The sequence below is a fragment of the Amblyomma mixtum genome, chromosome 4 (genome assembly GCF_055824585.1).
Source record: "Amblyomma mixtum isolate Tamu chromosome 4, ASM5582458v1, whole genome shotgun sequence".
Taxonomy (NCBI): domain Eukaryota; kingdom Metazoa; phylum Arthropoda; class Arachnida; order Ixodida; family Ixodidae; genus Amblyomma; species Amblyomma mixtum.
Window position 1 is genome coordinate 159231242 of NC_143015.1, and position 144179 is coordinate 159375420.

At 47.4% G+C, this 144179-nt stretch overlaps 1 protein-coding gene across 1 annotated transcript; it reads right to left on the minus strand.

The window, feature by feature from the left end:
- Positions 1-11536: 11536 nt before the first annotated feature.
- LOC149348986 (uncharacterized) lies at positions 11537-111731 on the minus strand. The gene is made up of 9 exons (XM_089585961.1): positions 111337-111731; positions 78515-78844; positions 24823-24902; positions 20383-20702; positions 18608-18953; positions 16230-16514; positions 14962-15237; positions 13916-14122; positions 11537-11751 (listed from the first exon to the last, which is right to left on the minus strand). Exons 1-9 carry the CDS (start codon positions 111377-111379, stop codon positions 11641-11643), a joined length of 1998 nt encoding a protein of 665 aa, XP_089442087.1. The 5' UTR covers positions 111380-111731; the 3' UTR covers positions 11537-11640.
- Between the last annotated feature and the right edge of the window lie 32448 nt (positions 111732-144179).

The window sequence follows — 144179 nt, forward strand, 5'->3', positions numbered from 1 at the left end:
ACCCCACACTACCTTGTCGCCCTCATCCAGCGCCACATGGCGACAATTACAGACAGGCTGCTTTATTTCCCCCCACCGCCTCTCATGCTTTCACCCCAACTTTCCTCCTGATTGTACCGCCTGTGGCGTGCCCAAATCCACACTTTTCCACTACCTTTGGGAATGTCCTTCCCCAAAGGCAGTACCCCCCATTCCCAATCCCACTCATTCTTCCTGGGAGGCTGCTTTACGGACCGCTCAGCCCGCCGGCCAGAAATGGCTGGTGGATCGGGCTTTACGTGAAGCACAAGCCCGTGGACTCCTGGACCAATAGGGGACCACCCTGGAAGATTTTTTTTGTACGTGTGTAATAAAGTTGTTTCCATCCATCTATGCAGCCTCCGCGGTTGATATTTTGATATTCAGGCAAACAACTTATTAAATAACCCTGGTAATACTGAGGAATTCACTGATGTACAAACTGGGGAGGAACTTAATTGCCGAACGCTTTCACTTACTCGGTGTGTGTGCGTGTGTGTGTGTGTGTGTGTGTGCGTGCGTGCGTGTGTGTGTATGTGTGCGTGCGCGTTCGTAGATCAATAGAAGAAATAATCCCCAGCATCAGGGTGCTCCATGAAGCCGCGTTCTCAGATATAGCAACTTACGCTTGGTGAGACCTGTAAGTGCATTGCGGTGAAGTAACAACACTCTTGCCGACAACTTTCCGCAGTGTTTCGCGTTGATTGCTGACGTAATGCCTTTATTAGTGAAGCATATGTGTCTACAGTTGTGTGGCAATAATCCTAGTTAGAAAACATCCCTGTATCCTGAAGAGCGGTTGATGCAATCTGTCCAGTAGACATCTTAACACGAAATTCCTTTGGAGTTTCTAACCTTTGTGTTTCCGTTACATGTACAGTCTTTGTCAAAAATATGCCGCCCAAGGGGTTTGTTTCCAAACTGCATAGTGGGGCTTTTCAGCACATTCGACAGTGCTCTAAGCTTGGGAGGGTTGAGGACGCAAGTTCCTCCCGCCTTTTTGAGATTGTGTCCCTGTGTATGCAAGAGGAGCCGCGCTTCGGAGCTCAGGAGGAGACCCCTTGGGCTGTATACTTTTGACAAAGACTGTACATTTGGCTGGACTCCGAATCGTGGTGGTGGACGCAAGTTTCAGCATCCATAATAATTCGAAAATAGAACTCTCTCGAATTTCTCTGAGCATGCTAAATAAATTTTGTCTATATTGCTGGCGGCATGCTTTTTACTGAGCCGCTAACATTCGTGGCACCTGCCGGGAACTGAACTTTGGCACCATTAAAACATCATGAATGATAATAGAGGCCGTGTCTACTGAAAAGCCTAATCCATGCGTCGTAATAGTGACGATCATCCAAAATCATGGTCATTTACGGCACATTTCGGCAGAAGAAGCTTCGACAGGAATACCTTAAGTGAGGTTTGATTTGCTGCCGCATTTAAGCTGCTTTGACCGAAACTTTACTCGAGGGTAGGAAGGTGCGTCATAACTGAGCTCCATAGTTTTCCGTCATTTCGCTAAAAATAGCGGATTTCAGCATTTTCGCGCAATGTGCGTTAGCAACAACATTCTTTTTACTTATTTTTTAATGATGACATTGCGTGTATTGTTTTGATGGGGTTAATGGCACCAGCTAAGGCCATCATTCGCCATCCACAAGGTGTAGAAAAGTTTTCAGCATATTTTTATAGAAAAGTAAAATGTGGTCGGTGGTGTAGAGGGCCGAAAATATTATCTATACTACATAGTGATGCCAATGGAAAGACGTTTTAAAAATAGCCAGCAATAAAAGCTTTAAAAAAGTTGGGAAACCTCTGCGACCATCTTTGGCTGGGCAAGGATGTCGAGGCTCCCAACCAATCGAAAGAAACAAAAACCTCAGCCTTCTTCTCAGGAATGAGAGAGTGGCTGAGGCATGGGTATAAGGGCCTGCTTGTTCTAATAAATTATATATATATATTATTAAATCTACAATTTTTTTTAATATACATGTCCTCTTTAAAACTTAAAAACCTGTGAAATGTCGACAAGTGAATCTTCACCTGAGAGCAAAGGTGGATGAAATGGTAGGTTTTCATTATAAAAAACTGCAAAATGTTTTTTCCTCAGAGTTTCGAGCTTTTTGCATGAAAATAAAAAAATGTTTGACAGTTAGCTCTTCGCATAATTCACATTTGGGCTTGTCTTGTTTTGTCAGTAGGAATTTATGTGTGAGGTGTGTGCGTCCTATACGAAGACGGCAGACAATCACTTCTTTGAAACGTTCCTGGTGGATACAGGACTTTCAGTCACCTAAAACAGGTTTTACAAAGTGCAGTTTTTTATTTTGTTCATTGTTCCAGGCGGACTGCCATTTTTTTTCTTTGTTTAGGATGTACTAAATTCATACAATCTTCAAAGAGAACATTTACTTCTTAATCTGCTTGCCACGAGCTTGAGCAGCGCAGAAGTCTGCTGTCTCGTTGCGTTTAATTCCGATACGACTCGGTACCCAGCAGAGTTTTATGTTGTTTTTTTTTGTGAGTTGAAGCTTTTTGTATATTGTGCATAATGTCGCCAAGTATAGGAGTGATTGCATTTATAGAGTTTAGAGCTGTAAGTAAACTTAGGGAGTCTGCGTAAATAGTAGTGTTTGTGAGGTTCTCGTTTACTATTTTTTAATGTCTACAGAGATGGCGTAACATTCAGCAGTTAAGATGGATGCACACTGTGAGAGCCTTACTGTTTTGCTTACTATTGCGTTTGTGGAGATCACTGAGAATGATAGAATGGCGTGAATGTGATTCTTTAATCGTCTGGATTCTCTTCCCCGGTAACGTATGATATCGAACGAAGTTCCGCTGACGCACTGGCACGCTTACCTCCAAATGCGCTCAAGCAAATTTGCGTGTTAAGTGCGGCTGCCATGGCAACACGCTCACATGCTTGTACGTGAAGAGTCACGATACTTGGGCCTGTGGAAAGCAATATTACCGTATTTGCAAAAATATGGCCCATTTTTTACTTCGGTCATGCCCCAGACAACGCTAAGACGTCCAAGGTATGACCTCAGGATGTCCGCGTCAGGATGTTCGGACGTCCTCGGGCTGTCTCTAACTAGTCCTCAAGCAATTCGACTGGGATCCATTTGTCCATCCGTTGTTCGTACTCAGGATGTCTTGAGCAAAATCTTTGAGGACGTTTTCAGTACTATTTGAGGATCTGGGTCAAGGCCCTTTTTTTTATGGGAGCGCCGTATTCAAAGCTAATGTAAGCGAAGGTAACCAGACTAGGCAAAAAGAAGGGATTTCCTAAGGGCCGCAGGGAGTAGCTCTGTAAAGTTTAATTTTGCTGCCTGAGTGGAAAAGATGAATGGCCCAAAAATCAAACAATTCAACACTATCGGAAGTATGCGATGCATAAAAACAGGTGTAAAAGCAAAAAGTACCTTAATATATATCCTCAATACAGATAATTTTTGGGGTCACAACAGTTTCCTTCATTAGATCACTATTGTACACACATGTCGTTTAATAAACCTGCTGTTTTTAATAAATGAGAGCCGAGTGCAAGAGCAAAAGCTGGCTTATCTCAGTTCGGCTCCACAGTACTATACTGCGATAGGACGATTGTAGGACCTTTGAGGAATTCTCGTCCTCAAGCCGTCCAGCAGAGTGCAAACTAAGGACATTCACATGAGGTTAGGTTTAGGTTTACTGGGGTTTAACGTCACAAGGCGACTCAGGCTATGAGAGATGCCGTAGTGAAGGGCTCCGCAAATTTCAACCATCTGGGGTTCTTTAACGTGCTCTGAGATCGCACAGTACACGGGACTTTAGCATTTCTCCTCCATGGAAATTCGAATTTATCTGCCTTTAGCCCCGGGCTCCAACATTTTTGATAATCCGAAATAAAATTCAATTCAATTCAGATGCGCTAGCCACCGCAATAAGGTGCAGCCGACTCTAGGGATGTTACTGGGTCCAACAAAGGTTTTACATAATCCCTTCGAGTGAACCCTTACAAAAATGGTCTAAAGACAGTCTATAGACTTGTTATAGATTCTATTGCATTCCTATCGATATTACTTTTTGTCTACTGATAGTCTATAGACTGTCTATAGACAGAAGTCTACTAAAAAGTGTATGGCCATAAATCTATAGATTGTCTATAGACTGTCCATAGCATTTGTATTGCCTATAGACTGTTCTCTATGATTTGTCTATGTCTATAGACTTTATAGACAGAAGTCCATGGGCAGTCATAGACTGTCTAAAAATTTTTTGTAAGGGAAGGCTGCTCTTTTCAGAGGCCTCACCACAGCTCGTGCTCCCGGTTTTAACGCGAAAGTCCTATATAACCCAAAAGCAACGTAACTCGGCGTCGGCGTCCAGGAAAAGTGATCCAGAAAACTCCCTATTGACGTCATCAGCCTTTACAAGTTGCGAGGAACTTAAGGACCTTCAGATTGCGAGGCGAGCAAACAACCACTGGGCACAAAGCCGCGTTACTTTTTGGCGAATAAAGGTGAATCTAGTCTATGGTACTGTATGCTAATGAGTAGGCGTGTCGTTGGAAATGAAGAGAAAAAAATATAAGTGAAAAACATTGATGCTCTCGTCTTCAAAGCGCGTAAGCAATCTTCAGGGCCCTCCGTAATATTTAAATTCGTTTCATACTGGGGTCTCTTTAGTTTACGTAGGCCATGAAACACATCAGCGAAGAGCATCGGCACATCACAGATCTCACTGTCACTGTCAGTGGTGACCCTTTGAATAAGACCCAGTCTTAAAGATCCGCGTAGCGTGACCAATACTTCCATGTTACTCAAAATGACACGAGCTATGCAGATGTGGCCATGCGACGGCAGTTCTTTTGCAATCTGCTCAAGAGCACGTCGTTTGCAATACCAGGAATTTGGTTCAAGCGCTTCTAGTTCCTTTGGCGGCCACTATGTGGCGCATGGCTTTTAATATTTACATATAGCTCGCTGGCAGCATCCCTGACGTAAGAAAGATAATGTCCTAGTGGCTGCACAATAGAACGTGGCATGCCGTTAGGCTTAGCGGCCCTCTCCCCATTCCTGGCAATGAGGCTACTGAGCCGTAGTACCCGGGTTCGAACCCGACTGCGGCGGCAGCGTTTCGATGGAGGCGAAGCGCAGAAGGCGCCCGTGTGCTGTGCGATGTCAGTGTACACGTTAAAGATCCCCAGGTGGTCGAAATTATTCCGGAGCCCTCCACTACGGCACCTCTTTCTCTCTCTCTTCTTTCACTCCCACCTTCCTCCCTTCCCTTACGGTGTGGTTCAGGTGTCCGCCGAGATATGTGAGACAGATACTTTGCCATTTCCTTCAAAAAAAAAAGGTTTAGGTTTATGGGGTTTAACGTCCCAAAGCGACTAAGGCTATGAGAGACGCCGTAGTAGAGGGCTCCGGAAATTTCGACCACCTGGGGTTCTTTAACGTGCACTGACATCGCACAGTACACGGGCCTCTAGAATTTCTCCTCCAAAGAAATTCCAGCCGCCGCGGCCGGGATCGAACCCGCGTCTTTTGGGTCAGCAGCCGAGCACCATAGCCGCTGAGCCACCGCGGCGGCCCTTCAAAAAAAAAAAAAACAACAATTATTATTATTTTTATATTAGGCAAAAATTGCGTTCAGGACCACGCAGCACTTGTCAGTCTGCTGGAGTCGCACGCTGAAACATAAAAAATCTATAATAATAATTGCTGGGGCCACATATAAAGGTCACATTAGAAACATTTCCTGCGGCACAAAGTTGTTTGCATTAATGTAGTTATAGTATACCGCTCATGCTACCTTATCTTAGATTCTCTCCTCCCAACATGCCGAGTTCATTACAAGTTTCATGGCGAATTCAAGCACACGCAAAATTTGATCTTACTCGGTGCACTTACGGCTACTAGGCACCCAGACTAAATATGGTTAAGAGGTGTTTCGTTTTTTGATACCGTAAATCTGGTATAAGTACACTAATAATAACAAACGACATTATTTTCTTACCTCGTACGGCTCTCAAGCCCTTTTCCGTTCAAAACCCGAGTGCCCCGCCGCGGTGGCTCAGTGGTTACGGCGCTCGGCTGCTGACCCGAAAGACGCGGGTTCGATCCCGGCCGCGGCGGCTGAATTTTGATGAAGGCGAAATTCTGGAGGCCCGTGTGCTGTGCGATGTCAGTGCACGCTAAAGAACTCCAGGTGGTCGAAATTTCTGGAGCCCTTCACTACGGCGTCCCTCATAGCCTCAATTGCTTTGGGACGTTAAACCCCAATAAACCAAACCAAACCAAAAACCGAGTGACCTGAGACATACGGTTATGGGTACGTTTACAAGATGTCTGTGCACTTCTTTATCGCATGTAATTTGCCAAGGTTTTTGCTTCACTCACGCGTCTCCTGCTTTTTAATAATTTTAGTTTTCACACGAAATGCGCAAGTTCGACAGAAATTTCTGTATTCCAATGTTTGTTGTTCGCACGCTGCCTTACATGCATGCTACATTTTTTTAAAAGCATTTTCTTTTGTACTGTTGTTGTTAGTGGCTGCTGCACTATCTGCTGCGCATGCAATAGCGCGATGAGACAGCGGCCACGTGTGTGTGTGTAGGGGGTGGGGGGGGGGGGGGGGGGGGAGCCTTCATGGCCGGCTTCAAAAAATGTGACGTAACAGCCTTTCCTGGATTATTTCCTTCCTCCATGGTTCTGGGTGCAGTATTAGCGATCCCTGTAAATAAAAGAGCCACAAGCGACGTTCTTTACAGTTTTTAGTCATATACGCCTCGTTTTCGGCGATCCTTCTCGTGGTCTCATTTTTTCGGATCGCTTGACCACATAGGAGAATTGAGCACTGGTATGCTCGCCTTGTGTCCAGTGATGATGTACTGTTTCTGTAATAATGTGATCCGGGGTTGGCGATGGGAGGAGGCGTACAGCTTTCTATTTTGATTTCTTCGGATCAAGGCAAGGCGGTAGACAGGCCGATAATTCGGCTCCGATTTTTCGGAAAGCCTGCTGCAACTGATCGTATCTTGTCAGGATTGCACACTTAACTCTACAATAGCGAGGAATAACAGGCGAAGGCTCGCATCTTAGAAGAATATATATATATTTTTTTTATTGAGCGCGCATTTGAACATATACAAGAGTGTCGTCTTCCGTTTAGAACATATACACAGGTAAAGGGAGTAAAGGTGAAATGCAAAGAAGAAACCTTTCATACAAACACAACCAAGGCACCACTGTACTGTACACTTCTCAGGCGACGCACATGGTCGGGTAAAAAAAAATACTTTTGTACAAAATGTGGAAGACTCTCCAGGCACAGAACACTGAGCTTGATCAGTTCACATCGCGACGTAGAACAATCGAAAAGGTAATGCGTGAAGAAATAGTAAAAACGCTTCGAAACGACTCGTATCAAACTGTATCAAGGTCGGATATAACCCTCACATAGCCCAGTTGACAGTTTCTGTCGTGGGTAAACATTTTCAAGGTAAGTGAAGCGCGGATTCGATTACAGGTCATGTTAATGGAATTCTGGTCGACTATACACTCTAAACAGAAATGAATAAAAATGGACTTAAGTTGTGCTCTAGCGCACACCCTTTTATAAAAGGACATTTTACTCCCTCTTTACTCCCATATAGAGTGTACAGCGCCTCTCCTACAAACTTCTGCCTCTCTGATGACGTTTGCTTTTCGGTGGAAACCACAGAAAATAAAGAACATCGTGAAAAAAAAAGTGAAGAAAAGAAAACAGCACGCCACGACCACTCAAAAACCGCACTTAAACAGCCTCTCATAACGACAGCGAACAGTGAAAAACAAGGTTTTAAAATAGTTTAACTTGAGGGTTTAGGAGAAGATGAAGGCTTGAAATTAAGAGAAAGGTCGAAAGCGACGATGCCTTCATATGATACACATGTACATGACCATAAATGCCGGTATTTTCAGAGCGAACTCTCTCCTAAGCAGGGACTCCGGGAAACTAGAAGCAGGATTTTCTTTTGCCAACAGGAGTCCCTCACGCGCCCGCCAACAAGTGCGCTAATGACATTTTTTTTTTCTCGCTGGGAGGAATTATGTCTGTCAGTTGTAAGCCAGCATGAATGCGAGTATATCAAGGAATTTCCAATTCAATTCGAAACTCTGGCTGAACGCATTCGCGAAATGGAGGCGCCTGAAACGCCATCTATCTGACGGCCAAACTTCCATGCTTTATGACCCTAGTTAGAGCAAGAATTCGCATTCCTAACCACACACCTAAGCAGTCACTTGTGGTACGCTGGTATTGACGCACGCGCAGCTAATAAGCTGAATTAGATTTTGGTTTGTAAATTTAAACTTAGCATAATAGTCAGCCGATGCCTGAACGATGCCATTAAGAGTTCCATGTTGCTTTTTTTTTTTGCAGAAATTCCGCTAGCGTCACGAACGCTACAGCAGGCGTCAGTTAATCTAAGTTTCCAAAGAAGCTCATGCGGAGGATTGGTCGATACTTCTTCGTCTTTGTCGTACCATTGGCTACGCGATTGGACAACAGTCGGATGATGACCAATCGCGAGCTAAAGTTACAACTGCGTGAATTCGCTTCTTCACTCACTGGCTCTTCAGCTGTAGCTTTCATAACGCTGCTCGGTTTAAGTGCGATGAAATATACAGCTATACGGACCGTCTTGGCCACAGACGACTCAAGTGAGCGTCATCACAGACATGGCACAACAAACTCTCAACTTGAGCCGTTGTTTTCAAGTCGTTGCTTTCCTGTTAACGCGTCTCACTTATTGACAGGTCTAGCCACGCGTCACAGCTTGCCCATTGTTTGATTGATAATTCTTGGCCGCATCAAATCAGTCCACACTGCCCGAGCTCTCTGCGACTCGTGGTCTCTTCCATGCCCGGCACGGTTTTCGGTGAAAGAAAACCAACAACGCAGCGGTGATGCAACATGATTCACACGAAGGACGCGATTAGAGTCGTTCTCTAGGTTGTTTTTGTTCACCGAAAACCGTGATACAGGGCAGAGCCGAGTGTTGACGGAATATTGAGCCTAGCGCTACCGTACTACTGTAAAACAGCTAACCCTAACCCTAACTAGAACGCAACTGCTATAACCTAGGGACTTAACGTGTAAAGACCGACGCTGCACACAGTTTTACGCTGGAAGAATAAAAAAAAATAAGCACAATGAATTCGCGCCTTGTTGCTGCACTACCGCTGCGTTGTTTCATGCCGAACTAAGCATCACGTCGGTCTTTACTTAAGGGAAAAACTAAGTAGCACTCGAACACAAAAAGGGCACAAAATGGAATGTTACGAGATGCCATAAAAACTCGAATGCTAGGTTAATTTCGCATTGAGCGGTTGTAACAGAGTGGGCAGCTTTTGTTTGTGTGTATGTAAGAAAAATGATCCTAAATTGACCCTTCTTTGTCGACTCCGCGTCTCAGAGATATTTACTTGTTGAGGATGATTTCTGGAGGGCTAAGGTGGTCGTGAAGTATTCTTTTAGCCAAGCCAGCCAATGTAACCAATAACGCTGACGGAATGAGTGACAATGGGTAAAGTTTAGAAAACATAGCTCATAAAAAAATGAAAGCATCGATTTTCAGTGTACTATTTGTGACAATAATTGATGTGAACCGAAAAACTAACCAGTATAAGTCAAATCAGGACGTTGTAACTTCCACACGCGCTGTCCTGCTAACACAAATGGTGACGAGTGGTAAAAAGTGCGTTAAAAGTGTTTTTAAGAAATGTTATATCCATATTTATTATACATGCGATCTGGTTGAACCATGTATAGCACCTCATCTTAGTTGCACACTCGACTACTGGAACAAGTTGACATTTCCTTTTTCAATAACACCACACTGCTGGGCAAGTTGAGGTTCACCTCCGGCAGGGTCTAATTCGCCCTTGCCTTTTAAACGATACTAACCAACCCTATGAAGAGACGATGAGCGAATGCATGAATGATGAGTGTGTGTTTAGTATGGTGACTTTCCTGTTGCGAGCGACCGCGAGCATAAGGAAGTTGTTAGGTTCATGCTCGTCGGGCGCTGATACCCATAAGTGGTGTCAGTATAGTGTGAAAAGAAAAAAAATCTCTAGGGTGATGAGCGGCGTCTGATGTCGGCCGGCCGCCATGAATCTTCTGGTTAACAGCGAACGCGACGCGCTCCTGTGTCGTGAATCTCGGCTATATGTTCAAGAGAGGAGTTGTGGCATCCCAACCTGCACTTTGGAAGAACCTGGTGGTCGCGCAGCTTATCACCCTGCTCGTATGTTGTTGCTGATCGACGACCGCTGTGGACTTATATGTGTCTAAACGACAGATTCTCCGGACGACCGCCCCATAGCACTCCGACGCGGTAAGGAACAAGACACCTTGACCCCTTAGTCCATCGTTTGATCAATAAACGAAATTACAGGTTCTACGTAATATCAAGATTCATCAGGCTTCTGTTTTCAAAGTCCTAGGCTGGCTTTTGTCTTTGAACTGGCTTCTTTCCTTCACATGAACTTCGCTTACAATGTGCAATCCAATGTGCAATCCGCAAAAGGAAAGAGAGCCTTAAATCGGCCAGCACAAAAACTCGCACACCTGACTTGGTTTAGCCATCTACAGACTATCTAGACTCCACGAAAGCTGCTCGTCTTTCTAGAGTAGGCATGCGATCTACTAGACGTTTTTGCATGCCAACTCACGTTTCAAATTTGATTCGTAGGTTGTCGTGTAACTAGAAACTTTTTCTGACCGAAGACATCAAGAATGGTACAGTGGTAACAGCGTTTCATAACTGTAAATAAAGAACGTTGTTTCAGACGGTACTGTTCTCTATGTCCTTGTATATTACCAGTCCTCGGAAAAGTTCCATGTCACTGAAAGCCTATATTTGGTTGCTTTGGCTGCTAATATGAAAGTTGTGGCAATATTTAAATTGCGATAGTTTTACTATTGTCATGTTCTAGCATAACTGCAGTTAGTACCCTGCAGAACTTAAGGGTTTCCCTGCTGGCATTCATGGACTTCTGCTCAAGCTGTTGGATCTCAAACTTGGCGCGCAGTCGCAAGGTTTTAACTTGTTGGAACAGGACTGTCAATGGTGATGCAGAGTTTGGAGTCACAGACAAAGATTCAATAGCGAATCTACGCGGTACCAATGCCATCTGTTTCAAGCGAACACAGCGTCTTTCCAGGTGTTACTATAGAGGGTGTCTAGGATAATGGTCCAACACCTTCGCCCTTGTAAAATTTAGTTTTCCTGGGACTTTGTTTGCCTATGGTGTAGACTCCGTGCCTGTCACACACTGACTCTGCGCTGTGTAACACTCCAGTATATAGGACGTGCACGTTGAAGCGCAAAGCTTATGCGTGTGGCCTTTAGCTAGGCACTGAAGGGGTCAGTCATCTGTGTCTTGAAGACCATACATCTATAAGGCGCAGACGTCGAGACCCACGAGGGGCACAGTCTAAGAGTGCCGCAGGAACCGGTAACGCTGTTGTCTTGTTCCCATGGTATCGACGTCGCCTATGCGTCGGAAATCGTCAGGGGTGCTTGCGAAGTCGGTGTTTGGGACGTCCGGAGAAGCCGTCGCTGCAGGGATCGGTGATGTCGGTGACTCAGTGGTGGTAGGCGACCGCGTGGTGATGCTGTTGTCCGTGCTGGTTGTGACCCAGGCCTACGCCCTTCTCAAGCACGACGCCGAACACGACCCGTCCGTTGAGGTTCACCTGCGCAGAAGGCGAGGAGAACGTCAAGCAACGGATAGCAGGTAGAACACCATCGTCTTGCGTTTCGCAAAGTGGCACAGTCAATCGAAACGGCTGATTGGAAGAGTTGGCAACCATCTATCAGTCCCAAAGGGACCAAGACGATAAAGTGCCGCTTTCGGCGCATCCCCATAGAATGCCGAGAAATGCTCTGTCAATTAACACGCAGACATGAGAGCATAGGATTTGCGTCCTTTCTATATCTTTTTAGGGCGTTAGCTCGAATACTCGCATTACTCAAGGTCGCGTTAGTATGAAACACACAAGGTCATTCAGGTCGCACCTGTCGGTGGTACCACACAGATCGTGGACCACCTAATTGGCGTAGAATGTTCGGAGTGGTATCAAACGATTCTGCGCGTTACAGAGCATAAGATTACTAGTCGAATGAAAGCGTAGCCATCATAGGGATTCGCAACGACGACCTTTGGTTTCCCAAACCGTGACTTCTTGAAACTTCAAACCTCCGTGACGACCAAACTGACTGACGTAGGACGTTCGAAGTGGTGTCAGACGGTTTGTCTTCTTGAGCTGTATGCGTTGGCATCAAAAGAGTAGATATTCGGATATAACGAAAAATTTGTACCGGATATAGCGAAGGTGGCTAATGACGCAATATTCGTTCGATATCGCTAACGCTCGATACACATACGCTGCCTCGGCGTTTTGCTAATTTTTTGTTCCTGTATCGGTCCCTTCGGTGTTGCTTAACTATGCATTTGAAATGTTGTCCGAACCGAAAGTTGGTCCGTGCCATAGTTGGCGGACAAGGCGGCAATCCGCGAATGTCCGGTTATGGCCCTACGATGGCCACGTACATTGTTAACTTTCAATTGGGCAATTGTACTGCCGTGGATCAACAGCAACGGTGTTCTACTGTCTAGCACGAGATCGTCGCTTACATCTCATGCCACGGAGGCCTAATTTTGGTGGAGGCTAGCTGGAAACTGTCGCCCTAGTGCGCTGAGATTCTGGTGCACATAAAAAAAAATTTCACGTTGTCAGAATCAAAGCGTAGGCATCTTCTCATGGGTGGGATGCAGTTTTGGCATATTAAAAGAATATAGACATTCAAAATGGATGCCATACATTTAATACGTTCATGGTGAAAAACAGCGCAAATTAGACGGAACACACAAGACAGAGTTTGCTCTTTTTTTTCACCATGATAATTCCACCAACTAGCCCAGACTTCTGCTCTGCTAAATTTAACACGTTCCCAAATCTGCCATCTCGTTTCTCTGCGTGTGTTTGGTCAATACTGCAGTATTAATTGTACACGTCAGACTTTCGTTATTTTTGCTTCCTTACCTTCAGATGCAAATACCGTACTTTCAAATCAAATTTGTAATTAACTGAGCGTCAGTTTCAAACAAACTGTCTGGAAATACGCCAAAAACTCTTATGCTACCAGACTATCTAGCCTTGATCCACAGCTAGCATTATTGCGGGAGAGATAATATACAACGGCAACAAGCTGCGAGAGACACGGGCTCCGGCTTGCCGTTGTGGTGCAGTCGTTGTTTCCGCTGCGCCTAAATTCTGACGTCCGTGACAAGCTTTGCCTGTTACAGTAACGCGTAACTATTCCACAAGGCTGCAACTCACGTACCTGAAGAAATGTGACAGTAATATCTGCCGTTTGTTTCCAGTATTCCTATGGGATGTTGTTAGGCTTAAAAACATGCAACTTAAACACTTCTACTGAGGATGCGTTTCTGAAGTCGTCATACCGTTTGTTTACAGTATAACATGTAGCTTAATACCGAGGATGTTTCTGAAGTCGTCATATCAAGGCAACATATATACAGAGTCACATAATAGCGCGATTCACGACCCGCTACCGTGTACAGCTTCCGTCAGGCGCCACTGTGTGCGTGCAGAACGCCCTGAGGGCGCCAGACGGCGTCAGATGGCGCCACGGTCCCGCCAGCTGCGTGCGCACCTGCCGCAACGGGGCGAATCAGCGCGCAAGCAGTGGAGGCCCGCGGAAGCGGACCGCGCTGTGCTATAACTCTTAAGTAGCTCTTAAAAGAATCTTGTTCTGTGGTTCTGCTGTGGGCGGCAAAAGCACCGGCCTTGTGCACTATCCTTTTGCGCAGTGGTGACGTAATACAGCTCTCACCTTGGGCTTTGGCAGGAAGGGCAGGAAGAGGTTTTTGATGACGCCCATGGGGCTGACGCCGTAGTCGTGGTGTCCGCCGCCGCCGCCGTGGTCGCCGCCTCCAATGGTGAAGGTGATGCCCTTGCCGTGGCCGCCGCCACCGCCGTGGCTGCTGCCGTGGCTGCTCCCGTACGAGTCGCCAGCGTGGATCTCGAACCCGCTCCGGTCCTGAGCAGTGAATAAGGAGTTAAGCCGAGGCGGCAACACGCACGACAATTAAGCATTGCCGGCGAAGCAGCTCTGTAGTCAGCTCGCTGCATGGTGTCCGTGGTGTGCCAGCCAATCGACAAGCATGAGCAAAAAAAAAATGGATTTTCGATGTATTGATATAATGTTTTTTGAGCATAATGGAAGTAATTTTACGACTTATCTAACAATATTTCGCTGTTATATCTCTAGAAAAATTGTTTTCTGGTGTAAGGGCAGCAACCAGCCCTAATTCTTGGTGTTGACGTCATGAGTTCTAAAAAAAATTTACCGGGGCGCTCAAGGAACTTACGTGAGAAAAATCCCAAGGCACTGCAATTCTATTCCGATTGTATCCCAGTTCTATCAAATTTTATTGTAATTCTATTCAAATTCTATTCAAATTCTCATTCTTATTCAACCCTGAATAAGCCGAGCACCAGGCCAGGGGAAGCTTGTACCCACTGTGTCACCGGTGGGCACCCGGCGGCACTGGGGATCGAACCTTGCACCTACCGCATGCGAGGCAGATGCTCAGCCACTAGGCCGCCGCTGCGGCCTATTGCGTTCTATATTCCTTAGTATTTGATGCAGCTGTATGTACTACTACTGCTAATGACTCGTTAACATTTCGTATTTTCCCGCCTTTGATGACGTCACACCGTTCTGACCAATAGCTGGTTTTGTGGTTTTGTAACGCCACTTTTTCGGCGACATCTGGTTTTCGTGTCAATGAGGGAGATATAAAGCTTTCGCATTAATGCCTAGGTACGCTCGCCCTGAGCGTGCTCTCAATCTATGCTTTCAGTCCCTATGCTCACCTTGTTGGGGAATGCCGACTCCGAGGACGGGTGCAGCAGACCCCGCTGCGAGTCGACGGCGTCGTTGTAGCGCGACGGAGACCCGTACCGCGAGTGGTGGTGAGACACCTGCGGTGGCGGGGGAGGGGGCGGCGGTGGAGGCGGGTTGAACGGCGACGAAGACTGGCCGACGGGCGCGTACATGTCGTGGTTCTGCGAGGCACTGTAGCCGCCCACCGACATGAAGCCCGGCGCCGGTGGCTCAGGCTCCGGCGGTGGCGGAGGAGCCGGGTTGGCCTGCGTCCATGGGTGGAGTTAAGACCATCGGACTTTAGAGAGGATCCCTCGCGAGATAATGGTTCCAAAGTTTCTTTACACATGCAATGGGCAAATCCTATCACTTGCCGTCACGAATACGTGCTTATACACTGAGCCTCAAGCACATCGAAAGCTTGTAGAAGTGTCACCAAAGATTTTTGTTTGGGAACACATGACTGCATCGCGCACGGCAAAAACTTTGCTTTGCATCGTCATTGTCCTCCTTCTCTCCCCTTTCTCTCATATTCAAGTGGTGCATCAGGCCAGGTACAAGCCCTCCCGAGGAGGACCTCTTCGTCCTTTTCTCTTTTACTGAGAATCTGTTTCAATCTGTCTGAACATACTGAGACATATACTAGTCTAGTATAAAGTCATGCTTGAGCGACCACTATCGTAGAGGCTGCAACTTTCTGACCCTTGCCAGTATCAGTTAGGCCAGGAAACGTGACCTTGAAATAGCCACCCTGTACCCATCCAAAATCTGTATTAGCTGGGGCCATCCACACTAATTCTTTATCTTTGAAATGCTGCCTGCCTCGACAAATTATACGCATACGTAGAAGACTTGGTGGTGTCTTGCTCCGAACTACCATTAAAACACGATATCCCTCACAGCTGGCATATTTGGACCAACATACCTTCGAGCCCTTTGGCAGAGTTATTGGCGCATTTCAATTGTGTCCTGGTACACAAGGCACTAGAGGCTTAAGTTTCTTTCTTTTCTTTCATTTTCTTTAATTTAAAGAGGTGATGCCCGCGGTGATACCCTAAGCGATGACCATTACGTTATACCCGTGGCTCAGACATGGATTAATTGAAATTGTGTCTCTCTCTCTTGTCACTCTACATACATTGTAGCTGTCATGCTCGCAACAGCGTAGCTCTTCACCTATGCCGAGCAGTGTGCCCTAAAGCAATGTAGTCCGAAGACGTAGCTTACTACTCCGACCGACGGTTCGTGCGTGACGTACCTGGTACCCAGGGGGCGGCGGAGGCGGCTGGAACGGGTTGGGGTTGCTGCCGTTCCTGCGGCTGAGCACCTGTGGCGCCGGCAGCAGGTACTGCTGCCTCGGGGGCAGCGCCGCCTCGTGGTGGTGGTGTGGGTGGTGGTGCGACGATAGCGAGTGGTAGTCGTCGCGCGGCCGGATGGGCAGCCGCAGGGGCACCGGGGGCGGAGGAGGAGGCGGTGCATGCTGCATCGGAGCGGCGATCACCTCCTGGCTCACCGGAACGCCAACGGGATGGTAGCGGGTGGCCTGGGGACGAGGATTTTATCAATTGACCTTCATTGTTCATGTTTGTGGTTTCATCCTTGTGATTTCTTCGTCAGGGACTCAAAGGGACTCATAAGAAAAAGAGGTACAGCATGTGGCTGTGTAATCCCTCCTTAGTGACGTCCGAATAGGGCTTTTCAAGTTCCCATGACCTGCTTCCATCTCCAAACAATACCGATGAATTGCCCTCACAGCATCTATAGCTAACTTTCGTCGTCATTCTGTTGAGTCCTTTTTAGGGCATGTACGACCTCTTTCCAGGTGACCTTGTCTTACACCAATCCTTTTCTTACGCCAATTGCGGTTATAAACCTTGTTCCAGCAAACTTGCCAACGAGTCCATTCCAACTGAGCCTTTCCAGCTTTCAAATAAACGCTTCCCTTACCCTGATATGCATCCTGTCGCTCTCAGAAAACCTCGATAGATCGAAGAGGCTTTGGTTGATAAGCAGTGCTAATTCGTGCCGTATAGAGACGATAGCAGCTTCCGGCATTAACTCGCGAAGTTTCGGGGGCTGGGAACAACTTCAGCAGTGTAACAGTGAGACATAGTGGCACAGGTAAGCTGCGAAGGTTAAAAATGACACGTCCTACTCCGCAGATTTAGACGTATATGTAAAACTTTCAATGAAGCATATGCGTATAGGATATTAATACTATAAATTTACTGTATATACGATAAAGGCAGTGAAGTCTTTTCTAAGTAGCTGCAATACGAAGACACAGCAACACCTGGATTCTGACAATTCTCTCGTCAGTTATGGCGCCAAGGGGAAGCGAGGGGTGGCGGGCGCTGAACCAGAAATTTGCCAAGTCGATTATTTCAGTCCCTGAATACACGATATGGAGAGCAATAAGGGTCTTAAACATCTTAATTCGCGCATTCAGTTGCGGCTCTATCAATCTTTATGAGGAACAAAGCCATGAAAGTATCATGCCGGTATCAACTATTTACACACCAGTTCGCTGTGTTGGTAATTCTGTAATACTAATCGATCATGTTTTAAGCAATTTTTTTTCCCACTTGAAGCATTCGTCTTAAATGTTAATGTCACCGATCGCTACCCAACAGTATAGTTTCTCTTCATAAAACTAAATTAATCAGTAGTGTACGCTTTGGAAAAACAATTTTGGATAGTTCACATTTCTCACTATCCAAACACTCTTCCGCTCTAAAAGTTTATCATATTTAGTTTAGGGACCATAGCTAGTCAATAATCCATACACTATCCCTATCATCGGTAGAACAAATATTTGTAACCCTAATATTGCTCCAGTTTCGCACTAAAATACCTTGTTATTGTCGAAAATTCGAAATAACTAAAAAAAACATATGGTTGGTTCTATCAGATAGAACTACAGAATGATTTATCGATGTTCGTTAAGACCACGGCTACCTTGTCCGGCTGCAAAAAACTTTTCATAGTGCTTATTCTACAACAAGTGCAATTAACCGATGTTTATGATACCTTTAACACATGTGTTTTTGACCTTTTTGTGCACTGTCGCTGGTTATATCGTCATATCGTGTTCACTTATACTTTTTCCATTTAACATGGTAATTCTGTACAATGTACTGTTCAGCAGTTGTGATATGTAATTGATCTTACCGGTTTATACGTTGCAAGCGAATAATTCTACGCAATTCTTTTTGTGACATCTGGATAGTTGCGCTTTATACAATTACTGACAAGACGTCTCGCTACAGTGTATAACTCGGGGAACTATTTCTTTATACTACACCCTTGTCCCATGCATTTTTCTTTGATGAATGAACTGTTTGATTGATTTATTCACTGACTGATTGATCGACATATTGATTGTCTGATTGATTGATTGACTTATTGATCGACAGATTGATAGTCTGACTGAAGGATTGATTGAATGAAAGGTTAAGAATTGATTGATTGATTGATTGATTGATTGATTGATTGATTGATTGATTGATTGATTGATTGATTGATTGATTGATTGATTGATTGATTGAAGGGTTAAAACCCAATATTCTGCGGTGCCAAATAGCAGCTTCTGATGCGCATACTTTTTCTACTCTTATATTGCAGAGGTGAGCCCACCTTGGACAGGTGCTCGAGGTGGTGCTGTTGGTGCTTGTCCGCGGTGGGCATGGGCGCGAACACGACGAACTGCGGCGAGCGGCCGAAGCCGTTCTTGGAGGCGTTCAGGATGTGGTTCAGCATCTCGGCGAACTCGGGCGAGTGCGGGTTCAGCGTCGACGTGGGCGGCTCGCTCGACGGCGCCTGGCTCGACGGCGACGTGCGCGGCCGCCGCGTCGTGGTCGTCGTCGTGGTCGTCGTTGTGGTCGTCGTGCTCGTCGTCGTGGGCTTCCTCGTGGTCGTGCTCCGCTTGGAAGTGCTCGGCGGAGTGCTCTGGGTGCTCGGAGCCGCGCTCGAGGACGGCAAGCTGCGGACACGTAACGAGGCACAGTGTCATCCTATTTCAGTTCATTCAACAGTGCATTGCTTTTACCACTTACATGGCAGAAAATGAATTAACGAGATATGCAAAGTTCAGAGGGGCACCTAATCCCGTTATATGTTTGCAATGCGATAGAACTGGCAGCTGTTGATATCGTCATGGGAAGTGACGCTCCACTTTCGGTTTGGTTTGGTTTATGGGGTTTAACGTCCCAAAGCGACTAAGGCTATGAGAGACGCCGTGTTTGGTGGCGTCACTTCCCCTCTGGTGACGTCACTGCTCTCCATCCAATAGGCAAATTTTATGACCGACTATGCATTTTGTCCCCACGTGACTTCTAATGCCATCGCACTAATACAGGAGACAACAACGCATTTTAGTCCCGTGCTTCTGTTTACCAAGATGGCGGCTGAAAGAATGCCTTGGTGTCGACCCTAGTGTGGGTAAGCAGTTCAAGTTCGGCTAAAGTTGATCTCTTGGAAACAATCCGAATACTGGAGCGAGAAAAGAACACAACGCCAGCGCGCTTTTTGTGTCCCAAGTTGGCACTCGGCTGTAATGCTTCGTGGGTCACAGTCGTTGAAAATAAGTTCGAAATATAGAGGAGGGGCTAGCGCCAAATTTTTCCAGCCGTGTGCTTGTCGGCCGATTGGTATGCGCATACAGAAGTGACGAAATGTTTCTGGGACACCAAAGTTGCCGCTACGCCGCGCAGTTTAGCTAGGATTGCACATGTAGCGCTTCATTTACATGGAGGATGACAATAAGTGCCGCGGTTATGGGAGTCCTTAGCAGACAAGCTTTAAGTAGCAAGGGTCCCGCTATACGGAGGCATAGAAAGAAGCCGTCTTTGAGGCCACGGAATGCATAGCGGGATATGCCTTCCGTGGCCTATGAGACTGCTTGATCCTTTCTTAAAAAATCTTAATGAACCCCTGAACTTTCCAACTTGTTTGCTTAAACGGGTGAACAGCAAGACCCATACCCTTGGATCTGTTCACAAAGACTGGGTCTACTGAATTTGCTGAGAGTATATATTACAACGAACCCTCATGCACTCATTCTGATTACCATGTAGCAATGAAATAGTGCTGTGAAACGAAACTATACTCAGATACAACACAAGAAAGGAGCGGCATATGCCCCGCAAAGAAGGAACTCCAGCCAATGGTGTCGAGCGATTTTGATCACACAGCGGTTAATCCGATTACGCTGTGGTTATTCTCTATTCTGCTACCAGCCCCTGGGATTTCGCGCTAGCAGGTCCAAGGGGACCGGTCGACGCCATTGACTGGAGTGTCTTCTTTGAGATGCATCTGCCGCTTCTTTCTTGAGTTGTATCTGACTATAGGATTGTGCCCCTAATCCGCGTCTAGAACGGGTGCATGCCCTTGGTACGTGTACCGTACCCTACCTGTGCGTGGTGGTGGTGACCCTGTCGCGTCCCTTGGCGTCCTTGTCTCCGAGCACGAAGTGGACCACGTACACCGGCTTGTCCCCCTCGGTGCCCACCGTGGTGGCCTCGACGATGGCGCCCGGCTTGGGCTGCGCCGGCAGCACGGGCAGCGAGTTGGCCACGTAGTCCGCCGCCGAGGACTCCACGCTGCTGCTGCTGCCGCCATTGTCCGGCTGCTCGGGTGGGTCCGAGGGCGGGGGCACCGCTTGGGCCGGCGGCTGCTTCGGGTACGACAACGACGGGGTCTCGTCGAGGCGGTCGTCGTACGACGACCGGTCCTGTGGGCATACGGTAACACACACATGTCAATGCGCGATTAGTATAAGAGCAGTTTAGTGAGACATCATGCTGGGCTTGCTAGTTTTGATCTGGTTTATGGTTTGTGGAGGTTTAGCGTCCCAAAGCTACTCCGGCTATGAGAGACGCCGTAGTGAAGGGCTCCGGATATTTCGACAACCTGGGGTTCTTTAACGTGCACTGACAATGGTTTGGTTTATGGGGGTTTAATATCCCAAAGCAACTCAGGCATGAGGGACGCCGTAGTGAAAGGATCCGGAAATGTCGACAACCTGGGGTTCTTCAACGCGCACTGACAATGGTTTGGTTTATGGGGGTTTAACATCCCAAAGCGACTCAGGCTATGAGGGACGCTGTAGTGAAGGGATCCGGAAGTGTCGACCACCTGGGGTTCTTCAACGCGCACTGACAATGGTTTGGTTTATGGGGGTTTAACATCCCAAAGCAACTCAGCCATGAGGGACGCCGTAGTGAAGGGATCCGGAAATTTCGTCAGACTGGAGTTCTTTAACGTGCATTGACAATGGTTTGGTTTACGGAGGTTTAACGTCCCAAAGCGACTCAGGCTATGAGAGACGCTGTAGTGAAGGGATCCGGAAATGTCGACAACCTGGGGTTCTTCAACGCGCACTGACAATGGTTTGGTTTATGGGGGTCTAACGTCCCAAAACAATTCAGGCATGAGCGACGCCGTATGAAGGGATCCGGAAATTTCGTCAGGCTGGGGTTCTTTAACGTGCACTGACATCGCACAGCACATGGACCTACATGGACGGGCGCCTTTTGCGTTCCGCCTCCATCGAAACGCCGCCGCCGCGGTCGGGCTTGAACTCGGGCAGTCCGCTTCAGTAGACGAGCGTGCCTTAACAACTGAGCCACCGCGGAGCGTAGTATTCTCTGAAACACGCGGTATTTCTACACTAGGAGGTGAAAAGTATCGTTCCTGCCGTTGTTCACTGGGATATAGTTCCTGTGTTTTTATATAGAAAGCAAAACTGCGCTCGCTTCCTTGCAGCGAGCCGATTCTCGATGCTATGCTCGTTTTGCTCCCGTTCCACCGAAAAAGGCTCGCCGGGTAGTGTTCGGCGGGGAAGTGCAGCGAAGCGTGTGCGTCACTTCCGGGTAATCCGACGCCACGTCCGGCCGCTTTTAGTGCTTTATGAAGCGTCGCCGCGCGGCATGCCATCTGCATTTTTTGGTGCTGCAACTGAGAGCTCTGCTGGTGAGTGCCGTGTTTGCTTTCGGCGGTGAAATCCGGTCGAGCGGAGCACGGAGAGTGGTTGGCACTCTCCAGAGGCGTGCAGGCTGGATTCACTCGGAAGCGACTTGTTTGAAGCGGAGTGGAAACAGCGGAAGTGGAACGACTACACCGGAACTGGTTCGGCACGATGAATGCGACTACGCCGTGCTCTGCATGTATGACTCGGAGAATTCGCTGTGCTCCACTAGTGATTAATTCGGACCTGTGGACGTCGCGTAGGCATCGACCGTTTGCGCTTGTACCACACTGCCGCGAGTGTTTGTAGTGTTTATTTGTTCATTCTTCAAAGATGCCGGCACGCCGCTTTATCGCTTTGTTTGTGATGCAAGGCGCGCCTAGATTTATCTCGATTGATCGTATCCAGGCGCAGCCGATTCTACGTTGTTCCAGAATGTTCTAGTAACTTCTAAAGCGTTATCTCGAAAGTTCGCTATCCGCTTTAAAAAGAGCATGGCCGAGAGCGGCCGGCATTCTGTTCGACGACCGCCGAGCACGCTTGTTGCTACGCCGCCGCCGAGTGATTCAGTTCTTTGCGGGCGCAAGTCAGCCCAAATAAAGAGCTTCGTTTAGGAGCCATTCTCGCTGTCTTCCTGTTCGCCGTACTGCAGTCACCACTACGTGACAATATTGGTCGTGCTCGACCCTGTGGGGACCTGCCCCCATAACCCACGTTCAACATTCTTAGACAAAAATTTTCGATATTGAAAAAGTGTAAAGCACCGGTATATAAGTACTGAAGATAATGGTCCATTCTTCCGATATGTAGCAAAATCTTCATTTTATAGTATTTCCATCGCTCGTATCGAGCAGCTAAGGCTGCCATAGAAAAGCAATAAGGGACGCTTTTGACGATAGCAAAAGCGTTGATAGCAAAAAAATTCAAGCCTGCCGACGGGAGATCTGCGGGTATATGGATTGTTATAGTGAAATCTCGCAATATATGAAAAAATTGTGCTCATAAACTCGTTTCCGTTCAAAAACGTTTTTTGTCCAGAATTGGTGGGTATGTTTTTGTCTTTTGCTTTCAGAGGGCTCAACGAGACAAGTACAATGGCGAAGAAAAAATGCATACGACGAGACTGCCTTCGTCTCGTGCCTTGCGTTTCTGTGAGTATTCCAAAAGTAATTATTGTCACGGTGTTGGTGAGAACAGAAAAGATATCCTTTATTTGGAACCAAGGGAGCAACAACTCGCCCAGCGTTGTCAGTTTTGTTGGATTGTCGATCAGCAAATGAAAGGGGAGTTACAAAATGAAGTGAGAAATAAAAACACAAAAGGCTTTTAATTATATTCTTGCGCTCACGTCTAACGGTTGATAATGGCTGAGGTGCTGTAATTAATACAATTTGTACGATATGAGCGAGTGAAACAGAATGTAGAAACTTGTTGCTTAGGAGTTGAACGAAGAGGTGGGTGTTGATAGGGGGAGTCAGTCCTTCCCACAATTCCCCTCTTTTTTTCCTTCTTTCATCCGTCAATGCATTGAGGGTGACGCACAAGAAACCCGTTTTAGAGGGAAGTATGCATACCCAACAATTCTGCACAAAAGCATTTCTGAGCGGGAAACTGCTTATGATTTTTTTTTTCATTGCGAAAGCAATACTATTCGCACTTTCAAGCCTTCGCGTGACCCGGCCGCTGTTCCGTTTGACCTTTAGCGGAGTGAATATGGGCGACCAACTCGCTCCTTCAGATAGCCCGGCTGCAGTTACGCCGCGCCGCACACCCGTGGCGCTACTGCCGCTGTGACGTCATACCAGCTGTAGGTTATGGGCGACCAACTCGCTCCTTCAGATAGCCCGGCTGCAGTTACGCCGCGCCGCGCACCTGTGGCGCTGTGACGTCATACCAGCTGTAGATTATGGGCGACCAATTCGCTCCTTCAGATAGCCCGGCTGCAGTTACGCCGCGCCGCGCACCTGTGGCGCTGTGACGTCATACCAGCTGTAGATTATGGGCGACCAACTCGCTCCTTCAGATAGCCCGGCTGCAGTTACGCCGCGCCGCGCACCTGTGGCGCTGTGACGTCATACCAGCTGTAGATTATGGGCGACCAACTCGCTCCTTCAGATAGCCCGGCTGCAGTTACGCCGCGCCGCGCACCTGTGGCGCTGTGACGTCATACCAGCTGTAGATTATGGGCGACCAACTCGCTCCTTCAGATAGCCCGGCTGCAGTTACGCCGCGCCGCGCACCTGTGGCGCTGTGACGTCATACCAGCTGTAGATTATGGGCGACCAACTCGCTCCTTCAGATAGCCCGGCTGCAGTTACGCCGCGCCGCGCACCTGTGGCGCTGTGACGTCATACCAGCTGTAGATTATGGGCGACCAACTCGCTCCTTCAGATAGCCCGGCTGCAGTTACGCCGCGCCGCGCACCTGTGGCGCTGTGACGTCATACCAGCTGTAGATTATGGGCGACCAACTCGCTCCTTCAGATAGCCCGGCTGCAGTTACGGTGTGTTTGCCGCGCTGCGCACCTGTGGCGCTACTGCCGCTGTGACGTCATACCAGCTGTAGATTACGTTTTTCATATAACGTAAGATATCCCTATAACAAAAATATATCCACAGTTCACCCGACGTCATTCTTGAATTTTTTTGTCCTATTAGCCTTTTTGTTAACGTCAAAATCATTTCCCAGTGCTTTTTTTTTATGGCAGTCTTAACGGTTCAATGCGATCGATGGAAACTCTCTAAAAAAAAGATTTTGCTACGCATCAGAAGAATGCACCATTCCCTTCAATATTTTCGTAACAGTGTCTCACAATTCTCCAGTTTTCGAAATTTTTGTCCTAGAATGTTGGACATGAAATGCCTGTGTGGTGGTGTATACTCACGTGAATTCGGATGGGGGACTCTGTCTTGTCCAGGGCGGAGGCCATGACTGTATCGGCGCTCACTGCCCATGCCACCACGCCTGCGAAGGATGTGCAAAAAAAAAGAGCAGAACATTCGTGAGCTTCTGTTCTCGGCTTGCCGAAAACAGAAGTTGATCATAGCACACATTTCGGGCGCAAACGTTTGTTCAAACGTCTGCATGACGGGCATAGCACCCTTGACCGACGCAAAGCACCCATATTTCCTTCGCGTCAAAAAGGAAGACGCGATTCTGACAATCGGTGCAAGACTTCGGAAGTCTCAGTGTTCATTAATTGCTACTTTTCTGTTCTGTTACGTTCCTGACTCCCACGTTGCTTTGAATTTAGTAGTATTATTGTCTTCATGCTCACTGTGATTAGTATCAATTTATTAAATCTAGATTTCATGTCTCGTTCATTTGCCATGGCTGCGGTTTTGTCGTACTGCCTTCACAGATTTTTTTCTTGAACGCGGATCTGTTTTGTTCGCTTATTAATCTTTTAAGGCCGTTGTTTTTGTTTACTGAGTATTGTACTTGTATTTTGATTTCTGTTTGCCTGCCCTGCGAAAGTCCCTTCCTGGGACTTCCCTTCGAAGTATTTTATTTATTAATCTTGATTTGTGCGTTACTTGCGTCGCCTGAAGGACAGTGCGTAAGAGACAGGAATCGCACAGAGGTTATAGTCAGTCATGCATCAAGAAATAGGTTACAAACAGCAGAAAGAGGCAAATGGAACAAGACATAACAACAAAAACAGGAACGTAGGAACAAGAAAGCACCTAGGATGAAAAGGCGATCGAAAATCAGAAAACATACTTCAATAACAATCAGAGCTGTACACTGCAACAACACAGTAGCTATTAATTATGATCGAACTTGCTATCGATCTTGGTTTCATCCACGTCTAATTTTTTTTCTAGCCTTCAAGAAAAGCGACGGTGCTGCCCAACACCGGGCGAACCTTTCAGCATCGCCGATGACGTCACAGCAGGACTATTTGCTGCACATAGCAAATATGGTTTGGTTTGGTTTATGGGGTTTAACTTCCCAAAGCGACTAAGGCTATGAGAGACGCCATAGTGGAGGGCTCCGGAAATTTCGACCACCTGGGGTTCTTTAACGTGCACTGACATCGCACAGTGCACGGGCCTCTAGAATTTCTCCTCCAAAGAAATTCTAGCCACCGCGGCCGGGATCGAACCCGCGTCTTTTGGGTCAGCAGCCGAGCACCATAACCGCTGAGCCACCGCGGCGGCTACATAGCAAATATGCGTGGTGGAACTAAGTCAAAAGTAATAGTCGCATCACATTTTACGACGGCCGTACGAGCTGTTGCAAAGATCTTCCCGCTCGGCCATTACTTCACCGCTGTAAAGGAGGGCGGGGCGGGGGGGGGGGGGGGGCGTCCAACATGCCCAGCCTGTGACGATATATTTGACGTCACTTGGTGGTCACACCAAAGAACACGGACGCAGATATGCTTTCCCGTCACGTCTAGCGAAGCGCAACGGATCTTTCTTCGGCGTGCGAAACAGGCCAGTCGGCGCTGCCCTCGACAGCGGTCATACGCAACTTCGTGGCAGTCCGCGCATGTGTAAAAAGACCCAGCGATTCCACGCTGGTTTCACACTGTAAAATATTCCCATACAGAGACTATGGCTAAGAAAAGGAATCGGGGTCTTTTCTAGTACTCGTTGCATAATGAACCCCCCATTCAGGCGAAAAAAAAAAACTTCAACGAAACAAAGACAAAACGATGTCGAGTCACAATGCGTGCGAAGAATGAATCGGAAACAAAGAGAACCGAAAGACAAGGCGTTAAAAATTACGCGGATTATGAACGGCGCGCAGGATTAACAAAAGGAAGAAGACACAGTCGTCAGAGGGCGCCACCACCAATGCTAATCGCTCGTCTCGCTTTGTTCTGGTATGGCAAGGAGCAGCCCACACGCGAAGAGGCACTCCGCTTGTGAACGACACAGAAACGAAAACAAAAATAGAAAGCGACGTCCCCGAGTTCTCAGGGGGAGGAACTCGCGTCCCATGCAAGAATACACCGTTTCCTGACCTACCACTGTCCGTGAGAAGCGCCCGCGTCAGACTCGAGTGAGAGAGCGAGTGAGTGAGTGAATGAAAAAGGGAGATGGGCTATTGTTTTCCGAAGGCTGACTCTTCAGCCGTGAAAACGGCAGTTGAAAGACGGCGGCAGTCATCTGAAGCGGAGGTACGCTTGTACACATAGGAGCTTCGCTCTCTTACTCCGTCTCACTTATACCTCGACGCGTCGGCTTGTGTATATGTTGTTTTTGTTTTGTTTTTAGATTTCTTCATTAGCCTTATAAAAATGGTCTATAGACAGTCTATAAACTTCTTAGAGACTCCACTGCCTTCATATAGAATTCTTTTTGTCTATTCATAGTCTATAGACTGTCTATAGATAATAGTCTACTAAAAGTGTATGGCCATAAATCTAGAGATTGTCTATACACTGTCTTAGCATTTGTATCACCCATAGACTATTCTCAAGGATTTGTCAATAGAGAGTCTACAGGCTTTACGGACAGAAGTCTATGGAGAGTCTATAGACTGTCTAAAAGATATACGACCATACGTTTCGCATGCATATGTGAGAACGTCGATGATGATTCTTTAGAATGCTACGGAACGCGGCGAGACGCACTCAGAGCGACGCTTTCAAGCGCAACGTGCGTATCACAGGCGCTGCTACGCCCTGTACATTTATAACGCGGAACCGTCGCCGCGCGCGATGCGGCGGCGGGAGTTGACGTCCCCCCCCCCCCTCCCCCCCCCCCGCAGCCCGCACGCAGACTCGCAGTACTCGCCTTCTAGAGTCTCGAGAAAGGACACCGCCGACGGGGCGAGATGAAAGGAGGGACGCGTTTGTTCATGTTTGTTTCTCTGCGGTCGCCACTGTTTACTTCTTTTTCAATGGGCTCCGTTTTGTTTTTAGGGATCGCCGCGCGCCTTGTTGCCGGTCGAACGCTGAACGCCTGGACGAGCAAACGCGGAGTGCTTCAGAAGGCTGCGCGCGATCCGGGCGTGTTCGAAGATCTATGAATAGACCCGGGACTCTCGACGAGCTCGGCGCAGTCTAAATCCACCTCCCCCCCCCCCTCCCCCACCTCGCTTGCAGGCGCAGAGGCTTGCATGTGGACACGCTTGGCTAGCTGTTCGCGGAGGCACCTGTCAGTTGCGAGGGGGTGCTGGCTTTCGGCTGATTGCAGTGGCTACGGCCGCACGGATCGGGGAATACTGGAGAGCGGTTCGGAGATGCGCGAATCGACGGTGATCGAGCGAGGACGCGAAAAATAAACTCCGGGGTGCCCCAGCCCGCAGAGCTGTTCCTGGTTTTGGGGGGAAAGGATGGTGGTCGCGTGATAGACACGGACGCGCGACGCGGAGCTGTTTGTTGGACAGGTGTGTCCGAAAATTTTCCCGCCTTTCCCGCTTAATCACGGGACGCGCGCTTCAGCTACGCTCCGTGAAGAGATGCGCGCGCCTACGCGGATTAAAGGGACACAGTATGAATACGACTGCATTCAGTGTTTGTTCTTTGTAAAGCTCAATTCTCTTGCTCTTTCTGGACATGATGTTTCTCAGACTACATAGCCCTCATTTATTGCTTAGAAAATTATATTTAAAAATTTCCCCGCCACTGGATTTAAACTCGTGACATCTACACTGAACAGGACTCCGTGATCCCAGTGTGAAGTGAATGGGGTTCTAGCCTAGCCTCAAGGATCCGTAGTGAAAGACCTTTGTCGACGCATGCGAGTAAATACTCGCGAAATCAGCCGGTGATGCCGTCACCCGCACTTAATTTTTGGGGGCGTGGTTTTTAACATTAAAATTATTTTTATTTTTTTCATGGAGAGTAGAGTCTTTGTCGTAAAATGCGGTGATCTATCGATGCATGGCGAAATGACTGTGCTCACTGTCCCTAAATAGATTTGACATGCGTCTGTGTTCTGTGCATGTGATTATTTCCTACCCTGTAACAACCCAATAGGGCTAGTAGCATTGAAAATAACTGGTTATAAATGAACTCAAGAAAACTCGACGCTGCTTCGGGTCCGTAAAATTGCGATTACGCTTAGTGATAAGAGTTTAGAAAGAGGGCTTCACCGCACAATGACATAGCTTAGGAGAAGCATGCTTGCAGTAGGCTGCAAATAAACTTTTAATGCGAGACCACTACTTCACGAGGTGAAACTGGCTCACAGAGTTTGTGTGAAGCTTGACCTTTAGGGTGACCTTGGCCAAGCCATAAAGCAACAAATACTGCCGCGACCGGGATTCGAACCCAGGGTGACGCAATCAGATCAGCTTCGCTGGCCACTGCACGAGGGCACTATGCAATCATTACATCCGATCACGCTTCGTGTTAAACTGCAACACAATATCGAGCTGTGCTTTGCACATCGTAGTTATCATCAACTAATACTACTATGGAACTAATGTACACACTCTGGCACTGTGCACTGCACGTCGTTGTCTTCATCAACTAATACTATAATGAAACTAATATACACACCATACTACTGTGCATTCATCATCGTCGTCTCAACTAACTAATACTACTGGAGTGAAGAAGGTGGTTATGAGCCGACGCCAACGACGACGAAACTATTGAGGCGGCCGGCTGACGCTCGTGCTGGAGAACTGCATCTTGTGAACCTGCCTCTACCCCCGCTGCTTATTCGACTACTTGTGCGAGAGTCCTCGTCGCCGGCCCTTCCCACGTCCTAATAAACCACCCTTCACTACTATCGAATACCGTCGCCAGACGTGCCGGCGATCTAGAAAAGCAAAACTATAAGCCAACCAGGCTAAACACGTGCACGTCTACTCGGTTTGACTAAGTTAAACCCCTGCCACATTTATTTTGTCTTCACTGATGTCATCAAATGTGCCAGCAGACATGTGTTCTCAGGGTCTTCGCTGCGGGAAGCGCTGTGTAAGAAACGTGTGAGCTTTTCGCGCTAGGAAGTGTCCGGCGCAACCGTCTGACATCACAGCGCACCACAGTAGGGGGAAACTTATCCATAGCGGAAGTGCACGGTCCCGCTGGCCGATTACCGTGTGGGAAAGGGATATCGTGCGCCCCCGGCAGTCTTCCGAGAAGGACGGCTTCCTCACGTTGCATGAGTAGCCGAAAAGCGCAATATATCTAACCCTAATAGCTATAAAACCTAACAACCTTAACTTTTTTTTTTTTTTCAGGGTAGTAAAATAGTAGCTTCTCGTTTCTGCCCTAGGTTTTAATTCTTCCACTTTGTACGAGAAAAATGCCGAACAAAGAAGTTGAAAATAAATTGAAAGCTTCAAAGTAAATGAATGTTTTCATTTTATTTATATACCTACTGCAGACCATGGTTATGTTCAGGCAGGAAGGGCAGGCAATAAAACCACAGCAATAAAAAATACACTATTTGCGAAAAATAACAAAGGGGAGAAATATATCAGTAAGATAATACATTAGCAACATACTATAATAACATGGAACTGGTTAACGTACAAAGGTTAGTTTTCCGGGGGTTGATGAAATCCGATTAATGAGTGCCAGTCGTTTATGGTGCGTGGAAAGAAGGAAAATTTAAACAAATTGGTCCGTGCAAAATACGGAGACAGTAAATATTTGTGGTAGTGTCGTGTACTTCTTGTTGGCATTGGGGAAATATAGGATGAAGAGTTAAGTCTGAGTTTACTGTTACTCAGTAAAGGAGGAAAATCTAATTAAAAAATGCCTTCTCAACTGCAGTTCTTCAATACCGTGGGAAAGCAACAGTTGTGATGGGGAGTCAGTGGGTAAAAATTTAGAACATATAAACCCGGAAAATGGAATATTAATCTCATTTAACAAGCAGCCTAGAGAAAGGTGCAGGCATCAATAATATGGAAGTGAATTAATAGTATTGATGAAGCAAATCTATTCTTAATTCCACGTAGAACTTTATTCTCCGTGGAATTACCACAACGATAACTTCCCCAGAAGTAAATTAGATTGAAAAACAAAACAAAATGCTTCTCACAAACACTTTGGGAGAAATGTTCGGTTCCGGGAAAGATCAGGAGTTCCTATCCGTATTGCTTAGGCTTGGGCGCTTAATATTCACGGCTTGTAATGCGACCGAAGAAACAATACTTCTTTTATTTCTTTCCATTGGCCGCATTCCGAAGCTGTACTTGTTTTTTCTGATATTCCTGTCCGACCTTTCGCCATTTTAGATAAGCACCGTACTCAGGAACCCTCGTTTGCAGACGACCTGCTTTTCCTGATAAGCTTCCCAAGAGATAAAGGTATGCCTGGAGGCCCTTTAAGACCACCAGTGGTTGTAGCCTTTTGCGTCGTTGAGGAAGTCTACGTCGACCTCTCCTGTAGTACATTTATCTGACCCTTCTTTCAGCCCTGAGGGTTTAAGGAACGAGTTACTCGGCGTTTTTGTGGTCGTGGTGACAGCGGTGCTTAGAAGCTGGGAATAGGAACGCCTGTGCCACATAGTAAAGAACAAGTTGCGCCTCCCTACGAATTTCGATGGAGGTGTAATTCTAGAGGCCCGCGTACTGTTTGATGTCAGTGCACGTTAAAGAACCCCAGGTGGTCGAAATTTCCGGAGCCCTTCCCAACGGCGTCCCTCATAGCATGCGTCGCTTTGGGACGTTAAACCCCTATAAACTAACCAACCATCTTACGACTACACCAAAAAGTCGGTGTCCTCTGAAAGTTTAAAAAGTGCAACTGAGAAATTGTGTGGGTCTAAGTTATTAGTACATCGACAAACACAACCCGAATGACGTCAAACTCCATCTTCCAGGCTTGCTCAATGTGGCAGAGCCCAGATCTGGCGCAGAAATTATGCGGAAGACGCAGAGCACTTCAAGCACTTTTAAAAGCACTTAGTTCAATATTTACATGTCTGAAGCTATCGGAAACAACTGCGTTAGGGGTGGTGTGCCAAGACTTGTAGCACTATAGTTACCGGCAGCTGGTGGCCTGGGACGTCTGTCTCTTATGCATTACGCAATGGATATGCGAAGCTTGAGAAAACTTGTCTCCGGGATCGGTGAATTAAAGTATGCTCGTATTATTCACCAACACGTACGACACCGACACCGTAGTGTCACGGCAGCAGCCGGCAAAACCCTATATCTGTGTATCAATGCTTAAGGACGTTCAGGAAAAGAAAATACACTAAATGCAAGGTTTTTCTTGGTGGTGGTGGTGATAGTGTTTATGTACAGGTGTGCTTAGCCTTGGGGTGACCTTTCGGCAAGTTTCCCGTCTGAGTCACTTATTCGAGCTGTCGATTATCAACTCTAAGAAAGTGTGTTTTCCTATCTCCTTAGACCAGCTCCCCCTTACTTAATGTTTTCGAATACGGTGTATACATCTTTTCTCAAGGCCTACTATTGCCCACTAATGCCCTAATGGCATGCCTGAGTCACTTATTCGAGCTGTCGATGTGCAAATATAGGAAAGTGTGTTTTCCTATCTCCTTAGACCAGCCCGATCTTACTTTATGTTTTCGAATATGGTGTATACATCTTTACTCAAGACCTACTATTGCCCACTAATTCTCTAACGGCATGCCTGTGAAAATAACGATTCCTGCTGCATTAATGACGTCAGAACGCTCTGCCTCGTGCGGCGCTTTGAAGAGCCAGGACTATAGTTTCTCGAACGCACGCACGCGCATGCCTTTTAGCGCCCCCCCCCCCCCCCACCCTTTCCCCTTACTCGCCTAGGTGCATACATATATATATACACGTTCAGCAGCCTCAGTCGTGATTCGGGTATGAGAGCGACGCAGCCGGCGTACGACCACGGATAGCGGCGGACTTATCCGCCACTATGCTTATTTCTGGAACAAGGAAATCGGGTGAGGATAAACGGGAGGGGAGGGGGTTTCAAGTTACTTCGCCTCGGGTTTTCTCGTAGGCCCGCGTTTTTTGTTTTGTTTATTTCTTTCTTCGCTTATAACTTTAACGCTTGCCTGTACATTCGCTCCCGCTCCCTTTCACGTACACGGACGCCAGCAGCTGCTGCAGCTCGCTACAGGGTTGCGATAGTTCGCCTCTACGCATTCCCCCTCCGTTCTTTTTCTTTCTTCCTCGTTTCTATATACCTTCGCTGCTTCGCGACGTTTCGGCTACGCCGAAAACTGCTCTCCGCCGCGCCGGAGGAAGAAACGCTGCTGGACAGGGACACGCACGCGAACTGCGTAAAAAACGGAGCCGAACAAAGTAACGCAACAAAATAACATAAGCGGAGAATTTCAGGCGTTTAAACAAAACAAAAAACAAAGAAGGAGTGAGTTGACTCGTAAAGCGTGAGTTTTAAACGCGGCCCGCATAGAAACAAGAGACGGATACGGCGCTCGCAATCGTCTCTTGGGGAAACAAAACGGAAGTAGATTAAACGTCGCGTCGGAAGAAGTTTCCTCAGTGAGCAGGGCCGCTCCAGCGCTACCGATGGGGGAAACTGATTAGCGACCCGCCCTTTTCTATCGGTTTATTTTAGTGTGTCTCTCCGTTTGTGCCAATTTGCCTTTGTCTCTCCCCCCCCCCCCCCCCCCTTCCCTCTCCTTCACGCATGCGCACTTTGCTATGTGGCTTGAGGAAAAAACGCAATAACAGGCTCTTCAGCTAGTGGGAAGTAAGTGGCTGAGAAGGAGGAAACGGTTTGGCGATCGGAGGATTAGATAAGCGACGGCAGGTTGAGTTCAGCGGGCTTGGTCCCCTTTTTTTGTTTCAGAACATAACAAGGAGAAAACGGTGGCTCTAATTGGGGGTTCTGCGCGTGGCTTACGCGGCTTTGAGCGACTCCTCGGATTGGCTAATGCGTGCGCTCTCTTCTAACCTAGACTTTCATGAGTGGCGCGCCGAAATTGCCCGCGGGAGTAACTGCGGGGACAGTAGCGAGAATTGACTGTCGGAGCTCTTCGCCTGGTGTTTTAATGCTTCTGTATTTAGTTTAGTCTTTTCTTCTATGCGTTTCCCGTTTCCTGCTTCTGTTCTTGGCTTCATTCGTGTGGATGACATCTGACCCATTTGTCCCATTTCCTGCATGAACCTGAAGAATGATTTCACTGTCAGAAAACAAACAATAAAAAGTGCATGAACGGGTAAAAAAATGATTAAATGCACGTCATTCTCGCCGTCTTGTGCCGCTCTGTGAAAGATCCTTATTAATTCAACGGGAATGTGTCTTTAGAAAGAGTCGCGGAGAAGATATGGATTTATTAATGCGGGAGCATTGTATGGCTCTGTCGAGTGAGCAAAAAGTGTCCGCAATTTTGTCCGCACTATTACGTCGTTCTCTAAAGAAAAATGTGGGAAAATGTGACCGTGACAGATAGTGTGTGATAAAATGTTGCCGTCGGAAAAATGTGGTTGATGAGATTTAATTAGTTCATTAATTAAATGCCAAAAACACGAACAAGTGCACTTAGACGTCAAAATACCCATCGACGTCGATATAGTACATGGACGTCAGAACAGCGACGGACGTCGATATAGTATGTGGACGTTTTGCTTTCGCATTGCTCCATTGTGGGTCACCGTGGTGCTGCCACTGTGCTTCGTGCCAAGTACCATACTCCGTTTCAAACATCGGGTGTAACGCAGTAAAAAGTACGAAAGTAGTCCGGTTGAAAAAATAAAGGGAGGTGTGTTACTCCGCGTTTGATTTGTGGCCGTGAGGTCTAAGACACGAGAAGGGCATAGCGTGTAGCCAGCAATAAGTGCGCATTCAATCGAGCCAATGACAAATGTATCACGTAATAGACATACAGGAAAATAATTTATTAATTATAGCTGGCCACAAGAGGCGCACTACTTTTTGATCGCGGATGTAGGCAGCGCAAACAAGAGCTCTAGCTTTGACAGCGCTGCACCTGATAAATGAATCTGAGTACACAGGCGGCGATTGGTTCGTATAGGTTGGAAATATCGTTACCATCCGACAACAATGTGACTATTGGTGCTCTTGAAGACGACATTGATAGTAGTTACGTGTGCGCGTTCTTTTATTCTTCTGTCGGCGGTTCGCTGCTCTCCGTAGAACTTACTTGGAGATCCCCTCGCTCGACTCGGGCTTCCTCTAACTATTCCGATTCTCCTCTCCTTCGGTACAAGCGCCAAGGGATATCCCCTGAAACCAGTGTACGATTATATTCACGACTATATAATTACATCAGGTAATTACATTCCGCTAAAATGAGAATTCACTGCTTTTTCTCGACAAATTCGTCTAAGTCCCAAAATTATCCAAATACTTCACCCCTTATACATGAGTGCGTTTGTATTCGCTATGCATCCTGGCCAGTCCCCCGCCATGGGTATATGCCACTGAGCCACCACGCCAGCTTAAGGACCTTTACCGTAAAGGTCGTCAATCTAAAGGCTTCACCCTAAAGGCCTTTGACCAAGAGCCCCTAAAGTCCATTGAGACATTAGTTCTGGTTATCAAGTAGTAGTATTGTTGGTAATTTGCTAATTAGCAATATTAGTTCTAGTTAATAACCGGTACTAACTAGTAAACAAGTATAGTTAACAAGTAGTCTATGATGAGAAACAAATGCTTTCGCGTTCACAGCCATAAGTAGTCTTAAGTGCCATCCGTAATTTTTTGTTGCGCGAAGGGTGCGGCGACGAGAAGTGTCAGAGCGTACACGAGGTCCCATGGGAAAGGAAGATTGCCAGAGTACATGTATATAGAACAGCCTGACAGTGGGAGTGGTCTGAGGGTGGGGTGTCGAAGAAGACACAGTCGTCACGTGCAGCTGGCGCGAAGGTTGGAATGTGGAGCACCCGAAGCAGGAAAGACGCCCGCAATACATCCTTGTGTCTCTCTCACTTTCTTCTCTCTCTCTCTCTCTCTCTCTCTTTCCTTTTTCCGACATGGCACCTCCCAGTCACGCGCCCGTATGAGCGGTTCTTCGTGTCACCATCATTTCACCGTACTTTTTCAGTCGGACACGGCTTTCAGTCACAACGGCAGCCAACTGTACTCCGAGCGCCTCCGAAATGGAAGATGGGACGCGAGTGCGAAAATAATCTCGGAGGCCAGCTGCCTGCGGTATTAATTCGGCGCCATTTTACCCGACCACGCTCAATAAGCGAACGGTATAGTGGACAGCTGCGAGAAAGAAGACAGCCATAGGCATGAAAGAAAGAAAAAAGAAGACAGCAGGAAATGTGCGTACATACGGGAAGCGCGAAAGAAAAAATAAATAGAAAGGAAGGAACGAATGCGGCAGTCAAAACGGCCAGCTACTATAGCGGACGATGTCGACTCATATATATGCTGCCTGCGAGGGAAGGCAATATTCTCACGCGGTGTCCGGTCACGACTTGGGAGCGCTGTCCACGACGGAACGGCGGGCGCAGGAGTGTACGCCACCGCCCGATGTGGTGGCTGGCTTCCTACATTAGGGGGGGGAGCCGCGGCTATTTCCAATCGCCGGCGCATAAGACTGACTTCAGTCGCGGATTTCCTCCTTGAGGTAGGACTCTCGGCAGTGGTTCGAGCGAAGAGACTGAGAGTGAGTGAGTGAGTGATCGTGAAATCGATTGTGGTGAGCTAGCAGGTGGATGTGAGTGAGTGATTGTGAGATCGATTGTGGTGAGCTAACAGGTGGATGTGAGTGAGTGATTGTGAGATCGATTGTGAGTGAGCTGGCAGGTGGATGTGAGTGAGTGATTGTAGATGAGAGAGCAGGTGGCTGTGAGTGTGAGTATGAGTTCGATTGTGAGTGAGCGAGCAGGTGGACGTCAGTTTTTTGAGTGAGCGAGCAGGTGGCTGTGAGCGAGTAAGTGATTATGAGTGAGCGAGCGAGCAGGTGGATGTGAGGAAGTGATTGTGAGTGGAAGCAGGTGGCTGTGAGTGATTGTAAGTGAGCGAGCAGATGGATGTCAGCGATTGTCATTGAGCGATGTTAGAGATAGGGCCACAACCCCACCGCTGGAACCAGTGTTGGAGACGGAGGGATCCTGGAGATGACTAACTCGTTTAGCCCCGCAGGTCCCGGCTCCGAATGACGATGTCGGACTGCGTTATCGAGGAAACTGTACAGAAGGGTTTATTCTACATATTTACAGATGAGAATCGAATCGAATGCCCCGATCACACAACAACATCCCGTTAAATACGGTTCGCGTTCCCCAGATCCCTGACTGGGGAACTTAGTTCGAATAACGTTGTCCAATCGGATGGGCCATTGATGACGCTGGCGGTACCACCCACGGCACGGGGCGGTGCTGAAGCTCTCTCGCTCTCTCACAGCTCGGGGGATGAGAAGGGGAACACCAACAAACACTGAGGTGTCGCCTTGTCCACTGGGGCTAGTCTTCTGTGCGTTGCCGCCGCGGGAATGGAGAATCCCGCAGTCTCCCCGCAGGTGAATGACCTCCTCGATCTCCCCCGCCGGATGGCCGAAGCACAGCGTCTTCGAGTACACAGCGTCTTTCAATTAGCAGCCTCGCTCGGCGTGACCTTGTGTAGCATCACCTCGTCCGGTGACCCGAAGACCGACTCGGCCAACGTATACCGCTGCTTCGGCCGTGCTTCCTGTGCATTTCTGCTTCCACCGTTGCTGCTGCTGTCGCAAGCTCTCGCCGCATCTTTGCCTAACGACGACACTCGTCTGACAGTAATTTCTCCCAGGCCCGTGGGACCCAGCGTCCTTCGATCGGTTCGGAGGTTCGGTGATTTGGAGTGCAACAACCCCGTCCGTCGTCGTCTATGCTTCTGCCGCTGGCGCCAGGCCTCGTCATATCCCTTGCTTCGCGAAGAGTCACATCCGTCTCCCAGGTCCGCGTTCCCCACTCTTAACAGCGAGCAGGTGGCGTGAGCGAGTAAACGATTGTGAGTGAGAGAGCAGGTGGCTGTGAGGAAGTGAGTGATTGCGAGTGAGCGAGCAGATGTATGTGAGTGTGTACGTGATTGTGAGTGAGCGAGCAGGTGGCTGTGGGGTAGTCACTGCGAGTGAGCGAGCGGGTGGAAGTGTGTGAGTGCGCAAGTGAGTCAATGTGTGAGTGAATTAGTAAGCTGAGTGGAGTAAGTGAATGAGGCGCGAGTGAGTCCTTATGCTAATTCAGTGGAGAGCAACACAGCTTCTCAGCGATCCCTTCTCATCCTCCTTTCCGGTCGGGAGGGGAGGGGGGCGGAGGAGCGTTCTTGTGGTCGTCACACGGGTGGTGCTACGCGCCCATCGCTTCACTACCTAAAAGTAGCCAGCTTGCCGACAATGTACTACAGAGTGCGAACGAAATATTTCCCTGACAATAAATTCCCACACCTCGGCTGCTTATTTCTATTTATTTTCTTTCCTTCTTGTATCACCGGTTTATTTTTTTTTCCTCCTGCTATCCGACCTCTCCACCTAACGCCTTCTTATGACCTTCTTTGTGTTTTCTACCATGTGATTTCCAACACATGTGTTCCCGGAACATTTTGCTGGGGCAACCGTTTCAGCCCTGAATTTTTTTTTACCGCATCGGGAATTTTTCTAAAGTGTGATTTTGCTTCACTGCCACCCAAGGAACACACTAAGGCAAAAAAATTCTCTAGGACTCCCTTGGTTTTAAAGATGGCGCCGTGTCCTATATATAGGACACCAGGGCTCAGTGGTTGCAAGAACAAAAAAAAAGCAAAGTTTGGCGTTACTCTTTATTTTCAAGCTTTCACAAAAATTCAAATATTGAAAACAAACATGCTGCTTGCCTTGAGGTGTAATTAATACTGGACATTGATTAATGCGTGTGAAAAGTTTTGAAACAGTTCTTTGTGCTTGATATGCACAGTTGGACGTTGCACTTTTCACACTTGGTTTTTGGCTTTACTTTGCTTCCTTGCAACTTTCATCGCTGTTTAATCTGATTTTGTAGGGTTATTGTTTGCCGCTTGACATGCCGAAAGCAATCCACATGGGTTGCTTCTCAGTCGTGTAGTGAAGCACAAGTATTCAAAGCATCCATCAAGTACTAAATCATTCGAAGAAAAGGAAAACCCAGGTCTCATTTTTCAACGCCCCAAAGGCGGAACGTTGGTTTTTCGGCTGCCGGGCAGGCGTTTATCCGAGGCCGTTGAGTTGAGACGACGTTTTGGGTGACGGCTTAACGGTTCCGCTGTGTGTGGCAGGCAGGCAGGCAGCGGTCCAAAGTTGTGGAGTTTTGATGAGAATCTTTTTTTTCTTAAAAGCACAGTCCGAAGTGGACAGACGGATTTTAAACAGAATAAACCTTCTCAAAGAAAGCCTCGGAATGCCTGCCTCAGCTGCGGGAGACCTGCACGCCTTTCTGAAGCCACGAATCTCGAAGCACGTCCCTAGGGTCCTTCACGAGACCCGCCCCCTGTCACTTGATGTCAGCATCAATACCTACCATCATCAAGGAGGGAATAAATCTCGAATTCCCCTGTCATTACCTACTGAACAGTAAATGCGGAGTTCAGTGCAATAAAGTATCGTTTCTTTTATTGCTCCCCCTATATCACTGTACATTGATACAAGTGAACGCTTATCCCTTGTATTCTTCCCTGTGTTATTATTATTATCGTTGTTGTTGTTGTTGTTATTATTATTGTCATCGTTTTTGTTGATCACACACAAGAGAATTGGAGGTCAGACATTGTCGGAGGAAACGGGGGAGAGAGCTACCGAGTGACCAACGTGAAAGTGTGCCGTCGAGCATAAAAGATGGCTGTCACAGACTGAGCCAGTCACAGCGGCAATTACGGTCCACTCTGACAGGGACGGTGACAACCGTCATCGCCTGTTTACAAAGGACTACACAAAGGACGCCCCCGTTTAAATAAGCGTCCCTCTTCCCAGCTTCCGTTCTCCACGTGTCCGACAGCCTGCGAGAGAGACGTTCTCGCGGCTGCTCATAGATGGCGCTAGGCGCGGCGCCGCCGCCCAGATATGGCGTAGTCTGGTGGGTGTCCGGCACGAAGCGAGTGTTTTCGCCGGCAGCTGACCGTTGTGTCGGGCTGCTGCAGCCAGCTATGTGGGTCAGTGGACCCCGCACGCTGCTGCTGCTGCTCCTGCTGCGGCCAAAGAAGCGCAAAAAAAAAAAAGCGAGAAGATTCTGGCCGGCGAATAAACGGCCTACCCCGAGGGCAGCAGTTGGCCGCGCACTCGAAATATGCGCCAGCCGTGCGCACCGCCACGCACACACACACGCACACACAGGCTCTCTCTCCATTGACGCCGCGCCGGTGAAGCCGACGGTATGGTAGAACTGGCTTGGCCCTTCCCGGAATGACCGGCCGAGTCGGGCTGGACACTCCGTTGGAAAAGGCGCATTTTGTATCCGCGTAGTCAACTATGCTAAGCGTAAACTTTAAAAAGTTGTTTGGTTCGAGGTTTAGGGGTTTAACGTACCAAATTTACTCAGGCTATGAGGGACGCCGTAGTGGAGGGCTCCGGAAATTTCGACCACATGGGGTTCTTTAACGTGCACTGACATCGCACAGTACATGGGCCTCTAGAATTTCGCCTCCATCGAAATTCGACCGCCGAGGCCGCGATCGAACCCGCATCTTTCGGGTCAGCATTGAAAAAGTTGTATGATGCAATAATCTCATACAGGCTTCGTCATGCAAATGTCGTAACATACAGTTTGTATGATATTGTTTGATATCTGCATTAAAAACAGGATTTTTCAAAAAAGAATGACATTTGTATAACATTTGTATGATAATTGTATGACATTTATATGACAAACTGTAAGAGGTTATTGCATCGTACAAAAATTTTCAGCAGAGTGGACGTTTATCCCAGTGGTAGTGCGAATTTGAGAGTCAACTTGGTTGGTATGAAAAGCCGTTTTCAGCTCGAGTGTTTATTGGCTCCGTTGTAGGGGTGTATTTTGCTCATTTTCCGTGTTCGGAACCCGTAATTGGAATTCCGGCCAGTCAGCATAGCGATATGCCACTCCATTCTGACCAATCAGCGCCGTTGTAAAAGTAGAAAGCGCGCTTGCAACCAACGCTTTATTCGAAATTATAGGGCTTTTCCAGAGTGATGTATATTTACACATAAAATCGATTCGAGGCACTGAAGTGTTCTTTCTTGATCGATTCATCCGAAGTGCTTTTATTGCTTCATTTTTGCCTCCACCCCCCTTCCCGATTGCACGTAAAATGATAATGGTGCAGCAAACGCTCCATAGTCGGATTCAGCTTAAGTCTGCAGTGAAGCACCGCCCACATTTAGGGCCGCCGCCAAGGATTCCGCCAAGACAAAAAAGTAGACAGTTGCTATAACTTTTCTTGTTACCTAAACAAGAAGCTGATGAGAAGAAAAAAAATTGTAAGCTCTAGAATTTTGATACCTGCTATGTTTGATATAGTCAAACATTAAAAAAGTTGATTTCGTTTACTGTTACGATTGGCCAGCGGAGTAACACAAAACGCCGCGGACCGCGGCCCAGTGTTAGCAACTGCTGTTTTTTTTTTTTTTTAAGTTGTATCCTATTATAGTTAACAACTTGCGACCTACTGCATGTCGCGATTTCCACGACATGATGATGCCCCTACCCGCCCAGAAGTCTGACGCTCTCAAGTTCCTAGACTGCTAGAAGATTACAGCAGTAAATTTCTTCGATTGTGCGCATGTATTCGGGGAACTGATGGAAAGGAGAGCGTCTCTTAAGCCAGGTAGGCTTGAGCCTTTTCGACGCAGGAATTCCTATGCAGCAAAACAGAAAATATTAGCGACAAAACATCTGGAAGAGATTTATCAGCAAATAGCATACTGGCACATGTATGGATGGCCCCTGGTTCTGTAGTTCGTGAGACCAAAAAACAGAAACTGAAAGCTTGGTGTCCTATACTATATTAAGAATGCTAACCAACTGAGGTCGGTTAGTTAAGCGCGGCCCCATGACGAGGGTCAATGCGAGATAACCAGTCAGGCCACGGCTTTCTATATTTGGCGGGCAAGCCCTGAGCCAAGACCACGCAAAAAAAGAAAAGAAAGAAAAATTCCGGAATGCCAGCTCTGCACTCAGGCTTCTTTGCATTACTTCCGCTTTGGCAGAACCCGAGTCGGCGGAGGGACCGAGTTAGAGGCGATAAGAAAGAATAAGAACATTCTAATTGTGCGTATGCCAGACGTTCTAACTCCTGTGCCGGTTCCCAACAACAGTGGCGTATGCTTCCTAAGGCAGAGAAAAAATATATAACGCTAGAGCTCTAACAAAAATGAAAAAGTCAGAAAATAACGTGGATTGATACGACAAAACAAACAAAAAAGTATGCAGGCCATCTCAGAAGAATTCCATTCAACAACATCCGGCCCTGGTTAGCTAGGCCGAACTGTATACTACTGTGTAACTGCTGCGAACGCCTTCGGCGTTCTCCGGAAAACTCCAGTATGTTAATTGGTTTTCCTAGTCGGGCTCAGTAATCGCATTCCATTAATAGAGCGCCCGAATCTCACGTGCACCACCGAGCAATGCATGGCAACGGCAAGCTCAGAACAGGCGCGCAATTGTTCCAACTTCCGCGAGTATTACGTGACGTCAGAAGCCGTTTTTTTTTTCTTTCCTTCAAGCGAATTGGAACGCGCCAGTCATCGCGTCTTGTTGAAAATGCATACACCATAATAGTCTGCGGCCGGGAAGTAGAGAAACCCTAACTCGTAGGCGAGTTCTACACGCTTCCAGTTGCACCGCTCCGAAAATGCGAGCGCTTTGCGAATGCAGCGCGACGGGCGGTAATATGCGGCGTTACGCGCTAGTGACCCTCAATTGCGGAGCCGTTGTCATCACTGGGTGTCTCCACCGCCTTCTTTTGAGACCTGTCAAAAGGGACCCAGCTTACGCTTGTTTTCAGCTTTTGCTCTTGCTGTTTTTGTTTTTTCCGACTCCTTCGTATTGTCGGGCTTGCTTCTTCTTCTTCTTGTTCTCGCCTGGCGCCTTACTCGTTAACTGTCACGCCTGGTTGGAGCCCAATTGTGCCGTTACAATGGCACGGGCGCTCCATTAGTGACGCCCGAGCAGACGCCTTTAGCAGACGACGCTCAGGTGAGCAGACGTTAGAGTAAAGCGTGGCGGGGGCTGGATTGACGAAGCCTTAAAAAAGAAAAGCAAAAGTCAACCAAATATGACTGAAGAAAAGGCGTAGAAAGCAGCACAAAGGGTCTCCGGAGTAGAGAACATTGCCTGGCTCCCCTTTCAAGCAGTAAGTATAGCAGCACTTTCGATGGTTCGAATATGCACTTGCGTGGAACTTCTTCGCCGTTGTCTGTCGCGCCAGTTGAGTTTGTGTATAGGCGCTAGCGACATCCGAGTCGTAACGAAGTTCTACTTCCGTCTGCGGTGGAAATGAAAGCAGAAGGGATGCGCTATATTTACTGCTTTGCGAGACAAAAGTCAAGAAAACCGGAGTAACTGTAGCAGGTTTACGCATCACAATAATTTTAATGGGGCCGCCGTGTAGCAGTGTGTATGTAATGCGTATGTGGATAACCGCTGTCTCTTAGTGACAGTGGATAGATTATAGTACTAGAAGGAAAGCTTGAATAGAGGGGGCAGGAAGTTGGATGGAAAGATGAGCTTAGGAAATATGACGGCTGGAACACAACATTGGAAGAACATTCAGAGCTAGGTCATTGTCCTTTAGTGAACACAGCTCGGCTGATAATTACAGTGACGATGATGATGACAATCTGTGGGCATTAGACTTGCAGAATAGGGTAAATTTCGGGTCATAGCTGTCATAGAGTTTCTCAAAATTACTTGGAGGGAAAAGTCGAGCTTCAATAGTACATTCACCGTGGAAAGGCTCAGGAACGCGTGGAAAATGTGGTTTCGTACTTGGCTTGGCTATCGTTGAGCAGAACACCTGAATTCTGCCGGAACTGCATGACTCTTCTCGAGGTAAATCTCGAAGAAAATTTTGTGAAAGTCTCCATGCAAGCCTAATGTTCTTCACGAAGTTTTTGAAGCGATAGCGTTAAAGGCCCCGTTGTCCTGAAAATATGATGTCGGCGTTGTCGGTTGTGACCTTCATGCTCGCAAACTCAGTGAAGAACTCAGAGCACCTCCTACGGAAGGTTTCTGAGGGAGGCTAACTGACTAGGGCTCCACAAGAGAGCCTGGCGTCGACTTTCGCCGGCGCCCTGCCACTTTCCGAGCAGCATTTAACAATTTAGATATCTACGACGAGCGATGCAGATCATTCTAATCAGTACGACGGATTTTTTATGCACTAGTTTAGAAGTCTCAACGGAACAAAAAGCCGGCGGCGGTCGTGCGGCTTCGACCAGAAAACTCCTGATTGGTTGGCGGGCAGCGACGTCACCAGACCAGAGGATGCTCACTGGCTGGCAGGAGGTGACGTCAACAGACCCGTTTAGTCTGTGTGGAAGGCCAGCGGAAGCGAAACCTGGGCTTCACAAGCCCCACCAGTCACTTCCGGCAAAGATGTCCACAGCTTCGAATGCCATCGCATGGCCAGTACACAATAAAATTAGCTGTCTCTGGGTTTTATTTAGAACAGAGCACCAGTAAAAAGCGTAGGAACTTGAATTATAAAAATAGCGTTAACTCCACTCATGGACGGAACACTTCGTCGCCGGCCGGAGATCGTGCGGAGGCCGTTACTGGGATGAAATGTGGCCAGCCCTACGACTGCCCGCATTCGCCGGCTATTAAGCGAAAAAAGAAAGAGAGCCACGTGCTTGCCTGCCACGACGGGTCCAGTTTCTTCTTCGGGCTGCCTGATCTAGATTCCCTCGCGCGCGGGTCATTCTAGACGTGCGAGAATTCGCAACACTGTACCTCAGGAAAAAAACGCACCGGTAGTAGAAACTAGGGCAGCGTTAGATACATAAGCGAGGAACGAATTCATGATGCTGGTTCGCTGTGTAAGAGCCTGTTATTGGTTGAAACGGTAGCACTCGTGAGGGAGTAACCTCTGCGATACCGTAGCCGGGACGGCGACAATCCAACACCCTGCATGATACGATAGTCGATGCTACTCTGCACTCACAATACTCAGTACGGCTTGATAGCCAAGGTGATCACCAATCATGACCAATTCGTTCGTCTAATTAGCGCACTTTTAAGTTCAAAATAAAGAAGTAATTACTCATTGGCGTCAACGCAAGCACAACCATGCGCGTACGAAGGGAAGCTCGAACCTAGTTACAACGAAGTGCTTTATAACGAATATTGGAGATAACGAAGGAATGAAAATTCCTCTTCGAAGCTCGGTCAACACGGACTTGCTCATTAGCGCCAACGCAAGCACAGCCATGCGCGTACAAAGGAAAGCTATACAGCCAAACTTCGTTATGACGAAGCAGTTTATAACGAAATATTGGATATAACGAAGGAATGAAAATTCCTCTTGGAAGCTCCGTCAACGTGGACTACAACGAAGCTACGGCTACAACGAAGTAATCGCCGGGCACCTTAAACTTCGCTATAACGATATTTAACTGTATAACTCCTCATCGAAACCTTGTAGTTGAACAAAAATTCATCTCGGTCCGGGCATCCATTCCATCTGGAGGAGACTCCTGAAGGCATAGGATGAACTCTTCTAGTTTAATCGTAATCTCTAGCACGATAGAATAGCCAAGGTGAAGATCAGTCGTATCATTCTGCACAGTACGATACCTATGCTGACCGAGAGTTCCAATATCCTGCTCAGTACCATAGTCGAGATGATGGTGATCAATCTCAAGCCACTACTGCGAGTCACTGGCTTTGCAAATGGCATCCGGGATTTGAACACGCTATTCCTATTTTCCGTAACGGTAATAGGTTTCACGCAGACAAGTTATGGGCGTAATTCAGAGATTCACGTTAAACTCGTGATAGGCTCGCATCGACCGTAAGCATCGCTATTACGATTTCTCAGGAACGAGTTGCGACAGGTTTCTACGTCCCAGAAAGAGCAGTTTCTGGTTTAAACAAGACACTGTTGGTAGACAGGAAACGAACGCCCTGAAAACAAAAACGAACAGCTCATTACACCCCACCTTTTCTTCGCTTGCTAGGTTGTGAATCGTCTATTGTTTACAGAATACAAATCCACGCACAACTGAAGTACCCGCGTTTCCGGTTTCCTGTGCATCGCTTACAGTTATTTATTTTTTGAAATATATGGCCATGTTAAGTATCAAGCAACCTCCTTCACTAAGTCACGTACGCCCTCTCATTATCTCTTGTGCGTACATATAGTCTGTCACGGATTACCTTCAAGCTCTGCTGAACACACACTCGTCTCCTGGAAGCTCGTATACACTGTTTAACTTTAAAAAAGAAGCAGCAGGGAGCGCTGCAGCGCTGAGAAAATATCACTACGTGCGGTCTCCGCTATGCGTTCTGTTTCCGCTGATTAGCCTCAGAATAGGAGGGAAGGTCTTCTTTCCCTCTCCCTTTCTTCTTCTTTCTTTCTCGGCAAAAAATTTTTCCTTTCACAGCGAGATCTGTGAATGTAACGCTTACCATGTATAGCGGTATCAGCATCGGCGTAACACACCAGGTGCAACGCGTCACACTGATTGGTCAGAACGTAGTGACGTCATGCATGTCGTCATGACAACACGCCACGCTGATTCGCGAGAATACTAATCACCGATTGGTTCCCACACAATGACTTCCAAGTTCCCGCCAGAACAGAGACCCATCAATCTTTTATAACAGACATGTACGTGCCGGCTAACCATTATACAGGAGATATTTTGCACAGTGTTCTTTATGGTAGCTTAGAATATGCAGAAGTCTATGGTGTGGATCAACCGATGCAGAGTTTCTCAGCGAATATATGTCTCTCCCAAACCCCGGGTCCATATCATCCATTGCGCTCCGATTTTCCTTGCTGGTATACCGATGTAGCTGTTACTGTGTTAAGAGATCGGAAGTGGGCGTAGTGGGTGAAGAAACAAACGCGGGTTAATGCCATCCTAGTTAAATCAAGAGGAAGAAATGGCTCGGGCAGGGCATGTAATGCGAAGGCAATATAACCGCTGGTCCTTGAGGGTAACGGAGTGGATTCCAAGAGAAGGCAAGCGTAGCAGGGGGCGGCAGAAAGTTAGGTGGGCTGATGAAATTAAAATGTTTGCGGGGATACGGTGGCTGCAGCTGGCAAAGGATAGGGTTAATTGGAAATACATGGGAGAGGCCTCTGCCCTGCAGTGGGCGTAGTCATGCTGATGGTGATGATGTTACCGTCGATGACGACGTCATTTCCTCGGGATTTTTTTAAGGAGTGCTTGGATTCATACCCTTTGCAGACATCAAGCATGCCACCATGCGAGAAAAGACCATATGTGACCTCATCCTAACTAGCTCTGCGGCTTATATTCTCGCAGAGAGATCTCAACTGCGGAGTTGTGTGCGGTCCTCCTTTAGCTTTCCATGCCGACCGCTAGAGCTTCGATTCGAAGCGCATTACGGGCAGCCTTCCTAGGAAGCTTAGAGCGCTATTTAGGTCCCCGGAAAGATGAGGGCATTGCTCGGGCGCGAGCTGAGCACTCTTTCAAGAGGAGTGGACCGACAGCCGAGAGTATATACAGGAACTAAACGATAGTCCGACGTGCAGCGCACCCAGTGGTGGCAGCTTGTAATTAATCTTTTCTATTTGTCAGTCCGCCTCCGACTCTGTGTTTGCGCCGTCAACGCTGCAGAGAAACCTTCAAGATGTTGTGGTCCGCCCACGACAAACGGAATAGGCAACGATTATACGCTCGTTGGATGGAATGAGGTTGGTAGGCGGTGACGGGTCGGTGGAGTCGTTGTGAAAGGTACAAGAAGACTTGAGAAGCAACTGTCGTGCACTGAACTGGACCTCAAAGAGCTGGTACTTCAAGAAATCGCACGTGTGTAGATTACAAATGAACATTTAAGCTGCCTTGAATGGTAACCGCCGGATGTGCTATGCTTACCAGGGCACAAACCAAAATAAAATGACGGAAATGGAGAAACACATTCAGATAAAGCTAGCGCGGGCAGCACTAAAATTTACGCCGAAATCCGCGCTGTCGTTTCTAGGCTTAGTGGGCGCCCACGGAAGTCACAGTCGCTGAGAGGCGATTCGAAGACGAGCACGTGGAAGTAGATTCAGTGTGCGTTGCCTCCGAAAACCGGCATAGCTTCAAAGATTTTTAGCCGCCGGAGTGGCTCAGTGGTCACAGTGCTAGTCTGCTGACCTGAAAGACGCGGATTCGATCCAGGTCGCGGAGGTCGTATTTCGATGGAGGCGAAATTCGAGAGGCCCGTGCACTGTGCGATGTCAGTGCACGTTAAAGAACCTCAGGTGGTCGAAAGTATCCGGAGCTCTCCACTACGGCGGCCCTCATAGCATGAGTTTCTTTGGGATGTGAAACCCCATCAACTAAACTAATCAACCGCTCCTCTCAAGTCTGTATACGGAGGCCCTTGTGAACTTTGAAGAGTAAACTTTTTTTGCGGTTCGGATCACCCCCATAAAGTGCACGTGCGTCATCACTTCCGTACTATAATTATTTTTTTTTTGCGTTGAACTCTTCATCTCACAAACGTCGAACGAATGTAACTGCCTACCTATCAAGATTGCATTCTTAACTGACTTCCGTTATTCGCTCCTGAGATTTTTACATTGGCTCATAACTTTTGATCTCTGTTTCCGACATTGTATTTATATTTCGTTTTATCTAAACTCATCGTTCTACTGAACCATACAACGTTATCTCCTGTAATAGATATGCACCTGGGGGAATATTAATAAGTGCTGGGTTTTGCCGGCAGCTTTTTCTGATATTTTTTAGCTCCACTCACCTCCATTTTCCTTGCTTTGTTCTAGCGCACATATTTTTGTTGAATTTTCGTGCCTCGATCCCTACCCCCTCCCTTGGATTTTTCTTGTCGTTAGTACTCGACGGCCTGTTCAGTAGACGGCGTAGATAACACTGACAAGGTTGGAGGTTCGCCTGCTGTCTTATCTAAAGGTAAAACGCCGTCTTTACGGTTGGCTCCTGGATTCAGAGCACACCATGTATCGTTCCCACGGTACGTGGCGAAGCGACGTCTGCGTTACAGTGTAGTGAATGCGCGTAGGCGATGACGGAGGTGATAGCCATGGCGACCGGTTCCTCCAGCGACTCCCGTTACTGTTCCTGACGCCTGGTTAACAAGATATCCATCTGACACGCTTTGCAAACAATTGCGTACAATGAGAGCTGGCAGCTGTTTCCGAGTGCAGGCTGCACCTATCAGTGATTTCTTAGTTCATATCGTTCATTTCGCAGGTAAGATTTTTTTTATGCCATAGAGCGGGAGCAGTAAATAATGATTCACAAAACAGTGAGCTATATAGCAGACCGTCCGCCATTTTTGTGCAGCTTATTTCGCCACAAACTGGTAATATCTTTATTTTACGCCATTTCAAGCGCAATGCATACCTTAGAAATTGAAATTATTTCCGCGATCCTTTGGGTGTCTACTTAATAAGTCGCGGCATTTCGATGTTGCTGTTTTCGTGAATTATGACACTTTGCACAAGATTTTGCATATCCCTGCAAAAAATCAACCGCTCGTATTTTGAGCTGCAAAACTCCCTGACTGTCTTTCTTAGGCCTGAATATGCTATTTAGGCAAAAAATACACTATTACGATGTAAACAAAGACTGGTGTGTCAAAGGGATATGAAGGAATGGAAAGAACTCAGCTGTTTTAGCTTCCGGGATTTCCTAGTGGCACCCGTACTGTAGACGAGATAGAACAGACGAATGTTATGACTCCGTCGGTGTATCATGTGAAAGTATATTGGCGGATGATATATCGAACGGGATATCCATCATTGACGATATGGTCATTTAAGAAAGGGAAATTTGACAAAGCGCCCACTAAGTAAATAGACACACGCCACGAATATTCTTAACAACTGAAATTTCAATTTCACCCGTGTTTCAAATAAGCAGATGATGACACTAATGTGGAGCAATCATTCAATGAAGCAGTGATGAAGTTTTTGTTCATTCAGAAGCACAAGTCCGCAGCTCTTTCACACGGTCTTCACCGTCGTCACTCACGAAGCGAGATGCAATCCTCCTGCGCAAACCACCCTGAACTCCATTCCGATCTTTCACTTTCTCTTCTGCTTTCCTGTCGCTCTTGAGTCCCCTCTTTCTACCCCCTGGCTCCTCCCCAGTCCTCTCCTAGCATACCTGGCTGGCTTCGTCTTGTCAAGAGGATCAGGTCGACCGGGTGCGGGAAGCAAACCACATTGTAAATACTTATTTTTATGCTCTGAAAAAAATAGTTGTACTACAACTACGGTTAACCACGTTTCTCTTTTTTTTTTGTATTGGTTTTAAGCTGACTTGCTGAAAACAATTTCTCGCCATGTATTACGGCTTAAAAGCGAAACATTTTCCCCTTCTCTAGGGAGGAGTGTCCCGCCGTGGTAGCTCAGTGGTTACGGCTCTCGGCTACTGACCCGAAAGACGCGGGTTCGATCCCGGCCGCGGTGGCTGAATTTCGATGGAGGCAAAATTCTAGAGGCCCGTGTGCTGTGCGATGTCAGTGCACGTTAAAGAACCCCAGGTGGTCGAAATTTCCGGAGCCCTTCACTACGGCGTCCCTCATAGCCTGAGTGGCTATGAGGAACGCCAAACCTTCACTAGCATGGCGCCGCTGTGGTGTTATTCTCCATGGTATCATTCCAGCTATTCGAGAAGTCACCGCACTCTTTTCATTCGCCGGAGAGTTTTCGTAACGCGTGTATTGGGACGATTTTCTCTGGAGACAGGCACAGAGAGAACACATTCCAGCTAATCGTAATCTCAGATTGATTTTCATGTCAGACACGCTGCTCCAGAAAAGCTGGAAGGGACTGAACCCTTATAAAAGTGGTCTACAAACTTGCTCTAGACTTCTTATAGAGACTCTATTGCTATCCTATAGATATATATTCTTTTGTCTATTAATAGTCTATAGACTGCCCACTACATATACCTTTGTCGTGCAACAAGAGGCTATGTCGCACGACACAACTCACTACAGCCCTTGTCCCACGACACAGAGTTGCGTCGCGCGACAGAAATACGACAGACAATTCTGTCGTGCGTTTTGATCGTTATATATCTGCACACAAAAGTCCACTAAAATTGTATGGCCATAAATCTATAGATTCTCTATAGACTGTCTATACAGTTTGTATTGCCTTTCCTTCAGCGATTCCTTTATCACACCAACCAGAACCGTGGAGCAGTTAGAGATGCCGCATCCACTGCACGTACACCTTTCTCGCAAGAAGGCGCTTCGAGTGCGAGTCTGTATAAAACATCGTTCTCACATCGGTTGGCCGGTGGCTGGCCAGTCAGCATCAGCGCTTCGCTCCGGTGCATTATACACGGTACGCGCCGCGGACTTCGTCTCGCGCCACGTCTTCTCGAGCGTAGACGAAAAGTATCCAAGAGCTGTTCTCGCTACGCGGACTCTATATAGCACGCCGCACGAATGCGTACGTGGATGCGGGCGAAGCTCGAATCGTACACGTCGCGTATATTTATATCACTATATATAGGCAGCGTATGGATGCACTACTCTACTCCCTCCGGTGCGATTTCTCCCCCCCCCCCCCCCCTACCCCTAATGGTGGCGAACTGCGGGAAGCCCGCGTCACCCGCATACACCATTACGCGCAGGAGAGCGAGCAACGGCAGGTAGGTAGGTAGGTGGTGTCAAAGTAGAGAGGATGTGTGCTGCAGGTCGATCGCATTGCTTGCTGCTGGCGCTTGCTCACGCGAACATCTTTACCTGCAGGTGGGCTCACCGGCGCGCTCTGCAGGCAATACTGTCGCTCCTTTTTGTATTGGGGCCACTGTGGTCCTTTCGCTATGTTTTAGCCGTAGTATTTCCCGCCAAGACTGTTTTTGTACGCCCTGTTCTTATTAACGAGCAGGGACGCGATATTAACTAAGCGAACTACTTCATCCCCCCCCCCCCCCCCCTCTATTGAAGACGTGTTTCGGTCCTGTACAGTTTGACACGATTTGAAGACAATCCCGTCAGGCGTAGCCTTCTTCGATTAAAGTGCTCTGACGAAGTTTATTTCAGCTAATCGATTGACCATGTCCAACATTGTCGGGTAACAATATTGGGAATTGAAAAACTGCAAGACACCGATACGGAAAGATTGAATGTAATGGTCCATTCTTCTGGTGCGCAGCAAAATATTCTTTTAAAAGTGTTTCCATCGATCGCATCGAACAGTTAAGACTGCCATATAGAATACCAATGGGGAACGCTTTTCGCGATATCAAGGACTTTAATAGCAAAAAAAAAGTATCCGTAAACGGCTGAACAGAGTTTAAGAAGACCAAGCCCAACGTCCACACGTGCTTCTGGACTCCTTAGTTCACTTTTCTGAAAGAAAAGTGAGCGCTTTTTATCAGGGATATTCCTGCTGCTTAGTTAATACCGCTTCCATTCTTTTCAGTGCTAATCATAAACTACGTCGTAACGAAGAAAATGACACGACGGCTTCCGTCCTATCCAGTGTTGGCTACGCGCCGAATATGTGCCAAGGTGCACAAATCGATAGACAATTCATTCTCGGAGCTCTGAATGTGTACGTCAGCCTAGAGGGCGCCGTCATCACTGGATTCACATCGTGAAACAGACCCGGCACATGCGCTTGTTCTGTGTTCTCCTCTGGTTGTCCTTTCATTATTTCGGTTGCCTTCAGTGATCAATGTGTGCCACTCTATGCTACCCGGAGTGGCGCGCGCAAAACAGGTTGACGAGCCTGATATGAACGAAGGCCACTTTCTAAAGTACAAATGCCCTAATAGGTCGCCTTTTCAGACAGACAGGTTCCAATTGCCTGCGGAGATTTCAGTCAATTCCTAGCCTTCGGTGGTCTCCTAAATAGCGACGGACGCCGCCGGCGAACTGGCGACGTTCGTCAGGAACTATTTAATAGGCTCGTCCTTTGAAGAACTTTCATCTAGCCAGGCCCCGGACAGGCTCATGTCAGGAGCCTCGGTCCACTCGGTAGCCCATTCTTCTTAAGCTGTTCATCAGAAGCTAGTCTACCAGAAACTCATCAGCGCTCTGTCGAAGCTGAGAATGAGTGAAATCGCAAGTTTATTTCTTGGCACCGCAATGCATGCAGTTCTCACTCTAGGAAGTCTTAATCGTTCCCGTTTTGTTCGGCCCAATCTTACATTCATGTATTCTCCGATCCCTTCGAGTCTCTGACGAGACGCGACGCGTGTCACCTTAAGAGACACGCCCTGACCTCAAAGGCCGGGGCTCTCGACGTTCGAATGCGTTCGCCATTCCTGCTATACAGGCCTCTCCGTACAACTCAGACCCTTACACGGACACAGAAGCCCGCGAAAGGCAGTCGGTGTTCTAGATTGCTCGCGTTTTTCTGACAGCTAGCGAGTGGTTGGCTGCTCTATCGATCATCCTCTTTGCGACCTTCTGCGCCCCACCGCCAGAGTGCGCCAAGTCGGCGAACCGGACGGTGGTGGCATAGCCGAGAGGTCCGCCGCGAGTTCATCCCTCTATTCTTGAAACGAAGGATGAACCGTGAGCAGAGCGCGTCCATTTCTCAATTAAGGGCGCGTCACCGTGGACGGTTTTATCTGCCGTTGGACGTAGCCACATTATTTTTGATTCATGCTCCGGGCTGGGAGGTAAAGGTCACTGTGGATCTGTCGACACCCCGTCTGTTTGAGGAGCGGGGCCTGAAGAGCTCCTTCACGCATTTCATTGGCGATGCGCTTGACGAGAAGGAAAGTGATCATGCGGGAAGCAAGGGATTGGAGTGAGTGATCGCGTTGGGGAGTGGTACAGAGCGATCTTTGGCGGGGCACATGGTTGCACATCGTTACCTGCGGCTATATATGGCCCGACGTTTTCAATTCCCTTGTGTTGCCCGCTCATTTGATTTGCCGACTTTCGTCTACCACGATACAATATGGAGAGAGCTCTACAACACCTTGACTCGAAAATTCGCTACGGATTGAACGGTTCTGGGTTAGGACGCCGGTGAAGAAACCGGCAGACAAACATTACGCCTACAAAGCGGGAAGGCGTCAGTAACCTGAAAAAAGTTATTTGTTGCCCTGTCTGCCTCGTATGTGGTGTAATTTATGAGTCTGCGTTTCGTTTGGGCAAGGTGACCGTGGCGTCCGTCTCTGTCATTTTGTGTGTTTTGTACTTCTCTGTTTCGCGCTGCTATGAAGTCAACATGAACAGTCTTAACCTTCGTAGACTTCGTCTGAAGCCTGAGCAAGAAGAAAGAAAGAAATAAAGAAAGAAAGAAAGAAAGGAAAGAAGGAGAAAGGAAGAAAGAGAGAAAGAAAAAGTGAGAAGAAAGAAAGAAAAGAAAGAGAGAAGGGAAGAAAGGGAGAAAGAATAAAAGAAATAACGAAAGGAAGAAAAAAGAAACAAAGAGAGAAGGAAAGAAAGGAAGAAAGAGGAAAAGAAAGAAAGAAAGAAACAAAGAAAGAAACAAAGAAAGAAAGAAAGAAAGAAAGAAAGAATGAAAGAAAGAAAGGAAGAAAGAAAGAAAGAAAGAAAGAAGGAAAGAGAGAAAGAAAGAAAGAAAGAAAGAAAGAAAGAAAGAAAGAAAGAAAGAAAGAAAGAAAGAAAGAAAGAAAGAAAGAATGAATGAATGAATGAATGAATGAATGAATGAATGAATGAATGAATGAATGAAAGAAAGAAAGAAACATGGGATGTGATGGAAGGCGGCTAACAATCTAAAAAAAAAAGCAGACGTAGGAACTCAATGGGCATGCCTAACATGCTTCAGATGCCCGAAAGACATCGAAAACAATCGCCGTCCACTGCTGGCCACTTTTCATTCTTGAAGAGTGCGCTCACACGCATCCTGAGCTCTCCATACCCCGCAACGCTATAAAAATCTTCAAGAAGCCGCAGACACGAACATCTGTCCTTTCACGCTGCGCTGACAGAACCCCTCATCACTTGAATCTCTCTCTTTTTTTTTTTCCTGGTTCGCCTTTCTGGTCCGCGCCACTAATCGCGGCCTACACCACGCAGCAACGCCATCGAAGACAAGGACCACCCCTCCGTCTCCACCCTACTTCGGCAAACACCTCGGGGCATGCCAGCGAGCCACCCTGCCTGCGCGCCATCGAAAAGGAATCGAAACAACGATAACAAAAGGGAAGCGAGCATCATCTCGGGCATCGCATCTCCCAGCTGCGTGCCGACTAATGCACCTCGTCGCTACGGTGCGGTGGTCCGCGCCGCGAGCAAGCGCTCCCGGGGAGAAAGATGCCGAAGTTGTGTGTTTTACGGCGCGCCAGACGCACTTGACCCAAATAACGTGGCGACGGCGGCGGCGGCCCCTACTACATAATAGCCCCGCGCACGGGCGTTCTTGCACGCCTGTTGTACGTGCAGGGGCAGGTTCTGGGGCACCCACTCTCAAGACTGGGGCCTAGGCCCTGGGGAGTGCAGGGGCATGGTGATGAGGGCCGCAGTGTACCAGGGCAGGCTTGCGCAGGGGTGCACATGGGCGAATGGTTTCCTCTGAGGGGCTGGAATTTTTTTTTGCGTTTACTTAGTTATCTAGTTCCCTGAAAAGCACCTCACCGGACCATCGCGTTCTTCTTTGCTTGTTCGCAGTATTTCTTCGGTCTTTCTTCACTGGGCAGGGATAACAAATGCTGGGGGCTTCACGAAGAGACAGGGAGGTTGTGTTTGCGCTTCGTCTGGGTTGGTCTGGGTTTGAGCAGAGAAAGCATGCGGTGATTGAGGATTGGGCGGGGAATGCGGGGAAGCAAATTGTAAGTTTAATATAGAGGTGTGTGTGCGCGTTGTGTGAGGGTGAGCGGCACTCCGCGCACCGGCGGTATTTATGCTCGGCTAAGCACCCTCCCTTGCTGGAGGCGAATGGTCCCAAGGAATGTCCACAGTTCAGGTATTGGAAGAATGAAGTTAGTCGGGGCAAGGCTACGCGCGAATGCTCGTTGGAACCTAGTTGACTTTCGACAGGACCTACAATGCATTCCGTCGAAAGATTGGCTTTGTTTTATAATAGAAACGAGGTTATAAGGTTAGCACAGTAGTTGAAGATGACCCTCATAGTCAAACACGCTTTTTACAAGTGATTTATTTTCTTGGGCCTACCATGCGCCGTATTTTTGCGAAGGAAACTTCTATGTGGATGCCGTCGTGCTTGCTAAGATACCTCGCATGCGTGCTCTTCTCCTAAAACCTCCATGCAACGAAGCGAAAATATAAGACGTGTCTGCTACTATAGAACTGTTTGAACGCTTTCAAAAGGCTCTAAGTAGGCCGCTACTGACGTTCCATTGGAATTTGTCAATTATTTCTCTAAACGCGACAAACGAATCATCCAAGGCTCCTCTTACGTACGTGTCCCTACTTTGCAGACTGCTCCTCACCTGTCCTTGATATCCTCAAGTTTCGCAAATGTAGCTGTCTCTCTCGTTCACCCGAGGTTTATTTTATTTATTTATTAGTACCTCAAAGGCCCACTAGGGGCATTACATGAGGGGTGGGCATACATATCATTGAAGAAAAAAATCAGTGATGAATGATTTGAAGTATTCCAGGCCAGGATGGATGAAAGCTTCAGCGGGGAGGTCGTTCCAGTCTCTTGCGGTCTGGGCGAAGAATGATTTTAGGTGCGCAGAAGTAGATGCTCGAGGTGTATGAACAGCTTTCGGATGACTGATGCGAAGTGAAAGGCGGTATGCAGGGGTGATAACAGATTGGCTGAAATGCGAATTACGCAGTGACTACGGATGCATGCCTTCTTGCCCGCAGCGGCAACTACTATCGTGAAATCTCCACGTGTGTCGTACTCAGACACCCGTTCAACATCATCAGCCTGACCACGCCCACTGCAGGGCAAAGGCCTCTCCCATGTCTCTCCAATTAACCCTGTCCTTCGCCAGCTGCGGCCACCGCATCTCCGCAAACTTCTTAATCTCATCCGCCCACCTAGCTTTCTGCCGCCCCCTGCAACGGTTGCCTTTTCTTGGAATCATCTCCGTTACCCTTTCATGCCCTGCCCAAGCCCATTTCTTCATCTTGGTTTCGATTAGGATGCCATTAACCCGCGTTTGTTCCCTCACCCACTCCGCCCGCTTCCGATCTCTTAACGTTACACCTATCATTTTTTTCTTTCCCTAGCTCGCTGCGATGTCCTTAACTTAAGCTGAACCCTCCTTGTTAGCCTCCACGTTTCTGCCCCGTAGGTGAGTACCGGTAAGATACAGCGGTCGTATACTTTTCTCTTGAGGGATATTGCTAAACTGCCATTCATAAATGTTATTTCTTATTTTTTTTATTCAGAATAAATTTTAATTATTACTTATTGAGCTGTCCTTATGTGAGGCTTATCGAAGGTCGGGCTCCTATTTCAGCGAATAACCCCGAGAGAAGCAACCTAGGTGGGCCATCCATGTCACGTGACCTTGTGGCATGATCACGATCTGCCCACAGCATTGCGAGAATGACAACCGTGGCGGGTGGCAGTTAAATTAATGATTGGTCACTCGGGAAGAGGAACCCGGGCCGCACAAGGCCCACCGCTGGGAGCACCTGCCATCGCAGGGCAGTGGCGCATCGCTTAACCGCTGCACCACTGCGCCAGGAGGAGTATGAAGGGTTATTTGAAATATAACGACGAGTTATATTTCATGTTCCTACTATTTGAGATATAGTGCTTGTACTGCCTCCCACAAATATGTGTTTGTGCCCCCCCCCCCCCCCCCCCCCGGCCCCTGCTAGTTATGCCCTACCACGAGGGCCCTTAGGGGTATTGTAAGTAAATAAAATTAAATGAATTATCTTTTTCCTTTGGCACCAAGGAAAGCTTTCACCACACTACTACTTCGTAGCGGACGAACCTTGTGTGGTGACCATGAATGTGGGCGGAGTTTCGCACCAGACTTAAACTGCGTCCGACAGCAGCGTTGATCGCCGGTTGACTTGCGCGCCGACCAGGCTTCCCAAACCCCCGATCGGGGCCACACGGCGTCTCTAATCAGCGGACCTGGTCTCCTGGAGGCCACTATCGGCAGGTACGACTCCGACAGTGCGTGGCGACTTCGCGTGCGGGCGCTCGTAAAGCTTCCCTTGCGGCCGCGTGTACGTGCGCCCGTTCGGCTCCCCTGACCCAGTGGAACGCTCCCCAAGGACGAGGCCGCTGTGCGCGATAACGGTGTCGGCTATAGGTGTAGAACCCCCGCTCTCTTCTTCTTCCCCGTGGATCTTATTCGCACTACAGTTGAAGGAAGCAGCGACTCTAATGCGGGCGTAATTCACGGAGTGGGACCTTTCTGGCGAAGGGCGTCGAGGTGGCTCAGAGAAGTTCACCTACACGAGTTCACGGGTATGCTATCGCCACTTCTGACACGTTTTCGTGGAGACAATTCCCCTTATAAAAATGGTCTATATACAGTCTATAGACTTCTCATAGACTCTATTGACTTCCTATAGATATTGCTTTTTGTCTATTCATAGTCTATGGACAAAAGTCTACTAAAAGTGTATGGCCATAAATCTATAGATTGTCTATAGCATTTGTATTGCCTATACACTGTTCTCTAGGATTTCTCTATAGACTTTATAGGCAGAAGTCTATGGAGAGTTCAAAAGTGCCGGTGCGCTGAAGTTTCAGAGCACGTTGAAACACCCAAGTGGTCAAAATTAACCAGGTGCCGTTCGAAACATAGTGTGTGCCTCGTTGGCCGGAGTGTTCGCTCTTGCACATAAAAAAAACTGCATATTAGTTATTCTCTATAAGGAAAGAATATTAGCCTTTATACACTTTCCCTTTGTAAAAAAGGTGAGCCTGTAGTGCCGCTTGGCGAATTGTGTTTGTTTACCTTTCGTGCTAAATTTGTATATGCGGGGGGGGGGGGGGGGGGGGGGGGGCGTTAAGCTTTGCTCTTCCCTTTTTGACATGCTATAGTAAATAAATAAAAAAACTTTGAGATCACTGCGGCGACCCGCAGTGGATCAATGCGAAAGCCGAACATCCACATACTATACCGACGTCCGTGGCTGTTCTGATGGCCACGTAGTATATCGATGTCCATGGCTATTTTGACGTCTAAGTGTATTTTTTCGTGTTTAGTTAATGAGCTAATTAGACCTCATTAATCAATTTTTTCCCACGGTAAGATTTCATCACACACTATCTGTCACAATCCCACTTTCACACATTATCTTAAGTGCAGGGCAACGATAATCAGTACACTTCCGGTGTTTCTTACAGGAAAGAGAACGACGTAATTGCGCGGACACGTTTTTCGGGCACGTTTTGCGGGCTCGTTTTGCTGACGCCACATAGCAATACAATGTTTTCACATTAATAATGGATATATAACAAAGGAATGACAATTCTCCTTGGAAGCTCAGTCAACACAGGCTATAACGAAGCTACGGTTATAACGAAATACATCCCAAGCAGCACAGGTAATCGGCCCAGTATTGCAAATGAATGGTTTTACTTTGGTTCTTTGTGGTACCGGCCTTTTGCCAACACGTTTCCAATATTAGGCCAATTACATGTGCTGTTGTGGCAGTCGCCGGGCCCCTTCAGCTTCGTTATAACGAGGTTCAACTTGTTCTATTCTGCTCCACCAGATGGCGTCAGTGCATGTGCCTCCATTGGTGATCCTGCCCCGTGCCGATATTTGATCATGCCACTCCACTGCCACTCGGTCTCGCTCAGCCGACGGGGGATTTCGCCCCGTTGAATATTCTCGCCTCTCGCTGCCGACGCGACGGTTTCTAGATCGGTGCCGGTTAAACGGCCCACTGCTCTGCAAGGAGGAAGCCGCGACAGCCTCGAACAGTGACACACTTCGGCCTCCGCGACGGCCGGCGCCAGGGGTCAGGGTTCATTCCCAGCTGGGGTGACCTTGGCAGTGCTCCAACACGCTCTGTGACGGCGTTTCCGCCGCCCATTCTTTCTACACGCGTCTGTCTTTGACGAGGGCATGTTGACATTGTTCGCCGAAACTGCCGTGAGACTGTTTACGACAACGACGACAGCTTTGAAAAGAGAGCGTGAAAAGGAGCGGGACACGAGAGTGATGGACGAAGACAGGTGTGTGCACAGATATGCATCGGGCCTCCTGGCACAGTGTTAGGAGACGCAATTCTTTGATTCTTTTTTCAATGACACACACACGCAACAATTAGCGGTATAATTATTGTAAGCCTAATCCCACGTACACCTGAACATCGCCTCCACCAACGCATGTGTCTGCTTGTTGTTGTGTTGTTGCGTCTGCTTGTGTCCGTGTACGCCTGCGTTTCTTATGCTCTTCTTTCCAGTATTAGTGCTAAAACGTTGCTTAACCGGGTCGAACCCAACGAAGAATCTTGTGTGAAGCTTCAAAGTAACTCGGGTAAGCTCGGGAAAGTTCGGAGGAGCGCCGCGCGAGCTGCAGCCAATGGGAGGAAGCTCGGGGAAGTTCGGAGGAGCATCGCGCCAGCTGCAGCCAATGGGAGGAGGGCGTCGCGTCAGCTGCCGCCTAATGGAGAGAGGGTGTGAAGATGAAGAGCGAGAACGTGCACATGAATATGCCAGAAATAAGAGGCGAAGAATGAGACCCTACCACATTTTTAATGACACAGGGCCCTAACAATTAGCAACACAATTATTATAAACCTAATCCCGCCTAACTCGGAACGTTATCTCCACCAGGAACACACGCCTACAATGTCGCGTCTGCCTGTGCTCGTGTACGCCAGCATTTGCTGTGCCCTGCTCTTTTTTTTTACGGTGCTTGTAGCCAGATCACCCACATGTTTAGCCCTGAAAAAAGAAATCTCTCCTTTAGAAACGGAGGAGGATTACCGCCCGATCATCATACTGCTTGGTTCTTCAGGCACCAGAACTGATGACGAGCGGAGCGGGCGCAGTAACGATGCATGCTGGTGATGGGGTTGTTCATTTGAATCTAGTTTGCTCGGAACTGTTGCCTATTTGTATATAGAAGAACAAAACTGGAAAATATATGCGGCTAATGAACCTGGTTCTAAAGCCGCCCTGCCATCCCCGAGAAAGAAGCTAAGCCTAAATACTTGCGCACAGGGAAATTACTTCAGGTCGAAAAGTTACCACCCTCATTAATTTTAAGCGCAGGTTAACTTACTCTATAGTTTTTGCATGGCTGTTCCGTCGTCCATTCATCAACGAAAACTAGGGAGACCCAGTGTTCTGATTCGATGACAAAACTTTCACAGCCACTAGCTCTTGAATGTTTGAATATATCTTGAATTGAATATATAATCCCAACTTATTTACTACGTAGCTCAACTGAATGGCGTAACGCCAGTGAGCCCTGTTTGCTGCAGTAAAATGTTCAGTGCACTCTTTTACTGCGCAATAAAGAGCGATAGAATACTCACTTAGTGCAAAGTGTGCGCAAGGCAGGAGAATCAAGAATGAATACAGTAATGAATGAAGCACGAAGGACGAGCGCTTACACAGGCCTTATGAAGAAAAAAAAACAAAGATCGAAGCGAATACAGGACGCAAGAACCCCAACAGTTGATGTCCTGAAAAAAGACAGGACTGTCATCCTACCCTCGCACAGAAACGCCAGTCCTTTCGTGATTCCTTCGTGCAGTCTGATGACACGCATTCTTCTTCGCAAGCCTCGTACCATTTAGCCCACGAACCTACATGTATACGTCTTCTCTTCCCCAGCCGGCATGCCACCAGCTCTTCCATTCCGCGTGCAACGCCGTGCATACATTCAGGTGAACCGACAAAGAATACGTCCGCCCTCGCACTTTTTCGTCTTTTTTTTTTCTTCTTCTCGGGCGCGCTTAACGCTTCCCAGGCGATGCGTAACACGGGTTTGTACTTCGCGAAACATCGTGAAAGGCATTATAATAAACAGGGACTACGCCCAGCGCAGCCCGCCCGCGCCTTTGTGTTTTCAAACGCGCCGGCGAGTTTCTTAAGCCTCGCCAAGGGTGGCGACGGTGGAGAAGAAGATGATGATGATGATAGCAGCGGCTCGCATCACGATTATTGAATCGCGTGCCCACGAGAACTGCGTCAGGCCGGTCTGAGAGCTTGTGGGCGGTGAATAAATTAGAGCTTTCTGAACTGTGACGTCTGCCGTCTAAGCGAGCGCGCGCCATCTAGTGTCAAGTGCTGACGCGTCCGGTCTCCTGCTTTCTTGTCCTTCTGCCTAGAAGCCTACGCGGAGTCAATGGGCACGAAAATGTATGTGTCGCCTTTTTGAACGCATTGCACAGCGTATTGTGAAGTATAACGTCTCTTTAGTAACGTCACCGTCAGCTCGCGCGTGAGCTTGGCTTTGTGAATGGTTTTTGACGCTTTTGACTGGACGCTGTAGGTGCGCATGAGTCCATGAGTCCTCATGAGTCCTGAGGACATGCATAAGTCCTCAGGGGGACCTCGAATCGCTGTGGAGGATGACTGACATGGCTCCTTTGCAAATTATTCATTCCTCTTTTTCTGCAACTATATAATCGTCTCAAAACATTCTTTCGAAGTGAGCACGTTTGTAAAGCGACTGGAAAGAGACCAAGATGTTGTCTCCCGTAGACTGGCTCTATCTCACAATTGCTTTCTTCTGAAACGCGCACACATTCAACAGACGTCTCAGTTTCGGTGGCTTTCTTGTTCCCACGTCAGCTACGTGAATTTTGGGTGTCGGCGCTCGTCAGTGTTCTGTCAGCTAGTTTCTTCTCTAAAGACATCGTCTTATCATCCGTGCATTCCTGCCACGGAGTGTCTCTTCGGTCCACTGTCCCCATTCACTTTTTTTCGCAGGGACGGTTCGCACCATACCGACGGGTGACTGACGTCCTTTGTGAGGCTGTCTACTATTCTATTGTGCATCCCTCTTTGAAAGCCGCCATCTCAAACCGCTACGCCTGTTACAGTATTGTGTAGTAAAGCCAAAGAAGATGAGGGGCTATTTGAAAAGGGCTGGAATCCAACGTGAAAGTAGTGAGGTTATGATCATTATTTTTTTTCAAGAACTTAATGGAGAGATTTCACTTGCGGCTGCTTCTATTTTACCGTCTGCTTGCCATTTTTTCAAGCTTGCACTTTCGCATGGTTCAGTCAGTCCAGGGGTCGTTGGCCCCACACATTTCACACTTCACTCTTTTTAAACTTTATAAACTCTTTTGACATAGGTATGCGCATAACATTCTTGGCTTGTCTCTGCTGAGTTATTGTTTTGAAGAACGCCTTCAATTCACACCCCACATTCCATTCTGTCGATCCAGTCATGCAGACTTGCGGGCCGAGATAGTTAGGAAGGTGTAACTGATATTTGTTCTTTACTGTACTATTACTGTCATGTGCACTTCGTCGGTGTGAAGCCTGAATGTCTTCAATTCCTTCAGGTCACGGCATTTCCCCGCTCCTATAGTTTTTTTTTTACGTCAATCCGTCAAAGCGAAATTCGTGAACGCGTACCGTTTTAGACGTCGCCTATGACAGAACGCATCACGATCAGAGTCTGTAATTGCGTTGTTTGTCAAGATGACACATCTGTTCTCTCGTTCGCCTTTCATCTTCTCTTAGTGACGATTTGAGAATCGTTTCCTGCATTTTTTTTTTCCGTTTAGGGTTATTCCTCTGTCATTTTGCGCACGACAGTAGTGCACGAGAACAGTACAGCAGAAGCGGGAGTTGAAAAAGCCCACTTTTGCTGCACTATTGTCGTAGGAGGACGGAATTTGGCATGTAGAATATGACATATAATGGCCCAACTGACACAAGTAGTAATCATTTTGCTTTCACCCATAAACGATGCCAATAACGACAGACTTTCCAGGAATGCGTTATTGTGTTGCACCTGGTGATTCCGTAAGCTGTCACTATTTTCAGCAGCGGTAGTTCGCTGTTCGAGAGCGCTGTTCGAGAATGACACGGAATGACTCCCCGCCTGTCCATTCCTTCCCATTTTCGATTTCGCGAGCTGTCCAAACGAACTACGCTTTCGCGAGGAGTTCGCGCAGAGGTCGTGTCGTCACCTTCCCGTGAGCCACCGCGCTTTTAGGTCGAGGACGTTGATACAACCTCGTCGCGTGTTCACGAATCCCCTTTGAACGGCGTCCGCGGCCATCTCGAGCAGACGACATCGCTTTCGGCGAGAGAGCAGAAGCCCGAAAATCGCTCCCAATTGAGTTGATCGACCCGCAACCTTGATTCGTTGATTGATAACGGCAGCTGTGGCGAGCGAGCCTTTCTCGCCCTCCTCTCTCGATTCCTCCGCAATCTTTATGTCTTTCTTTTTCTAGTCCTTCTCTCTCTCTCTTTCTCTTCATCTCTGCTTCTTTTTATTTATCCCGTCCGTCCGCGTTTTCTGCCCGTTCGGTAGCAGACGATCTGGAGAGCGGTCACCGCCGAGCGCGCGAGCGATAGATAGCAGACGACGCTTACGCCGAAGACGCCGCTGCTCCTCACCTACATCCTAAAACCGGCCGACGACTCTGCGTTCCAGTTTCGCATTTTGAGCTTCGCTTTATTTAGCGGAGGAGGAGGAGGAAAAGGGAGAGGGGGAAAGCACGGCGTCGCTCCTCGGCGTTTTCGTTGCCGTCTGTCGAGATAGCTTTTGCGTGCGAAGCGTAGGAGTCGCGTAGTAGTTAGCTGCTGCCGCCGCGCACTCTTTCTTGGAGCGCACGCGCAGTTCGCCCGCAGTCTCGTTTGCCACCGTCTGCGAGAAGGTCAAGCGAGGAGGAATGCAGCCGAAAAAGAGACGAGATTGCGTTACATTGGCTCGAGTGGTAACTTTTGTTGGATTGTTAAGAAAGAGGGTACCGAGGAAATAAAAAATAAATAATAGAAAAAAATAGAACCACGATTTAAGCGCTATAGCTCTTCACAATTAAACTCAGTAAAAAGACTCTCTTCTGCACCTTTATTCTGTTTTTTTGTTGTTATTCTCATTACCTTCTGCCACTCTTTTCGTGTAGATGCGTGCATGTCTGGTATGTGCTATCAGGGACAAGCGTGTCCAGGTTGCGCTACAAGCGATCTCGACGCATAGGCACCATGTTTTACGGCAGTCACTGTTTCGTTACCCACTATATTTTAGCGCTCGACTCCAACTTGGACCTTATTGTGTGAGGCCTCCAGCCACCGGCGTAAGCCGTCTTACATACCAAACAATTCTGGACAAAAGCGTTATTGAATGGGAAAACCCTTTATGACAGCAATTTTTTTCATATAATGAAAGATTTCACTATAACAATCAATATATCCGTAGGTGACCCGACGGCAGTGTTGAATTTTTTTTTTCTATTATCGTTTTTGCTATCTTCAAAAGCATTCGCAAATGGTTTCTTGACTGTTCGATGCGATCGATGGAAACGATTTAAAAGAAAGATTTTGTTACATATCAGAAGAATGGACCATTTTCTTCAATATTTCCGTGAAAGTCTCTTACAATTTTCCAGTTTTCATAATTTTTGTCTGAAAATGTTGGACAAGGCGTCTCTGTGGAATTTTTTTGCTCGGCAATTCGCCCCTTGACTCACTTACATCATGCATTTAAATTTGCGCCGAGCAAATATTTTGCGCCTCGACATTCACATACGTGTTTTTTTTAGCGCAGTGGGAGGGCTAACGACGAAGATAAAGCGGAAACGTGCAAAGCTTTCACTAATGTTCAGAAGCTATATCTCCTGAGGCGCGCTACACTTTTTAGGAAAACTAAAAGAAAAAAAGCGCGCGTAATTTATTATGTGTCTCCAGATACGCCTGTAGTGCCTGAATTCCGCTCATGTACGACATTCTCAGAAAAAAATTCGAATATTGAAAAATTGTATTATATACGGTTACGGAAATACTGAAGGAAATGGTCCATTCTTCGAATGTGCTAGGCAACCTTTCTTTTAACGCGTTTCCGTCGGTCGCATCGAGCAGTTAAGACTGCCATAGACCACCAATGGGGAACGCTTTTGACGATAGCAGAATCGTTAATACCAAAAAAGAAATGCAAGACTGCCGTTCGGCGGTCTGCGGATATATTTAATGTTATACTGAAATTTTGCATTATATGAAAAAAAAAACTGCATTCATAAATTTTTTCTCGCTCAAAAATGCTTTTGTCCAGAATTGTTGGGTATGAATGCATGGGTCTTCGACATATTGTGCGATTAATATTTCAACTTCATTCGTTTCGCGCCGAAAAACCCAAGTCACCTGTTCTTTGACGCCAGAATACCTGACCAAATGCCGGACAGTTTTTGCTGCTAATGCACGATTTGATCTTTACTGCCTTAAAGTTTATTCCTATTTGTAAAAATGATTGTACTACTTATAGGGTACGTCTCAACTTTCTCGGATATCAGATAAAGCTTGCTTCATTCAGATCATCATAACTTCTAGTATAGCTAAGTCTAATGCAGGACAAAGGTCTCTCCCATATCTCTCCACTAACCCTGTCTTATAGCTGTAGCCCTCTTATCCCGGAAGACTTTCAATCTCATCAGGTCACGTGACACTGTAACGCCCTTTGTTACGTTTGCCCCGTCTTGGAATCATCTCTGTTGCCCTAAGAGATCATCAGCTATATTTTATCATCGCATTACACAACATGCCCATCCACATTTCTTCTTCACAGATAACCAACAGTCCTGGACAAAAGCGTTTTTCAAAAAAAAAAAAAAAAAGACTCTTTCTCAACGCAATTTTCTTCATATAATTTAGGGTTTCACTATAAAAATCAATATATTTGCAGATCTCCATTCGGCAAGCCTACATTTTTTTTTTTGCTATTAACGCTTTTGCAATCATCAAAAACGTTCTCCATTGGTTTTCTATAGCAGTCTTAACTGATCGATGCGAGTGATGGAGAAACATTAAAAGACAGATTTTTCTACGCGCCAAAAGAATGTACCATTACCTTCAGTATTTCCATAACAGTACCTTAAAATATTCTAATATTCGAAAACTTTTATCCAAGAATGCTGCGTATGTGATTCAGCTAGGATATCACTGAGATACAATGCGACAACTATCTAGGGTTCTAAATTCGAGCAATGGCGGTCAAAGAGAGGCACAACGCTTCTAAATAACCCGAAACAAACAATACTCGAATAATGTAACTAAACTAAGGGATTAATATAAGTAAAGAAGGGATAGAAGAGGATAAAAAAAATAGGTTTGGGAAGGAATGCGTTGTTGCCATAGCACGCAGTCTCTTGAGCAGTCAGCATAGTTTGAAAGACCCAGAAGTACACTCGCCGTCAAAAGTAAATGGAAGGCGACTTTGTCAAAAAAAATTTAATTTCTTTAAATTTGAAGCAAAATGGTCCATGTTTGTGGTGCACAGTGCAATCGGGACAATCACAATTAGTCTGCACATATGTATTCAAGGATGCACGAATTGGGGGGGGGGGGCAATGATTAAATTTTTTTCGTTAATATTGCCTTCCATTTACTTTTGACGGCACCTGTACATTGTTCGCGAGTCACACGGTTTTATTCCAGCAGTTCCGATAAATATTCCATTCTATGCAGCCAAGTTGGAAGCCATCTGTTTTCCTTACAGTTCTCCTTCCTACCAGTTCTTTTGCCCTATTTAGAGTCTGTCGTGTGGAGCTACTGCTTGTTTCCTGCTTGTTTCCTGCATCTGTTTTATCTTTTTTTTTTTATTGTGTCTCCAGGGAGAATTTCCACAAGAAGGGGAAATACCAGTTTGCGCGCATAAGTCGAATGGGGCTCGCTCAGTGTGCTGCCGATCACGGGGGCCCGCAAAACCAGTGGCGTCGCGTCCAGAAGTGCGGCCAAATCCGGAAAGTCTTTTGTTCCATCATGACCTCTGAGATCCCCCAACGCGGGTAATCTCGGAGGCCATGGTTCCATCTCTGATGGATGGCCGATTCTACTGGCTTCAGAAGGGAGAAGTCTAGCTCCAAACAGAAGACACGGGTAGCTGTATGCATCTCGGACTGCGGCTGCACGCTCCGTGTATTCAGTGCACGCTGCAAGAGTTCCATGGAGCTTCTAGAGAACCGTGTTTAGCTCAGCTTAGCTCAGTTTAGCACAGAGCGACTCGCGTTCGGCAACCGTGATCCGCTTATGCGAGGACCCTCAGCTTCATCTGCGTAATGGAAGATGCGCTCCCATAAGTGGCATCTCCCATAAGATGGCACTTATGGCACTTAGATGTATATACATAAGATATTAGACCGGCTAGCCTTCGCCTGCCCCTTTTTAAAGAAATTTCGTTACAGTATATGACTGTATATTGACAAAAAAAAAAATCAAACTGCGGCAGCCGATTGGACATAGGGGAAAATAGAATAGTGTCTGTCGGACGCAACTCAAGAACGAAGCGACTTTCCCCGTCAGAGGACCCCCCTTCCAGCCAATGGCGTCGGCCGATTTTCATGCTTGACAATGTAGGCAGTGGCAGAAGAAAGGTCTATCCATGGTCGGGGAAAGTCACCTCCCTGCATTGTCACGCTATCAGGCCCATAAGAATCGGCCGACGCCATTGGCTGGAGGGGGGGGGGGGGGGGGGGGGTCCTTGGATAGGGAAACGCCGTTTCGTTCTTGATTTGTATCCGACAGTCGCAGATATCAGAGCAGACGGTATAGTCCCCCGACCGTTGGCACGGAGCTGCAAAAGCCTCCAGCCTTTATTTCGAGTTTGAGTCGTACCCTACCCCTTTTCGCTACTCTGTGCTCGGTAGGGCCGTGTGTTCCAATACTCGAATATTAATTCAGGAACGCCCCTGTGGAATATCTTTATGCAATGCGATCCACATATCGAGAGGCCCCCCCGAGGCATGCAAATATTCGCCCTCGATTTCTCCGCTTTTTCTCCCATCGCTTCGGCGCCAGCGGCGACACACTTTCCTTTCCTGGGGCGACTCCCAGCGGGCGACACGGGTCGCAGAGCGAGACCCTGCGCCACCCTCTCTTCGCTCTTTCTTTCTTTCTTTCTTTCTTTCTTTCTTTCTTTCTTTCTTTCTTTCTTTCTTTCTTTCTTTCTTCCTTTCTTTCTTTCTTTCTTTCTTTCTTTCTTCCTTTCTTTCTTTCTTTCTTTCTTTTTTTCTTTCTCGCGTTCTGTTTGCTTGTTTGCTCATCGCTACCTCGTCAGCCGTCGCGTGTCGGCTTCGTTTACGGCCGATGAGTGATGTCACCGGGTACGGCGGCGGCGTCCCTCAAGGTGACGCCGTCCCAGACGTTTGTCTCGTCGTTTTCTCCGCCGCTTCTGTCGTGGCCTGAGGGGGAAGGTCAACGATCCGCTCTTGAGAACAAAGAGCTCGAAGAAACAGGCTAGACAAGCGGTGGTGGCTGTTCTCACAGCTCAACGAACGATTGAATGGGAGTCGTCCGTAGAGTTGTGGGAGACGATGCTGATGGTCGAAGTTGTTTTTTGTTTATCTTTATTTAAAGACTATTTTCCTAAGCATTTTTTCTTTGCATTAAGAGATGTACGATGTATATTTCTCAGGACTTTGGCGTCGTTGCTGTTGTGAGCATTCGAGAAGTCACGTGACGGCAATTAATTAGCTATCTCGCAACAAAACATGATCAGTTGGCTTGATGACGTCACAGAATGTTCGAATAGAGACAGCAGCGATGCCTATAGTGTAAGTTTTTCTGTTTCCCTGTATTTTAAAGCAATTTTCGGGTTTCTTTTCCATCAAGAGTTCTATGGGGTATATTTCTCGGGACTTTGGCGTCGTTGCCATTGTCAGTATTCGGAAAGTCACGTGACCGCGGTCTAGTTGATTTCGCACCAGAATATGATCACGCGGCTTGATGACGTCGCAGAATGTTCGATTACAGACAGCAGCGGCAACGACATCTTCTGTTGATGCGAGTGCGAGAGTTATCGGGTGCACCCCGGCTTTGACGTGCGGCAGTTTGCACATAGTAACGTGACACAGTCACGCGACCGCATGCGCAATAGTGACAAGGTGTGTGCCGTTGTTGTTTGAATATCTCCTTATATTTTATAATAATATTATGCTATATTTTCTGGCTGCGCGGTTGAAAAGTCCACCCAAAGTGATAACTACCGCGACTTTCCTTTCTCGACGACTCCCTCCTTTTCTAGACAGGAAAATCAGGGCGCGCGAGCAAGTAACCGGAGTGAGCAAAGTTAGTTTTTTTTTTTTTTTACCATCTCGCAAGGAGTGGGATGTTTAAGAGGAAAAAGGCCTTAAAGTGATGCCGATGACAAACTGAAGTTAACCCGTATCAGTGGACTATTTCCTTCTGATGGCAAATATACCAGATTCACTGAGAATTGAGGTTTTATAAGCTAGAAAAGGCGTTATAAGCTAGGTTTTATAAGCTATAAGCTATATATAAGCTATACAGTATAAGCTAGGTTTTATAAGCTATATAAGCTAGGTTTTATAAGGCTTTATAAGCTATAAGGTTTTATAAGCTAGGTTTTATAAGCTATAAGCTATATATAAGCTATACAGTATAAGCTAGGTTTTATAAGCTATATAAGCTAGGTTTTATAAAGCTTTATAAGCTATAAGGTTTTATAAGCTAGAAAAGGCGTTATAAGCTAGGTTTTATAAGCTATAAGCTATATATAAGCTATACAGTATAAGCTAGGTTTTATAAGCTATATAAGCTAGGTTTTATAAGGCTTTATAAGCTATAAGGTTTTATAAGCTAGAAAAGGCGTTATAAGCTAGGTTTTATAAGCTATAAGCTATATATAAGCTATACAGTATAAGCTAGGTTTTATAAGCTATATAAGCTAGGTTTTATAAGGCTTTATAAGCTATAAGGTTTTATAAGCTAGAAAAGGCGTTATAAGCTAGGTTTTATAAGCTATATAAGCTAGGTTTTATAATGCTTTATAAGCTATAAGGTTTTATAAGCTAGAAAATCGACACACAGGTGTCGCCACCACCTGGCCGATTTCGCAGGTAAAACTGCGGTGACATCAAGAGATTTTAAATTGCTGATTTCTGAGGCTAGGAAACACTTCCGTTCACTTGTAAACGCTGATCACGGAGTCATTTTCGGTCTTGGCGTCATAACTTTGAACACACTAAACACGAAAGGAGTAAAAAGGGAGAAAGCTATTCTCTACCTCACACTCTTTACGGGGCAGAGTATATGCTGCCCTGCGGTAGATTTACAGCACTAAAAATACGGATTACTTACGGTTGGCATCCGAAATTAACTCCCCCCTTCAAAACATGCGAAGTTCAGGCAGTTACGAAGATTTCAACCGAAGTTTGAGCCTGCTCTATTTTCCAACCACAAGAACTCCGATGCCGCGTTTAAAATCCTCGTCCCATTGATAAGTGCACGAAGTTACTGCACTTTGCAGTAGGAACATGCCTCCGTTGCCAAGAGTAAGCATTCAATATATTCAGTGATCGAAACCCTGCCCCTAAAAGCAAATGAGCTTACTTCCGTTTTACTCCCATATAGCAATATTCATGTTTCAGTATAAAGTGGCGGGTAAAAGATGTCCCAGCTTTAAATTCAACTTTTTGCTGCTTGAACATATTTATCGACATAGGCAGAAAAAGACATAGGTTATATTTTTACTAAGAACAAGAACTGGATGTAGATATCCTCAACGTCATCTTAAAACGGCTTGATGGAGTCCGGACTTCGTTCGCGCGGAAATAAAAATGACTCACTTAAAAGACGCATTGCCTTGAAATTAAAGCAGGAATACAGCTAATACGAAAATACATTCGTGTGGTACACAAATACGGCGGATTTCAAAATCAAATCAAAATGGCCAGCATGCAGGCTATTTTTTGTTTTAGATAAACACTCATATGATAAAACTCTACTTCTTGTTGGGGCATGAGTGAATTCAGAACATTTAGCAGAGGGCAGCTGGTCACCCGAGAACCATAATTCGTAAGTGTAAACACCTTCCGGCCGGTAGTCTTTCAGTCGGACACTACTTTGGTTGCTTCATGGTGCTATACCTGCAAAATCACGTAGACATTGGTCGTTCTTTTTGAGACATGACCCCTAGTAAGGTCTTTGCAGGGGTACATTTGCATGCGCGTGCATTCATTTACGCCGTCCTATTTGAGCGAAGTATGCATAGATGGCAGTTACTTCGCACGGTGAGGCAAAAAGCCGACGTGTTTATTTTTAATTTCTCGTTTCACACCAGTGCATAATTCCGGCTTGTATGGAGTTCACCGCCATGGGGGGCTCCGGAATAATTTTGGACGACACACGGGTTGTCCTTTGGAGCGCACCGAAACCTCAGCGCATACAAGGGCGTTTCCGAATTTCGCCTCCATTAAAATGCGTGCCACCGTGGCCTGGAATCGAATCCGTTAAGCGGCACTTAGCTGCAGAAAGACGCAGCAACTGCCGGGCCCGCCACCGTAGACCAAAGCGGTTTTCCTCAATTCCGAATCCGCTACAAGTGGCCCGACTTTCGGTTGTAAGGTCAACGACTGGCCCCCACATCGCCCGCGGCGTCGTATTCGGAATCAGCGCGGCACGCAAGGGGGGGAGCCCTGGGAACTCATCTCGAAGCGATGGGAAAATGACGGGACGTATGGCTGTATACTCCTTGTGGTCGCTGCCGATCGGGAGTCCCCACTTTAGGTGTACGAGTCATACGCTTCGCTTGAGAGACTCGCCTGTTGGAGGTCGTGATGTCCGGAGTTCTTGCCGGGTCACCATAGAAGAAGAGAGTCTGTGTGCCTGACTTACAGATGTACAGGCGATATAAGCTGGGTACTCCTGCTACTGAAAAGTATTCCCACCAATTTCCCATAGAAGCCCATGTATTCTATAGGGGCTGTCCTATTTTTCTTCGTCGTGCATTGCATTTTCCTCTCATTCAAAGTTCACCTGGACAGTCGTATTTTCCTTCTGCATGTGTTCCCTCAACAGTGCAGTCCTACATGATGGGTGGATGGATGTTAGGACAGTCCTCTTTGAAGCAAGGTGGTGGCAGGTGCAACCATGCTCGGTCATCATCATCATCACCAGCCTGACTACGCCCAGTGCAGGGCAAAGGCCTCTGCCATGTGTCTCCAATTAACCTTTGTCCTTTGCCAGTTGCGGCCACCGTATCCCGCCACTTCTTAATCTCATCCGCACGCCTAACCATGCTCGGTATTTCTCTTTATTTGTATTTCGTTAACCAATCTGTAAACTTAAAGGTATTACTTACAAGTTCGCCTTTTTTCTTTGAATCGAAGTCTATTCACTTTTACGTTTGACCAATTTTTAATCCTGAACTTGTATCCTTACACCAGCTTCCTGCTTTTGAGCCAGCAATCTTCCAATCGCTTTTTACTGACATCTCATGAAGATTAATTTACTTAACATTCGTTAACTGTAAACCCTAAGGCCACACGGAGAGTGACTGGGCATATATCGACATCTGGATGGATATTGCCCTCATCATCATCAGCATGACTACTTCCACTGACGGACAAATGCCTCTCCCATGTCTCTCCAATTAACCCTGTCCTGTGCCAGCTGCGGCCACCGTATCCCCGCAAACTTCTCAATCTCATCCGCCCACTTATAGCTTTCTGCCGCCCCCTGCTACGCTTGCCTTCTGCTGGAATCCACTCCGTTACCCTTAAGGACCAGCGGTTATCTTGCCTTCACATTACATGCCCTCTGCCCAAGCCCATTTCTACCTCTTGATTTCCACTACGATATCATCAACCAGCGTTTGTTCTCTGGCCCACTCTGCTCACTTCATGTCTCCTTGCATAGCTCGTTGCGTTTTCCCTCAGCTTTTGTTGAACCCTTTTAGTTAGCCACTACTTTTCTGCCCCATAGGTGAGTACCGATTATGTAGCTGCTATTATATACTTTCTTCTCGAGGGATACAGGTAAGCTGCCATTCATCGCCTGGGAGAACATGCAAAATACACCACATCCCATTCTTATTCTCCTATTAGTTCATTCTTGTGGTTAGGATCTGAGGTCACTTTATTGTAAAACCTACCGTGGGATGCTCTCATATGCGCAAACTAACTTTTTCCATTTTCAATTTTATTGTAAAATTGACCATGGGATTCGCTGTTGTACGCAAACTGACTACTTCCTTTAATTGTGGAGCTAAGTGTACGTAAACAGTTACAGCTCTCGCGCACTTCCGAGGCATAAACAACGGCCTCCAATGGACCTGGAGTATGTGATGCAAGCTTTTCTTTGTCAGCTCTGAAGTCTACTTCGCTTCGGCAGTGCTGACGTCATCATATGCCCTCGGGAAATGACTACGTATGGCTCCAGCAGGCTTCAGGAATGTTCTTTCATCGCTGTGTTACAGCGAAGCGGAGGGCTTTTTTTTTTCACCTTCAGCGTCAGGTTGTTCCTCAACCACGCTGTTAAAGAAACGCAAAATGTGAAGAAGTGCAACTTCCTTCACAATAAAACACTCGCGAGAAATTCGCATTGTCTACTGCATAATCTTCATTCGGTGAACGAAACATGAACTGAAAGCCTGCCTGACATCATTGCACATGGTGTAGTGGTTAATTGGAGCCTTTGAATTTTCCACCGTGTACTAGAAGAAACGATTTTCATAGCCAGGGTACAATCGTCATCGCAATGCATATTAGCGGAAGGCACGGCTTCGCCTGGGGCCAGCGCGTAAACTCCCAATAATTCATACCAAAGCTTGAGTAGTCTGGCTGTTTGGCCCGGTTGGTACATGATTTCACGAACAAGGAACGCCACAGGGAAAAAAAAGAAAAACAGGACACCGGGAAAGACATACGCGATCTCGCACTGTCCACCGTTATGTTTTTTTCGCGCTATTTCTTTTCGCGAAGCCATAACAAGCACTGTACTGATGCCAACAAGAGAGAGCACACTGCGAATACATGGGTATAGGGGGGGGAGGGAGGGGGGGGTTCGTGATGCCACTGGCGCCATTTTGTTCTCCAGCGCATAGGCTGAGCACTGCAGGTCGGAGCAGGAAGCGATAATCCTTTTAAACACGTTGGCGGCCTTTCACAGTGCTACATAAAGAACAAAATGCTGACCCCTGTGACGTCAGTGAGTATTCCCTACGTTCTTTAGCTCAATGAAAGGCAGGAATGATAGGTATACTCATTTACGGTCTACCATGCCGTGAGCACAGTAGAGAAGCAATGAACACAAAGTAAAGAAGCAAGCAGAGAAAGGCTACAGCTCACACCTGAAAGGGTTATTATGTGATAATCCTGAGAATTATAGGATATCGTAGCTCGTGTCTCGGCCTGTCCGACACAGTGACTATGTGGCATTTTCCGCCTAAGAACAATCGCTACAACAACGGCGTATCTACGTAAAGACTATAATCAGTGTCTAAGGCTGATCAACATGAAAATTCTTCCATCGCGCGACTTTCTTCTCTAGTGGCAGAAGGGTACTGGGATGCAGGGTTGCAGAGAATGGTCGGGTATCCACTGGAGCAGTCCGCACAGTCGGTCGGCGATGGTTGAAGTGTACATAGATTCTGTAGAGGTACTCGGTGCATTCCGTGCACTCGTCCTCAATTGGCGCGCCCGGGAGCGTCCGCTACCTTAAATCGAGTACGCAGATACGTTCGCAAAGGCGGCCCCCAGCCAGAGGCGACACAGCAAGGCCGCACCCCAAAGAGAAGTGCAGGCGTAAATTCTTCTATAGGAAAGTATGACTCTTAGCCTAAAAAGCTGCAAAATGAGACTAATTCCATTAGCCCTCACAACGAACGTTTAGTTCATGGTGAAACTAACAGTGGGCCGGTGTACCTTTTCAGTTAGTCCCACGGTGGAGTAATAGTTGCCCTTTGAGGGACAGATGCTGTGACTGCGCAGTTAGTCCCCTCCCCACTGGACTAACCACTGAAGCACTCTTAATCCTTTCTGACCGAGACGGGCGATACAAATATAGGATCACCGATGACGCCAGTAGTCTCCTCCCCACTGGACTAACCACTGAAGCACTCTTAATCCTTTCTGACCGAGACGGGCGATACAAATATAGGATCACCGATGACGCCAGTAGTCTCCTCCCCACTGGACTAACCACTGAAGCACTCTTAATCCTTTCTGACCGAGACGGGCGATACAAATATAGGATCACCGATGACGCCAGTAGTCTCCTCCCCACTGGACTAACCACTGAAGCACTCTTAATCCTTTCTGACCGAGACGGGCGATACAAATATAGGATCACCGATGACGCCAGTAGTCTCCTCCCCACTGGACTAACCACTGAAGCACTCTTAATCCTTTCTGACCGAGACGGGCGATACAAATATAGGATCACCGATGACGCCAGTAGTCTCCTCCCCACTGGACTAACCACTGAAGCACTCTTAATCCTTTCTGACCGAGACGGGCGATACAAATATAGGATCACCGATGACGCCAGTAGTCTCCTCCCCACTGGACTAACCACTGAAGCACTCTTAATCCTTTCTGACCAAGACGGGCGATACAAATATAGGATCACCGATGACGCCAGTAGTCTCCTCCCCACTGGACTAACCACTGAAGCACTCTTAATCCTTTCTGACCGAGACGGGCGATACAAATATAGGATCACCGATGACGCCAGTAGTCTCCTCCCCACTGGACTAACCACTGAAGCACTCTTAATCCTTTCTGACCGAGACGGGCGATACAAATATAGGATCACCGATGACGCCAGTAGTCTCCTCCCCACTGGACTAACCACTGAAGCACTCTTAATCCTTTCTGACCGAGACGGGCGATACAAATATAGGATCACCGATGACGCCAGTAGTCTCCTCCCCACTGGACTAACCACTGAGGCACTCTTAATCCTTTCTGACCGAGACGGGTGATACAAATATAGGATCACCGATGACGCCAGTAGTCTCCTCCCCACTGGACTAACCACTGAAGCACTCTTAATCCTTTCTGACCGAGACGGGCGATACAAATATAGGATCACCGATGACGCCAGTAGTCTCCTCCCCACTGGACTAACCACTGAAGCACTCTTAATCCTTTCTGACCGAGACGGGCGATACAAATATAGGATCACCGATGACGCCAGTAGTCTCCTCCCCACTGGACTAACCACTGAAGCACTCTTAATCCTTTCTGACCGAGACGGGCGATACAAATATAGGATCACCGATGACGCCAGTAGTCTCCTCCCCACTGGACTAACCACTGAAGCACTCTTAATCCTTTCTGACCGAGACGGGCGATACAAATATAGGATCACCGATGACGCCAGTAGTCTCCTCCCCACTGGACTAACCACTGAAGCACTCTTAATCCTTTCTGACCGAGACGGGCGATACAAATATAGGATCACCGATGACGCCAGTAGTCTCCTCCCCACTGGACTAACCACTGAAGCACTCTTAATCCTTTCTGACCGAGACGGGCGATACAAATATAGGATCACCGATGACGCCAGTAGTCTCCTCCCCACTGGACTAACCACTGAAGCACTCTTAATCCTTTCTGACCGAGACGGGCGATACAAATATAGGATCACCGATGACGCCAGTAGTCTCCTCCCCACTGGACTAACCACTGAAGCACTCTTAATCCTTTCTGACCGAGACGGGCGATACAAATATAGGATCACTGATGACACCAGTAGTCTCCTCCCCACTGGACTAACCACTGAAGCACTCTTAATCCTTTCTGACCGAGACGGGCGATACAAATACAGGATCACCGATGACGCCAGTAGTCTCCTCCCCACTGGACTAACCACTGAGGCACTCTTAATCCTTTCTGACCGAGACGGGCGATACAAATATAGGATCACCGATGACGCCAGTAGTCTCCTCCCCACTGGACTAACCACTGAAGCACTCTTAATCCTTTCTGACCGAGACGGGCGATACAAATATAGGATCACCGATGACGCCAGTAGTCTCCTCCCCACTGGACTAACCACTGAAGCACTCTTAATCCTTTCTGACCGAGACGGGCGATACAAATATAGGATCACCGATGACGCCAGTAGTCTCCTCCCCACTGGACTAACCACTGAAGCACTCTTAATCCTTTCTGACCGAGACGGGCGATACAAATATAGGATCACCGATGACGCCAGTAGTCTCCTCCCCACTGGACTAACCACTGAAGCACTCTTAATCCTTTCTGACCGAGACGGGCGATACAAATATAGGATCACCGATGACGCCAGTAGTCTCCTCCCCACTGGACTAACCACTGAGGCACTCTTAATCCTTTCTGACCGAGACGGGCGATACAAATATAGGATCACCGATTGACACCGGTAGTCCCCTCCCCACTGGACTAACCACTGAAGCACTCTTAATCCTTTTTGACCGAGACGGGCGATACAAATATAGGATCACCGATGACGCCAGTAGTCCCCTCCCCACTGGACTAATCACTGAAGCACTCTTAGTCCATTCCGGCCTAGGTGGGTAATGCATATATACGCTCCCCGATGACGCCGGCAGCCCCCTCCCCACTGGACTAACCACTGAAGCACTCTTAGTCCTTTCTGGCCAAGATGGGCGATACAAATATAGGCCTGCTGATGACGCCGGTAGGCCCCTCCGCACTGGACTAACTAACCACTGGAGCGCTCTTAGTCCTTTCTGGCCGATATAGGTGATGCATATATAGGCCCACCGATGACGGCGGTAGTCCCGTCCCCACTGGACTAACTAACCACTGACGCACTAGCTCTTAGTCCCTTCTGGCCGAGATGGGTGATGCATATACCGACTCACCGATGACGCCGGCGAGTGCGGGCAGTATAAGTCCCAGGGAGATGAGGCACTTCATCCTCCGCCTTCGCGCCCGAGCGCAAGCCGCGGTGCTTCCGGCTCCGGCGGAGCCCTTGACCAGGGGCGCCTGAGGTCGGTAGGCGGCGCTGTGCACGCTGCTCGAGCCGGAGCCCCCGCTAGAGGAGCAGCTCGCCTGCTGCGGGTGGTGCGACAGGTGCGCCGGGTGTGCGTGGTGTGCCGGCGCCAGGTGGTGGGGCGCCAGGTGCTGGTGGTGGTGTAGGTGGTGAGACGGGTGCCGGCTGGGCTGCGGTCGCCCGCCCAGGAACGCCCGGTCTGCGAACAGGGAAGGGGGTGAAAGGAGGACGCAGTGGTCATTCAAAAGTCTTCAAGCAAGGCATCTAGAGCTAGTTGCTACGTCCTTCCTGCAGTGCTTAAGAAAACTTACTCCCAATGGGTTTTCTGGCGTCTTAGTGGCATTACTATTAGTAGTAGTAGTGGGTGGGGCAGGAGGAGATATAATGCCGTCAGAACAGGCTCAATGACGTCACTATTCAGGGGTCACATGATATTCACCTGACCATTGAGTATTGAGCATTGTCGTTCTGTTCTAGTGGTCACTGAAAATGAGCCAATGTTAATAATAAACAAACGGCACCCAATCATTTCTCCAAAATTCTCTAACCATGCGTAAGATGTAAATTTATATTCGTCCCAAGCGTGAAGCATGAATTAGGAGCTTGTTCATGCCTCGCATGGTCTGCTTATGAAATATCCCTGAGAATGGTTGAGGAAACAAAAAATAAGGAAAAATGAAATCAGCGCGCCATCTATGTTTTTTTTTCTTGGGGGGGGGGGGAGCCAGGCCTGTGGTCTTTGGTTTCCGGAGGCAGCCGCCACATTGTTGGAAGAGGGCTGAGAGTTACTACTGCTGTTATTCTTTCGCCGGCCAGAGGGACGGAAATCACGAAATATTTTTCACTCACTGGCTTCCCTGCTCTTGCGTTCAAATGACTGAAACTTCCCTGTCTACATGGGACCATCCAGACCCTCAAAGAAAGTAGCAGAGACTTAATGCAAGGATTTGCGAGGCAATAATTTACTTTTATCGCGGGTACACGTGACGAGATTACGTGATCACCTGACCACGCCTTGGTTATGCTTCAACATTCGATATTTAAAGTCAGAATGTCTGTATGGAACGCTGTCACGCAGGACCAGGAGATATTTCTGACTCACACGTATCGATGTCCTTCAAAATGGCATGTAAGACTCAATACACACGTCCGTAATAACCTTAGTTGAGGCGTACCAGTCACTGCTGGTGCCACAGCAAAGTTTTCCCATTCAGTCACGGGGTACCTATAAGCGCGGAGTCGCACTGATCCACTGCGGCAGCTCTCATGTCTTCAGCGACCACTGAACGTTGGTCATTGCACTGACTGCGGAAGACATCTGCTGGCGCCAATAAATACCAGAAAGAGTTTTTTCTTTTTTTTTTGCCAAATAACTAAACACATAAAAAGGTCAAAGGAAGCGAAACGCTCTAAGCTAAGCTCGAAGAAAAATACCAAGAAGAGGGGTCGAATGGAACCAAAACCTCCCGTTTTTGCGTTATACACCCTCCTGATCGAATACCAGCTGCCATATTTTCTTTTTATTCTATTTTATTTTATTTTACCCGAGCCAAGAGGATCAAGGAGGAAAAGAAACTGCTCGCGAGGCCCTCGTTTTGCATCTCTTTCACCCCGCTGCTCACGGGTGAACCTTTGGTGGGGGGGGGGGGGCACAGTTCGGCAGTTTAACCGAGCAAACGAGGAACTCTTGCGCCAGGAATAAAAGCCGCCGAGCAGGGTAAAGAGTTGGCGTTAGAGAGAGAGAGAAAGAAGGTGGAGAGAGATGCTCGCGATGCCTGCGCGACCACCAAAGCTGCCGCGAACGCCGCCACCCTAGCGTGACTCCTTCGCCTTCGCGCACGACAGGACGCGCATGCGCGAGCAAAACGCACCCGCACGCGTCTGCGCCGCTCACAAAACACTCTTTTCTTTCTCCTTCGCTCCTTCTCCTATTCTCTCACTCCTGGTCCGCGTCTGCGGACCTAGCGACAGCAGCAGACCACGATGTGCACGTAAACGACCAATCTCCCATCATCCGCCTCCTCCAGAGCAAAGCTTGGGGAGGAGAAGGAAAAGGAAAGACGCAGTTTGCATCTCCCTCTCCCAATCACCCTCTCCTACTCCGTCTCAGCCCTATCCATCTTATCCGCGTGGCGTCAAGAGGCTTAGCGCGTGCGAGCGTTATCGCGTGCCACGTACGCACGAGCATGCGTATATAGGGACGTGTATACGAAAACGCTGGATGAATGCTGCGAGGCGAGGATGGAAGAAAGCGAGCACCACTTTCCTCCAGTTTTGCACGCGAAGAGGAGCAACGCAGCGAGTCGCTTTCGCCCAGTACAAATACACACGCGGATAGACCGAAAATCGAGGCGCTTAGGAGAACATGCAGGTGTGTGCTGTCACCGCAGTACAATTTGATTCAATTTCGAGTCAATTTAATTTGTTTTACCAGAAGTTGGAAGGATATCTGGGCTCAAAGCTGTAAATCAAAGCTTGACATGGCTCAGAAAGCCTAAACACATATGCGGATAGACCGAAAATCGAGGCGCTGAGGAGAGCATGCAGGTGTGTACCGAGACCACAGTATAATTCAAATTCAATTAAATTTCAATTTGTTTTACTACTAGTTTGGAAGGATATTTGGGCTCAGAACTTTAAATCACAGCTTGGCATGGCCCAGAAAACATTTACAAGACAGTGCCGACAGAGTTACTAACAATGGAAAGATGGAGAATAGCACACACTGTGCAATAATAACTTCGCGCAGTTTTCGAAAACAATAACCAGCTTAGTTTTCAATACTGCCAGAAAGAATACAAGAGTACATTATACATACTTAATTGGATAAAACTATTTATTTAAATTTATCACGACTGAACCCAAGATAACGTAAAGGTAAGAGAAATAACGGATCAGTGAAGCACACATATATCAAAACACGACTATTCATAGGTTGTAAAAGTAATCTTGAAGCTGTTCAAATGAAATTAGCTCGACATATTGATGTTGATGGAGTACCGACCACGTGTGTAGACAGGGAGCAACTTAATCGGCTCGGTATTTTTTGCCGTAATGACTGCTCAGCTCAGCACACGGATCGCTGTTCTTCTATGCGTGAGCGAAATGTTCTCTCGATATGAAGCTAACCGTGGTGCTGTGGCGATTCAAAGGACTACGAGGTCAGACGGAATTGCAAGGGGCAGCGTTGTAAGGATCGGCTACGCGTAATAACACGCCTGACAGTTTCCTGGTTGACACTGTCTGAGGTCTTCATTTTGCCGTTTCGTTCAGGACCAGAGTGTGCAAGCAACAGGAAGGGAGGTCGCAAAGCGGAACACGTGATTAGAGTCATGTATTCAGCAAAAATGCACTAGTAGTGCGTATACAGTGAAAGTTTAACGCCGAAGTGTCTTTAAGCGGGAGAATAGGCATCCGCTGAAATATGCAAAGTTTAGAATAGAGTTCCTGTAAGCAAAGAAAGGCGCCACCTGTAGTTCAATCCCTAAGCGGAGCATCAAATCTTAATGAAGCCCAGACGGACCCGCCGTGGAGGCTCAGTGGTTACGGCGCTCGGCTGCTGACCCGAAAGACACGGGTTTGGTTCCGTACGCGGCGGTAGAATTTCGATGGAGGCGAAATTCTAGAGACCCGTGTACTGTGCGATATCAGTGCACGATAAAGAACCCCAAGTAGTCAAAATTTCCGGAGCCCTTCACTCCGGCGCCCCTCATAGCCTGAGTCGCTTTGGGACGTTAAACCCCAATAAACCAAACAGCCCAGAAGAACACCAGCGAGACCACGCTAAAAGTTAGACATGCATGCCCCTGTTAGAAGTCTATAGAACTCAACATTAACGAAAAGAACATTATTTCGTCGCATTCTGTCGTTGCTATCATAGAACAACTCATCATTAAACCTCAAATGATGCCGCCTGGTCGCAAAAATACATATAAATTTCGTCGCCTCAGTAGCATCCCATAAACTTTTGGCGGTGGTTGTACTGTGGCATTTACCGGCGGAATATTGTTCGGATCATTAGGCGAAACTCTTCCTATCCAAAATCAAGAGCAGCTTTCTAGTGAGAACCGCTTGTTGCTGTTATCTTGCTATATTACCGCTACTGTATACAGGATCGTCAATGAGGTGACAAAAGTTAAGGTAAAAAAACAGAAGGGAATACATGGCCTTACACCATATGGGCCCTAACAACAGTATCAACCTTTTTCCGAGGGTTTCTCAGCGCAGGGATTTTCGATGTTTCTCATTTTCTTACTCACAGCACAGGTTTAATTTTTTTAGAGGCATCCTGTACAATGCATGGGCGGAGCTTCCGTTCCTACTCGTTTGGTGCTTTTATTGCTTTTTAGCAAGCTGTGCTCTCCGTCTCTAGCAAGATCAGCCTGAATGCTATGGTCTGTCCTGTTCTAGGTCGAAGCGGCTGACTTCCTGCCTTCTTCACGGTTGGTAGACTCCTCCAGAACACGTCCTCCCCACCGTAATCTGTGCAACACCGCTTACCCCGTCTTTTGATCCCCTTCTTAGAAGTCCTTTTCACCACTGCAGTATTGCCTAAAGAATATAAACGGCTAATGAACCTTTCTCAGCTTACGAATGTCAGCAACAAGAGCCGAACGACCTACCATTTCGATAAACAGATATCAACAGACAAGTTGATGCACAGAAAAGGGCGCCACGGCCGCTCCCCCAGATACTAAACGAAAAAAACGAAAACTGCCTTGAAGTGTAGATATCAAGAGACGGCTCTACATAACGAGTAGCCGTTTGGGCTAGTCGGTGAAACGTAGTTGAGGGGTATACAGAGGAAAAAATTGCGAGGACACTTTGGCAACTAAAGTGTTGAGAGTCGAAAGCCGAGGACACTATGCCATGACTACTTCCGGCGGATGTGACGTCACACCATTCCCGTGGCTATATCGATACCCAAATTATAGATCTTTCGGGGATCTTGTGTTAATTGCGCTTAATTACACCTTTTTCCATCTAATTTGACACAAATCGGACGTTTTTCCGACCATTCTGTGACAATTGTCACTGCCGTGACGACTTCCGGTGGATGTGACGTCACATCTATCCCGTGGTTATATCGACGCCCGCGCTATTTCGACGCAATTTGGTCATTTTTGACTGTAAATAATTAACTAATTATTCTACAGTCTTCAAACGTGGCTTCTAGGCTCATTTTTTCCTCCTCTGTCTGCAGCCACCATTCGTTTTCTCTTATATATTTTAGTTCCCGAGTTAACACGCTGCCAAAGGTGTGACACCCTCTGCTAACGGACGACAGTATGAGCCATTAAAGGCTTTCGCCTTAATAATGAAAAAGGACACGGTACACGTGCTTTTTCGTGCAACTGCATCCTTGCGAGACGCAAGTAAGCTTGGCAACCAAAAAATGATTGAAAGGTGGGCCTGACCGAAAGCACCCGACCAGTTCAAGTCTCCGTTTGATCTTCGCAAACGAGGTCCTGGGAATGCTTAGCTGGTTGCAGTGTGCGAACCTGGTACAGAGTAAGCGAAAAATACTCCAGGGCTTCAAAATACCAGCTAAAGCCCCTAAACTTGCTTCAATTCTAATCGCTATTTCATTCCATGCAAGTCTTAGCACAACTCTGTTCTCAATTATCCGCTTTCAGATTTTCGGCTCAATCCACGTAATTACGCAATCAAGACAGCAAGAACCGGTGAGAATCTTATGGTGTGACGCAGCAGTTACGTGTGGCATGCCCAGCAATTCCGCACAAAACCTTTTTTGAGAGGGAAAGCGTTGAAGAACGCAATTTTTTCATATAATGTAAGATTTCACTATAACAATCAATGTATCCGCAAATCGCCCCACAGCAGTGTTCAATTTTTTTTTCTATTTTCGTTTTGCTAGCGCAAAACCGTTCCCCTTTAGTTCTCTATGGCAATCTTAACTGTTCGATTCGATAGATGAAAACATTTTAAAATAAAGATTTTGCTACACATTACGAGAGCGGACAATAACCTTTCATATTTCCGTAGCAGTATCTCACATTTTTCCAATTTTCTTTATCCGGGAATGTTGGATGTGTGTTCGTCAATTTGGCAAGCTAAAACTGAAAGGGCAAAAATTATCAGCGCATATATTAGTCTACCCCGCTGGAAGACACAATGCAAAATAAGATGAAGTAAAAATAACAGCGAGCAATTAATTATGTCATTAGTAACATGTGAAGAAAAACGTTCCGCGGCGGTGGTTCTTTGGTTATGGCACTCGGTTGTTGACCCGAAAGACGCGGGTTCGATCCCGGCCGCGGCGGTCGAATTTCAATGGAGGCGAAATTCTAGAGGCCCGTGTACTGTGCGAGGTCAGTGCACGTTAAAGAACCCCAGGTTGTCAAAATTTCCGAAGCCCTTCACTTAGGCGTCCCTCATAGCCTTAATCGCTTTGGGTCGTTAAACCCCCATAAACCAAACCCAATAAATCTTTGAATGTTTTTGATTGTACACCTTACAACTTAATATACTTTCTGAATTCTCTATTTGTTCATTTTTGGTTTCCCAGGCACTTCACTCCTTGATTGTATTTGTTAACCCCCACCTCCAATGTAATGCCAAAAATGGTCGTAAATCAATGACAACTGAAGACGTGTACAACTTCGAAGCCGCACTCTTTCGAATACTAAGCGTCTATAAGGTTCTGTTCGCTCGACGCCAAACAGCCACGACAGCTGAGAAAACTCCAGCCTTTCTTCCTGACACAGGTCGTGCCACTTAAAGTTCTCACGGAGGACGGCCGTGAGCTCTCCTGCCGACTGCAGCTCGGTCGGCTGTGGAACATGTCTGCGGCGGGGTGACCTCAATGACGGCCAAGGTCGGTAATTCTTGCGAGCGCTGCCCAGGAGAGAAGAGGCGGCCAGACACGACAGAACGAGATGTTGAAAGGAGAGAAATGAATAGAAACTGCTAATCGCTGTGGGCCACCACCTGAAGAGGGCGGTATACTTGTCGTCAAGACCAGAAGCCCGGGCGGCCAGGAATGGAAATGGTCATTAAAGAACGTCCAGAAAAAAGCTAACAGGGAAGGATGTACACATCTGTGCGGCTATATTTACCTTGTACTCTTTTTTTGTTCTTACCCGGCTTCGTGCATGTTCTTATCTTTCTTTTACTCTTTCTGTGATCATGTCTGCTTGAAAAAAGGCTACGATGCTCTGCATTGCATTGGTTTAGGAAGAGATCCGAACAGGTAGAAACGGTTGCTTCCAGACTTAATTAGACCAAAGCCACCGAAACTATGTTATTTCGAAAATCCCTATCCTCACCCTTCAGCTAGCCTAATAGCGAGATCAGGCCACTTCCCTAACTCCTTGATCGAAAAATAGCTAAGCCTCTGAACCTTATCCGATATTATTGCATTCTGTCCTGGCACGTTAAGTTTCTTTCATTGCAGCTTGCGGCCTAAGTTTTGCTTGCTTTGAAATTCGATTTAGCTGACCAGGAAAAGAGTTCTCAGCATAATTTTATTCTTCGAAAACACGAATATGAATTGTGCATAATGTTATCAATAAGCGCTGTGGTAATAGAAGGTAAGGACCCATCATACATACACGATAACAAAATGATCGAAATCTGACTATAACCTTTTTATGCGTGAGAAAACTTATACCTCAAATGATTCATTTTTATTCTCCGTCAGTATTAGTTTATATTTTGTAGCCATGAATGAAGACGAATCAGGAATATTCTCTGTAAGTTGTACAGCATCTGAGTCTTTCCATTCGCCCCATAGCTGATTGCAGCTACTGCCGGCACCTTCGTCGCCATTATTTAATGCAGAATAAGTGTCTGTGATCATCTAATGGAGACGCGGGGTCCTGATACATATCTAATATCCCAGTGTTTCCCGAGGCTGCACTAAAAATTGGAAACTTGTGCTTTCCTCACTGTTTTGTCGTGCCCTTCCGGTTGTTAGAGACATTACGAGAGTGAACCGAAAATGTAAACAATTACAGCTGCTGACTTCGCCACCATGTTTGTTAGACGGATCACCAGGATAACAGTGAGACTGACAAAATGACAGCGCAGTGCCCACGCCCCATGTTCTTTAATATAAAAACAGAACCTTTAGTGAGAAGTCCTTAGCTGTGTCGATAAGGCACAAAAAGGTAAGTGGCCTAAACTATACAGTAACCTGCATTCGCGAAGAAGACATCAGAATCAATGACCATGTAGGCCTGCACGTCGAGATCCGTTTCCACCTGAGCTAACAGCCAACGTTCCGTTGCTAGCAGCCTGAATGTAAAGAATACAGCAGGAAGAAAAAAACAATACAAAATTATCGAAGCATATAATTCTCACTCGGAAAGCGACCTGGATCGTTACTCTCTCGGTTTCTAAATTTAGAACAACGAAAAGTTACGCTTCCAAGAAGCCGAAACGAATTTTTATTTCTCATATGCGAAGCCTTATAGGAATGTGTTCATTCGCACAAACGCAGTTTAATGCATTCATTTGTGCTTCTTCGCAAGAGCTTCTTCTCCTTCTTCGAAACTGCCTTCATGCACCGATTGTGTCTTCACGTGTTGCCGGGCGAAGCTTCCAGAATGCTTCGCCGTGCCGTTTATTACACAGCTGCGTACAGTTCGCACTGGTCAGACATTTTAACGGCCCCTTGTCTCCAGGCCGCCATATAGATGGCCACGCTTTTGAGATGCTCGGCTATGTCCGCGCGCTAGTTTTAGAAGGCGCGCGTCCGTACAATGGTTACCCGCTTTACCTGACGGGCGCAGTTACTATATAGAATGCGCGGAGGATCGAAACGTTGATGGAATTCGCTCACCAAGTGCGTCTTTTCGCTTGCGGAAAGTATGACTGCCCAGTATATGCAGTGCCGCGAGTCCGCGACTAGAACGAATCGATTCCTTCGGCGGTGCTGGTCTTTCCTCGCAACCTTGAAATAACTTGGCCCGTGGCTTTAATGGTAAGGCTATTCTTAGACTCTCCCACTCGATTTTATAGGATAACCGTCTGCGCCGATTTTGTTTAAACGATGTCCCGAATGTCTTCTGCAGATTCGACGGAGGAACAAGTATTACTGTTGAGCCCAATAATAACGTTGAAGCAAAATTTACGAATAAAGCCGCCAGTCTATCCTATACTACTAAAAATGTGTTTCTTTCATACAAAGGAACATTAGGCAAAGACATTTTTGCGGGTGGCATGCGACAACAGGTCTTAAGGAGAGAGCAGAACATCACTCTAGGCCGTAATTAGGCTTAGCTTTTTCAATGAGCACTACCGGAAACAAAGTGTCGTTTATCGCTGGAGTCGACAGGAGCATTATTTAGAGAGGTTCCACATTGCAGACGTATTACATGCAGCCGCCGCGGTGGCTCAGCGGTTATGGTGCTCGGCTGCTGACCCGAAAGACGCGGGTTCGATCCCGACCGCGGCGGCTAGAATTTCTTTGGAGGAGAAATTCTAGAGGCCCGTGTACTGTGCGATGTTAGTGCACGTTAAAGAACCCCAGGTGGTCGAAATTTCCGGAGCCCTCCACTACGGCGTCTCTCATAGCCTTAGTCGCTTTGGGACGTTAAACCCCATAAACCAACCAACCAAACCGTATTACATGCAAGACACCCACCATAAAAGGGCATGCTAGGCTTAGCCACGTGTTGCGCGACTCGCTCAAAAATCGACGCTGACATCAAAAGCGGATTTTGTTCTGGAAGTAGTCATAGTAATCACAGTGTACATATGAGATCCTTTAAATCGAAATCATAAAAGCGTTCAACTTTCAAAAAGTAGATAGCTTTTAAGGACTAGCATTTGTTTTCACTGACAACAGCATCATTACCGCAATCATCATCATCATCATTCCCAATACGAAGTCAATTCCACCTTCGGTTCGATAATAGTTAGAGATCTCACCAGGCGATGCAGACGGTTCTCCAGCCACAGTTGACTTGTACGGTCACACCAAAGACGAAACTGATGAAGCGATGGGGATCACCGCGAGACGCAGACGAAGCCGTTTCGAAGCCGTGCGGGCCCAGTGTTGCCAGGATAACTCGAAATTATCCTGCACACGTTCGGCAGGGGCACCCAGCGCATACGACACGTGGTATAGACCACGACAGAGTCGAACTAAACCGTTCACCAAAAACTCCGACCACGATGCCGGGGCGACGTGACGATAAGGGCAGACTGCACAGCGCGGAGCAGCAGACGACGTGTGCCGGGAAGCAGACGGCGTGCGCTGAGGAGCAGACGACTGTTCTCGTGAGCCCACCGAAAATCTCAGTTCCCGTTATAAAAGTGAAAGCTCGGCTGCCCGCTTCGATGCGAGGGGCTGGGCGAGAGGCAGTTGCAGCTCGCCCGCATCGGAGTGGTATTTCCCCTTCGCCACACACTCTGCCCCTTTGCAACCTGTCTTGCGTTGTGTTTGTTTCTTCGAGGGCTACGCCAGGCCACGCCACGCGCGCAGTGGACAAGAAAAGGGTGCCTCGGTTCCTCGTACGAAAAGCCCAGCCGAGTTCGAATCGGGGACAAAGCATGCCTTGGCGTGCGCGCCGGCAACAGGTGAAAGCCCTCTTAAGAAGCTCTCCGACGCGTTCGGTCCCGTGCAGGCGGGATAAAAATATAAACAAAGCCAGCGTGGTGGGAGGGTTGCCCACCTCCTCCTCAATTCCCTTCCCCATCTTCCTCGCAGCTTCTCTTTCTCTGGATCCTCCTCGTCATCGCCTCGCAACTTGCTTGCCGAAGGAGTCCGCCCGCCAAACAACACAACACACAAGGCGGTCATTGAGAGAAACATCTCGTCAGGTGGGGCGAGCCGGGCGAGAGGAGGTGGCGTGAGTAACGGTCGATATGAAACTTCGGCGAGGGTAGAGACTTAGCCGAAAACCAGATCTCGTAAGGGCCGACGTCGCCTGCTCCGTTCTCTTCTCTGCTGCTTCTTTTTCGTCTTCTGCTAGTTATTTCGGCGTTCCCGCGGGCAGGTCGTCTGCAACGCAATTCGGCGTTTGGGTTCGCTTCTCGGCCGTCGGCGCAAATTAGGCTCCCTTTTCTTGCCCGCCTGACCTGCTGCCGCCTCAGGCAGAGAGAAATCACGTGTTAGCGCCGCACGTAAGATCTTCTTCGGTCGCATCATTTCTGCGTGCTTGGCGCTGCGATGCGGCGTCGTAAATTTGCAGACGAAGCAGATGTGCACCAAGCTTTAAAGCAGACGACACATCAGAGACGCCAAGCGGGCGTTGTCGTCGGCGCCGTCCTCAAGCGTCGTCTGCAACTCTCTCCTGCGATAGGCCGCTGCCGATCCGTCTGCTCGAGCGTCAGAGTTCGTTTGGCTTTACAGTCTCCGTCAAAGAGGAAGGCAGACGACCTCCGTTGAACTGCCATTCAGGTCCACGAAGGTCGAAAAGGTCCACCTACTAGCTCGTGGATATAACGGCGGTTGACTTTTCAGATATTTCTTCTTCCGCCGCCTCTTTTCTTTATTTCTTTTCCTTCTTCTTCATCTCTTCTTTTCTTCCTGGTGTGACGTTCAGCAAACGGGACTGTCTACGGGAAAGAAGAAATATCGCCGGCGTCTTTTACGGGGAAGACATGGCGAGCAAACCAGGATAGCCGCGGCTATCCGGGCCACCCGTGACATAGATTAATGCTCAGCCGTTTCTTGGGCTTCCTGCGTCGTTGCGGGGTAACCTTTTCCAGTGACTTGTGAGGATACATTTTACGCTGTCGTTGCTTGGGCAAACTTTCCTCGTGAATTGTGGGTGTCACTTAGAAGTCCCGTCCCGTACAGCACTGGTACGCTATATCCGGGAGTTTGATTGGCGCGATATCCGTGTCTATAGTTCGTGCGTTGAAAAATGCACGCAGGAAGATCTGATAGCGAAAGCTCACGAAGCGGGTTCCTGTATAGTGTTTGCACGGAGTTACGGCTATGTCTCGTCTTGCGTCCTTTGCATATCCGGGAACCAATAAGGAACCTTCAGCTTGATATCCGGCTCGCATCATTTCCGCTCTATCTTGTGCAGAAGGAAGCAACATGTCTGGCGCACTTGTGGCGTCTTTTGTGACAAATTTTTCAGCCTTATCGTTAAGGTGGCAATAGATTTCAGAACAGTTCATCTGTAGGGCACCGCAGTTGTGACATGGCTTCCAGATCCATCATCGTAATGTCATCTAGTATACAAGTCTTCTTATCACGATTAACAGTATTCTTATCGATAGTCTTATCACGACTAACAATAGTCACAGTGAAAAGATATACGCTTCAATGTACTGTGACTGCATTTCGTAACAGTTCTTTTCCAGGTTCACTTTGTTTTCTCCCTCTTTCATTGGTGGTTGCAACTTGTGACGCCATAACTGACAGTTAAACAATCGGCGCCATTCGCCACTTCAAATATAGAAGGTGGAGTTGACCAATTAGAGTGAAGCAAAAGTATGAATAACAAAAATAACAGCCACTAAACACATCCCTGGGTCGACACGATGAGGTGACACAGATATCGCAGTAATGAGACCACTTGAAGCTATAGATGTATTTCATATTGCTTTGTCAGCTGCTAAAAATTAATTTCACATCCCACCCACCTAGACCACCTAGCCACTGCTTATTTACTAATTAATTTCTTGAAAAACTCCGGGTGTGGGGCCTTATACAAATGATTAGCTGGAACTAAAGCTAGCTTTGTGGTGCAGTTTCATGCCGGGCCAAAAAAAACTTGGTTTGGTTTAGTTTATGGGGGCTTAACGTCTCAAAGCGACTCAGGCTATGAGGGACGCCGTAGTGAAGGGCTCCGGAAATTGCGACCACCTGGGGTTCTTTCACGTTCACTGACATCGCACAGTACACGAGCCTCTAGAATTTCGCCTCCATAGAAATTCTGCCTTTGCGGCCGGGATCGAAAGCGTGACTTTCGGGACAGCAGCGATAGCACCATAACCACTGAGCCACAAGCGATTACGTAGAGGTCAAAACGGGAACGAAAATTGGTTTTGAGAAAATGGGAGACGCCGTAACTGCCTCACATCTTGGTGGACACCTCAACCACCCCGTGAGGTAAGGGAAAGAGGGATTGAAATAACCATCAAAAAAATAGGCACCGTAGTGGAGGGCTCCGGAATAATCTCGGCCACATGGGATTTTTGTAGCGTTTGAAGGGTCCTACCGTGTTCTCAAAGCAATGTGGGTGAATGTTGCCCCTTTCCCTTCCTAACTTAAAGTTGGACACAGCCAATCGAAGAAAATTGGTAAAAATTATAGAAACAGCAAAATCTGAGACTTTTCATATCATGCGAGCTGTGCAGTCGAAGTATATACGATTCAAAAATAGGTTATATGTAAGAACTGAAGTACACTTCAAATGCACAACGGCTATGCGTATGACACACGAATTCGAGGCATCCTGACAGCTGCGCACAGTGGTATCAGAAGAGACGCCAAGTCTTGCACCTATGTTTGGAATATTGCCCCGGTTCATGTCGCCTTCGAAGAAACGCATCTCGTGCTCTCCTGTCGTTTCTTGTCGCTGCAGAACCGAAGTTATTTTGGGCCGCGCTTACCGGACCCAGTCATGCATTGCCGCTCTTTCGCGTCGTTGAAGGGAACGTTCGATTTGAGAAGTTCGATGCTGTCTGCTTCTCTTGACTTAGCCGGAATATCATTTTTCTCTATCTTTTTTCGTTTTTGTCTGTCAGTGATTTCTCACCGTCGCTGTCACTATTCCGGCACTTTAAAGGGAAAACTGGCACGTTTATATGAAAGTGGTTCGCGGTACGGTGGTAAATCATCGTACCGCTGCTTAAACCGTGGCCTTATTTCATCGCTTTACACGTGCGTGTTGGGAGATGAACATAAACGAAACATGGTGCCCGCGGTACGCCAAGGTGGTCGCTACTATAAGCTCAGTGAAAACGGTCTGCATTAAGCGTAACATGAAATACTCCCTACTGATTACTGTATCTTACCGGTACTCACCTATGGGGCAGAAAAAAAGAGGGTTCAACTTAAGTTAAGGACAACGCAGCGAGCTATGGAAAGAAAAATGATAGGTGTACCGTTAAGACATCGAAGCGGGCAGAGTGGGTGGGGGAATAAAACGCGAATTGATATTCTAGTCAAACCAAGAGCAAGAAATGGGCTTGAGCAGGGCATGTAATGCGAAGGCAAGATAATAGCTGGTCCTTAAGGGTAACGGAGTGGATTCCAAGAGAAGGGAAGCGTAGCAGGGGGCGGCAGAAAGCCATGTGTGCGGATGAGATTAAGAAGTTTACGGGGATACGGTGGCCGCAACTGGCAAAGGGCAGGGTTAATTGGAGAGGCATGGGAGAGGCCTTTACCCTGCAGTGAGCGTAGTCAGGCTGATGATGATGCCAATTATTGCAGGAAACGACATGCAGAGTATGCGTCATGGTTTCACGACTAAGCCTATACTTAGCACAAGAGTCGTCGTCGTCTTTATTTTAGCTGGGTACTCGACGGCCCTGGGAATCGAACCCTGCACCCCTTGCACACGAGACCGACTCTCAAACCACATTGCCGCCAGTGCAGTATGATAGACTTGTTATGGCAACTGTTTGTACCAACTTGACGTCCCATAAAATAGCCACAGGTTCTGAGAACATAAGAATAGTTTGTAAGGGTGCTTCCGGACTACTGCTCCAGCAGCTGACACTGTGCAGATATTTCCGCAACGTTAAAATGACTCCTTGTAGCCCGTGTCCACTTTGGTGGCACTTCCTATACCAGAAGTTCCTGGTTTGTTTCCAGATTTTGCCTTTTTTGTATCATCTGTACCACTGCGCCCTTTCTTTTGGTGGAATTTAATGACAACTCTGAGCCAAGCAACTGAAAAGTCAGTCACGTCGAAAACTCTGATACGGCGCACAGTCGTATTACACGTAGTCCTGCACTTGCATATGTCATAGGTCATAAACTCGTCATGCATGTCATGCACTCTGCCACCGTGCACTGTCATGTGACGAAAGTTCCGTATTTAAGAACACCGTTTATTACGACACCTCTGCAGAACTCTAGGGCTTTAAAGGAGACTGAAGACAAATTAAAATTCAGCTGTGTGATAGATTACCTATTTTAAGGATAAAAATGCTGCTTTCATTAAGAACGAAGCTTTTACAAGCTACAATTAAAGTCAAAGAAATGCGATAGAGGTGTCGCCACCGTCGGTCGATTTCGAAAGTGCACTGCGGTGCGTAGATATAGACATTCAGACGCAGATCGTAGATGCCAGGCTGCACAGTCATAAATTCCCGACGGTGATCACAGAGTCCTTTTTCGGTGTAAACGTCACGACTTTGACTCGATTGGCGAGAATATTTTTAAATACGATTTGCTCGGCAATGAATGCGTCTCCTACTGGCGGAAAAAACATCCACATGCGCAGTACATGCCCAACGACTCTGGACAAAAGCATTTTTGAGCGGAAAACCATTTATGAGCGAATTTTTTTTCACGTAATATAAGATTTCACTATAACAATCAATATATCCGCAGGTCATCCGACGGAAGTCTTGAATTTTTCTTTCTATTAACGTTTTTTCTATCGTCAAGAGCATTTTCCATTGGTTTTCTATGACAGTCTTAACTGTTCGATGCGATCGATGGAAAAACTTTAAAAGAAAGATTTTGCTACATATCAGAAGAATGGACCATTACCTTCAATATTTTCTTCAGAGTATCTTACAAATTTCCAGTCAGCATACCCAGAAAGAACCATACAATCGATCTTTACGAAGATAAAAAAAAATTGATTGAGTGATTCTACGAACTGTACTTTTTTTCCTGTTAGAATACGACGCTGGCTACAATTTGGAATCTTTTGGGAGCTGTGAGGCAGCTTGTACCTGTTGTAGCTATACGGGTACTGCTATACGTAATCCGATGCGGGAACCAATGAGCAGAGCAGTTGGCGTGCCACAAAGGCTGCGGTAGTGCGGGCACTGATAGGGGAAGGATCACGAACGGCAAAGGGAAATGCACGACAATGGCTTCCTCACGAGTGCGGAATCGTGTTGCCTGAGGCCCACTTTTTTCCCTTTTCTTATGCTGGAACATCCGATGCACGAACGTGTCGATGGTTTCCTCGAGCGTTACACAATGCTCACTCTGTACAAGTGCGCTAACGTGAGCACCTGCAATATGTTACTTTGGAAGTCTTATTCCTGTCGCTCGGAGCTCCACCTGTCTTTTTTTTTTCTTTTTTCTTTTTGTCAGCTGCTGGCTGCGTGTAGCTACACGTTGCGGTTTCACAATGACAAGCTTTACAGGTTACAGCCGACGGAAACTTGGGCCTCCATCGTTGGCATGTGGCAATATACAAAACAACTTGATGGCCTCTGGTTTTTGCTTTGCAAAGACTGGCGTAGCGGAAATTGGCACAGAAGGGAAAATGACACAGACATACAAGCGCTAACTTTAAACTTTATTGCAAGACTGCCCATACACCGAATTTATCTCCTGGGCCGTGTTTCCTGGCATAAATTCTGCGTATTCTCAGCCATGCCATTTGACTCAGTGGAAACCACAGCTGTGATGCTGGCATTGCGGAATCGAGGTGTAGAAGAGTGTTATGTGGAAATATTGGAAGACACCTATAACGACTGCACAGCTACCATAGTCCTCTATAAAGCCAGCAATAAAATTTCAATAAGGAAGGGTGTCAGGCAGGGAGACACGATCTCGCCAATGCTATTCAGCGCCTGTTTACAAGAGGTATTCCGAGGCCTGGATTGGGAACAGTTGGGACCTCTGTAATCTGCGTCGCTGGTGACATTGCTTTTGAATACGGTGGCCGCTACTTGCAAAGGACAGGGTTAGTTGGAGAGACATGGGGGAGGCATTTGCCCTGTAGTGGGCGTAGTCAGGCTGATGATGATGATGATGACGATGCTTGGATGCATGTCCTGTTCCCGTGGGCGTCAGTTTTTGCCGCGACAGTCTTTGCAAGTAGTCTCTCACGAAGTTGCCCAAACTTTTACGCTCTCTGGCTTTTGTGTAGAAACAGAGTTTTCTTGATGAACACTAAGTCCGCTTCTCGCTTCCGCTGCTTCTTCAACATGCGCAGCGCTGGCTTAGTTCAGACTGTTGACTGATTCTGTCATCACCCCTAGCCATATTGCGCAACCTCTCCACAGTTGGAGTTGTCATATACCCTTCCTGAGAGCTTAAGTGAGTCAGGTTTTGATTTTGTTTTGTTTTTTGAGGGGAAATTTTGGATTACACACCAGTTTTAGTCGTTCCATGTGTCCAGCAGTTTTTTTTAATGAAAACTTTCAGACAGCTACTTTGTGGGCGCCTGGTAGATCGTTGAATTGCGAAGATTCAACACCTTCATTTCATGCGTAAAGAGAGCGATTCTGATTCTGAAGCGTTGACCGAACTAATGGCACATAGTTCGCGGGCATTGAAGAAAACTTCCCTCTCGAACGAATTCTTAACGTTCAGGCTGCTTTTCATCTGCTGAAGTAGAGAATAATGAGCTAAAGTTTCCTGAGGATACCAAGCTCCCACTCCCACTTAAGTCGGACAGGAAATGCTGAAGACCGTAATCGTGTCACTTTAGGATGCGCTGAGGTAGGCAATAAACACCAGTAGGAAATGCATCACGCGCAAACGTGACTCCAATTCGCGAGACAAAGACGACAATTTCAAAGAGTGTTATTGGCACTTCGTTAAATAAAGTAGTTCATGCTCCATTTTCTAATCCGCCCAACTGCACCACGAGGAACGCCTCCGCTGTATGCCACGCGCCTTTTTGTAGAACCTTGACTCCATGCTGACCTCAGCCGTAACCTCGCGTCGACATGCATGTGCTGACTCCTTCTGCGGTACTGGACTGGCCAGCGAGCCAGCCGTATAATCGCGCCCGTGGTACGTATTTATAGACATAAGTGCTCCCCCGTGTGATGCTGGCTGCCGTGGTGCTAGCGGGCGGTACGCAATTGTCTTTTCCCGGCCTTCCTGGCTGCTGCTGCTGCCGTCTGCGGTTATTCCGCATACCGGTTTGCTTTCCTCTGCGAACGTTTCTTTTTCTGTTTTTCTGCTCTCGTCTGCTCATACATGGACTCCTGCCGTCTGCTTTCTCGGTTCCTGCCCCCTGCATGCGTCGTCTGCTCGCGTCCCGTGGCGCATCCGATTTTCTTGTCGTCTGCTCGTGCCTTCGTCGCGCATGCGCCACCTATTTCGTCTGCTTGAATTGCGTTAGGTTAGGCAGGTAATGCTTTTTCCGTGTTCACCGCTTTTCTCCGTTTTTTTTTCGTTCATTGCCTATCGCTTTATTTAGGAGCTTGTTGTTTTTTTGTTTTCTTCGGATGCTTCCACAGACGATTTTGCCACAAGGCCGGGAAGGTTGTACTTCCTCACCACTGCGCAAGCGGGCTTCCGTGTCGACAAAATATGTTCACGCCAAAAACTTCTCCCGTTCACTCTGTATATATATTTATACCATCGCGCACGCATAAAAATTGATCGTCGATGTATCAATTTTTGACGGTGAGTAAACGTCGGCTATCAACATGTGAGCGTGACTGCGAGGCGTGATGGTGAGGTGCATTTCACTTTGCAGACGATACAGTGGTGACGTCCGATTTCAAGAGACCAAGTGTCGTCTGCTGTTCTAAAGAAAGATCGGGATCGACCCACACGGTATAGAGCGCAGTGGACTGTGCGGTATATAGGTCGGCTCGCGACTGCTATGTTGTCAGCTGGCGAGCATTAACGTGCCGATGCATGCATTTCGATGACAGAGGGGCGAACACCTATTGGCCTAAAGATAGAACGCGACTTGCGCGTCCCGTGAAGGCCGTTATTTATGCGGAGAGCTTCGAACATCTGTATCTTTTGCGAAGCGTGCATGCGTACAGGTGGCGTCACTTAAGGCGTAGGAACGTGACGTCAGCTTCGTAGTGCATGATCTAGTCCTTGTCGAATAACCCTGAATTACGTGCGCCTAGTGAAATACAGGCGCAAGACCGAAATACTTTATATATGGCATATCAATACCTCTGAACTGTAATTTGAACACAACGACGTCTTTGTAACAGGCTACACCCCCCCCCCCCCCCCCTCCTATGTTACTAAGACGTAAGGTAAGAAAAAAGCAAACTTTCTTAATAATATCAGTTCTTTCCTTGGTCAATTCAAAGCCAATGTTTGCGCATCAATGTAGAGATTCAGTGTGGCCATAAATAGTTACATTTAGTGGACTCCTCCAATTAAGAGAACATGCTAAATCCAATTTTTCGCAACACTGTGCAACTACATTCGACCGTAAATTTGAGTGGACAATAAATTCTATCTGCGAATTCTCATAACCGAACACAGTCCGTACTACTGCGAGGTTCTTGAGATAACGGCTTTGCGAGCAAGTCGAACCGCGCTAGAGAATAAATGTTAACAGGAAAAAATAAATTTCGGGTATAAGAATAAGTAAAACGACAGTGGGAACCAAACACGACATTCCGAAACTTTGCTCGAGCTGACTTGCTCACGGGCTGGCGTTGACTGTGCAAACACAAGGCGTATGGAACTATAAACTGCCAACAGTTCTATTTCCTTCACAGCCGTGGCTCTTTCCTGTAGTTTTTTTTTTTTTTACCCTCGGTGACACTGCTATACTACTATTTGTACTCACGAGTGTGCCCCTGGCGGCATGTTTCTTTAAACAGACCCTGCGGCTATTTGCGCGGCGGCACCCTCTGATTCCAACTTTGGCCCCCGACAAACTTCGACATCGCCATTCCTTAAAGCCCAGACAACTGGGCCGAAAGCTGGCTTTCGTGAGCTGACCAAACTTATATAGTGCCGCGACGTTTGTGCACAGTTAGACAGTGACTTAAACTACAACCGACCCAAGAACAGAGTAAATATTGAACGAGTTATCTTCAGGTTTTGTGGGACGTGGAACGGGTAAGCGAAACGGTACTCCTCCACTGGCCAATTTCTTTAGCTTATTTATTCGAATATCCCCAAAGGCGTTGAATAAAAAGTAGCACACAAGAGATGTGCACAAATAGCACGTGACAATGATTAAACTGACTAAGCATAATACATAAATAAAAACCCACTGGTATAAACCATAGGTTAGATATAAGTACAGTCGAAACGCGTTATAAAAAAGTTGAACGGGCACAACGGTAACTTGTTTATAGCAGTAGCGTCGTTGTAGACCGTGTTGACCGAGCTGAAACTCCTTATAACGAAGTTTAAGGGGCTCGACGATAACTTCGTTATAGCAGTAACTTCATTATAGCCCGTGTTGACTGAACTTCGAGAGGGAATCGTCACACCTTCGTTATACCTATTATTTCGTTATAAACCGCTTCGTTATAATGAGGTTCGACAGGTTATACGTTATAACGAGGTTGAACTTGAAGGGGCGCGGCGATTACTTCGTTATGGCCGCAGCTTCGTTATAGCCATTGTCGACCAAGCTTCCAGGGTCATTTTGTTATATCCATTATTTCGTTATAACCCATTTCGTTATAACGAAGTTCTGCTGTAGTTAACGCGTGGAGACGCGACGGGCATATCGCAAGAAATTATTTAGCGGGGCAATGGCCCGTACTTCGTGCTAAAATATCGCGAAACTAGAGCTTGATGCGACTCTGTTTTCCTCGTGCAGAGATATAGGTGACTCTGCGAACACGCTCCGCTCCCGAAGGCACATTCTAATTTTTCCGCGTGCGAACATCAGTTCGCCTTCAGCGGTCTCGTTGATGTATCAAGAACTGTGTCTTCGTACACGCGTCCCGCGCTGAGGAAATCAAAACATGGTAGCAAGTGCCGCAGCAATCCAGGGCGCGGTGCCTTCGACATCTGGCGTCGACACCGGTGCCGGGCCGCACCTGCTCTTTTTTTTTTTTTTTTGCTTTCTGGGGAGGGAGGTGCGGCGGAGAACCCACTCCATTTCGCTCCGATGGTCGTCGCTCGGATGGTGACGCCCACCCCTAACTGGTTTCGTCACACTCCACTGGTCTCGAACGTCATTTGCGAAAATGAGTCGCGTGCCCGGTCCGTTTCGGTTCCTTTCCTGGTCCATTCGTTTTTGTATAGGAAGGCAAAGGGGGTGCTGCCACAGCCGGCGTTTCTTTTTTGCATGCTCTCCCTTTTTGTGCTGTCGTAACTGTACGCGTTGGAAAAATAGCTCGCGACTGGTAGGTAGCATACTCAATTTGGTCCTAAGTAAGTTCCGGCACATTCCGTTAAGTTGACTTGGATAAGCTGTGTCAAGAGTCGCTATCGGCTACGTAGGAAAGAGAAAAAGTATGATTCACGGGCGTGACCTGAATTTTTTTTGTTACGCGGTGTTGGTATGCGTCCACTTGCAGCGTGCATGTCCTTTCTATATAAAAACAACATGGCCTTTTTCTCGACCAGCCGTTGCATAAATGTAGCATCGAGATTGACCACTTAGAGAGGCTGATTAAGACGTATTTTTGGATTAGAGTGTACTTAATTCGCCATGAGCTCCATAAAGAAACGCCTAATCATCAACAGCATCATAATCAGCCTGACTACGCCCACTGCAGGGCAAAGGCCTCTCCTATGTCTCTCCAATTAACCTTGTCCTTTGCCAATTGCGGCCCCCGTATCCCCACAAACTTCTTAATCTCATCCGCCCCCCTAACTTTCTGCCACCCCTTGCTATGCTTGCCTTCTCTTGAAATCCACTCCGTTACCCTCAAGGACCAGCGGTTATCTTGGCTTCGCATCACATGCACTGCCCAAGCCCATTTCTTCCTCTTGATTTCGACTGGGATGACATTAACACGTGTTTGTTCCCTCACCCATTCTGTCCGCTTCCGGTCCCTTAATGTTACACTTACCATTTTTCTTTCTACGCTTAATACCTCAATACCGGAACGCTTAATACCGGACTACTAATTGGAAGAACAAACTATTACTAATTGTCGGTACAAATTAGTAGTATTAATTGGAAGGGAAGACACAAAGAAGATGGTTAATACATATTTTCAGATTAGAATGCACTTAATTCGCCATGTGCTCAACACAAAAACGCTTAATACCAGACTACTAAATGGAAGAACAGACTACAACTAACTGGCAGTACAAATTAGTTGTATTAATTGGAAGGGTAGACACAAACTTTAAAGAAGCTGGTTAATACGTATTTTCGGATTAGAATGCACCTAATTCGCCGCGTGCTCTACACCGGAACGATTAAAACCGGACTACTAATTGGAAGAACCGACTACTACTAATTGGAAGAACATACTACGACTGATTGCCAGTACAAATCAGTAGTATTAATTGGAAGGGTAGATAGAAACTTTAAAGAGGCTGGTTAATACGTATTTTCGGATTAGAATGCACCTAATTCGCCATGTGCTTCACACAGGAACGCTTAAAACTGGACTACTAACTGGAAAAACAGACTACTACTAATTGGAAGAAGAGACTACAACGGATTGCCAGTACAAATTAGTAGTACTAATTGGAAGGGTAGACACAAACTTTATAAAGAAGCTGGTTAATACGTACTTTCGGATTAGAATGTACCTAATTCGCCATGTGCTCCATACAAGAACGCTTAATACCGGACTACTAATTGCAAGAACAAACTGCTGCTAATTGGAAGCGCTAATTAGTAGTATTAATTGCAAGGGTAGACACAAACTTGAGATTCCATGTGTGTGCCTGCGCTTTTAGTTTGTCCGGCCTTTTTTGGGGGGACCCTAAGTTAAGAGAACCCAAAAAAAACTTGCGTCAGATTCACAGCTCAATTAAATTCGTTTATAGCTAAACTGTGCGTTGGAATACTGCGATAGCTAAAGCACTGACAGAGAGGTCAGCGACTGGTCACAAACCAATTTCCTCTGTTTAAATCCCTACGTAAAACCACCCATTCGCTTTTGATAGCTCGCCGAAGAGAGAGATTCCTTTCCACGGGTAGTTTAAGTTTTCCAACGCTACTTGTAACAAACTAACTTGGCTGCAGCTTGCGCCGTTTACTCCACCCTAATTTCACCTCGTTCACAATCCGCGGCCCATACATCGCAGTGGCCTGAATGAAACCACCAGAGGCCGCGTTCAACGCCGGTCCAACGAGCGTGTCACGGATCACTAGTAACAAAGTTGGTTCCAGCCGACTTTTTCTGACGTCATCAACATTTAAGTGTTAGTGTAGGGAACAAAATGGAGCGTGCTATTGCAAAAAGCAACACCACGTATTTGTGACTAGGGAGGTGTCCAGACTTCTCCGCAAAATCTTACGTGGCGACCCCTTCGGTAATGTTCGGCACTACAACCATGGAAGGCGCGTCAGTATAAACGGCGGGGAAACTGCCGACACGCTGCCTCAAGAGACCTAGGCCAGCTTGTTAGAGAACCGTAGCGCAGATTTCGGCGTCTTGTTTTGGTCGATGCGGTATGGATCCTCATTTCACGCACTCTCCCCGAGCTTTTGAAAATGGGCCAGGGCCCATTAATTGAGTACTTACTACCAGAATCCAACGGTTGGGCGCGGACTGTGCTATACGCGGTCGACAAGGTTGTCATTACGCGTTATTTGGTCTCAAATAACACACGGCAAACTCATAGTTCTCCTGTTGGCTCCTCACTGGAGGGCCACGTCTTGTGATCATGATCATTCGAATCGAGCTCTCTGGTTTCGGTCTCTACGTACTCGTCACACCTGAATTCCGAACCCGGATTAAAGCCAGCATGAATTCCTCTCTACTTTTACAAGGCTTGATATTGCGTCTCCCGCAATATAAGCAGCTCGATTACACCATCCAAATTCGCTTCGCTCGGTAAGCGACGGACTCAGTCCGCGTAAATGAGACCCGCTAGCTCTCTCTCTAGGCCACCGTCTTCTTCGAGGGGGTGTTACTTGTTTGTGCTACCGTCCAGAAAGAGAAAACAAGTGGTGACCGAAATAGGCGTTCCGATCTCTCCGAGTGTGTGTGCTCGCGCGCGAATTGGGTCGCCACGTAGCCGGCTGCTAAAAAAGAGCCGTTGACTAAGACCGACCTCGATGTCGTTTCCTGTTCTCCAGTCGGCGCCGATTCGGCGCGAATCGGTGTAAACGGATCGCGCGCCAGTGGAACTCGCGCGAGAGGCGGGCTGCCCCGAACTTGATTTCAAACGCGGCTTGATGGAGGGCGTAAGTGTATACGTCGCAGTCAATGCCGAGGTCGCTGATTCGGTTCTCCGATCCACGCGGTCGAATTCCGATGGCGGCGAAACGTGAAAACGTCTGTGACCTTGATGTTCTGTACTGTACGCGTTGAGAGAACGTCCCAGTGGGTACTGATGCTGCCTTGGATGTCCACGGGACGTGTGGGACGTCCTGCAGACGTCCACTGGAGTTCCAGTGCGAGGTTCCAGAATTGACATCGCGTGCCGGAGTAACATGTCTAGCATTCGTGGATAAAAAAATCTAGCATTGGAATCTTGTAAGGCACAGTTATGGAAATATTGAAGGTAATGGTCCATTCTTCCGACATGTAGCAAAATCTTTCTTTTAGAGTGTTTCCATCGCTAGCATCGAGCAGTACGAACGGCCATGGAAAACCGATGGGGAACACTTTTGACGGCGGCGAAAACATTAATAGCAAAAAAAAATGCAAGCCTGCCGACCGGAGATCTGCGGATATATTGGTTGTTATAGCGAAATCTTACAACATATGAAAAAGCATTCATACACTGGTTTTCCGTCAAAAATGTTTTCGTCCAGACTTGTTGGCTACGGTCTGGTATTTACAGGTCAGCTTAATTTAACATAGACCATCGCTGTGTTTGTGAGTTCTCTATACCTGTCCATGCAAGCTTTAGTTTAGCTATAGCAAAGCTCGGCCCGATCGTGTTTATAGTCGGACCAAATTTGCTGGACACGCTATAGGTTGCTCACACCTCCTTTGCATGTAAATTCCTCTGAATTATGTCCTGCGCAGCATCAACAACAACACTCTGAATCTTCATTCCATCCTTTCACTGTGCCTAACGAATGGCGGAGCACATACGAACCCTGACACTCCTTTACCCGTGTACCGTATTTTTGCTTTATTATTCAGCAGGTTGCGCAGGTTGTGATGACGCCGAAAGGTGACGTCACCTAAGTGTCCCAGCTTAGTTTGCTTCTCCGGGGATTTTGCGCTCACAACGTCACCGACGAAAGAGAATAGGCCCTAACACCAGTGTGCGATTATCTTAATGACTACATCATTGCATCAGACAGATTTCTTTGATAGTTATTGCTTTGAAAATTATTTACTCTAACATAATAATTCCCCAATATCTAGTTTATTCGCGCCAATGTGTCACTACTGTGCAAGACACCCTTGCGAATCCCCCAATGTTGGGTATGTGCCCGCCGCGGTGACTCAGTGGTTACGGCGCTCGGCCGCTGACCCGAAAGACGCGGGTTCGATCCCGCCCGCAGCCGTCGCATTTCGATGGAGGCGAAATGCTAGAAAACCCGTGTACTCTGCGATGTCAGTGTACATTAAAGAACCCCAGGTGGTCGAAATTTCCGGAGCCCTTCACTACGGCGTCCCTCATAGCCTGAGTTGCTTTGAGACGTTAAACCCCCGTAACCCATAAACTGTCCTTTCCCGTGTACTGTGCGGTGTCAGTGCACGTCAAAGAACTCCAGATGGTAGAAATTTCCGGAGCCCTTCCCTACGGCGTCCCTCATAGCCTGAGTCGCATTGGGACGTTAAACCCACATAAACCCATAAACTGTCTTTTCCCGTGTACTGTGCGGTGTCAGTGCATGTTAAAGGACCCCAAGTGGTCGAAATTTCCGGAGCCCTTCCCTACGGCGTCCCTCATAGCCTGAGTCGCTTTGGGGCCTCAAATCACCATAAACCCATAAACTGTCCTTTCCCATGTACTGTGCGGTGTCAGTGCACTTTAAAGGACCCCAGGTGGTCGAAATTTCCGGAGCCCTTCACTAGGGCGTCCCTCATAGGCTGAGTCGCTTTGGGACGTTAAACCCCCGCAAACCCATAAACTGTTGAGTATGTACCGCTCCCCCAGAGGCCAGCAAAAACATCCCGTCAAAAGCGCCAATACAGTTCTGGAAAGACCATATGGTCCAGCTTCGAGGCACCTAGACTGAGAGCAGTTCAACCCGGACGAATGAAAACAGGCCCTTGTAACGAGAACATGTCGCGTTCCGCGTGCTCGTCCGTTCAGTGCCACCACGCCTACGTGTGTGCTGCAAGGTCCCGAGGAAGCCCCCAGGTCGGGCGTCTCACAATGCGCACCTGTCTGCCTTTCTGCGAGATGCCACTCGCACGCGTAGGAGCATCGACAGCACCCCCGAAGAAGAGGAGCGTGCATTGTTTGCTCAAGAAAGAAGGTCACCCCGAGAGGGGGAGGGCTGTTCAAGGACGAAAAGACCGTTAGTGGACGGCGGCGCGTCTTGACGGCTCCGCCGCGCGGATTCCGTATTCCACGGTGACCTCTGCGATTCTTCTCTTAATGGTTTAAAGGTGGCGCTTCTTGGGCTGCGCCTATTTGCACTTGGCTCTCGCGCCTCGGGGTCGCTGTTTTTTTATTTCCTTCTTGAGGGGTCTTACCGGGACGTCCTTGAACGCTCACGTGTCTTGTTTACTGGTTCGAGTTGAGGCTTAAAGTAGAGTTAAGTTCACTTTGCTGTTCCTATCAAATGAAAATGGAAGACAAGGCAAAAGGCCTTAAGCCTAACAAGGCCTCGACCCCCGTCTGAAATTGACAGCAGGCATAAATTTGAAATATAATCACCGCAGGGGATCTTCCTGTTACCAGTACAACCTAAGGCATAAAATATGAGGAACACATGAACATACAGTACAGGCTAGAGATTAACACGGGTGGAGTAGCCGTCTATCGGTAGGTGCAGTAGTTAGTAAATGACGGTTAACGTTTAACGAGTTTTTAAATGCCAAAAAGAACAGTGTGGTTTATGAGTCAAGCCATATAGTGAAGATGTCCGGATAATTTCGGCCACTTCTTTCTCGTCCTTTGACATGCACGAGGTTGCAATTCGTCTCCATCGAATTGCGGTCATGGACGCCGTAGCAGGGCTGACATCATGCGAAGTATGTCTTTCGACAGCCCGGCTGAAGGGGTGGAATTTGTTGCCAGTTCATAAGACGACTCTTTCAAGAGAAACCTTCGATTTCACTTACTTCCGTTCCTCCGCAGCCTGAGAGTAGTGACAGTGTGACCAGTTTCGATATCTGCGCGGTGTATGAAGTTTAAGGAACAGCAAGAATTAAGCTGACAGATTTTGACGGGCACAAGTTTCGAGCCGTTAACATTGGCTATGGCAGCTAAGAACGGGCCATCGTGCACTCTACCTCAACGACATGGGCCAAGTAGAAGAGACGGAAAGGCATATCAACATCGCTTAACTTTGTTCAGCTTCCCTTTCTATTATCGTGAGCTACCAGGCTGCGATGGCGCGCGAGTCGAGCTCGGGAAATCCACATCTGCGTCCGTTTCCATGAATCAGGTGCAGCAAAACTATACAGCGAATAAAACCGCTGCTGCGCGAGCCAGGCTCACAGGTGCTTCAGGCATCGCCATGCATGGTTTCTTAGATATGCTAATTTCATTTGCACAATAAATATTTATTGTCATTCTTTTGCGCTTAATCTTGTGTTAACGGACGAAGATAAACGAATTAATTGAAAGGCAACACAAAGAAAACATCCAGGTTTGCAAGCCTAAAAGCTCAATGAACATGTTGGCAACAGCGCCAAAGTGGGGCGTTAAAGAAATGCAACACAAGCGCTGCTAGAATAACAACCAAATGAATAACAGTACGAGTAACAACCAATGGGGTTGTTATTCCTCGTCTTGACAGACGAAAAATTTGCAGGAAAACTATCACATCTTCTGCTGCTCGCGGATTGCGCTGTAAAGCGAGCTAACTGTTAATAGTTATAGTGCAATAGTTTGGTTTATGGTGTTTAATGTCCCAAAGCGACTGAGGCTATGAGAGACGCCGTAGTGGAGGGCTCCGGAAATTTCGACCACCTAGGGTTCTTTAACGTGCACTGACATCGCACAGTACACGGGCCTCTATAATTCCTCCTTCATAGAAATTCCGCCGCCGCGGCCGGGATCGAACCCGCGTCTTTCGGGTCAGCAGCCGAGCACCATAACCACTGAGCCACCGCGGCGACTATAGTGCAATAGTGTAACCAGACTTTCTTAGCCGTTATACTTCACACGCATTTGTTTTCAATAGGAATTCTTTTTACGAGAAGAACGTGAAAAATATTAAACATGAAAATGTTTTAGAAGTACTCAAGTAAATAGACGTCTGCTGATGTCACGTGAAACTACGGTGACTTTTTATAGCACCAACGCAAAAATTGAAGGGGACACTTAAGTTGAGCCTTAACGGTATGACGCGACAGCGTAATAGGCTGATTCCCATATGTGCAGAAGGTCATTCTCTCCATTACATTCACAGATCCCTGGGAGTCCTCGTACCCCTCCTGGCGCCGTGGCGTAAGCGATGCGCCACTGCCCTGCGATGGCAGGTGCTCCCAGCGGTGAGCCTTGTGCGGCCCAGGTTGCCCTTCCCGAGCGACTAGTTCGTTAACTGCCACCTGCCACGGTGGGCAGTTTGCTCACTATCCGGTGGACAGGTTGTGATGACCCCACAAGGTCACGTGACCTGGGTGGCCCACCTGCCTCTTAGGTTGCTCTCTGGGCACCACCACCCAGGACAATGCACGTGATTTTTCGCTCACGACACCGACAACGCCAACACCGGACTTTGTGCAGAACGAAGGCTTTCACGCTATCACGTTAATATATTTCGAGACTCAAGATGGACTATTTATCACAGCGCTCGTGTTGTCGTGTTTGTTCCGTCCTCGTGTTTTTTCCGCGCTGTTTTACCATGGATAGTAATAACCAACTTGCCCACCTTTCTGTACTTCTAAATATCACACTTCCTTCACGCATTTGGAGTTCCAGGTAGTCCACTGAAGCTGTCACAGTTTCAGGTGACGTAGGCGTAACTTGCGACAAATGTATCATTTTGGAATCTCAGCTTGTTAGGAAGCGCTTACTTATTGGGTACCGGCGCTGAACTTCGAAGCTTTCCAACCATTCCATTTGACTAACTCTACTTTAGGAAAAAAAAAAAAAGCACTGCTACCTACGACAATTCCTGTCTACAGGACAAACGAAACAAGCAGATGTCTGAAGGGCGGAAAACTGCTCGCAGATCGTAAACCCTGTGTACGAGGTGTCAATGATTAGTGGCTTCAAGACAGTGGAAACAGGGGTCGCCCTCATCGCCTGAACATCGGGACGGCATCCATCATTACGGCCTTAGGCGTCAAGTCATCAAGATAGATTTTCCAGACGGTAAAGTATCTAACACGAAAGTGATGGATGGCCGCGCTACTCAATCTAAATGCCCCACAGCTAGGCTCGAATCCTTCGCTAATCCGCTCTTTTGAAAGCTACATGACCCGAAAATATGCAAGGACAAACGCAAAGCCCGCATAAGGCATTTCATCCTGTTACGCACGTGACGGACGCATTCGTTCTTTAGCGCACGGTCAACGCGCAACTCCCAGTGTCAGCGCGGAATTCGGCCGCAACGCGGCGCTCCCGGCGCCGACCGACGGCGGCGTGAACATGGCCGCGCCCAACGCAGCGAGAGGCGGAAATTTCGGGTCTCTCGGTCGTTAGCGTGGTTTTCCTCGTTTAGCGGCCCGGACGAGCGCGCTGCGTTGCTGCTCCGTTCGTCCGGCGCTCCAAACCTATCGCAACCTGTTTCGGCAAGAGTCCCACTCTCTGGCCAGATCCCGCGGCCGATCGCTCCTCCTGGAACTAGTTCGAAAGCTTTCCTCGCTGGGGCGCGCTAAGAACGGGTTCTTCTGTTTCGCTTTTGTATCGGTGTCGAGTGGCGAAGCTGCCTTATGGGGCTACGAGCGCTCGAGCTGAACGAATTACTACAATTAAAAGAAACCCCTTCGATCCCGGCCGCGGCGGCTGAATTTCGATGAAGGCGAAATTCTAGAGGCCCGTGTACTGTGCGATGTCAGTGCACGTTAAAGATCCCGAGGTGGTCGAAATTTCCGGAGCCCTCCACTACGGCGTCCCTCAGAGCCTGAGTTGCTTCGGGACGTTAAACCCCAATAAACCAAATCAATCGAACTTTTCGCCATCGCCTGGGGTGAAGAAAGAGCAATACGTTTGAGGCAGCGTATGGTTGGTTTGGTTTGGTTTATTGGGGTTTAACGTCCCAAAGTAACTCAGGCTATGAGGGACGCCGTAGTGAAGGGCTCCGTATCGAGCCCTATAGCAATATCGAACGAATACCGCGTCACTAGCCATCTTCGCTATATCCGATGCAAATTTTTTCTTATATCCGGATATCTACTTTTCTTATGCCAACGTATACAGCGCAAGAAGACAAATCGTTTGACACCACTTCGAATGTCCTATGTCAAATAATTTGGCTGTAATGGACGTTTGAATTTTCAAGAAGTCACGGTTTGGGGAACCAAAGGTGGTCGGTGCGAATCCGTATTATAAGCTACGCTTCGATTCCACTAGTAATCTTATGCTCCGTAACTCGCTGAATCGTTTGATACCACTCCGAACATTCTACTCGGATTACGTGGTCCACAGTGTGTGTACGAATGGTACCACCCACAACCTCATGTTTCATACTAACACGACCTTGAGTAATTGGAGTATAAAACTAACGCTCGAAAATGATAAGAGTCACGAGGTGGACAAGTTGGGCGAGTTGTAGGGCACATATGGTCAGTAAAACAGCGCCTCTTTCCTCGAAGAAAGTCCTTCGTATAGTTGTCGGTATGGTCTGAAAAACACCCGGCAAACAAGTCCATTGAAGTTGCCCTCTATACAAGCAAGTACCTCAACTGAAATTGACGCCATCTGGCTGTGATTTAAAAAAAAAAAAGCTCTTAGTTTACATCAGTGTGTCCGGTACTGCATGACATACGTGGACGGCATATGTTGCATCTGTAACGGGGGTCCTCGGGAAATTACGAGAACAATTCTCACACAAGTTTTATGAAGTCGTTGCTTGTGGGGCTCTTGAAAGGTGTGCAAAGTGCTGCCCCGACACTGATTTCTTGTTGCACTGCTAACTGAACGGATGCAGTTAGGTATTTTGATCGGACCTAATGCGTTCTTTGATCGGTTCAAACGAACTGCAGCGGGCAATGTACAGGCACTCGCTGCCCTGTACATTAATCTACTTACTATTGTAGTTTAGACAATTGTGATAGCGGAGCTTAATCCTCTCCCCCCTTGCAATTCGCCTTTCTTTATTGCGTTTTTGAAATGATAAAATTCGGGAATTTTTCAAAAAATTCCTATAAAGCATAAGAGTTAAACTTTCGTCATAAACTTAATAAATAGGCATACTAAAATAAACGCTCCCTGTTTTCCCGGAGTTTGTTAATATTATTAATGTTTCCATCAATTTCCTCACGCTTGGATCGTTTTCCTTCAGCGTACATCACATTTCAGCCGCGATGCCAGATGAGAAGGTGATCAGTAAGTATATAAATAATTCTGTACGGGCCGATTCCCTCCAATTGTATTATAACGGGGAAGAAAATAAAGACAAAACAAAACATGAACTGCAAAGGACTCATGCTGGCTAGTACGCGCTGCATCTGGCTTTTGGGTTTTTCTTTGATTCGCCCGTCTTCTAATGCTGCTTTCGGAATGGGCAGTAGTACGGAGAAGCTCCCATCTAGTTAAGTAGCTCGGGGTCAAGATATCCGTGATCCAGGAAGATTCTGGCTTTAGTGCCCCAACCTATGGGGGCGAGGGGTCATTTCCTTGTTTACTGCGTTCGTGTTTTGTATTTTTTTACCCGTCTGTGTGTGTGCGGGTTAGTATTCTGGGTTTACAAGAGGCATACCCGCTAGCTTGCCTCTATTGCACGAATCCTTTTGACCCTTTCCCTCACGGCATAGTCATCATCGCTCTCTCCACTCGGTAATAGGCCGGTTTAATTGGTCTCCGCTGATGACAGGATTAAGATATAAAATTCTGAGACTCTATGAGTAGACAGCACACATGTAAGTTCACTCGCAGAGTTCGTGCCCTAGGTTCGCAATCGATCCTCGAAGTGACACGTTTTGAAACACGCTGTTCGCAAACACAGACTTGCCTCGCCACCATGAGGCTTCGATATATGACGAATGGAGGAAGCCTTGAAAAGATGAGAATACCTTAGTCATCTATAGGATAGATAAGGACGCCTTATTCCATTTGTGAATCCAGAACTATGCACTGATTGCCTCCACCACCTAACTTTGCGTTCTCAGGAATGCTTTCTGAACAACTGGTAGGAAATGGGTAGATTCACAGCACCGATATTCGAGAGAGCAAAGCAGTGAGGCTGTGTTAGACGAATGTAGTGAATGTATAGCTTCGATTTATCACTTACGGATCTGTACTTAACGTACGGATTTGACTTAACGTCTGAGTTGCTACAAATCTTGTCATAACTGTGGCCAAAATGCCCTGCGTCCTATGTTTTCAGCTGTATTACTCTCACTCATCCTTAGTATTACATGGGTGTTTTATCTTTTGTCCTTATTAGTGCGCGCACGGTAAGGCACGGAACGTAATTACGACCATGCGGTAATTATCGCATTCCACGATGAAAAAAAAAAGAAACTAAGGGGCGACCTTGAGCGAGAATCGGGGCAACTCACCATAGTACTCCGGTTGTCGGCACCTGTTGTGATTGGACCTCATGACGGAGGCTTTTTCTTTTACACGCGAAAAAGCACCGGTGTTTCTAGGTGGACCACCGGCACCCGGTCTCTGTACAACAATTCCACGGCTCCGTTGGCACGCGCCACATGAATCACTCGATAAATCACCGAGCTGTCACACACCGCCGTTCATTCCAGGCTTCGATGCCAGCGTAGACACATGACCAACAACACCACACGCCGAGCGCGCAGACGCTCTCTCTCGATGCAAGCAGACGACGACGCGGGGCCGACGATGCAGACGACGCGCGGAGGATGCAGACGGTGCGCCGTTTCTCATCTGCTGCTACCTGCTCGGAGAGCAGACGACGCGGCAACTGTTTTTTAGTTGGCCCGTCTACTCGGGCAAACGGCGAGGGGCTTCCCAAATAGGGGGCGCTAGGCGGCCCGCATAGCGCGAAGCCACGTTTTCGGTTTGGCCTCGATTTCGGGTGCCGGCGAGGGGCGAGCGGCGATTCCTGCTGCTCCACACATGCGTCGTGTTGCGCTCGTTTTGGGGGAGCCGAGAAAATGATGACGTCGTGCAAGGAAACCCCCTCGAGGCGCGCGCCGTTCTCTTTCGGAGCCGCGCCGGCAGAGGTGGAGAGAGGGGGTGCAGGCATCTGGGTGCGTTTTCCCCTTCGCGCGCATGAACTGCTGACGTCAGAGCGTCCAGTATGTGACGTCACGGGTTTTTGAGGTGTGGAAAACTGGGAGTTGGTGATGGCGGCCTTTAAAGTGATTATGGCTGCTTACTTCTTTTGCATGCTACTATTTAAAGGAGGTTCCCCTTCAGTCTCGGACATCCGGATGTCCGTTTGTATTTAATTTATATGTACAGCCCCCGTCAAAAAGTATACAGTCGAAGGGGTTTGCCTCTAAGCTGTTTAGTGGAGCACATCTATTAGCCCAAAGGTTTTAGAGGATTGAGGACGCGAAGCTATTCCTCTTTTGAGAGATCACTGTCGCTGAGGATGCCTAGCGAGGCATACAGCAGGCGTCACAAGCAAACCTCTCGAGCCGTATACTTTCGACAAGGGGGCGGGGTGGGGGGTTGATTTACTGATTGACTGATTGATTGGAAGTTTACTTTTACCAATGATCTCTGAAATTTGACCCCTGCACTAGCTGAATGCAGGTGTGTCCAAAGATCACATGACTTCATTGTTGGCGTAAATACTGTTGATGTCGGAGGTTAAATGTGTGGCGCCGTCGCTATTGTGAGGAAAATAGCAGAACCTAAAACGCTTAGCCTGCGGCATTTTTGGAGTTTATTACTACTTCTTCACTCTGAATTCATCACTATCACTTGACGCAAGCCAGCGACGACTATAAGAGCCGCAATGACGTCATCGTGTCTGGGCATCTGAGGAATATGCGCGTGAATAACAGAACTGAAGGTGTTATTTAAAACGTAAAAAAAAAAACGGAAAGTAATCTAATAAATGGCTGTCGTACATTTGTGTCGATCAGACAAAAATTGCCCCTCTGAAGCTTCTCCCATTCATCATCAGATTCAAAGCAAATGGATTTAAATTTAAAGTTGATGTCTGCACATAGAAATTCAGTTCGTGGAATATAGAGAGCTCTATTTCATTAGCCTTCATGTTTCGCTGGTTGATGACAACCTAACGTTTCGCAGTGCGAATCTTGCGCCTCATAGACTGGACTGCTTTCATAATTCGTAAAGTTGGCTTTCTCACGTAGAACACTGCCATTATAATGGCGTCACTGTCCACCAATATAAGGGACATCAAGTGCTCAACATCAGTGTTACTGCTTCACAGCAGTACTTGGTGTAAGCAGGGGAAGCACGTCAACATATTCCGCCTCATAAAACAAGAACTAAGACTGTATATCTTGAAACTTCATAGTTACCCCGTTCGGTGAACATTCTTCATTGAGGTAACACCCGCTTAACATTCTAAAACCTCCATCAATCACAGTTAAGGTCTTAATGGAAAAAAAAATAATAAAACTGATCATTTTAGGGCACGACGAGTTTCTATAGCAAAAGCGTCAGTATCCGACTATGCAACTGCAAAGTGAATGCTCCTAGTTTCGAAGCAGATGTCATTGCAAAAACGAACTGTTTATGTGCGGAAAAGAATCCGAAAATATCGTAGCAAGACTGGACGAACCTCCAAGAAATAGGCTCGCACAAAGCATAGTAGAAAAGGAAGTAGCGACCAAGACTTATTCTAAACTTTACAGCTTGTGACGTTTAAATCAGTGGTTTTAAGAGAAAACATCTCTTCACAACCCCTAATCCATTCTTAATCTTCCTCCTCAAGTCACCTTCAGTTAATTCACTACCGATTTAGATTGAGGCGTCGACAGCTTTCGACACCAGTCAGTTCAGCAACGCGTCAAGTCGTTGTAAGGGAAAAAAAATCAGCGCATTCTGTCTTCTAACTTATCAAGACTAGTTTGACAGCACCACCTTAACCAGACCAACAGTTTATACATGTCTGAGTGAGGAAAGATTCATCACTCTGTCGTCACCCGCAAAGCCAGAAAAAGCAAAGCTCTCAATATGAACATCTTCTCAGGCGCCTTGATTCCTTCCTGACGTGCTCACCCATCTACATTGGTCGCATCAGGCTCGCGGTGATTGACAAACTAATTACGCGCAACCGTCCTCCATCAGCACTGGAAGACGCTACTTTCACACGCACGCCACGAAGGACGTCGTCATTTATAAATAAGCACGAACGCCCAGCCGAGAGCCACGCATGTCCACTATAGGACTGGCGGAAGTCGTCTCTTCGTAGCCCGAGGACAGAAATGCGTGCCACGTTTAGCCGCACGCTAATCTCGAAGGAAAGTCGCTCGCTCTCTCGTTCGCACGCATGCGCAGTGTGAAAGGGCGCGACGCATGCAACCTCTCGTGTCCCACTCGGTCCACTAGGTCTCTTTGCGTGGGGGAGGAGATAAGGGCCCGTGGCCATATCCCACGGAGCTATGCCAGCGTCACCCAGCGTCTAGGTGGCGCTGTGCTCGGGGCCGCGGGGACCTTTCCCACAAGGCTTAGAGTTTCTTAATATAACTAGAGGGAAAGCTGGCGGTGCTACACTTCTTCCATTATTGAGAGGCGCAGGAATGCCCGGGAAAACGAGGTTTATTACTTGGCTTGGCTATCGTTGGCTTTAAACGTGGATCCAGCCGTAAAAGAAATGCTGTGAAAGTTTCTATACCATCCTAAAACCGAATCTTCAAATGTGTTAACTCTATCGAAGAATTAAAAAATGCAGTATAGAAATAGTCTAATCTGAGCATGGAGGAGAGCATAGCGGCGCAGCTACCAATTCCGAGGTATACAATCCACGCTTTCGGCCGAGCACTAGCCAAGCCAAGCACGAAACCTCGTCGTCCCGGCATTCCTGTGGTCCCGGCATAGACGCATAGACTCGCAGCTTTTACATTAGGTAACGTTTAGAAACTCTATGCCACAAGGCACTCTCTGGGCGTCGCCATATTACTCGCGGGACTGCTGTTTGCATCTAGCCTAAGCACGGCGGCAGTGGTAATTTGACCTCTCTACACGTGCTCGCAAAAGTCCAAAGAGGAGATGTTTTGACATCTTCGTGCAACCGATGGAAAAGTAGTGTGTGGGCTATACTTTGGTTATGTTCGCTTCCAAAGAGTGGAGTTTTTTCACTGTTTTTAACTTGACTTTGTGCACGTGTGTTTTGGACTGGGCTGTACTACATGCACAGTTAGCTGTACTAGTCCAATCCACCAATCGGAACACTGCTGCCACAGTTCAGTGGCAGTATGGCTACGCCCAGAAAGCTAACTCTGAAAAGGTACAGCCGGCCAAATCTTTAGTTGGCGTGCGTGACGGCCGCGTTTTCCGTGCTCCTGCAGCTTATGACGGCGCAAACTGGCTAAGATATCAAATCTTAGCGCAGGCTCACTAAACGCCTGCTTAATATTGAGCTTTCCCCAAGTTTGCTTCATGCCAAAGCGCAGGAGCACAGAAAAATTGGCCGTGGCGCACGCCAGCTAAAGATTTGGCCGGCTGTGCTCTTAGGTGTTTGTTGGTTATGTTCCTGCATAAACAAAGATGGCTGCGTACGGGGTCCCCAAGAGACCCCTCATCGCCCCTCCCTCACTCTAGGACAACGCCTTTCCCCCTCCCCCTGCTCTCAGTGCCATCCGAGGAGGACCCTCGTCAGGCCACTTCGCCTTACGTGCATGCCGGCCCAATTAAAAACTCCGCCGCGCAGAGGACGTCCATTTCTTCCCCGTTTCTAAGTCGGGCCGAGCGTCCTGGGAGCGCCGGCCACCGCAACGTTTTACAGCCGCCCCGGCGAGTACCGTGCTGCTGAGATCCGCAGCCCGCGCTGGAGGAGTGTGGCTGATACGAGCGTCGTTTCTTACCCGGGTGCGCCAAACAAGCAGACTTGGAACGACTTTCGCGTGCGCGTTGCATATAGGCATGAGCGTGAGTGTGGTAGCGTGTGCGTATTGCTCCTGTTTGTAGCGCTGGCGATGCTCCCGTTTGTATGTGGTCCTCCCGGATTACCGGAAGGCGAACGAACAGTGTCGAAAGCGTGCTTCGCGAGCTCTCTTTGAACGGAGTCACGAAAGACGGCGACGATAACGCTGCAGCTAGTACTGGAAACATTATGAACATCGCGTTAGGCTTCAGCTACAAGTGATCAAGGGAATAAACTTGCGCAAAGGGATTGAAGAAGAAAGGATCCCTTGAAGACGAAAAAAAGAAGAAAACGAAGGGCACCCACTGCCAGGCCCACCTGAACCACACGACCATGCACGACGCAATGTAGTTAATATGTTGACTGCATAGAACAAAAGCTGCGGCCGCATGCATACCTCTACGCACTCCTGCAAGTTATTGCTAACTGGGGTCGCAGTCCTTATAATAACGCCTCTTGATAGCCTACCGCTCTGATTCCGACCAAATGTACTGCGTACTAGTATGTCAACCATGGTCTTTTCAGATCACGAGCGTGAATTTGAAATAGTTTCACGAATTCAGCCACGAATAGCATAGTCTGCAACCTTTTGAAGACTTAGTTTGCTTATATGTTCAAAAAATGATGGACAATTTAGCATGGCTAGGCCAGATGCGAATTACGTGCGCTAGCATTTCGGTTTTAATTCTCTTACTGGTCATTCTGTACCTTCCGTTCATAGATCCCTGGGAGCCATCGTACCACACCCGGCGCAATGGTTCAGCGGTGAAGCAATGCACCGCTGCCCTGCGATGGCAGGCACTGCCTTAAGTGCGGCTTTGTGAGACCCAGGTCGCTCTTCCCGAGAAACTTCTTGCGACTAGCCATTAAATGAGCTGCCAGTCGACAGTTTGCTCACAATCTGGTGGGAAGGCTGTGATGACGTCACAAAGTCACGTGACCTAGGTGGCCCACTTTCCACCCAAGCGGATGGAACCCGGCCACCCAGCCCTTCAAGGTCGCAGAGAGACCGGACAAACATCGGTGAAATAATGAGGGGAAGTGTCTATTGCTAGCACACTAAGATTCCCAAAGAACTCGCATTCTTTGCCTGTCCGTTCCGGAGTGCCTCAGGGGTCAGTTCTTGGGCCCCTCCTTTTTCTCATCTATATAAATGACTTATCGGCTAACATTTCTTCTTCAATTAATCTTTTTGCCGATGATTGTGTTATTTACCGCGAAATTAAAGATGATAATGATGTCTGTTGTCTTCAATCCGATATTAACAAGATCCTTGACTGGTGTTTTATTTGGAACATGCAACTAAACATTAATAAGTGTAAACATGTACGCATTTCTCGTCTCTCTAATGCCCCTTCCTCTTATCACATTAACAACGTGTCTCTCGAAACCGTGTCATGTTATAAATATCTGGGTGTTTACGTTTCTTGTAACCTGTCTTGGAAAACTCACGTTGAATACATAATAAATAACGCTGATCGCATGCTTGGGTACCTTCGCAGAAATTTCTCACGTTCATCTAGTTCAATAAAATTATTACTTTATAAAACATTGGTACGGTCCAAGTTCGAATATGCTGCATCTGTCTGGAGCCCTGGCATCGATTCACTTGTTTCAGATTTGGAAGCTGTGCAGAACCGCGCATGCCGTTTCATTCTTTCTAATTATCACCGAACAAGCAGTGTAACCGCCATGAAATCAAGTTTGTCCCTACCACTTCTTTCCTACCGCAGATCAATAGCCTCATTGTGTCTTTTTCATAAAATTTACCACAACAGCTTTCTCAACCCTAAGTTACTGTTAAGACCATGTTACATATCAGCACGCGTTGATCACCGTCATAAAGTTGGAATCCCATCTTGTCACACCAAATGTTTTCATGACTCATTCATACCTCGAACTTGTGCCAGCTGGAATCACCTTCCCCACGACATCGCAGGTATTTCTAATAACAATGCATTTCGTCAAGCCCTTAATGTTTCTTTCTGAGTATGTGTCGTTTATTACTGTATAAAAATTGCCTTTTACTGTCTACACACTGTTTTAATATATCCCTACTGCATTCTAATCTTATTGCCTTCCTGTGTTTTCAATTTGTCATGTATTCCTGGTTTATTTTTGTTTTCTCTTGTTGTTGCTGTTTAGACTGAAAATTTTATGTATTCCCACTCCCCTCTGTAATGCCTTCGGGCCCTGAGGGTACAATAAATAAATAAATAAATAAATAAATAAATAAATAAACAACCTAGGAGGGAGGTCGGATAACTAGGTCACATGACCTAGTGACGTCATAACGACCTGCCCACAGAGAGGGGCCGCACAGACAACAGCAAAGCGGATGAGTGGTACCTCTAGTGTTCTCGCACTAAAATATTATTTTCAAACAAATTTCAGTGCTTGTTCAAACGGTGAGTCGTTGACGTTGTGTTTTTTTGTGTGCGGTATTAGTATTAGTGGTTTCTGATGAAAGGAAATGGCGCAGTAACTGTCTCACTTGTCGGTTGGCACGTCAACCACGCTGTAAAGGAACGGAGGAAGGTGGGACAGGAACATGTTTGTTATACTATGGACATGAAGATCCCTTCCAAAACCGGCAGCGTGGAGAGGAGGAAGGAATACGGTACTCTGAATAATAAAAAAACGAACCCAGATCATTGCAGATAGCCTTTTTCGCGCTGCGAGACCTGAAGCACAAGGAAGTTCAGAAACGTGCGCGATCGGCGAATCGGCTTTGGTGGCGCAGTAAGTAAGTAGCAGAAGTCGCCCAGTTTCCTGCAATGCTTGTTCTGCGGAGCAGTCTTTTCGAATGCCTCACTAAGATCGGTCTGTTGTGCATTCCAGGTAATGCATATTCCGGAAACTTCCGGAGGAGGTGGAGCACTGAAACGCTAACACGACATTTGGTATACTGTGGCTCTGTGCGTGTGTGAAATATGTATGTCGCATTCTCATATTTGTGCGAGCTGCGTGTGTCTGTCTCCTCAACATTTCTGCTTCGTGACACTACAGACGAGAACAGAGAGGAACATTTTTCTGAAGTGTGCCAAAATCCCACTCCAAAACACCTCATTTTTTATTTTTTTTTCACGTGGCGCTCCAATGTTTAACTTTAACTGTGGTATATCAGTTTATGTGGGGAAAATTTTTACAGCGAAAGCTGCTATAGCTTTGGTTTAGCCTTATAGCACTACCGTTCCAGCGTCAACCATTAATTTAATTTAATTTAATTTAATTTAATTTAATGGTCGCCACCTGCCAACAATGGCCTAACCAAGAATCTTGTGGCGTTACTGACCTTGAGGTTGACGAAATAAAAATAAATATTACCGCGACTGCGATTCGAACCCGCGGCTCTGCGAACATATCAGCTTCGCTGACCACTGCACAAGAGCACTATGCTATCGCTGCTTCTTTTTTTTTGATCGCCGCTGCCGATCGCGCCTCGTGCTAAACTTCAACACACTCTCGCGCTGTGCAGTGCTCATCATCGTCTTCAACTTCGACCTCTAGCGCGAACATATCAGACCAGCTTAAACCTCGATTAGAGCTTAACTTGAGTCTGATACCGTCGCCAGACGTGACGGCGACCGAGCAAAACAAAACCATGAGCCAACCAGGCTAAACACATGCTTTAACAAGTCTAGACTCGGTTTAACTACGTTAAAACCCTACCACTCTTTTCCCCTCCGCACAACAAACAAAAAGGCCACGCAGAATGCCTCACTCTATGCTGTGTGAGAGGGGGGCGGGGGGGGGGGGGTGGAGGTGTTACAGTTATAAACGTCATGCACGTAGATCTCAACAACCCCGATTTAACAAAACTACGTCTCTTCGTTTTTTGAGACCCCTTCTACATCGTCTTGCGGAAACACTGCGCTTCAGACCAGCGTGCCGCCCCTATTCACTGCACTGCTCGGCGGTCCTTTGTGCACGGGAAAACGGAACAGAACAGATACGCGACTGCGTAGCTATGCGTCCAAGTTCTTCCCGATTCCATTCTTCTCAGTGCGATGTATAATGTATGCGTGCGCCTTAGGCGGCTCTCTGCTTGCGTTTTTTGCCGGTCGCGTGGACCGCGCAATGCTATTTCGGTGGTGGGGCCATTATCAAGTCTGCAGAGTTGCGTGTTCCCGCTCGAATCGTGTCGACTGTGAGCTATACGGCGAAAGCCTCCTTTCCAGCTTGGCGTGCGGACTACCGAATTCCATTGACGGTGATGGTGTCCGCTCGGAGATGCGGTAACTGTGGTGACGTTTCTTTTGGAGGCGACACAAGGCGGTTAACCGCTGTTTCTTAAAGGGCAACTGCAGAACTTTTTTGAGAATTTCGTGATATTCAAGGATTCACATCTATATAGGCTGTAGGTAAAGCATGTCAAGTGTTTTTGCACTAGCGTTTGAAATAGTGACGTAATCGACGATTGAATTTTGCACTTCTCCTCAATGCACCGGACGAGTGCAAAGAAATTCAGCGTGACGTCACGGAAGGTGTGATTTCAAATTACCTCTGTTCGTCAGCCACAGCCTGCCGCTGACTCGCTGGACGCTGCCAAACAACTCTCGGCAGCATTTGCCTTCGGTGGCGTTGGTGTTTTCCTTCAAAGCAGGCCTTTGTACGTTGGAAATGTACCGATACCTTCGATGACGTCATCATGCGCCCCCCCCCCCCCCCCCCCACTTGGCGTTGTGCGCTGCGGGGAAGCTTGAAGGGCGCTCAGATTTTAATCGGCGATTACTTCACTATTTCAAGTGCTGGCCCAAAAAGACTTAACATGATTTACCTGCAAGTTTCACACATTCGACCCTCTTAAGCTCTAAAACCTATGCAGTTTCCCTTTAAGGGTAACGGAGTGGATTCCAAGAGAAGGCAAGCGTAGCTGGGGCAGCAGTAAGTTAGGTAGGCGGATGAGATTAAGAAGTTTGCGGGAATAAGAGGGCCGCAACTGGCAAAGGACAGGGTTAACTGAAGAGACATGGGAGAGGCCTTTGCCCTGCAGGGGGCCTAGTCAGGCTGATGGTGATGATGATGATGACAAGGCAACTCTCTTCCTACCGATACTCCTGTGCAAGGACAATGCTCCTTTTTTTTTTTTACTTTGTTCGCACGGTCCCAAGCAGCTCAGGTAACCGACCCAATACTGGAAACATATCGGCAAAGGATGGTTCTACATAGGACCAGGGTGAAACCATCCATTTGCAATGTTGGGCCATTACTTGTACTGCTTGGGGTGCGTGGGGCGTTTCAATGAGGTGCCCTAAGCGGGGGCTGTGTACTGGTGATGAGCTTCAACGGAGTCTAGAGATGTGCACTAACAAGTCCCGATAACCGATAGTTTGAATAGCCGACAGTGGCTGAGGGTATAGGTGGCGGTCTTATGTCTAAAGGTGTGGCGCGATATATGAATTGGCGCTGAATTCTCCAGTGGATATGTGTACTTTATAATACGGGAGTAATTGCTCAGTGACATCCACCCGAGCGCAGCCAAACGGGTACAAAGGAAAGCTATACATCTTTCTCAGAAACCCCGTAGTTAAAGAAAAATTCGTCCTGGTCCGGGATTCTACTCCACCTTGGGGGTTCCACTTAAACATTCGACCATGTATACTTTATACTGTGCTTATATCACCTTTATGTAGCTTGCTACATTTACACGAAAACAGTGACGTGCTCGACTGTGATCCATCATGCCGCTGATTTTATCCGACCAGTGCTCACATTGGCTTTTTGTGCAATTTGTTGATTGTGAAGTGCAATTTGTGAGTGTTATAAAATATTTACTAGTTGCTATGTATATAACATGGCCTGGACAGTCCCATTCGGTAAAACCGTACACTGTTATGCTGCACAAACGTTTACTTCGCACTCGTTTATTCGGATATTTTGTATTTTGAAAATGCATATACTGCCTCCCTGCAAAGCTCGCAATTGGGACTAGCGATATGCTTAATAAACGACGCTTTTTATTGTGCTCATGTTTCATCGAGTCATGGAGTTCAAACTCCACCTTTGCGAAACAGTGGCGAAAGTAGGCGGCGATTCTTTTGAAAAAGTGTCGGAATCTTGAAAGACCTGCATTAGATTAAAATGCGTGGTCGATTTAAGGTGGGTATTATAACGATACATCACTATATATCCGATATATCAATAATGCATTTATTTCTGATGCGAAAAGCATCCTTCAGTCTAGGGCTTCACTTATCTTGTTGGAAGGTGACATAAAAAGCCGATTTGAAAGTATGCAGTTCCTATAAATAAGTCACTGCGCCTATATAGGTATAATGTGCTGTCTTCTGAAAGATTGTGAAAGATTCTGAAAGATGCACAATCATAGAAAGAGCAACATTGTGTTGCACTTACTGGAATCATTTTTTTTTTTCTACCGTGGGAGTGAGAGTCAGATACAAAGTACTAAAATCACAGGACGAAGTTCCGAAATGGTGCGACACTTCCCTTTCACTCTCGTATTTGTCTCCGCTACCCTTTCCAGCGTAATTATTTCCTCAGTACGTTTCACAATTACCGCACGCCGCTGTATTGAGGCCCTTCCTTATCACTAATTGCTGCTACCCACAGAGAAGAGCTCTATTTTCCTAATTGCGGCAGGATCTGGCTAATACTTAAAGCTAAGTCACAGTGTCCCCCTTTGTTGCTATTGTCGTCAGCTTTCCGCTACAAGCATTCGGTAGTCAGGAAACGCGCACCTTCGGCAAAAGCCAGTCCCGATACACTCGGTAGCAATTCCGCACCAACGTTCACGATGGGGCTGGAACTACGCAGGCGTGTTTCTTTTTCTGTTTGTTCCTGCCCTAATCCGCGGTCACGACTCTCAGTGCGGTTGGCCATCCGGAGAAACCAAAAGCAAATGGATGCCGGATCAGGAAACGAAACAAAATTAACATCTCCGCACGCGCGCTTCGGCGGTAACCGCGGGGCACCTCGTCACGAAGACATCTGCAATACTGGGTCCCCTCTCGCGCGCATATTCATTAACGGCGGAGGGCGCGGTGGGAGAGGGTGTAAGGGAGGACGAAGGCACTGGCTTCGACATGGCTTCTTTCTCAATCTTCGTTTTCTGTCTCTCACGACTGAACTCGTTTCTGCTTCCCCACTACACGGGCGAGCGCGCAGACGAAGTGCTACTTTCCTGCAAGAAAGCCGCTTAGCAGACGACAACGTCGCTGGTAGCAGCCGACGCTCACGTCTGCTCCGCAGTCGCGTTCGTGCCGTCGCTCGCGCTTTGAATCGCGCTTTAAAATCATCTCGGCACGCGTCATGATGTTGCTATCCGTTCCTTTTTATGACCCTCGTCGAGTATATGCCTCGCTATTATTATTTTTCACTCTTAATCTACGCTCCCATTATTTTTCCTTCTGGCCAGAGGTCCTCTTTTTATTTCATTTTTCCCCCACCTACCTCCAACCGCATTTCTCGCCGCTAATGCGCCGCTCGAGGAAGCTTGCGGCGACGGGCTTTCTTAAATACCTCGCTTGGCTTGACTCGGCTTCGACTCCGCGCAGCCCAGCGCTTTCTATCATCCGCGTTGTCAGCGGCTTCGCAGGCAGACGAACGAAATCGCGCCGTCGTCGCCTGCCCGGGACGGCACAGACGACATTTTTCCGCCTTTTCTATACGCTGCTTGGGCAGCTCTTGCAGACGAAAATCGCGTCTCCCGCGCGCTCTGTCGCAGACGGTCAAGTTCCGGTTTCCTTGTTAACTGAACGAACAGCAGCGGCTTCCCCCTTTTGTTTTACGGCGCGAAATAAATTATTCCCGCACATGTGACCTCTGAGTTACAACCCTTTAAACCTCCGCGTGGCTGTGTCGCTCAGCTTATAAGTCTATAAGAGTGATTAGGCCTAAACGCGCGATGAGTCTGCTTTTGCCGGTCGAGTTTAGCAGACGACGCTTCGATGCAGGATCGCAGCGCCCCCACTCGTCGCACCGGGCCAACTTCCTCCAACGCGACCCCTAGCGTGAACCCGTAATCGCATTCGCGAACAGCGCCGTCTTTTGAGACGTCTTTACAGCCGGCCGTTTGTGCCAATCATCGGAGCTGAAAAGAAGCGCGCTTAGGCGAGCTTGCAGCAGCAAATATATGTACGCATCGACGGGCTCCTTTAACGCATTTGCACCCGTATGCGCTGACGTCCGGAGGTGCTGGTTGTTCCGCGTCTAGGTTTTTCTGAGAGCCTCTCTTTTCTTTTGCCTTCGCAGGGCGCTGAAAGCTTGTCGAGGAGCGAAGATTAGCCGCTTGTCCAGCTCAAGGGAGACCGCTGCCTTTTTCGCTACGCGGAAAAGGTGTTGAGCGCGTGTCTGCGTGAAGAACTGCGTAATCCTGTCGACAAGTTGTGGGCTCCGCGGCGCAATGGCTTTCCAACTTTGTTTCGTGTAGTTCTTGCCCCTTATACGAAAATAGATGTAAGCCCTGTTATGTTCGTGAAGGGACGTTTGCACACGCTGATGCCTGAACAATGCAAGGTGGTATGGTACTCGTGTTGGCTGGAAATACGAGTACAGAGAGAAAAAAAAAATAAACAGCGAGTGATGTAGAAGTACAGACGGGAGTACTGATCCGACAAGCAGGTAGTTACTCTTTCAGCCAGCCATGAACAGTACTTGCCGAAAGTAATAAGGAAATGAGGTATGCTCCTCAGTCATGTAGTGGAGCTCAAGCTCTAAGTCTGTGTGCGTTAAGAAGAACATTTGTCCTTATTTACCTTTGGAGTTCGTTTGGTATTTGGAGGCGCCCTAAAAGCTTCACGATACCTCCGAGAAGTAAAACCCTGTGCATAGTTACCTTTGGCACACCTAACAAATAGGAAAAGAATACGCTAATGAATCTCAGGTAGCCTGGGAAGCATAGAACGAGGTTTCATTCTGAAGACGACAAAATGGCGCGATTGTAGCGCATACTTCGACATTGTTCTCAATTTGAAAAGCCTGCGAAGTTCATGTCAGTTCCTTCCTATTCACTGGTCTGGAAAAGCCTTTCATTAAGACGTCGCTAATATCGCGAGGGATTTTGTCTTTTTTTTTTCAGTAATTTGTGGGCAACGTTAAACTCTTCATCCTTGAGTGCTTTGGTCATAAAGGCACGAAGCTATTCTAATTATCTGGCTGTGGCTGTGACGCTTTTCCTGTTGACATCGTTAACAATGAAAACGACTGTGTGAATTTTAGAGACTCAATGTCTTTTATTCGGGCCTGCGTACTTATTCGCAGTATTAACATAACGAATGACAATGACAACGTGACGTAAAACCTCCGTCTACTGTCTTTCAGGGTATGCCTCACCCAGATGCACTGAAAACAACACACGCCTGTGACATTAACGCCTTGAGGGTGCGTTTTGGGTATACATCAGGTAACATCAATTTTACGTTGGCTAAACAATGAGCAGACGGCAGTTCTGCATTGCCTCGATAATGGGCCATCGTAAGTGTCCAGATTAGCTGACCATTGGCTCTAAGTTGTTATTTACATTGGCTGATGATGGGCCATTCATTGGTATTACGTTGGCCGTTAGATTAGCCAGATGCTGCACAAACATCGGCTCAGTGTTGTCGGATGATATATCTGAGCAGGGGGACCGAGTAACGCTCAAACGGCAATATATAGCCAACACCGGCGCGAGATTTTCCAACGTTGGGTCAATTCTGCCACAATGCTGGCACACCTTTCAGGCACACAGGCTTTTTGCATTTAGACATCCCCCTCTGCGATTTCACACTTAGCTGCCGGACGGCGCTGAAGCAAAGTGAGCTAATCAGTATCGCATAGAAGACTGCCACCTTTTCTCGGTTCGTATGGATGCTGCATAAACCACCATGTTGCTAAATTAAAAATGCGAACCAGTGAACACGGCCATGGCGTTTCTTACGGCGCATCATTCCCTTTCATTCGTGTTCGTGATGAGCATCCACGTACATATCTCCCTTTGTTTCGGTAGCGGCAACGTCGGGTCCGTATTCTTCGAGAGCTCGCTCCCCGACATTGGGCCAACAGTGGCCCATTCACTCGCAGCCAGCGTGGTCATTCGGCGTGGAAGACAAACACGCTTTCACAGCCGAGCGCACAGCGGGCAACGTGCTTCTAGTTCCACTTTATTTTCCTCTTGTTTCAGATCCCGAACCCAGGAGTTGTGCACTTGCATACACTGCTGGTGCAGGGGAGGGGGGGGGGGAGTATTAGATATTTCTCAGAGCAACGTATACCAGTGTTGCTCTCTCCTCTTTTTCCTCGCGTTATTTACTCTGCCTTCACGCACAGCTGCCTATGCTGCTGGATCCAGCAGTGATCCCATTGTTGCCAGGACCCAGGTAGCACACGGCAGCGGGCCAATATTGGAAATCCACTGGCAAAGCGTGGCCCTAACTAGGCCCAGAGTTGCCAGTGAGCATCCGATATTGGTTGTGCAACTCCTTAGCACATCCAACAATGGCCCTGGTTGTCCGTCGCTTTACCAGTATTGGCTGAGCCGTAATTAGATCCTGGCTATCATGGGCCAGGTTAGCCAGGATTGCCCCACTGTTTTCTATTGCTGGCTGTGCCATCATCGAATCCTGGCTATCATGGGCCATGTTAGCCAGTGTTGTTCCACTCTTTGCCAGAATTGGCTATGCCATTTCCGGGAGCTGGATATATTGGCCTAGGATTGCCACCGCTTATCCAGTGTTCAAAGTATACTGGCAAACGTTGGTAAACATTGTGTCATCCATTAAATGGGTTCAAAATTATTTTTATTGTCGAGTACGATATCGGCAGTTCATAATTTTCGAACGCGCTAAAACATGCGAGTTCAAAGATTTGGTTTTATTTATTATTATACTTTAACCGAACACTTTTGCAGTTTGTGAGCAAAGCTACCCATGATTCCGTTGGAAAAGCTGCACTCTGGTTGCGCAGTGAGCAGCAATAATACGTTTAGGAGAATTGCGATCGAAGTCCTGTTGATCAGAATTAACGTTCTGATTACACCCGAGACGCCTTCAACAAAAATTGTCAACAGGCGCCTTCAACAAAAATCAAATAAGTTTGATTTGATTAAATTTTTGAAATAAAAAAATCACTTTTTTTTATTCGCTCTAGGAATTCACTGCCGCAGTGCGCAGCTGGTGTCTGCTTCATGGAGATCGCGATACAAACGTAATAGATTAGCGCAAGTGCATTGCTAAACCGAAATTGTGCTCATTTTTGGCAACGTCCAGAAACGAAGCAGTCGCCTCGCAATTTCGAATTATGCGTTGCGCTCGTGAAGTATTAGGCGGGTGCTTCATAAACGCACGCGGACACGTGCTAAGCGATTCCTACGCTTCCCTATCTCGTGCCCTGTGATCGCGCCTTTCCCGTGTTTTCTGATTTGCTATTTCCTTCCTTTTCTGCAAATCGTAGTGTTGGAAATTGTTGTTTTTGACCATTTTATTCTTCTGTTGCGTAATTTGCATTGGGGGCAATATAGCTCTTGCTCACGTCCTTGCATATTTACTCGCAAGTTTTTTTTTTCTTTCGAACATGACCTTTATTGATGAAAACCATCGAAAGTAGTTGCGAACCACAATTCAACATGCCTTTGTTTGTTTTTGCTTTTTTTTGCGCGAAACTTCCACACCAACAAACAATTTGAGGATTCTTCGACGACCACTGAATAAATGGACTGACAACTGGCGTTAGACGCATGTTAACCTAGCTTGTTTGGCGTATGTACGGTACATGAAACTATGAAAGAGCGCGCATTCTGCTTGGATATTTTTTTCTTTATATTTTTGTTATTATGTGGCAACATTTTAAGCTATCTTGAACTAACAGAAGTCACATCATACGGCCCCACAAAATACGCGAGTGTCTGAAGTCGTTTTGGCGAAATTCATCTTGAAGCTGAAAGTTTTTCACTTCAAAATTTTCGGGCTTTTGCTGCAGCTTTGTAACAATACTTTGACGCTTCCGTGTTTCCCATCCACTTGTTCCTTGTAGGTATTGCTTTCCGTACTGCCTGTGACCATGTGACTCGTTCTCCAAACATTCCAAACCCTTTTCACGTGTTTTGGCCCCTTTCCCTCTCTCTTTCAAGTCTTCCCATATCTCCCCACCTGTTCTCCCGGCCGCGCCCTTTTTTTAGGTAGCGGGCTAACCCCCCACCCCGCGAAGCGCTTTTTTTTCTTTTTGGTTGTCACTTCCTCAAAGCTATTTTCCCTCGCGCGCAGCTACGCGCTTCGCTGTTCGTGCACCCTTCCACGATCTCCCTGTCTCCACCTTTCAGCTCGAGGACTTTTCTCGGAACCACAAAACCTGTGTAAGGGAAAAGGACTCTATCCGCTCCAGCCAACCCCCCCCCCCCCCCCCCCCCCCCACCATCGTCTCCACTGCTCGTCTTGGAACCGCGCGCCGCATCACAATAAGACATTCTTGACTCCACGGCGGAGCCCAACCACGTGCACGACCAACACGACGAAAATGCATGCACACTCGAGCTAGCACCGTTCATAGTCTGTGCACGCGAAAAGCCACGCTCATATATTAGGAGAGCTCCGACGCTGTTCGTACCGCCTGCAAGATCTTATTTGTAAGTACTAAAACTCTTTTATCTTGATATACGTCTGGAAGTTGAAGTGGTTTTTGTAGTAAACGTTGCTTTGACTACATGCGCCTTTATTTTTTCGGCAGGAAAACAGAGCGAGCCAAAAAGCACGAGGACGACTTCTGTGTACCCACTCTCATTGCGAAATGGCTTGCTTGACGTCGTGCGCAGTGGAATTGTGGCCGAATGGTGAGAATTTAATTTTTCGTCTTTGGTGAGATGAACGCAATGAAGATTCACTACTTTGGCTAACAGCGGGTTTGAACTCATATGACCTGAGATGGGATGCATTCGGGAATATGTCCTTAACCGCTTATGCACGACGGAAATCAGAACCGCTTAATTAATTTTCCCCTGCAGACCAGTTGGTAAGAATATGTGTAATACTTCCGTACTGTTTCTTTTTGCCTTCTACACTTGCAGACTCAATAGAAAATCCGCAATTTCTGGTTAAAGCTTTTGCCCAAGTTCTCTCGCAATGAAAAAGGGCATTACTCTGGAATATCAGACTAGTATTTTTGTGTGGTTTGCAAGTCGCAGTTTCGAATCCAATTATAGCATGCATGCGAAGCGACTAAGGTAAAACAAAGGTGCCCTGAGTTCCTTGCGTTCAGCGTATTTCGCAAAAAATCGCAAGCCGTATTTTTAACCCTATTAATAAAAAACTAATCAAAAATGTTGTTTTGACGTCCATGTGGAAGAGACGCTATAGCCTGTGCATATTTACTTGAATAAAAAATTAGCTCGCAATTTAGAGACACGAGTTATGATATTAAAACAAAATAATACATTAATCTGTTTTAAATATCACATTAATTTGCTTATCTCGCATTGAATATATTTACTGGGAGTGCGACATGACGCACTGGACTAAATTAAACCATTTGGTATAAGAGAAGTTTAGTAAATTAAATTCCACTTTGTGCAACTAATGTGGTGCTGGTTCTTAAGAATAAATTTAAAATTATCCTGTAAAATATCTTGCTAGTGTCTTCACGATGACTGTGTTTCACAAAATTCGGTGTTATTTAATCATTTTTGTTTTTGTTCTGTGATGGCCATAATTCAACTTACCATGACATCATGCATCTCGATCGTTGCAGGCTTGGCGCTTCGTGAGGCCATCGTGCAAGAGCTGGACGAGGAATTTGTTTGAATGCAGTCCAGCAGCCCTCTTGCAAGTGAAGTGCAACGATTACTTCGGATATGACTGATCAGTTCACTGGAGGACAGCTCCGTTGAGCATTTTATGGATGCCTTAGCCGTACCGCAGCAGCTTGCCCAGATGCTTTGCCCAACCTGATCGGCACGCACCAAACTTGAAAATAAATTGTTTTCCCACAGCCTCTGCCACCATGCTCTTGGGCCCCCTTTCTTTACTCCCCAGGGTGGCTGGTGGTAGCGCAAACCATCCTGTGCGGGCTAAAAGCGTGATTCTTGTAACTCAAAGCAATAAACGAGTCTTTTTTTCTGGAATTCTTTCGCACCCTCTGTTATGAATATTTGCTAGGTAGAATGGTGTGTACATCCATCCACAGTGCCGGTCATTGGCGAGTGGGTTAATTGCATGTGCCAGCGTTCGAAAGCTGGATGCCATTATTCGAAAGCTGGAAACCATTATTCGAAAGCTGGATGCCATTATTCGAAAGCTGGAAACCATTATTCGAAAGTTGGATGCTATTATTCGAAAGCTGAAAACCATTATTCGAAAGCTGGCTACCAACGTTTGAAAGTTGGCTACCAATGTTTGAAAGCTGGCTACAAATGTTTGAAAGTTGGATACCAGTATGAGACCTTTGCTGGCCCATGCTGCAGAACGAACATCGGTACTGCGTTGGCCGCTTGATCGTCCGAACATTGGCCCAAAACTGGCATGAAAGTAGGTCCAATATGTAAAGTGGTAGCGCTCGGCCCAAATGCCAGTGTAGGACCGATGTTCGTGCCAATTTTTGCCAACAGTTGACCGACCTTCGGCCAATGTTGTTGTGCTGCCTGGGGAGGCGCCGACGGAGAACCTTGCCGCCCTCCGACTGCTATCTCCTCCCACGCGCGCTGTCAGTCTTTTATGGCGCACACACGTAAACAGGCTTCTTATAATACACGAGTTTTCTGCGCACGAATGCACGCTCACTGTTGCCAGGAGAACTAGGCAATAAGCGAGAGTCAGCGGTCTGTGACTTCCTTTCATTTAAGGGCGCCCACTTACGTGCTATATCTAAGGACTTACCATCGTCCATAGGGACAGTCGAAGACGAGTTCTTTTGTCTAAGCGTTGGCTATTGGACTGAGGCCCCACCTCGACTACTGTTTACTTTGTTTTGTGTAGTGAAGAATCACATCTCCCTGCCATCTCTCTACCGTGGATCCACAGAGACTTGTTTACTGCAAAGTAGTGTCGCCTTGAACAAGTATGTTTTAGAAGCACTCAGAAGACGTTCAGAGCGACGAATAATGTGCTACAGACGAAATGATGAATGACCCGAAGCCAATGCTGCGTATAGTTGAAGGTCGTTATGACGAAGTTGAAGGGGCCCTGCGATTACTTCGTTATAGCCGTAGCTTCGTTATAGCCCGCGTTGACCGAGCTTTCAAGGGAAATTATCATTCCTTCGTTACATCCGTTATTTCGCTATAAATTGTTTCGTTATATCGAGATTCGACTCTCCAAAGCATCAGCTAGCACGTACACATCCTTGCAGATGCAACGTGACGTATCCCCCGAAATACACTAATTTTTCGGGAATATTAAATACATATGATTGATTATCAGCACCCTTCCTTCCTTTTTGCTTCTCCATAGACAGAGTTCAAGCATAGTGGATAATTAGCTCGTGCGCATACCGCCACAGCTGAGTGGCTGCTAGGAATGCGCAGTGGCGGGTTCTCACCCCTAACCGAGCTACCTTGGCAGATCAGCAACGCACTGAGTTGCCAAACTGCCTTTCGGCTGCGCTAAAACATTAGGGTAACTTGAACTTTTTTTTTTCGGTACAAAAGTGAGCAAAAGACATCGCATTCAGACTGGTCCAAAGTTTAAGGGAATTTCCCAAGGCGCAGTATATTTGTAATAAGGGAGTAAATTAATCATTAGCATTCATCCATACACAGCCATACGGCTACAAAGGAAAGTGGTACAGGTTCCACAGAAACGTCTAGCTGAAGAAAAATTCGTCCTGGTCCGACGTTCGAACCCGGGGTCATCGTCTCGCTGGCGCAGTCACTCCACCAACTGAGTACTGGGCAAGCTAGCATATGGTAGGGCTATAGAGCGAATAAATCAACAACTCGATGTGGGAGCGGTGTTGTTGGTCCAACACTGTCTTCTGCATGAACCCAAGCGGCACAGGAAATCCGCCCACTATTGCAAATGGATGGTTTCACCCTGGTCTTTTGTAGAACCGGTCTTTGCCAATACACTTCCAATATTGGACCAATTAGCTGTGCTGCTTGGGAACAGGACAACGATTTCGGCGCGATCATCGGTACGGTTCTTCAGCCCTATTAGGATGAGGCGGTTGGCCGCTGTAATCCGCTCGCCTCCGACAAAGCACCATGGTTCCATTCCACATAACTTAGTAACCGAAAGACGCACCATGTGAAAGTGCACAGCGGACCTGATCTGACTGCCATCTTTGTTGGTGTTGCACAGTGTTGCCAGACACGTAACTTAACCAGCGCGCAAACCAGTTCTGCGCTCACCAAGCCGTTCGCTTTCTTCAAGCACTATAAGGGCACAAAAAAAAATGGCTGGCCGTTTAGCATTTCAAAGCACGAAATATTGAGAGAAAGCACAGTTTTCTGCAGGTAGAAGCCACCGACAAGCGCCTGAAAGCGTGATTGAGGTGTCCACTGACCCAGGGAGCCAGTTATGCGCGTCTTCAACTTTTTCATCGTCAATGCCAATTTACCAATGTACGCCGGCGGCCTATGCTCCAGTGCCGTGTTTCTGCAGCAGTGTTATCAACACTAACCGCGTATTGCTCTAGTGCCATGTTTCTACCACAACGTTGTCCATGCAAGCGCATGCAGCGCACATGTCTCTGTCACTACAGCCACATATCTCAAATCCCGAAAATTAGTTTGATGGTAGTATTAGTTGATGAAGATGATGATTTGCAATGCGCAGGGCGAGAGTGTGTTGCGGTTTAACACGAGGCGTGATCGGCTGCGGCGATAGCCTGAGGGGTATCTGTCTGTTCGTTTCCTACTTGTTCGTTTTCCCCCTAAGTTCCTTTTTTCGGTGTCCAGGAAACGCTTGTACAAAGACTTAATCTGTGTGCTCTTTCCTCCGCCAATGTATCGCTCTGTGTATTTTGGTTTACCGGGTCACGAGGTAGTCAAGAGAGTACGTAAAATGCCCGTCTCTCCATTTACAAAAACATTGTTCTTTAAGCTGCACACTGAGGCATTAGCAGTTAAAACATGGTTAGAGGAAAAGGGTATTTTCGTGTCTACGGCGAACTGTCGCCTTTGTGATGCTCCTGAAGTGATTGAGCGTTGTTCCGTTAATGGCAAAGATGCAATACACTTCTGGGACATCAAGCAACGGACATTGAAAAAAAAAAAGACGTAATTTGACTCCGCATTGTGTACAACTTCTCACTGCACAACCATTTGTTGATGAACCTTTAAATATGTTGTTTGTAATTGGATTACACAGCCTGTGGAAAACGCGCATGTTAGACCTACATTGAGAATCTGTTGTTTCTGCTAAAGTTTCTGTAGAACGATCGTATACCGAAAAGAATTGTATGCCCAGATCGAGTTTGAACCGGAGTGGCACTCATTCTTAGTGCTGCGTTGTTCATTGCCCTTTTTATAGTTCTTTGTTGCGTCGTGTTATGATGTATTAGCTATGTGTTCCGAATTGACTCTTCACGTGCTTCGTTGCTTACGTGTGTTGATGTGCCACTGGTTTCTATATGTTTGTAGATAGCTCATGTACATAAAACATCGCATCGCTCTAATAAATACCATGTTAAAAAAAGGCGACAGCCTAGTGCTCTCGCGCAGTGTTCACTGAAGCTGATCTGTTCGGGTCGCCGCGGGTTCGAGTCCCAGTCGAGGATATTTATTTGATTTAATTTTATTTGTTTTGTTGCGAAAGCAACACTACGCGAGTCGCCGAGCCATTTCGCAGAGCTGACGAAAGGCCATACTGCGCATGCGCGAGGAGCAATGACGTCATAAGGCGCACAGTTGGCGCGCCGTCGCTGCGCGGGTGCCTCAAGCCTGGCCCGCATGGAGCGTTTTTTACCCGCGAAATCGCGTCGCGCGCCCAACGCCCGCGCCGGCGTCGACGAATTCACTCCCGCATGGTCAGCAGCCGAGCGGCGCGCGCTACGGGCTACGGGCGACGTTGACAAGATGGCTGCGCCCTGCTCGCCCACTTCGGAATAAATACATGTCACCGCTGGATTCTTCGACGTGATAGCTCGCTCAGATGGTAGCGGTTCGCTTTTACTTCGCACAGCTCGCCCACGCGTAGAGGTATAAGCGATAACTAGCCTTTGTTTTTCAGATAATTTCGCGATTTTCAAGCTCTTAGGCTTAACTGTGTTTACCTCGCAAGAACGACACCTGGTGAAGCAGTTGTCTAGCTTTTATTCACTTGCTACATTTTCATCTATTAGCAGTTTTTCTACTTGGAACGAAAAAAGGCTCGCAATGCACCCATCGTAGTTATCAGCAATTACGGATAAAAAAATTCTTCAACACAGCGTTTATGTGCTTTGGCGTCTTGTCACTAGATGGCGCTACCGTTTACGCGTGCCCCTGATGGACGGCGCGGCCAGCTAAAAGCGACTCCTCCGAGAGACAACACGCTGCTCGGCCGTTTCGGCCGAGAAACCCGAAGCCCAAGCCTCGGTACTATAGTGAACTAGAACTCGGTACCCTCGGTGTGTCAAACGCCCGTGTTTCCGGATAATAACTATGCTTTCCGGGAAGCACGACGCAGTTTTGGTGGTCAAGCTACAGTGCCAGAGAGAGCTCGCAAGCGCGTCTCTCTCGACCGGCGTGGCTCCGCCCAGAGTCACGTGACGCCCGTTCCGGCTCTCATTGGCCCTCTGTCGCTGCCCTCTCCTGGCGTCGGCGCGGCGTCGACGTTTTTATCTGTTTCGACAGAACCCGACGATTTGGCAAAAACGTCCTCTCCGGCGGCAAAAAAACGCTCCGGTGCCGTCGACGCCGACGAATCGCCCGGAAAAACGCTCCATGCGGGCCACGCTTCAGAGGTGCCGCCGCCGCGCTCGCCAGTTGCGCATGCGCAGTAGCGGCGCAAAGCTAGCGTGCCGGGGCCGCCGCCGCTGCCGCGCGCTCTCCATCGCCTCTCTCCTCATTGCTTTCGCAATCCTCCAGGTTTAACCAGAGCTAAACCACTGCCATTTTTTCGTAATTGCCGCAAACCCACAAACACCGCAACCATACAAACATCGTAAGATCTTGATCAGAGTTTACCCATCTTGCTTTCGAATTAAAATCAGAAGCATCAATCAGGCAGGTCTTCAAAACATGTGCAGGCAGTTCTCAGTCGACACGCTGCAGTAGTGTTTGGTAGGCTGCACAAACTTGCAAAAGACAGGCAGTGTCTTTGACCCAAGCCAGCGGTATTCCTCTATACCTCACTTGTTCACGAACTGGAGGTGCTTCTTTTTACTTATTCTTGTTCCCATTCTTTCTTGCTATTATTTTTTTTTCTGCGTCTTGACGAGATCTTTCCTCCCTTAGCGCCCGCAAAGCACGATCTCAGCAACGAGTTCACGAACTTGTGAAGCGCGCACTTATAAGGATTCCCCGGTTTTACGTCGTGTTACCCCCGTTTTACATCTTTCTGACTTTCTTTTTTCGCCATAAGGTCGGGGAAGCGTGTTGAAAACGAGCTGGCTAACCGCAGAGGCAGAAAGCAGAATACAAAGAAGACGCGATGCACGAGACCTCCCAAAAAGCTCCTTGTCGTCTGCACGCTTTCTACACTCACTCTGATGTATTTTTATTCTATTTGTTGCCTAACTTTGCTTTTTTTGTTGTTGTTCCTATGTTGCTTCATTTGAAATCTGGGTCATGAGCGGACCGGAGAAAGCAGAGTCGTGAATTCTCCGCAGAAAAATGGCGAGCGGTGAGCTGCGAAAAAACGTAAGGCGGATAACTTTTTCAGCGAAAAAAGGAGAATACGAATAATCGTAGGCCCGTGAGGAGCAGATTCATTTCATTCTCCCATCTTATTCGCGGAGCGGAGTCCCTGTTGCCAAAAATTCTTCGCCGGTTCATCTCAACAACGCGGAAAACCTTAATAGCGTAGTCACGCTGATTATGGGCAATGTCTCTTTACGTGGTGATAACTGGGATGCGCTGGAAATGTGGCGCTATAACAGAGGCGGCCGGCTGCCATTTTTAGGCGCGTTACACCACGTTATCTGTTGTTTTTCAGACAGTATTTGTGACTGTTAAGGCGTCTGTAACGCGTGACGTCAGTGTGCGGGGCAGCCAATCGGGACTCGCACCGAATGGGCGCTGATTACGAAACATGCGCACAACGCGTTAGTTAGGACTCTGGATCAACACAGCGTTATGGTACACTTAGTGAAGTATTGGGAAAGCCCTTTTTACTCCCATATTTGCGTTTTCGTGTGTAGAGTGTACCGGCGATTTCCTCGCATACGACCGCCCATAACGGAACTTACAGCGATTACAAGCAGAAGACGGAACATGAATAAGAACTGCACTGATACGCATAACCATGGTCAAACAAGGCGTCTTGGATTCCAACCCGGTTTCGTTTATTTCTGGAACGTGACCGCAAATAACGGACACGTTGCTTTGAGACGCACAATAGCGTATTCATCGCGCGCCAAGTATTATTTTTTTTTATTTGATACCTCAAAGGCCCTTGGTATGGGGCATTACATGAGGGATGGGCATGGCAGTTAAACAATAATGGTCTTGACGGCGTTCTTAAAATGGATGGCGTTGATGTGATGCACGGCGTCCTGTGGTAGATCATTCCAGTCCCGGGATGACGCGACAAAAAAAGATCGAGAATGAGCGGTAGTTCTTGCGGTGGGGGCGTAGACGGCCTTATGGTGGTTAATACGGCTTGAGAGGCGATAAGCAGGTGATATCAAGCAGGTGAAGTATGTTCCAGAAAAGGCAGTACAAACTTTAGCTCGTTCAGTCTACGTCAGGTATGCACGCCTTCGCGATCTTTGCCTGTCGCAGGCTGTAGCAGACGACACACAACCTGTGTTGCATCACCTGTGGCAATTTGTAGCCAGCAGTATAGCTGTTCAATCATATGCCTCATCCATGAATCCCATTGACCGCGCCTTTCTAAAATCAGCATACTGTTCGGTCCGAAACTTATAAATCCACGCTATTTTTCTGCATCCGAGGCAGTCAAACCAATTCCTCAACGTTGTATGAGGACCACAGATGTGCAGTGACAGCTACATGACGTTATAAGGGATATTCGTCTAGTAGGTGCCATCAACAAAAGCACAGGGCGATTGTCAAAACCTCAAACTGGGCTTGCAGGGTCATATTATTGGAAGGGCATATAGTGGCGCAACGAGATGATACTTAGAGCAGACGGCAGGACAGTAGCGCTGTCCTGTCGTCTGCTCTAAGTATCATCTCGTTGCGCCACTATATGCCCTTCCAATAATATAACACCGCAAGCCCAGCTTCAGATTTTGAAAATCGCCTTGTCCCTTTTGTTTATGGCACCTACTAGACGCATATTCCTTGTGGAGCAAGGTAGCCGTCATTGCGCATCTGTAGTTCTCATACAGCGTCGAGAAGTTGATTTGACTGCATCGGATGCAGTAAAATAGCGTGGAGTTATAAATTTCAGACCGAACAGTATGCTGATTTTAGCAAGGCGCGGTCAACAAACGGTGCGGTTATAAGACGACAAGAAAGTAGCGCTGTCCTGTCGTCTGCTGTGCTCTGTATCTGTCCTGTTGTCTGCTCTGCTCTGCGACGTCCGGGATTTCAGACTACGTTATTGCGGCTGACTTGATTGATGAAGTCTGAAAGCAGATGATTGAGGTGTTATTTGCTATTGTGTTAACACGAACACGTCTGAGACGCTTTCACAGCAGCAGACGGCAAAAGAGGACATATTCGGCAGACGCAAAACGCAGACGACAGCCTGTGAACCAAACCACAGAGCCACACGCAACCGCCAGCCACCGAACGCATCGTTCCGTCGTTTTTCCCCAACCTTGCCTTCTGCAGATCGACGACCTTTGCACTACGCGAGGTCGTCGATTGTCTTCCCGACCGACGCTAGGCAGCTTAACGCGCCGTTTGTCCCGCCCGATCGCTGCTTTATGCAGATGCGATCGGCCCCAGCAACGCAACGAAGAGGTCGCACGTGCCAAGCTTGCTTAGTTATTTTATTCTCATTCAGCAACTTCTAGAGGAGGCTTCGCGTGCGAAGCGTGCCGCCGTCAGCTGCGGCGCAGACGAATGCACGCGACTGAGAAAAAAGTTCGGAGCGAAGCGCCGCGGCGCGTGAATGTCGCGAACTAAAATAAGGAAGGGGACAGCGAACTGCACGCAGGTGTTGGAGGCGGCGACGTCGGGCGCCTAATGCAACGACCTTTGGAGACACGCGTTGTCGGGCAGTGAAAATGTGGTGTGCATGCAACGCTTTATTGACAGAAGACAATGGCGTTCGGAGGGGGGGCCGCGGGTGCGAAAATTACAGGTCCGCGGCGAATGTTTCCTCCTTGGGGTGCTATATTTGCTGTCTATATTCGCGCAGGTATACACTACGGCCGTGTCCGTCCTATGTATGTGTACGGGCGTGCGTGTGTCGTGCAATGCATGTCAGCGGGACACTTTCCTTTGGCTGTGGAGATGGAATAATTGTAGGGGGGGAGGGGGGGGGGCTTGCTTTGTCGAGAACTTGCGGGAAAGGCCGTGTAAGAAAGAAAGAAAGAAAGAAAGAAAGAAAGAAAGAAAGAAAGAAAGAAAGAAAGAAAGAAAGAAAGAAAGAAAGAAAGAAAGAAAGAAAGAAAGAAAGAAAGAAAGAAAGAAAGAAAGAAACAGAAAGCGGAAAGGAGGAGCAGAAAGTTGGAAGGAAAGGAGAGGCGCGATAACGCATTCAGGAGGGACAGTCGGACTGCGCCGTGAAGAAAGGAATCAAAGGAGTGAAAAGCGGAAGGATTCGGAAAAGGTTTTACATGTTTTGAGTAATTCGCTGGGAAAACAAGCACGCGTCAATGCAGTCGATTCTCGTTAGAACGAAACGCTTTATAGCGAACTAATGGATATAAAAAAGGAATCACGATTCCTTCTTGGAAGCCCGGTGAGCATGGGCTATAACGAAGCTACGGGCTATGAAGAAGTAGTCGTCTGACCCCTTAAAATTCGTTATAACGAGGTTCAACTATAATGCATAGCGTATACGATCGTGCTTAGATACTCTCATCAGAATCAATGAATCGATGAGCCTCAGCAAGTCTCACTCGAAACGAAGTTTTCTCCGAGGGAATTTCAGTGGTGTTCAGGATATCACGGTTCGTTTAACAGCTTTAAGTGCCACACTCATTTACTTTTACTTTCCAGCTCGTAGCAGCTACAGTTGCTTCAAAGAGCTGTCGATTAATTAAACGCGTCGTTTTGAATGGGCAATCAATATCTTTCCCTGCATTTGGAAACTTCAATAGATCCGTGCACTTACAGCCAAGCTGGTAAGGTTTGACGAGACGTTCCGTCGCCTACAAAAATTGGTTAAAACTGAATTTGGCAGAATAAATAAAACGAGCTTTGAAGGACGCCCTTAATAACGCAATCTCAGTCCCTACCTACTTCTTGTAGTATCTTGTAGTATCAAAGCGTCACTTTGTTTTGACTGACGCTTAACACACCACTGCAAACATGTTGGCTCTTTGTGGAATACGAAAAGCACTACATTGGCTGGATTTGTTATTTGAGGGCACTTTCCTCAACACTGTTATAGGTCGAGGCATCTTGTATCGGCGACTAGCTGCTGCTAAAAACAAACAATATCAAAACATATTTGTTCTTAAAACACCTCTTTGTATGACCCACTCTAACACTCTAATAAAATAGTGAGTAGGAGCGGTCTTTAATCGGCGGGAGCGTCTAATAAATTGTCACGTAGCGTTTGAAACCGTTTCGGCTGCTTTGAGGTCGCAGTTCTGACAAACTCACAGCCGTGACGAAATGAGAGAAGCCGACACGAGCTGCCCGGCTACAGAGTGAAAAAAATAATAATAATAAACAAAACAAAACTGAAGGCATGTTGGTTTGAGGCCACCTATCTTTCACTCATCTACATTGTGTAATCCCTTAAAGCGCGCAATCTGGACCGAACGGTCATTGCTGCACACCAGTTCGTTTCTGTCGTCTGCTACAGATCCTGGCTTGTGTCGTCTGCTCTGATGGGACAAGGCAGCGATGGAATCGTTCGTATTTTCTTCGCTTCGGTCATTTCACACGCTTCGACATTGCTGCTGAAATCAGGCCACTGATCGGTTCTCGACTTTAATACAGCCGCACCTCGACGGCATTGACTAGGCGCACCCGACGATGGCGCAACTGTCATCATTCCTGCCCAAAGACGCGGCCAAAGATTCCTCCGCGCTATCTCGGCCTTGGACGCCGTGACACCGCATCGTACGCTGCCCTCCGTCCAGCTACGAGTTATAGAAGCCCGCATTCTGCTGACTTTTCGTGTTTTTCGATCTTTTTAGCTCCGCACTCATCACAGATGTCGTAGAGACTCGTGTTTGGGACCGTGACGCAAGATGTCGGTCTCGTAAGACCTCAATTTTATCCCGGCTTTGTCGCCTACCGCTTAATATCTCCCGCAATTGGAAAATAAAGCAACAAGATATTGCCTCAGGTGCGGCGCGCCGATGAAGCACGAATTGCGAGGAACACTCCAGTAAAAAAATATTTGATATGAAGTGCAGAAAAGTGCTCGTCCGTCTGCCATCCTTTCCGAACAGCCAGGCACAGCGGGTCGAGCGACCCATTTTTTGTATACGGACCCTTACAAAAATCTCTATTAGACTTCTTATAGACTATAGACTCTACTGCCTTCTAGAGATATTTCCTTTTGGTTTGATATTTCCTTTTGGTTTGGTTTTGGTTCTATGGGGTTTAACGTCCCAAAGCGACTCAGGCTATGAAGGACGCCGTAGTGAAGGGCTCCGGATAATTTCGACCACCTGGGGTTCTTTAACGTCCACTGACATCGCACAGTACACGGGCCTCTAACATTTCGCCTCTCTTGAAATGCGACCGCCGCGGCTGGTATCGAACCCGTGTCTTTCGGGTCAGGAGCCGAGCGCCACAACCACTGAGCCACCGCGGCAGCTTATTTCCTTTGTCTATTCATAGTGTATAGACTGTCCATAAACAAATGTCTGGTAAAAGTGTATCGCCATAAATCTATAGCTTGTCTTTAGACTGTCTGTAGGATTTGTATTGCCTATAGACCAATCTAAAGAGTTTGCCTGTAGATGTCTATAATCTTTATAGACAACAGCTCATGGAGAGTCTATACAAAGAAATTTTTGTAAGGGAGAACCTGTTTCTTGCATTCAGTCTTGCTCACAGCGCACATTGTGTCATGAGAACCGAGTCTCCGGCAAGCCTACAAGCAGCGCAGCAGGTTCAAGCGTGCAAATGATTTCGAGCAGCACAATTTGGGGCCTATCTCGTCACCAGGAGTAGCTAGCTGTAAGCATGAAATGCGCACATGCATACTGCTAAACACACGCTAAGCAGGAGGCTAAGGAGGCTAAGGAGCGGCAAATACCCTTCAAAGCTCGGTCAACGCGGGCTATAACGAAGCTACGGCTATAACGAAGCAATCGACGGGCCTCTACATCTTCGTTATAAGGACGTTCAACTACTGCCATGAAAATTATGCATAAATTCTTGCGTCCTAAACGATTTATTTACTAAAGTCGAATATCGATATTTCTAATCCGCAGGGAAGCAAAGATTTGTTTATAATAAGAGGAGCTCGATCCTAAGTCGTGATTTTAACAGGATCGAAGCGTCGGTTCGGACAAACCGGAAATTCGGATTAAGCGAGTTCTGTTTAACGGAATTTCGCTATATATAGATCAATAGAAGAATCTCGTCCAACTACACTGGCAGGCTTACATTGACGTCTGTCCCCTGGAGGCGGAGTCCCCGCGCAGTCGGTGGCTAGGCGTGGTATGATGGCAACCCGGTGGAGCAAGGGACGGAGACGATGGTTAAAGTGAAGTCGCTTGGAGTAGCCTGTCCTGTAGCACTGCCGTTCAAATAATTCGAGCGACGAGGTTTTGCAGGTGTAGCACCGTGTGATTTCAACAGACTGTTTGCTCTCGGGACCCGGCATGCGTCACCCGACGATCCCGACCGGTCTCACTAGCTTCCCTCTTCCGACTTCTCTCACAAGGTCCCAGGGAGCAGTTGAGACCACACTCGCTCTTGCCACTTTCACTTTCCTTTCTCTCCAAGTGACGTCACACTCGCGGTGTTCTTCGACTCTCTTTATCATGTTCGCTTTCTCACCCCTACTTCCCTCCAGCCCCCCTGTGACCACTTTGCATTCGAGGGCACTCCGCGATGCTGAAGTATGAGAGGTCGTCTAAGGCTCTGGTTTCGAAACCACGAGGAGGTGATCAGGTCGCTGCCAAGAATAGGTGCCAGCGTGAAGCCTCTTTCTTCATCTTGGAACGCACTGACTTAGAATGTGCACAGACGTTTTCCACTGGTTCGGATTACTGTACAGTCGGGGCGGAGATAAAACGCGAATACGCATATGCCGTATTTTTCGTCTTTGCAGCGAGCCGTCCTCTTAAAACCGGTTTATGAATATGTACTTCTGTAGACCCTTTGCCCAGACTCATGGATCAGGCTATAGCTGTATACTGCAACTGACAGTGCTCTGGTAGAATATTTTGTTTCTGTTCACAGGCACTGCTTTGGTTTGGTTTATGGGGGGTTTAACGTCCCAAGGCGACTCAGGCAATGAGGGACGCCGTAGTGAAGGGCTCCGGAAATTTCCACCACCTGCGGTTCTTTAACGTGCGCTGGCACCTCAGAATACACGGGCATCTAGCATTTCGCCTCCGTCGAAGTTCGACCGCCGCAGCCGGGATCGAACCCGCGTCTTCCGGGTCAGCAGCCGAGCGCCATAACCACTGAGCCACCGCGGCGGCTCTGTTCACAGGCTCTGTTCGCGTTTTATTCCGGCCTGACTGTACACATTGTAGATGCTGGCCATAACTTGTCTAACAAGAAGCCTAGGAATAAATATAAGAGCGCTGCAGCAAGTAGTGAAATCAGACACGATAGGTGTAACATCATGAGACAAAGAGAAAGTACCACTGATTAGAAAGCGAAGTCGAGTTGAGGATGTTTACCTGAAATCAGAAGGAGTTAATCGATACGGGCATTGATCAGAAAGCTGACCCAAGCAGCACAAGCAATCGGCCCAGTATTGGAAATGTATCGGTAAAGGCAGGTCTTACAAAGGACCAGGGTGAAACCACACATTTCCAGTATTGGGACAATTACTTGTGCTGGTTAGAGAGTACAGTTAAGGATGTTTGCCTGGAATCAGAAAGAGTTAATGGGTACGGGCAGGTCATGCAATGCATGCACATGACAACTAGTGGCCTATCAGGAGGTCAGAGTGGATACATTGCGACGAGAAAAGTTTCAGGGCATGTTCTTTCTTAATGGGCTTCAATTGTTTCATCGCTATAGTGGATAGAACGAGCCTGGTCGGGGCTTCGAGGGTTCTTCTGAGGCGAGGTTGACGGTTCCTTTAGGCGTTTCCCGATTAAAATTTGTATTGAATCAGAACAAATGTGTCAACGAGGCTTGCTCTATTGCTAATAGAAGGAGCAAAAAAACTTTCAGATCACTGCGGCGACCTGCACTGGAGCAATGCGAAAGCAAAACGTCCGCATACTATATCGACGTCCGTGGCTGTTCTGACGTCCACGTACAATATCGACGTCCACAGCTATGTTGACGTCTAAGAGTATTTTTTCGAGTTTATTTGATTAACTAACTACACCTCATCAACCAAATTCTTTTTCCCACGGCAACATTTCATCACACACTCTCTGACGCAATCACACTTTCCTTTCACACATTTATATTCAGAGAACGAAGTAATCGTGCGGACAAAATTGCGAACACTCTTTGCTGACGCGACACAGCCATATAATGCTTTCGGATCAAAAAATTATGTGCCCCAAAACCTGCAGTTACGCCGCTTTCCAATCCAATAACGCCGTCCGCTCGGAGTAAATGTTCTTATTAAAGAGTCGCAGCGATTGGATGTTCTTATCGAAGAACCTTCATCGTGATGTTCGTTAAGGAAAAATAAAAACCGTTTTCAATCACGTGATATATTTGTACGAAATTTTAGATACAGTTCCAACCGCAAAGCAGATAATAGTGTGAGAGCGCTCTTAAGAGATCTCGCAACAGAACACTTGCATTACAGGTCATGTCAAACCCCTGGAAAGTGTTCTTAGTTCTTAATCACCTAGCCAGAATGAGCTAATCCAGCAGAAAATTCTGCGGCGCTGGAGTAGTTAATGTTTGCCTTGCATGCAGCCGCGATCATCCAGGTATAAGCGTCGCTGATTGGAGATCTATGTAATCGCGCCCGTGTTGTCCCAGGGTTGCATCATTAGCCCACCAATCGACCTTAATAGATTTTCTTTGCTTGTACTTTCTCTTCCTTCATCAAGGAAGAAAAAAACCAACACAGGCGGACCTGTCGA

Bases quoted from the DNA above. Each gene is read 5' to 3' on its own strand.
- LOC149348986 (XM_089585961.1), bottom strand. From the start codon at position 111,379: ATGAGGTCCAATCACAACAGGTGCCGACAACCGGAGTACTATG. The intron at 18,954-20,382 runs GTAGGGTACGGT...ACGTGTCCGCAG, and splicing joins GTCACCACCACCACGCACAG to CTTGCCGTCCTCGAGCGCGG. The intron at 11,752-13,915 runs GTGAGAGCTGTA...CCTTCTGCGCAG, and splicing joins CCTTCCTGCCAAAGCCCAAG to GTGAACCTCAACGGACGGGT.